The sequence below is a fragment of the Capra hircus genome, chromosome 15 (genome assembly GCF_001704415.2).
Source record: "Capra hircus breed San Clemente chromosome 15, ASM170441v1, whole genome shotgun sequence".
NCBI classification, from domain to species: domain Eukaryota; kingdom Metazoa; phylum Chordata; class Mammalia; order Artiodactyla; family Bovidae; genus Capra; species Capra hircus.
This window is the reverse complement of record NC_030822.1, coordinates 2,664,670-2,802,852: the sequence shown is the minus strand read 5'-3', so window position 1 is coordinate 2,802,852 and position 138,183 is coordinate 2,664,670. Positions and strand designations below refer to the sequence as shown.

Genomic DNA, 138,183 nt, shown 5'->3' with positions numbered 1-138,183 from the left:
CCTGTGGGCTACAGTCCATAGGGTCACAAAGACATGACTGAAGTGACTTAGCGAGCAAACAATCTCTCTTAAACGTGGGCTGGACCTACTGACTTGCTTCTAAAAAACGGAGGATAGTAAAAGTGATGGGTTGTCATTGCCAAGATTAGATTACAAAAACTGGCTCCCACCTTGGCTGTCCTTTCCCCAAGTCACTTGCTCTGAGGGATGCCCGCCATGGTGCAAGCTGCCCTATAGATAGACGCACGCGGCAAGGGCCCAAGGAGACCTCTGACCAACAGTCGATGGGAGCCTGCCACCCTCCGTCCAGCATCCTGAGAAAAAACGGCTCCTGCCAATAACCACGTGGAGGAGACTGAAAGCAGCCTCTACGGTCTTGCTGGCGCTTTCGGGTGATGACTCAGCTCCAGGCACCGTCTTCACGGCAGCTTTGTGAGACTCCTACCATGACACACCTAGCTGTGCAAGAGGCAGGCTCCTGACCCAGAGAAACGGATAATAAAAGTTTGCTTTCTAAGCTGCTGAGTTTGAGGTTCCCTTGCTTCTCAGCAACTAAAAATTAAGGCAGAGTCCAGGCCAGGGTCTTGAGGACCCCTCTCTTTCAGTGGCTGGCAGAGAGGAGCGAAGCTGCAGAGGAGGGAAAGGAGGTGGTCCAGGTGGGTGTCCAGTCACCGCATCCAGGAGCAGAGGACAGTTCAAGGAGGAGGGAGCAGTGGATGACGGTGGGATGCTGCCGACAGCTGAAGTAAGCTGAGAGAAAAGTGCCTGAAGGACATCGAGACGTGGAAATCACTGCCGACCTTAGAAATAAGCTCTTCTTTCAGGACGAATGGGCGTGGAAAACCTGTTTGAGGTCACTGAGGAGAAAGTTGGAAAGGTCCAGGACTTTTACTAGAACATTGGCAGTGAAAGCAAAGAGAAACAGAGCAGCAATTGGAGCTGGATAGAATTTTTTTTTTTCTTTAGTGGCAAAAACTTGAGTTTAAAAGCCAGTGGGGCCTTCCCAGATTACAGGATGAGGGGTTCCGCCTGCTCCCCCAGGAAACAAGCTTATCTAATGACAGTTACTAAACTCAGCCACTTCAAGTCACTGGGAGTTGTCCTATGGGAGGACAGCAAATGAAGAAACAGTTATTCAAGAACTAAACCTCATGGAGAACAGGAAGCATCTGTGAAACTTGAACTATAACACACTCCCTCTCTCCACGTCTCAACAAAACAACAGCAGCTCCAATCTGAACAGCTGTGCTTAAACAATCAGCCTTCCTACCCTCTAAGTTCCCAGTCAAGGGGCAAACTGTTTCACTGTGAAAGGCAAACCACTGCCCTTTCTCATTTCCCCAAACTCCAGGTTGCAGAAGCTAAACTCCTGGCCTATGCGATCATGCTAAATCACTGCAGTCGTGTCCAACTCTGCAACCCCATAGACTGTAGCCGGCCAGGCTCCTCTGTCCATGGGATTCTCCAGGCAAGAATCCTGGAGTGGGGTGCCAGTTCCTTCTCCAAGAGATGCATGACCCAGGGATGACCCAGGCATTTCCTGTGACTCCTGCATTTCAGGCAGATTCTTTCCCACTGAGCCACTCTTGGCAAAGGCAACCAAAATATCAGGGTGCACTTACCCCCACCAAGTCTTCATCATGGTCAGAGAGAGGCTCCACGCCAGGCACTGCCAGCCAAGAAGATGGGGACCCTGACTGCCTTCACCCACGTTCATGTCAAGAGAGGCAAGCTGAGGACCTCCCTGGTGGTGGAGTGGATAAGAATCCACCTGCTAGTGCAGGGGACATAGGTTCAATCTTTGGTCCGGGAACATTCCTTGTTCCACGGAGCCCCTAAGCCTGTGCGCCATAGCTACCGAGCCTGCGCACTAGAGCCCCCCAGCCACAACCGCGGAGCCCACGCACCGAAATGCCGGAACCCCGAGTGCCTAGATCCCCTGCTCTGCAACAAGAGAGGCCGCCACAGTGGGAAGCCTGCGCCCTGCAGCTGGAGAGTGGTCCCCGCTCCCCACAACTGCAGAAGAAGCGGCAGCAGCGTCAAAGACCCAGCACAGCCAAAAACTTACATCAGAAAAAGAAAGGCGAGCTGAGAAGACGCAAGACCACCCTCTTCGCTCAGCACCCTGCTCATAAGTCAGGAGTGTCCACTGCAAGAGTGGACCACAGTCCCTGCCCCCAGCTCTGGAGAAAGGCTTCCAAGATTTCACCCCAGAGGAGAGGCAGTAAGAAATGGAGAGCTCCACAAAGACAGACAGCACTGACATTTATTTCAGTGGATAGAATACAGCCTCCACAAATAAACCCTCACATTTACAGTCAGTTGATTTCTGGCAGGCATGCCAGGACAATTCAATGGAGAAAGAAAAGTCTTTTCAACAAACAGTGCTAGAGAATGGTGCAAGGGAATGATGTTGAAGCCTCATCTTACACCGTGTAGAAAAATTGACTCACATCAGTGTGTGCGTGCATGCAGGCTCAGTGCTTCAGTCGTGTCCAACTCTTTGCGACCCCAGGGACTGTAGCCCACCAGGCTCCTCGGTCCACGGGATTTTCCAGGCAAGAATACTGGAATGGATTTCCTCCTCCAGGGGATCTTCCCAACCCAGGAATCAAACTCCCACCTCCTGCATCTGCTACATTGGCACGAGGAGTCTTTACCACTCAGCCACCTGGAAAGCCAACTCACAGTGGGCCGATATCTAAATCTAAGAGCTAAATAACTTGTTTAGAAAACATAGGAGTAAATCTCATGACCTTGGATTAGGCAACAGCTTCTTAATATGACACCAAAGCGCAAACTGCAACATCAGCAAAGCCCAAAAATGGATAAATTGGGCTTCATGCAAAATTAAAAGCTTCCTTGCATGTTTTTATCCATGCCAAAGAAAAAAAAAAACACCATCAAGAAAGCAAAAAGACAGCCCCTAGAACAGGATAAAATGTTTACAGTCATATTTCTGATAAGGGGCTTGTATCTAGAATATAATAAAGAACTATTACAACTCAATAATGGAAAAACAAATGACCCAATTAAAAACTGGCAAAAGATCTTCACAGGCATTTTTCCAAAGAAGATATAGAAATGGCCAGTACGCACGGGAAAAGATAATCAACCTCATTATCCATCAAGAAAATGCAAAGCAAAGCCACAATGAGATACCATTTCGCACTCACAAGGAGGGCTGTGATCAAAAAGGGAGATGATAACAAGTGTTGGCAAGGATGTGGAGAAATTGAAAACCTCATGCGCTGCTGGTGGGAATGTAAAATAATGCAGCCACTTTGGAAAGCTGTCTGGCAGTTCCTCACAATGTTAACCATAGAGTTACCATGTGCACGCATGCTAGGTCGCTTCAGTTGTGTCTGACTTTGCGACTCTGTGGACTTTGGCCCCCCAGACTCCTCTGGGATTCTCTGGGCAAGAATACCAGAGTGGGTTACCATTCCCTTCTCCAGGGGATCTTCCCAACCCAGGGATCGAACCTACGTCTGCTGCATTGCAGGTGGGTTCCCTACGGCTGAGTGATTGGAGAAGGCCGAGAGTTACCATACGACCCAGCAGTCCCACTCCTCAGCATGGACCCAGCAGAAATGAAACTCCATTTCCACACAAAAACATAGACACAAGTGCTCATACAGGCATTATTCATAATGACTAAAACGTGGCAGCAGCTCACATACCCATTGAGTGAAATGTGGTATAGCCATACAGTGGAATATTATTTGGCAATTTTTTCATAATAAAGTATTAACACAGGGCTTGTCTGGTAGCTCAACTGGTAGAGAATCTGCCTGCAGTGCAGGAGACCCCAGTTTGATTCCTGGGTCAGGAAGATCCTTGGAGAAGCGATAGGCTACCCACTCCAGTATTCTTGGGCTTCCCTTGTGGCTCAGATGGTAAAGAATCCATCTGCAATGCAGGAGACCTGCGTTCAATCCCTGGGTTGGGAAGACCCTAGAGGAGGGCATGGCAACCCACTCCAGTATTCTTGCCTGGAGAATCTTCATGGACAGAGGAGCCTGACAGGCTACAGGCCATGCACTTGGCAAAAAGTCAAGACTCGACTGAGCAACCAAGCACAATACATGGGACAACATGCTGACTGTTGAGAGCATTAAGAATGAAATCTTCTTTTTACTACTTGAAAGAAGTCAGTAACAAAGAATCACAAGGTGTATGAGTCCATTTACTTAAAACGTCCAGAATAGGCAAATCTACAGAAACAAAGTATATTAGTGGTTGCCTAGGGCTATGGGCAGGAGAGGTAAGATGGGGAAAAATTGCTAATGGGTATGAGAGCTTTTCAGGGTGATGAAATGTTCTAAAACTGGTTGCAGTCTTACTTTTCTGGATTTCGTGAGTTTGTAGTATCTGCCATCTTTTTAAATTTCGTAATCTGTTGTGATTTGTTCTCATTCTAAATAGTCTCTTCTGTAACATAAATTTCATCTGCAAAGTCAGAAAAAATAAAAAGTAAAGTAAAACTGATCACTATGTCGTATAACAGTAAGTAATATACTGCTGTCGGTTGATCATACTTCAAAGCAATCAATGAGCCAAATAAACAAACAAAAGAACTCATAGAAAAAGAGATCAGACTTGCATTTTTTTCTACTTCTTTAATGTTGTACCAATACCTATATAAGATGGTGGATATTCACTAAGCTTTTATGCCATATCTGCTGTGCTTAGTCCATCAAGAAGGAGGCCGCTCTCGTCTGTCACGAGCCGTCAGGAGGTCAAGAGCTTTGAGAAGATGGCCGCTCTCATCTGTCGTGAGCCGTCAGGAGGTCAAGAACTTTGAGAAAGTGGCTGCTCTCGTCTGTCGTGAGCCGTCGGGCGGTCAGAGGTTTGAGAAGTTGGCCGCTGTCGTCTGTCATGAGCTGTCGCGAAGTCAGAGCTTTGAGAACATGGGCGCTCTCGTCTATCGTGAGCCGTCGGGTGGTCAGAGGTTTGAGAAGGTGGCCGCTCTCGTCCGTCGTGAGCCGTTGGGCGGTCGGAGTTTCAAGAAGAAGGCCGCTCTCGTCTGTCATGAGCTGTCGGGAGTTCAGAGGTTCAGGAAGATGGCCGCTCTCGTCTGCGGGTGAACGGGAGGACAGAGGCCTGAGGAGAACGGTGCGGGTCAGAAGCACCGCTGTGGACCTGAGACACGGGCTGCTGGGAAGGCTGACTCCCCTCCCCTGTGGCTCGTGGCGGTCCTCACACAATTCAAGGGCTTCTGGAGCACAGGAGCTTCTTAGGGGCGGAGGGAAGTGGTGATTCAGCCAACGAGCAATGGACAAGCTTACTCAGACCTGGCAAGCGGCGAGTGGGCAGGCGCCCAACGGGAGGGGGAATTCAGAGTGGAAAGCAGAGGCGGGGCCCCCTGATGGTCCAACCCCCAGGACGCTGCACTTCTTAGGGGAGAGCAGGTGCATGTACATAGGTGTGGCTGAACCCCTTCACTGGGCTCCTGAAACCAGCACAACATTGTTAATCAGCTACACCCCGGTACAAAATAAACAGTTCAAAAATGAAAGACTCTGCACTTCCAGGGCAAGGGGTGAGGGTTCGATCCCTGACCAGGAAACTAAGCTCCCACATGCCGGGTGCTGAAGCCAAAAAGTAAATTAATGAAGCATTTTTTAAAAAGGAGAAGAGGAGAGGGAAGTGCTAGCCACCTGGAATGTGCTGGACCAGTGGACACCCACACCCAGGACAGCATCCGGGCCAGCTGCCCTGAAGGTAGCTCCATGCTTGGCCAGCGGCTTCACTGCCCTGTCTTGAAATTCTTAATAACTTTTGAACACGGGGCTCCACATCTTCATTTGCAATCAGTTCCGTTCAGTCACTCAGTCATTTGCAACTCTTTGCGACCCCATGGAGGCACGCCAGGCCTCCCTGTCCATCACCAACTCCCAGAGTCCACCCAAACTCATGTCCATCAAGTAGGTGATGCCATCCAACCATCTCATCCTGTTTACCCCTTCTCCCCCCACCTTCAATCTTGCCCAGCATCAGGGTCTTTTCTGATGAATCAGTTCTTCACATCAGGTGGCCAAAGTATTGGAGTTTCAGCTTCAGCATCAGTCCTTCCAGTGAATATTCAGGACTGATTTCTTTTAGGATGGACTGGTTGGATCTCCATGCAGTCCAAGGGACTCTCAAGAGTCTTCTCCAGCACCACAGTTCAAAGGCATCAATTCTTCGGAGCTCAGCTTTCTTCATAGTCCAACTCTCACATCCATACATGACTACTGGAAAAACCATAGCCTTAACTAGACAGACCTTTGTTGGCAAAGTAATGTCTCTGCTTTTTAATATGCTGTCTAGGTTGGTCATTATGCAATGGGCCCCCAAATTATCCTACCCCCTAAAGAAAACTCACCCATCCAGATCTGGGCCCAGAACAGCTTCCCTAGCCTAAAAAATGACTTCTGTATAGCTAGAGGGAAAGATTATAAAACTTAGACTTAGGTTAACTCAAGAAAGAATCCTCCGATCAGACCACCTATCTCCCTACTATCTATGCATCTCCTTATCTCCCTAGCCTACTTACCCTTACTTCACACAAAATTTCAGGGAGGACCTGGGCTAATGTTGCTGTTCAGAAACATCTACTGCTGGCTTTCTGGGAGGGGAGAATTGTGCCCTCCCACCCCACTGACATCTGGCTGGGTCACGGGGTTTGCTTTGGTCAAGGAAATGTGTCACTTCTAGGCAGAAGCTGTTAGACCCAGAATGTGGTTTACCATGTATTACTTTTCTTCTATTATAAGAGTAGTAATGTCCCTAACATAGGGCTGCCCCATCAGCTGATTTGGGAGTGAAGACCCATAAGGTAATGCTACAGCGGGCTTCCCAGGTGGCATTAGCGGTAAAGAACCTACCTGACAATGGGTCCGATCCCTGGTTCGGGACGATCCCCTGGAGGAGAGAATGGCAACCCTCTCCAGTATTCTTGCCTGGAGAATCCCATGGACAGAAGAGTCTGCTGAGCTACAGTCTATGGGGTTGCAAAGAATCCGACGCGACAGCGCGCGTGTGCGCACACACACAATGCTATGGTGACTGAAACTGTGAAATTACTAAGAGATGAATCTCTGTTGCTCTAAGCCACTGGAATTCTAAGCGTATTTGTTACTGTGACATAATCAATTTACCCAGACTAACACAGAACAGCCTATTTTCCAGGACCACATCAACTTAAAATCAGCAAATCTTGAGATCCTAGATAGCTTTTCTCTGACCTCTAGAACCTGACCAAACACATATGTATTTGCTGAATTCACAGTTGGAGAATCCTGTTTCCTCAGCATAATACCCAGACTCCTCCCTCTGGATTCAGAACCCTCCACGATCAGTCTACACAGCTTCATCTCCCACTACCCCCAGAACAGCTAAACTTGCTCACTCATCTCCACATGCTTTTCATTCTTTTGTGCATTAATTCTTTGGCCCAATACACAGCGGTCCCCACTCCTTCCTGGGGATTGTGCAAGTGCAGAACTGTTCACCAGTCCTGGTCTCCCTGTCCTGGTGATTCTCAGAGTCACAGACTTCGGTCACACCACTTCTCTCTGTTCAGAGCCTCATTTCCAGCCCCTACTGCTTATTTCAGTGACTAACCATCGTTCCAGACACAACTCAGACCCTACTTCCTTCTACTAACCTGCCCCTTAACCCACCTGCTCCAGAGCACCCTGCCCCTCCTCTCAATTCCTGCACCAGTCACGTTCTCACAAATAACTTGGCAGTTAGCTATATCCTGCCTGGTGGTCTGTCTCTGCTGTGTTTTGCAGAGCTAGCTAAGTCTCATTATTAAAAGATTTGTGTATTTTGTCTTGTCCTTAAATAGGCACACAGAAACATCACATTGCTTGCTAAAGACTCATTGTCAAGACTTAGTTATCTTACAAGACCTAAGTTCAACCAACTTTTGACCTAGAAACATGGCAGTCTCCTGTAGTTTGACCTGATCTAGTCTGAAACATGATCCGTTGGCTCTGGAGGGCTGGCTCTGGAGCAGAGCATACACGACCTGTCCACACCAGGGTGCCACTCACTGCCTCTTCTGCTCTGGTCTGAAACCTGCAAGTCCCAGCTTGCCGTGACATCCATCTGCCTCAGAGGGTGTCGGTGGGTGTTAGGGGAGAGCGCACTACTGGAACATCGGCTTCTTTCAAGCTCCTGATCAAGCCCTGCCCTCTTAACTTGCACTAGGAATATTTCCCAAGATGCAGCAGAAAGAAACGGGAAACCGAAAAGGAGGGCAGATCAGGGTTTGCTGACCATCTGCAGCGTGCAGGCGTTGTGTGGATGCATGCACACTTACTCCTCCAGGACCACCTTTAAAAGTGAGTGTCCCAGGATTTCCAGAAAAGAAAACAGGCTCAGAGACAGAAAGAGCCAAGTTCACGGTCACTCAGCAGCAAGCACTAGTGTGCCCTTGTCCGTGACGCCCATGCAGCCCGTCTAATGGGTGTTCTCCGAGAGAATCTTCCCGTTCCCACCATCTCGCCTACCCCTTAGTGCTGCCTTGCTTGGGTGCGGTCTCCATCTTGCTGGTGCAGAGCCAGGCCCCCCCACAAGACTTTGAGCCTCGCCTCTCGCATCAGGGCAGGGCAGGCAGAGAAGTGCTTCCATGGGGCACCCCGGTCATCCTGCGCAGCCTGGCGGACTTGGCACAACTGAGCCGGCAACGTGATGCTCCCGCGGGGCCGCTAAATAATCAGAAGCAGTGTGGCCTGAGCGTTAACCACTCTCATTTTAAAGATGATTATTCACAGTTATTTCAGCTAATTAAGCCTTGAGAGCCAGCCAGCTCAGCTTCCAACTCAGAGAGGGGGTGCAGGAGCTTGTCTCCAGCTCTTCTCTTGGGGGGTAGGGGGTGGGGGTGGAGATGGAGGGTTGGGGGAGTTGGGAAGCAGCCATAGCTGGTGGTTTGTAAGGATCAGGGGTGCGGGGGACTAGACAAGGGCACCCAGCCTCCCCCCAGCACCTCCCATCAGGGAGAAACAGGAGGTCTGGTCCCTCCCGTGGAAGATGGACCTTTGTCCTCTCTAGGGAGCAGACAGCCTGCCCCTGTGGGTCCAGCAAGGAAGAGTCGGTGGCTTGAAACTTGGGGTGAAAGCCAGGCGCAGTGAGTCGCAGCCTCAGCAACCGGGCTCAGCAGCCGTGAGAATCAGCAGCATCTCCTTTCTCTCGGCGGCAGGCTGTCTGAAACTCAGCTTCAGCGCATCAGTTAGGAGGCACTGCAGCCCAGTTGCTGGGCCCACATGGCACAGTACCCATGTGCCCACACGGGTAATAAGAGCTGGTTTCATTTTAATTAACTAAAATTCAATTAGGGACTTCTCTGGTGGGCCAGTGGGTAAGAGTCCTTGCTTCCACCGCACCAGGTGTGGGTTCCGTCCCTGGTTGGGAAACTAAGATCCCAAAAGCCTAAAAAAAAAAAAAAAAAAATTAGATTCAAATTTCAGTTTCTCCATCACACTAGCTACATGTCAGCGTTCCGGAGGACTGCTGTAGTGAACAGGGCAGCTCTGAGACATCTCCATCCTCACAGAATGTTCTACAGGACAGCTCTGCCCTCTGATGAAAGGTATGAGCACCCACGTTTGACTCGTGAATGCAAGCTGCAGCACCACCCCTTAGTGATAATCTTTCTCGCCTACAAAATAGGGGATCATAGCGCCCAGCTCATAGAGTTCTTGTGAAGACTAAATGAGAAATAGATGGAATACACTTAGAAGAATGCCAGATAATGGTGAGCATTTAAATGTTAGCTCTTATTATGTCTGTGGGGGCGTATATTCCCACTGACATGAGTCTTTAATTTTACAAAGCGATTTCACAATCGCTCCCTCATTGCGTCTCACAACGGCTCTGTGAGGCAGGCATGGGGCATGAAGAGCCAGCTGAGCCATTTTACAGACAGGCACACCAAGACCCAGAGGTTACCCAACCTTTCAAATGGCTGGCAGAACTGGGACCTGCGCCGGGTTGATAACTCAGCTGCTAACATCTGTGATTCTTCCCTGCCTGATGGCCTGAAACAGCCTGAAATGTCAGACTTCAGCCTCAGCCTAATCCCTTGAAGCAGGAACATTCCTGCCACTTTAAGAGTGAGGCTGTAAGAGGGAAGCCGGCCTAACGCTCACGGGCAGGCACCGTCATAAATGCGAATCTCATCTCCACAACAACCCTGTGCAGGTAGGGACACTGAGGCAGGTGAAGCTCAGAGAGGGTGAGTAACTTTCGCAAAGTCACACAGCCAGGAGTCAGGACGTGGAAGCAGAAGCAGCCTGACCGCGGCCTGGTTAGAGATCTCAGGCTTTGCTCACCCACCCCCGAGTACAGGTGGAGGACAAAGCCCGCGTCCCCGGGGCCTCTGTCTTTCTCTGTCCTCTGTGTCCAAGGAGAGGAGAGTGCAGGCGGCTCTCCCGGCCTCGAGGGGCAGGGCAATGACCCGCAGCCCCGGCGCTCTCCGTCTGTTCACCGTGCCCCCAGGTCTACCGACTGCGCGGCTTGAACTATGCGGATGTATTTTCTCAGCTTGGGACCCTCGAAATCCAAGATCGAGCTGTCCACGGGGTCAGCGCCGCCTCAGCGCTGGGAGAGAAGGGCTTACTTCAGGCAGGCCTCTCTCCTCGGCTCACAGACGCCCATCTGTGTCTTCACAGGGCCTTCCCTCTGCAGGTTTCAAAATCCTCATTTCCACCTCTCATGAGGACGCCAGACATATTGGGTTAGTGTCCACTCTACTGGGCTTCCCAGGGGGCGCTCGTGGTAAAGAACTCTGCCCGCCAAGGCAGGAGACATAGGAGAAAAGGTTTGATCCCTGGGTTGGGAAGATCCCCTGGAGGAGGGCCTGGCAACCCACTCCAGTATCCTTGCCCCGAGAATCCCATGGACAGAGGAGCCTTGCGGGCTGCAGTCCATGGGGTCACCCAAACTCAGACATGACTAAAGCGACTCAGCATGCTTGCACACACGCCCACCCGACCTCATTTTCACTTTAATGACCCCCTTAAAGACCCCGATCTCAAAACACCGTCACATTCTGAGGCCCAGGGGTTAGGACTCTAACACAGGAATTTAGGAGCAAGAGAACCCAGTTCCGCCAGAACTTGCACGTCTCTGCGCTCACTGCCTGACCTGGAGGAGCCCAGGGGAGCAGGGCTGCGGGGAGCAGGTGAACAAGGGGCGGGGCCCAGAAGGAAAGCGAACATTCTTAGAACCAAGAGACAGCTCCAGTCACAGCTCGCCAAGGATGAGGGGACGGGACCCACGGGGAGGAGACAGTAATTGCTGCCCACCTTCTCTGTGCCAGCCCCCCGAGCGAGCCTGCAGGGTGGGGTTTTTTGGGTGGTTTTGTTTTGGCTGCACTAGGCCTTAGCTGTGCCATGCAGGATCTTTTTTTTTTTTTTTTTTTTTTAGTTGTGGCATGTAAGATCTAGTTCTCTGACCAGGGATTGAACCCAGATCCCCTGCATTGGGGACGCAGAGTCTTAGCCATTGGACCACCAGGGAAGTCCCCGCAAGTGAGTGTTGTTATCCCAACATCATTTTATAGATGAAGAAAACGATACTCACGGTGACTAGGAAGAAAAAAAAATGTGAGTGAGAAAGCCATGGAGTTAAGGATCATGGGTCCTAACTTGTCAGTAAAACAGCCAAATCCTTTGTTCTTTTTGTTTGGTTATTTCACTCCTTCCCACCGCAGACGCTGCGAGGATGTCTCCCCTTCCAACAAGGATCCATTCCACTGGATCTTAGTTCGTTCCTGCTCCTTCGACTACGCGCTCGTGTTTCCTCTTTGGAGGAGCCTCCCCTAAATCCCAAAGTTCTTTGGTTATTTGTTCTCAGGCACCATGACCCTCCTACCCTTAGACCTTATTCTGTTTCCACTACACAGTCAGCTCCTCGAGGTCAGGGACCGTGTCTGTTTATAAATATCTGCGTGTGTATTCCCAGCGTGAGCACACGTATTTATAACACACACATATATAACATGTAGCAGATACTCATCGATACCTGTTCAGGGACTTCCCTGGTGAGTCAGTGCCTAAGATGCCGTGTTCCCAACGCAGGTCACGGAACTAGACCCCGCATGGCACAGCTAAGACTTGGTGCAGCTGAATAAATAAATAAGCCATTGAAATGAATGAGTATTACGTCCTCTCCACAGCCTTAATTAACACCATCGCCCCTCTGAGATCCAAGCTTCCTTTCTCCAGTTAGTCCCTATGACAGTTAATTTTTATCTCAGCACAACTTACAATGAGCTATTCTAGTTATCTTTGTCCCTCTTTCTAGATCATGTCTCTTTGAAGATAAAACCCAGGTCATATTCCTTTTTTTTATGCCAGGAGCCCAGCCCATAAGCTGCTGCAGAGTAGGCAACCCATTGTGAAGGGAGAGGAAGTTAGGAGAGTGAAAATGCATTCTGGTGGAGAGATAGCCCCCATCACTAGTGTTCAGAGAGCCATGTATGTATTTTAGAGAACCAGTGTATCAATCAAGACTCTTAAATCACTGAAAAATTCATTCAGCCTTCAGGTATGGTTTGATCCAGGAGCTCACACACAGTAGCATCAGGATGTGGCCTCTGTCCTTGTCTCAACACTACATTTTGCTGGGTTAGCCTTGGGGAGAGTTTCTCCCTGTACTTAAAAGCTTCCAGAAGTTCTAGGCTCATATTCTCCCAGCCATGAGCCCAGTGAAAAGAGAGATTCAATTGCCCCACAATTCAAACAAAAGTTCAGAAACCAAATCCCATCTGACCAATCGGGTCACCCCTGAACCAAGCACAATGGCCCAAAAGAAGTGATGCTGGAATCAGTCAGGTTCAGGTCACTTGCCCGGCTCTGGAGCTGGAGCCGGCTCTGGAGCTGGAGCCAGCTCTGCTGAGCCTGTGGGTTTAGAGTGGCTCGGTAACCAGGAGACAGGGCAAAAAAGACCCACTATGTTCATTCTGACTAATGTTTACAACTCAGCTCTATGCACACCAATTGTTTTCACTCTTCCCTTGGGAGTCACAGCTCCTGAGCCTCCTATGAGGCTGTGAGCAGTGTGGCTGCAGGTGGTGGTACTTCCCCTTCTCCTTGCCTCTGAGATGTAACTTCAGTGAAGCACCTCCCAGCTTCGCACCATCCTGCTCTCCTTACACCAGCACAGAAACTGGTGGACTGCAAGCCAGAGGCCCTCAGCTGTGGAGCCCCGAGGTGGACAGTCTCCCACCCCTCCCCATGCAACTCTTCGCGCAGGGGAGAACTCACCCCCAGGAGAGGCGCTTAGCCTTGATGCTGGCTTCCTGTTGCTGCCCTTTCCACGTCACTGCCTTTGGCTCCCTTCCAGATATTTCTGTTTTTCTAGCTCCTACTAAGGAGGCAGCAGAATCATAAGAGAGTTTCTCCAATAACCCCCAGTAATTTCAGGCTTTAACTCCCTGTTGGTTAGAGACACCCTTGCAAAATCCAGAGAGTGATTTTTTTAAATTTTGTTGAGATCACTGCACAGATGGATGGATGGACGGATGTGTGGAAATATGGATGGAATGCAGGCTGGATGACTCAGTTCTAGGTGCCTTCAGGACACTCTATCTCCACATCTTTTCCTGCTTACCACCTTAGGCTCCAGATTCCTGTAAGACTAAGCACCCTTATCTTTGTCCTGCGATTGGTTCACATTCCTGCCTTGTACCAATGACTGATATTTACCATGGCTAATTATTACCAGGCACTGAGTTAGGCGCTCTCAGAATCTTCATCCATCTCCAGGGGCTGATTGGGGAGCTGTTACTGTCTCTGCTTTTGTCTTAAATTTATGGTTTTAAGGAAATCAAGATTTAGCAGTAGCTTGTCCAAGACACACAGCCAGGACTCCACGCACATGACTTTAACTATGTTGTACGGCCTTGTGTGTGAGGAAATCTCAGCTCCATCCACACCATTGTTTTCATTCTTCCTTTAACAAGGCGTATCTTACTCACGCGGCCTTGCCTGGAGTAGCATTTTCCCTCCCTCCCCTCTAGGTACACTGATAGCAGAAAATACATTTGTCGGGGCCATGCCAGGCTACGCTGCTTACCAAATGAGTCCAGCCTCAGTGGTTCATCACAACGAAATGTATTTATTAGAGGTAGCTTCCAGCAGAGGGAAAAAGAGATGGAAGGGGAACACGGGAACTTAACTGCCTCAGTCTGGAAGGAATACGTGTCCTTTCTGCTTACATTTCATTGGCCCAGACCAATTAGCGTGTGGACATTTGATAAACATATTCTATCTCTGCCCCGAAGAACCACACAGCTCCTGCCAAGCGGCGAGAAAAAAAAGCCAAGACAACCAGCTCAGCCCACCAGTGTAGATGGAGTGAGGGCATGAGGACCAAGATTCAAGAAGGAGGTTGGGAAGTAGGCAGCGGTGGGTCCGAGTTAAGGCTTGACCAAGTACAGCAAGCCCCAAACTCCAGTGTTTGGGCGGGGCCCCATTGCTATTGTCTTCAATATTGCTCTGAAATGAGTGAGCCAATGCTGAACTTCTTGGCTAAGACTCGGAACTCTTGTTATCTAGATTTGGGGCTGCTAATTACAGGATTTGACCTGAATTAAGGGAACAATGTAATAAGGATAACAATTCCTGACTTCTCAGACTTTAGCGTTTACAAAGCGTTCTCACAGCCATAATCTCATCTGACCCTCACAATAACCCTATGACGTAGGTGTGTTATCTCCATTGTAGGGTAAGGAAATTTGTAGGGAGATGATGTCATGGACCAAAATCACACGAAACCTGAGCGTGCGAGGGTAGTTCTCAGGGCCAGTTTCCTGAACCCATGCTCAGGGGAGCTTCTACAGCTCAACCGCTTCCCAGGCAAACTTCTATGGAAATTGACAATGTGAAAATGAACATCAGCAGGGTTTGGTTTCAAGAGCCTGGTGGCTCTTGAATTTGAGAAGGAAGAGTTTCGGTGTGCAAGAGTTGAAGGCAGACAGCCTGCGTTTGAATCCTGCCACCTGTGGTCTGAAGGAGGGTTGGCGAGTCCACCCATCCAGGCTCACTTCCCTCATTTGGAAAACAATGATGAAACTGTGCCTAACCTGTAAGGCCATGGTGGGGACTTAAGGACATAAACAGAAAATGCTTAGTACAATGTCCGTCTAGTCAAGGCTATGGTTTTTCCAGTGGTCATGTATGGATGTGAGTTGGACTATAAAGAAAGCTGAGCACCAAAGAACTGATGCTTTTGAACTGTGGTATTGGAGAAGACTCTTGAGGGTCCCTTGGACTGCAAGGAGACCCAACCAGTCCATCCTAATGGAGATCAGTCCTGAATATTCATTGGAAGGACTGATGCTGAAGCTGAAACTCCAATACTTTGGCCACCTGACGCGAAGAGCTGACTCATGGGAAAAGACCCTGATGCTGCGGAAGATTGAAGGTGGGAGGAGAAGGGGATGACAGAGCATGAGATGGTTGGATGGCATCACTGACAGGATTGACATGAGTTTGAGCAAGCTCTGGGAGTTGGTGACGGGCAGGGAAGCCTGGCATGCTGCAGTCCATGAGGTCGCAGAGTTGGACACGACTGAGCGACTGAACTGAACTGAGTACAATGCCTGGCTCAATGTGCAGCTGCTGCCGCTGCTGCTAAGTCTCTTCAGTCGTGTCCAACTCTGTGTGACCCATAGATGGCAGCCCTCCAGGCTCCCCCGTCCCTGGGACTCTCCAGGCAAGAGCACTGAAGTGGGTTGCCATTTCCTTCTCCAATGCATGAAAGTGAAAAGGGAAAGTGAACTCGCTCAGTCGTGCAGCCCACCAGGCTCCTCCATCCATGGGATTTTCCAGGCAAGAGTACTGGAGTGGGGTGCCATTGCTCAATGTGAGAGCCTAATAAATATTGGGTGCTACTGCTGAGATCCTTCTTGGAGACAAAATGAGGGCCCTAAGCCCCTTCCTTGCTCCCCAGGGCATGATGGTGCCTACCAGGCTACATTCTTGGCTTCAATCACAGAAAAATCTGAGCCCTAAGCAGCTGTCTGCAAAAAAAGGAATGTTCTTTCCTTTTCTGTTGTTGTTGTTTTTGTTTACAACACTTTATTGAGGTATACTTGGCACATAAAATGCTGTACGTATTTAGTTTATACAGCTTGCTGAGTTTGGAGGTAAGTGTATACCCATGATCTAAGGGACTAAATCTGATAGACAGATTGCCTGATGAACTACACACGGAGGTTTGTGACATTGTACAGGAGACAGGGATCAAGACCATCCCCGTGGAAAAGAAATGCAAAAAAGCAAAATGGCTGTCTGGGGAGGCCTTACAAATAGCTGTGAAAAGAGAAGAGAAAAGCAAAGGAGAAAAGGAAAGACATAAGTATCTGAATGCAGAGTTCCAAAGAATAGCAAGGAGAGATAAGAAAGCCTTCCTCAGCGATCAATGCAAAGGAATAGAGGAAAACAACAGAATGGGAAAGACTAGTGATCTCTTCAAGAAAATTAGAGATACCAAGGGAACATTTCATGCAAAGATGGGCTCGAGAAAGGACAGAAATGGTACGGACCTAACAGAGCAGAAGATATTAAGAAGAGGTGGCAAACACAGAAGAACTGTACAAAAAAGATCTTCACGACCAAGATAATCATGATGGTGTGATCACTCACTGCCGGGGGCCAGCGTGAGGAACTCCGCCCATGGCAAAGGTCATGAGGAAGGAGGCTTGGCATACGCAAAGGCGTGATCAAGCCTCAGGAAACCCCCTGTTCCCGAGCATCTAACCCCAAAACCAGAGTCTGTTTTATGCTCTCATCTACACCTCTGACTTTACGGGGGCTCTCCCCCATAACCGTTTCTTTCGGAGAAGGAGTAAACGTGCAGCTCCAAGGCAATAAAAATTCCTGGGCGTGACAAGACTGTTTCAGCTTACGGACTCCTCTGAAGGTTATTTAGCCCGCCTGTATAGGTTCGTCCGGCCACATGTGATTGTTTACAGCCTCCAAATCTGAGAGGCATGAGATGTTTTAGACTTACTAAAGGCAAATTCTTTTGGGGAGTTAGAAATTATTAGTATAATGGGTTGGTTAGGAATTATATTGGTGAAGGGTTTTTCATTCGTTGTGTCAATAATTGCTGCTAATTCCCTGCTCTTGGTGGGACAACTCACCTAGAGCCAGACATCCTGGAATGTGAAGTCAAGTGGGCCTTAGAAAGCATCACTACGAACAAAGCTAGTGGAGGTGATGGAATTCCAGTGGAGCTATTTCAAATCCTGAAAGATGATGCTGTGAAAGTGCTGCCCTCAATATGCCAGCAAATTTGGAAAACTCAGCAGTGGCCACAGGACTGGAAAAAGTCAGTTTTCATTCCAATCCCAAAGAAAGGCAATGCCAAAGAATGCTCAAACTACTGCACAATTGCACTCATCTCACATGCTAGTAAAGTAATGCTCAAAATTCTCCAAGCCAGGCTTCAGCAATACGTGAACTATGAACTTCCTGATGTTCAAGCTGGTTTTAGAAAAGGCAGAGGAACCAGAGATCAAATTGCCAACATCCACTGGATCATGGAAAAAGCAAGAGAGTTCCAGAAAAACATCTATTTCTGCTTGATTGACTATGCCAAAGCCTTTGACTGTGTGGATCACAGTAAACTGTGGAAAATTCTGAAAGAGATGGGAATACCAGACCACCTGACCTGCCTCTTGAGAAATGTGTATGCAGGTCAGGAAGCAACATGGAACAACAGACTGGTTCCAAATAGGAAAAGGAGTATGTCAAGGCTGTATATTGTCACTCTGATTATTTAACTTCTATGCAGAGTACATCATGAGAAACACTGGGCTGGAAGAAGCACAAGCTGGATCAAGATTGCCAGGAGAAATATCAGTAACCCCAGATATGCAGATGACACTACCTTTATGGCAGAAAGTGAAGAGGAGCTAAAAATCCTCAGGATGAAAGTGAAAGAGGAGAGTGAAGAAGTTGGCTTAAAGCTCAACGTTCAGAAAACTAACATCATGGCATCCGGTCCCATCACTTCATGGGAAATAGATGGGGAAACAGTGGAAACAGTGTCAGACTTTATTTTTGGGGCTCCAAAATCACTGCAGATGGTAATTGCAGCCATGAAATTAAAAGACGCCTACTCCTTGAAAGGAAAGTTATGACCAACCTAACAGCATATTCAAAAGTAGAGACATTACTTTGCCGACTAAGGTCCGTCTAGTCAAGGCTATGGTTTTTCCTGTGGTCATGTATGGATGTGAGAGTTGGGCTGTGAAGAAGGCTGAGGGCCGAAGAATGGATGCTTTTGAACTGTGGTGTTGGAGAAGACTGTTGAGAGTTCCTTGGACTGCAAGGAGATCCAACCAGTCCATTCTGAAGGAGATCAGTCCTGGGGGTTCATTGGAAGGACTGATGCTGTAGCTGAAACTCCAGTACTTTGGCCACCTCATGTGAAGAGTTGACTCATTGGAAAAGACCCTGATGCTGGGAGGGATTGGCGGCAGGAGGAGAAGGGAACGACAGAGGATGAGATGGCTGGATGGCATCACCAACTCGATGGTCATGAGTTTGGATAAACTCCAGAAGTTGGTGATGGACAGGGAGGCCTGGTGTGCTGCAATTCATGGGGTCACAAAGAGTCGGACACGACTGAGTGACTGAACTGAACTGAACTGAACTGAACTGTGTGCCCATGAGACCATTACCATCATCTATACTGTGCCATCAGTATATCCATCCATTGCCTCCAAAGGTTTGCTCCTGCCCTCACCATTGTGTGTGTGATAAGAACACTTAATGACAGATCTACCCTCCTAGCAAGCTTTTAAGTCCACGACACAGTATTATTAACTGTAGACACACCGCCATCCAGTAGTCGTTACTAATCTTGTATAGCCTGAACTCTGTACCTCTTGATTAACATCTGCTCGTTTCCCCACCAGCTCCGTCAACCACCAGTCCACTCTCTGCTGCTCTGAGTCGACTATTTTAGATTATTTATGTAAGTGATGGCATGTAGTATTTTTCTCCTGTGACTGGCTTATTTCACTGAGCAGAAATGTCTATGTTGTTGCCAGTGGCAAGAGTTCCTTCTTTTTCACAGCCGAATAATATTCCATTGGTGAAGGATGGGGAAGTCTGGCATCTGCAGTCCCATGGGGTCGCCAGCTGTCACACGTGGCTGAGCGGCTGAACAATAGCAAATGCATGTTTCACGTCTTGGCTGTTGTGAACAAGGCTGCAGTGAACAGGGGGTGCAGGCATCTCTTCTACATCCTGATTTCAGTTCCTTTGTCTATATACCCACAAGTGGGACTGCTGAAAAATCGAGTAGCTCTATTTTTAATTTTCAGAGGAAACTCCATACTCCTCTCTTTGTCTCAGGATCAGCACTGGCCGTAGCTGCCAATCCCTGGGTCTTCATCTCAGTTTTGCTACCACTCAGACATACCTGGAGTAAAAGGCAAGTTTGGCCTTGGAGTATAGAATGAAGCAGGCAAAGGCTAACCCAACAACACAAGAGAAGACTCTACACGTGGACACCACCGACGGTCAACACCGAAATCGGATTGATTACATTCTTTGCAGCCAAAGATGGAGAAGCTCTATACAGTCAGCAAAAACAAGACTGGGGGCTGACTGTGGCTCAGATCATGAACTCCTTATTGCCAAAATCAGACTTAAATTGAAGAAAGTAAGGAAAACCACTAGATCACTCAGGTATGACCTCAATCCAACCCCTTACGACTATACAGTGGAAGTGAGAACTAGATTCATAGTTTCAAGGGATTAGATCTGATAGACAGAGTGTCTGAAGAATTATGGACAGAGGTTCATGACATCATACAGGAGGCAGTGACCAAAAGCATCCCCAGGAAAAAGCAATGCAAGAAGACAAAGTGGTTGTCTGAGGAAGCCTCACAAATAGCTGAGAAAGGAAGAGAAGCAAAAGGGAAAGACATCCCAGCTGAATGCAGAGCTCCAGAGAACAGCAAGGAGAGCGAAGAAGGCCTTCGTAAGTGAACAAGGCAAAGAAATAAAGGAAAACAGTAGAATGGGAAAGACTAGAGATCTCTTCAAAAAAATCAGAAATACCTAGGGAACATTTCATGCAAAGATGGGCTCAATAAAGGACAGAAACAGCAAGGAACTAACAGAAGCAGAAGAGATTAAGAAGTGGTGACAGGAATACATGGGAGGACTAGACAAAAAGGTCTTAATGACCCAGATATTCATGATGGTGTGGTCACTCACCTAGAGCCAGACATCTTGGAGTATGAAGTCAAGCGGGCCTTAGGAAGCATCACTATGAACAAAGCAACTGGAGGTGATGGAATTCTAGGTGAGCTATTTCAAATTCTAAACGATGATGCTGTTAAGGTGTTGCAGTCAATATGCCAGCAAATTTGGAAAATTCAGCAGTGGCCACAGGACTGGAAAAGTCGGTTTTGATTCCAATCCCCAGGAAAGGCAGAGAATGTTCAAACAGTTGTGCTGATTTCGTTCACATGTTAGCAAGATAAGCTGAAAATCCTCAAGCTAGACTTCAGCAGTAGGTGAACTGTGAATTTGTAGTGTACAAGCTGGATTTTAAAAAGGCAGAGGAACCAGAGCCAACATCTGTTGGATCATCGAAAAAGCAAGGGGATTTCAGAAAAAAAAAAATCTACTTCTGCCTCATTGACTATGCTAAAGTCTTTATCTGTGTGGACCACAACAAACTGTGTGGAAAATTCTTAAAGAGATAGGAATACCAGCCACCTTAGCTGTCTCCTAAGAAACCTGTATGCAGGACAAGAAGCAAACGTTAGAACCGGATATGGCACAACAGACCAGTTCAAAAGTGGGAAAGGAGTACATCAAGGCTGTATATTGTCACCCTGCTTATTTAACTTCTATGCAGAGTACATCATGCGAAACGCTGGGCTGGATGAATCACAAGATGGAATCAAGATTGCTGGGATAAATATCAACAACCTCAGATATGCAGATGATACACTGTAATGGCAGAAAGTGAAGAGGAACTAAAGCGCCTCTTCATGAGGGTGATGGAAGAGAGTGAAAAGATTGGCTTAAAACTCAACATTCAGGATTTCCAAGGGGCCCGGGGGTTAAGATTCTGCCTTGTAATGCAGGGGACACTGGTTTGATCCCTGGTTGGGGACCTAAGATCCCACATGCCTTGGAGCAACGAGAGCCCATACATCTCAATGAAAGATTTCACGTAATGCAATGAAGATACCAAGCGCCACAACTAAGACTTGACAGAGACGAATAAATACACACTTCTGTTTTTTAAACTCAACACTCAAAAGACTAAGATTATGGCATCCAGTCCTATCGCTTATAGCAAGGAAATGGGGGAAATGTGGAGGCAGTGACAGATTTAACCTGGGGGGGCTCCAAAATCACCGTGGACAGTGCCTGCAACCATGAAAGCAAAAGACACTGGCTCCTTGGAAGGAAAGCTATGACAAACTTAGACAGAGTATTAAGAAGCCAAGACATCAATTTGCTGACAAAGATCCATAGAGTCAAAGTTATGGTTTTTTTCCAGTGGTCATGTATGGATGTGAGAGTTGGACCATAAAGAAAGCTGAGTGCTGAAGAATTGATGCTTTTGAACTGTGGTGTTGGAGAAGACTCTTGAGAGTCCCTTGGACTGTGAGGAGATCCAACCAGTCAATCCTAAAGGAGATCAATCTTGAATAGTCATTGAAAGGACTGATGCTGAAGGTGAAATTCCAACACTTTGGCCACCTGATGCAAAGAGCCAACTCATTGGAAAAGACCCTGATGCTCGGAAAGATTGAAGGCAGGAGAAGAAGGAGGTGACAGAGGATGAGATGGTTGAATGGTGTCACAGATTCAATGGATAAGAGTTTGAGCAAACTCTGGGAGATAGTGAAGGACGGGGAATCCTGGCATGCTGCCGTTCATGGAGTCACAAAGGTGCGCACAACTTCGCGAGTGAACAGCAGCAAACATAGGGGCCATTTCACGCCACGCCAGTGTTAATCTCAAAGCATTCCTTTCAGGACAGTGGTTCTCGAAAAGATAACGGGGACCGCAGGAGAGAGGAAAGCATATCTAACTTTCGGAGGCTTTTGAGGATTGAAAGAGTCCCACAAAGACTTCCCTGGTGGCCCAGTGCTTAGGACTCTGCGCTCTCAATCCAGGGGCCTGTGTTGGATCCTTGGTCAAGGAAGGAGATCCTGCATGCTGCAGCTGAGAGCTGGCACAATCAAATGAATAGAGCAGGTTTTTTAATTCTCTTAAAAAAAAAAAAAAAGGAGAGTCCTACAGGTGCTTCTGACATGTACCTCCCCTCTATACCATATGAGACCCACTGATTTAAGCAAAGCTCAAGAAAAGAGAAATGAGAAGCAGGACGATCTCATCTGTTTTCACCAGCACCAGGAATGTATATTGTTTCCAAGAGGTATCAGCTCTGCCCCAGGAATGAAGCAATGTTTTGTTTCTGACGCAATTCTCCAGCCTGTAGACACAGGATTGGGGAAGTTATGAAACGGCCTTTCCTAAAGACTCTTCCAAATCAACCGAGATAAGGAACTCATATAGAGAATATGTAGAGCACTCTCACAACCCAGTAACAAAAAGACGGATCGGAAAAGGGTCCGAAGAGCCATTGCTCCAGAGAAAATATACAAAAGGTCACTATGCAAATGGAAGGCGACCATCATCGTTACCCGTCAAGGGAAGGCAAAGCCAGGCTACAAACATACACCGCTTCACACCCATGAGGACAGCTGGAATCAAAAAAAGGTGTTGGTGAGGAGGCGGAGAAATCAGAGCCTTCCTGCACGGCTGGCGGGAATGTAAAATGGTACAACTGCTTGGAAAACAGCCTGGCGTGTCCCCTAAAGGTTAAACATCAAGTTACCGTGTAACCAGGCATTCCACTCCTGGGTATGCACCCAACAGAAATGAAAATATACGTCCACACAGAAATAAGTGCACAAATGAAACGGAAACTCAGCTTGAGTCTTGAACACACAGTCTTTTAACTGAGGTCACACACACACCTGGTCTCAGGACTCAATGGAGCTCTGGTTCTTGATGTCTCATCACAGAAAGGATTCAGTGGGAAACAAACTGATAGGTAAGAAGTGGATTTATTTAAAGAATAACACACTCCACAAAGCCTGGATCTCAGAAGCTGAGAGAGGCGCCAGGGGATGAGGCTGTCAGTTTTATAGGAGTGGGTAATTTCATAGACTAATGAGTGGGAGGAGTATTACAGCTATTTGGGGGAAAGGGTAGGGATTTCCAGGAACTGGGCTACTGCACACTTTTTGGCCTTTACTGTCAGACTGGGCTGACATGGTAGCCGTGGGTGTGTGATTTCGCTTGCTGCTGTGTTACAGTGAGCGCATACTGAGGCGCGAGGTCTCGTGGCAGTCAGTTCGTCCAGCGTCGTGGACCTGTTTGGTTCTAATCAGTTCGTGTCGTGGCCTCGGGCTCTGTCACCCTGTCAGAGGTTGTGCCCTGGCCCCTTTCCCTCCTGTTTCACAAATATGTATAAAACCACCGTTCAGAACAACCGAAGAGTGAAAACAACCCAAGCTTATCAAAGAGAATGGAGTCTAGTCCTACAAGGAATATTACTCGGGAATAAAAAAGGAGAGGCGCCTGCCACAACCTGGATGAACCTTGAAAACATGCAAGGTAAAAGAAGCAGACACAAAAGAACACGTATGATTCCATTTATATGAAATGCCTACAAGAGACATGTCAATAGAGGCAGAAAGGAGACCCGTGGTTGCCTGGGGCTCGGGGGGTCAGGGGAGGGCAGACAGTTGTGCCCAAGGGGTGCAATGTGTCTTTATGAGGTTACACAAATGTTCTAACCTGATGGAGCGTGGGTCACTCTGTGAACATCCTAAATGCCGTTGAATTGTATGCTTTAAGTGGGTGATTTGTATAAGTGGGTAAATTGTATCTCAGTAAAGCTGTTAGAAATAATAATATCAGTCAGACTTCCTGGTACACCTGCTTGAAGCAAGCACAACTTCTAAGCACCTGCGTTCAGTCTAGGTCATGGAAAAAAAAAAAAAATCAGGGCCTTCTGGAAGGCAGGACAGTTGTATTGCAGTGCAACCTTCTAGACCCAGAGGGCTCCTCAGTGGCTGCAGCCCGGCAGGGCCTGGCTCCCTGGGGCTGGAGGACGCACTGCAGTGGGCTGCCCACCACACCGCAAAGACAGCAACCCGGCTCTACTGACCTTGGACATGGCTGTGAGCCTGGGCGGGTCAGGAAGCCCTGCAAGGTCACGCGTGGGCTCCAGACCTACAGGCACCTGCTCTGACGACAGAATTACAGAGTGAAAGGAGCGTGGGCATCCGCAACGGTCAGATCCAACTTGGCACCACACCGCTTCCCTTTATTAGTTCCACGGCCTTAGGGCTTTTCTTGGTCTGAAAAAATTCAATAATGATTCCTATCATATACCCTCCGCTCCTCCCCACTCCATTTCCTTTTGTTTGACTGGGTTGGCATTTATGGAAGGCTTACTCTGCACCAAGTTGATGCTGTCCATGCACTATTCTCTCGTTTAGTCTTCCCTGCAGTCCTGGACAAAACCAGGGCTATTTATTACTATGCCCTTTTTACAAAATTGGAAACTGGAGGCTCAGCGAGGTCAGACAGCTTCTCAGCTGTCACACAGCCAATAGGAGGGCGAGCCATTGTGCCACCTCTGCCTGTCTCTTTAAGCGCCAGCCCATGTTCCTTCCCACAACAAGGATGACATTCACAGTGTAGGTAATGAGCGTGACCCAGAGCTGCACTCTCGGAAAAGAGCTCCAAGAGCCGGGATACCGAAGTCCCATTCCTGGAGCAGGGTCTCCACCCAGTGGCCACCGAGAGGACCCCTGGAGGTGGTGGAGTGGGGATGATGGCGCTCAAGAGACTCCCTGGAGACGGAAATGGGAACCCACTCCAATATCCTTGCCTGGAGAATCCCATGGACAGAGGAGCCTGGCGGGCTACCGTCCATGGAGTCAAAGAGTCAAACACGACTGAGCGACGAACACCCTCCTCTCGTGAGCATTCTGCCTGGAGCTGTGTTCTGTGCTCTCTGTACACCTCAGAGATGGTCTGTACTCCCCCATATTCCACACATACCCCTCTTCAGGAGTTTCTGATAGGGAGGAATCACATCCTTCCTAGGAGAAGCCTTTGGCTTCTGGGGTGGGGAAAGCAGAGGATGAGTGGACGACTGGCCTACAACCAGTAAGACTAGGTCTGAAGAGTGGGCCACAAGATGAGACCACAGCGGGGCTCTGAAGCAGCTGGCAGGCCCCGGGAAGCAGATTTTCTTGCCATTTCCCACCCAGGGAGAAGGCTAAACTCCGCCTTCCCAAATCCAGCCACTTCTCACCTCGTATTCCAGTTATTATCAGGGTAACCAACAACTCCCAAACCTGGCAACTTAAAACAGCCATTTAATTATGCATTCCGTGAGTCAGGGATCTGGGAAACAGGTCAGTCAGGGCGGTGACTTGTCTTTGTTCCATGACGACCAGGAGCTCAACGGGGCAGAAAAGGCAGAGGATGACGGACACCTGGGGGCTGCAACCCTCAGGGGCCCGCTGACCCACCTGCCGGACACCGGGCTGCACAGACTCCGAGCCAGACAGAGCACCCACGTGGTCTCCCCTGCGGCTTGCTTCCTCACCACACGGAGGGTTCGGGTGGTGAGACTTCTTCCCTGGGGAGCCAGCACGCCAACCAGCAGCGTTCCAGCAAATCGGGCAGAAGCTGCCTCGTCTCTTATGCCTCACCTAGGAAATCCAGCGTTGCTCTCCACACTCTTTGGTCAAAGTGGTCACAAGTCACCTAGATTCAAGGGCAGGGATTCGTTGCCAGGAGAAATGCCAAGGAATTTGGGGGCTAAGTTCAGGGGCATATAAGGAAGAGACTGAGGAGGGTTTGCCCTGCTTCCTGCAGAATCCAGTGGGAGAATCTCTCAGATGTAATAACAAGTGTCAAAAGAAGCCAGAGGTGAAAGTGTACGTCCCCTATGATTCCCTTTATGTGATGTGTGTGCATGCTCAGGGGTCAGTCGTGGCTGACTCTTTGGGACTCCGTGTCTACTAGGCTCCTCTGCCCAGGGAATTCTCAGGCAAGAACGCTGGAGTGGGTCGTCATGCCCTTTTCCAGGGGATCTCCCTGACCCAGAGCTCAAACCTGCATCTCCTGCATTGGCAGGCGAATTTTTTACCATTGAGCCACCCAGAAAGCCCACTGATGGGCCTTCAAGGAGGAAACTAATCTACAGTCAGAATAGTGGTGACCTGCGGGTGGGCTGCAAAGGCTACCAGGGAGGGTGTCTTCTGGGCTCTGTGCGTTCTGTATCTTGATCTGAATGGTGGTTACACAAACTTATTCGTACTCATTCATCAAGACTCTGTGCTTAAAATTCATTAATCGAACACACTAAGTCAACAAACTTTTTTTTTTTTTCCTTTAATCACCCAGTGGAAGTATTCACCTCACCCTCCATCCCTGGCCAGCCAGCTTCTGGTGCCTCCCCAGTCCTGGGTGGGCGGTGGCGTAGAAAGGCCCTCAGTAGAGGCGGGTACCTGCTCCACGCCCTCAACCGGCCTTTCTGCCCTCATTTCCTTCTCGTTTAGGAATCCTAAAGCCAGTGGCAGAAGGGCGGGCCCTCTTGTTAAGGAGGAGGAAGCGGGAAACGGTGGTGGAGGGATCTGAACGTGGGACCTCACACCTCCTGGGGGGGCCCACGCCCTGGGATGGCCTACGCCCTCCAGGCAGAGATCCACCCAGCTTCCCGTGGTTGGAGAGCAGGCCTGAGCGCTCATTGTCCACCGGGCTCTGCTTGGAGAGGTCTTCGTCCAACCCTGCCCATCCAGATGGGACTTCCTGGACAGCAGGAAGGTTTCCTACAAGACAGGCATTTGGGGCTCCCGCAGCGGGCGGGGCGGGGCTCCCGCACGCCCAGGACCGGGGTGGGGTGGGGGGCTGGCCCCTCCTTGGGGCGGGGCCCCGATGACCAGTCCTGCGGGGGGAGCGGTAGGCCTGTGAGATCGCACCCCGCCCAGAATTTCCAGGGCGCTGGGAACAGGAACAAATGAGCTACTTTCACTTTGCAGCTTAGGACCAGGTGCAGGCACCGCCGTCCTGTAAGGCAGAGCTTAACGCTGACAGCCAAGGCCTCTGCTGACACAGGTCTGTCCACGCCCACCCCCAGCGGTCCTCCGTGCTCCACAGGCAGCTCCTGTTCCCACGGCCTGAACCGCGCCCTCCGCCCCGAAGTCGCAGGTAGAAACACCGGGGACTGAGACCACGTTTGCAGACACCATCCTTAGAGAGGGTGTCTGTGAAAACGAGGGCGTGTGGGCGGGGCCCCAAGCCGATATATTAGTGTCCTAACTTCCCTGGGGGTCCCCTGGCTAAGACTCCGCGCTCCCCACACAGGAGGCCCAGGTTCAGCCCCTGGTCAGGGAACTAGATCCCGAACGCCGCAAGCCTTGGTGCCGCCAAATAAATAAATACATCTTTATAAAAGGAAGAAGAAGATTTTAGGGCAGAGACACATGCAGAAGGGAGATCACGCGGAAGACACGGGCGGCTGGCCATCTAAGAGCCGTGGGCGGAGGCCTGCTGCTCGGGCCGCCTGGCCGGGGTGCTTTGCTATAGCAGCGAGGGCGGACTAAGCTCCCTTCCTGGGCGCCACGCGCTTTCACCCTGACTTTGCTCAGGCTGACCTCCCCCGACCCACCCACCTGGGGTGCTGTTCCTTCGCCCTTCCTGCCCCCCACCTGCCCCCGACAAGCTCCACCTTGCGCGCTTTGCTGAGTGGTCGGCATTTCCCTTCAAGCTCCCCAGGTCCGCACAGCACTCTGCCCTGTCTCGCACTGCGCCTAGTCGCCACTACAGTCTCTGTGACACCAGATTTCAGAGTATCTCCCATAGCCATCTCTCTTGACTCTGAGAGGTGGGCTATTCCTGACTCATGTCCACATCCCCAGCATGAGTATCAGATGGCCCGATAAACGTCTGTCGGACTGCACTGCGTGGAGATGTCTGTGGAGTGCCTCAGCATAGCCCTGGCTGGGTCCCGGGCCCTCGGAGCTCATGACTTCCCATCCTGTGCCTCTGTCCTGCCCCCTGCACACACACTCATGGAAGACTTTAAAGTCAGAGGGATTACAGCGCCTGAGGGGCTTGCCGGGAGACACTAGTGGTAAAGAAGCCAACTGGCAGTGCAGGAGATGTAAAAGACGTGGGTTCGACCCCTGGGTCGGGAAGATTCCCTGGAGGACGGCGTGACAACCCACTCCAGTATCCTTGCCCGGAGAAAACCGTGGACAGAGGAGCCTGGCAGGCGACAGCCCCTGGGGTCGCATGGAGTCAGACACAGCTGGAGTGGCTAGCATGCACGCACGATCACGCAGAGTGCATATTCTAAACCAAGAGCCCCAGGGAGGACAGTGCTTGACTCAAAGATACGGGTTGCTAATGATGACGATCCTGGCTGCCAGCGGCTGGAAACCAGCAGACTTGGGGGCGGAGGCTGCTTTCTCATCTTCCTAGAACCCCAGAGCTCGAGTCAATGACTCTTCCCCTGCTGGGTGCAAATCATTCCCAAACTGGCTGTGAACCCGAGGAAGCGTGTGTGTCTGTGTGTCTGGAGAGAGACAAGAAGGGGTGGCTATGTGTGTATCTTGAAGTTATGAAGACCCCAGACTCACCCGCATGGCAAAGCAAGGCTAAAAGCTTCTACAACCCCAGAGAGAGCACAGCATTTGAAGTTTGGGCACCCCCGGGGTCTGAAGTCTCGCTCCTGCCCTGCCAGGAGATGAAAGGAGCCGACCCTTGGCTGAGAGGGCCCCTATCTTCCCCTTCTCCTGACCTCTCTTGCCCTGGTGCCGAGCCCGGAGCATAGAAGGCAACCTGTTCGGAGCCAGGCCGGCAGGGGTTAACAGGAGAAAGGCAGGTTGCTTCTCGAAAACAAAGGGCCCAGTCAATAGACACGCTGCAGCAGCCATTCATCAGTGAGGGCAAAGTCTTCGTGGGGAGCTGCCAGCCGGCTTCTCTGAAACCTCTGAGGCTCCCAAGGCCCCTGTGGTGCGCCTGGGCTGGGGTCGATACCTGCTCAGAACACAGGGCTCCTCCTCTCTCTCCACCCCCTCGACCCCTTGGGGACAGACGCCAATCGCACGCTGGAAGAGCTGGATCTCCCCGGCATCCACCAGCTCCGGATCTCCCAGGCATCCACCAGCTCCTTCTTAAGCTAGGGTCCTTGTTAGGAACTCAGCCATCTGTGAACTTGGAGTGAGGGGAAAAAATGTTCACTAAGCATTTAGTAATGCCAACCGAAGCGCAACGTTTCTTTCTACAGTGAACACAGACATCAAACCACATAGAAGCAGGAGGACCCAGGACTCTCTAGGACATAGCAATTATCAAAAGACTGAAAACCAGATTTGTGCCACGGTAATATACGTGTTTATTTGTTAATGCGGTAAACGAGATCTGGAGATGGGTCCAGGACCTACCGCAGTTTTGAGGTTGTGTATGAACAGTGGTTTGACGATTCTGCCACGACTGTAATGAGGCATGAATACACTTCACACCAGAGAAGTCTTCCCCGGTAGCTCAGACAGTAAAGAATCCGCCTGCAACGCAGGAGACCTGGGTGCAGTCCCTGGGTCGGGAAGATCCCCTGGAGGAGGGCATGGCAACCCACTCCAGTCTTCTTGCCTGGAGAATCCCATGGACAGGGGAGCCTGGCAGGCTACAGTCCCTGGGGTCACAGAGTCGGACACTGTTGAGCGACTCACTTTCACTTTCACACTGTAGAAATCTGATAAACACTGCCTCAGCAAGATGACTGGGTGAATACAGAGTGATAACTCTTATGCATAGCAGGCACCTTCTTGTTTTTAATTTTCATTATTTATTTTTGACTGTGCTGGGTAGCATGTTTCTTTGATATGATATCATAGGCATGGTGCTTTACTTCTTTTTTCTTCTTTAATGTTTATTTATTCGGCTGCACCAGGCCTTGGGTGCAGCATGCAGGGGCTCTAGTTCTCTGACCAGGGATCGAACTCGGGCCCCCTGTGTTGGGAGCTCATTGGACCACCAGGGAAATCCCCTGGCACCCTCTACCTCCTAAAAACCTGTAACTGCTGTCTAATCAGGAGAAAAACACCACACTAACTCAAGTTTAAAGGACATTCTGCAAGCACTCCTCAAAACTGCCAGGTCATCCAAAATCAGGCAACTCTCAGAACCGTCACCACCAAACAAAGCCTCAAGAAACAGGACAACAGAACGCAATGTGGGCTCCTGAGTCCTTGGAGCAGAAAAGGAGTCTCAGCCAAAGACTAAGATTCGTTTGCTGTAATCCAAGTACCACACTAATACCCGATATTAACACTAAGGAAAACTGGGTGTGGCTTGAGAGGAACTCTGTACTCCTTGCGCAGTTTTAATCTACTCTAAAATAAAAACGGGTCTTTTTAAAAAATGGTATAGCTGGGTAGTAAAGGGACCGGCACTTTCTTCTTAATTGTATTGATACTTCTCTTGTATTTTCTAAGTGGTCTACCATAAATCTGTTTTGCTTTTCTCATCAGAAAAATCAAAAAACTTGAGTCTTTAAAAAAAAAAAAAGGAAATGAATGAATGGGTGTTTGGCCCTTTGGAGACAGAGTGCCATAAAAATGAAAGTAAAATTAGAGTCAGTCTTTGGGCAGCGATTAAAACCCATTTAATCATTTTGCACGCAGGAGGCTGTAGCCGCGAGGACCCGGCCCTCTCCCTGGGGTGGAGTGCTGCACCTTTCCCGTATGCGACGGGCCCCCTCTGGCAGGGGAGGGGCGGGGAGGCAGGGCAGCTGCTCAGGGGCCAAAGGCTTGTCACAGGTGACCCCACACGTCTGACTCAAGGAGGCCCCAGAGGCAAACCAGCCCTTGGGAAAAACCCTGTCCCCCACCAGCTTCCAGGCCCGGGGCCAGCCTGCTCCAGGCATCTGAATCAAGATGGACCCAAAAGAGCGCCTCTGTTCCCCTTGCCTAAATAAGCAAAAGGAAGAAGACAAAAGCAGCCAGGACCACATTCTCTGTCTCAGGTACATTCATTTGCCACCATTTAGACCTCGAACAGCTCTGTAGAGCAGATCCTCTATTTTACAAAGCTGAGGCTTGGAGTTACTTTAAATACATTTAATTTGAAAGTGAAAGTGAAGTCACTCTTTGTGACCCCATGGACTGTAGCCCACCAGGCTCCTCCATCCACGGAATTTTCCAGGCAAGAATACTGGAGTAGGTTGCCATTTCCTTCTCCAGGGGATCTTCCTGACCCAGGGATCGAACCCGGGTCTCCTGCATTGCAGGCAGACGCTTTACCGTCTGAGCTACAAATAGTAAAACTGAGGCTCAGGAAGGGTCCCTGAGGGTCAAAAGAAGATAAAGTCTGACCTGCTTCACTCCAGTGGGACTGCCCATCTCTAAGCGTCTCGGGGATGGGCTGTGTCCACGGCAGATTGCCTGACCACTTTTGGGGGTGGTGGGCAGGATGCAGGCGGAAGGACAGCAGGCATCACTAGTGGATAGACGTCCCACAACACCCACCACCACCACCCAAGTACCAAGGGCACCACGGGCAGCCGTCAACTTGTTCTCAGACTCAGCCCAACACAAATCCCAACCTCGGGCTGCAGGGAACGTAGGACAGTCCCCTACGCACCACAGTTCCCAAAGGCTTCCTCCTCTACCCTCTAGGATCCAGTTCGCACGTGGCCCAGGGTCTCAGTGAGGGCCGCGGAAGCAAGGAATCGGGGGAGAGAGCACTGAGACATTTCTAATCATAGCGAGACTGGGACCCGATTCTCTGGCCGTTATCAACAAAAATCCCAGGACGGGACAGCTCCACTTTCGAGCGTGTAGGAAAGGGTTTGATTCCTTTAGAAACACATTAACTTGTTGCCTTTAAAGGGGAGCCCTCTGGATCTTCCCTGGCGGTCGGGTGGCTAAGACTCAGCGCTCCCAGCGCAGGGCCCCTGGGTTTGATCCCTGGTAGAGGAACCAGAGCTTGCCTGCCCCAAGTAAAAGGCCTCGCGTGCTCCAAGGAAGATCTAAGATCCCACGTGCCCGGTGGTGGTGGTGGTGGTTTAGTCGCTCAGTCGTGTCCCGCTCTTGCAACACGATGGACTGTAGCCCACCAGGCTCCTCCGTCCATGGATTCTCCAGGCAAGAGTACTGGAGTGGGGTGCCATTTCCTTCTCCAGGGGACCTTTCCGACCCAGGGATCGAATCGGCCTCTCTTATGGGTCCTGCAGGCAGGTTCTTTACCGACTGAGCTACAAGGGAAACCCCGCATGCCTGGAGCAGCCAGATAGAGAAATACTAATATTTTAAGATGTCAGAGGACTAGCGATTTAAAAAAAAAAAGTGATGCCCTCAAAGTCTGTATCTTTATTCTAATGACTCTTCTAAAGCTCACTCCTCTTCAGAAATTGCCTTCAGGGTCATCTTTAACCAAAACTGATCAGCCTGCATGACTGCCCAGGTAATTCCCCAATCCGGGCATCCAAGTGACTCTCAGTTTCCAAAACTCAAAGCCAGGTTCCACAGACCTGCCCCTCCGAGGCCCCTCCCAGGAACCCCTGCCCGGCTGCGCGGTAGCAAGTTTTCTGACTGTCCTCAGACACCTGCCGTTCCACTCAGAACTTGGGTACGCTGCTCTCCAGAACCGGCGGTCCTCAGACGGAGGGAGGCTGGGCCGCCCGGGCCCCCAGCCCTGGCTCCGCCTTCTCCGGAAGCAGGGCCTCGCGCCGGGACCACCAGCTCCATGCTCCCCAGTAATGAGTCGTAAGTGTTTGCCTTGGGCTCCTGCCAGTTCTACTCCAGCGAGGAGGAGGGACGAGCGGTGGGAGACAGAGCTCCTGCCAACCCTGCTCCGCTGGCTCCCAAGAGGGCTGGCACGGGGCCGCGCGGCACAGACGCACCCCGGGCGCGGCCAGACACCCGCGGGAGGGCCCGTCTCTCCCCTCCCTCCGCTTCAGGGGGCTTCCCCAAATGCAGATTCCCGGGCACCCCTACTAGACCGCCACCCTGGGATGCGCATGTTTAGTAAGCACGCTAGGAGGCTAAGGGTCAAGGCTCTAGGACGCCAGGGATGGGAATTCCGGGCTGGATTGTCTCTAGAGTCCAAGTGTTGGTCAGACTCTCGAGTTACATTAAGACCTCCCCCCTCCCTAAAAATAAAAACCAAAAGGCTAAGAAGCTCCGGTGGATGGGAGGATTTCTAAGTTCAGCTTTAGCTACAGTTCAAGTGATTCTGTTTGGCCTCTGTCTTCCCTGGTGGCTCAGCTGGTAAAGAATCTGCCTGCAATGCAGGAGACCTGGGTTCAATCCCTGGGTCGGGAAGACCCCTGGAGGAGGGCATGGCAGCCCACTCCAGTCTTCTTGCCTGGAGAATCCCGGGGAGAGAGGAGCCTGGTGGGCTACGGTCTGTGGGGCCGCAAAGAGCCAGACACGACTGAGTGACTTCACTTGCACTTTCGAGGTGAGTCCACACAAGTCTCTCCTTTCTCCAAAGCTCCGGGAGAGACGACCCCAGGCCTGCAACAGGCTGGCACCTCTCAGATGACAGAGAAGGCAGAGAAACAGGCTGAGGGGCAGCTGGTTGCTGATGGTCAGGGGTTAGAGTGGGAAAGACCAGGGCAGGGGGACATTCTCGAATATATGGGTTCAAAGGACCCTTCGGGATCACAGGAACCAACCACCTACTCCCGTGAGAGTAATGAATTTTTACCAATATCTGGTTCACTCTCTCTCTCCCTACAAACATCTAACTACATTTCCCGGTCTCCCTCGCAGTTAGCAGGGGGCATAACTTGAATTTTGGCCAGTGGACCACAGGTCTCCCAAAGTATCAACCCTTGTCTCCACTGGATGCTACAGAGCCTCTGGGCCTCCTGACCATGGCTGAGCCACAACAGGGAAGGGGCCTGGGTTCCGCGTGACTGTGAGGTTCACAGCGCTCCTCCAGGGGGTCTTCTCGACCGAGGGATCGAACCCAGGCCTCCTGCGTTGCAGGCGGATTCTTTACCATCTGAGCCTCCAGGGAAGACGGAGGCCAAACAGAATCACTTGGAACTACAACTAAACTTGGAAATCATCCCATCCACCAGAGCTTCTTAAGCCTTTTGGTTTTTTTAATTTTTAGGGAGCATGAGGGCTATTAATGTAATTTGACAGTTAACCCATCCCAGATGGGACTATGATTGGAAAAGAAACCTTTGTATGTTAAGCTATGTAGATTTGGGGGTTGTCCGAATTGGGAATCAGCCCAAGGAGTGCTGGGGAAGACAGGCTGGGCGTCAGCACAGGCTCCAGGCTGGGCCGGGGCGAGAGCGGCACCTCCCAGGTTCAGCCTCCGACGGGGGACACGCCACAACCACACACCACAACCGGGGCAGCACCAATTCCCAAAAAATTTTATTGTTTCAAGTGGCAAAACGTTATCGGTTTCTGTGGGGGCCCTGGCAGGGCGGAGGGAGATGTGGGGTGGGGCTGGGCTCTGCCCGTTACAAAAATCAAACACTTTTATAAAAAAGGCTATAAACTGGTATCAAAAGAAAACCCAAGGGGGGCTGCAGGAGGAAGCAGAGAGGGAAGCGGGGAGACAGCGAGGGACCAACACCGTGGAAGACCGGCGGGGAGGGGCGGTGCAGGGGAGCTGGGACGCTGATACAAAGTGCATGTCAGGGCCTCCCCCAACGCCCCCAGAGGCGGACGGGCAGGGGCTGTGGCCTGGGGAGGCTCAGCTGTCTCCCCACTGGGGACCCCACAGGGACGGGCACTGCCTGAGACTGCCAGATGGGAAGGACCTGCAACAGAGGGAAGAGAAGTGGTTGGATGGGGACAGGGAGGCAGAAGGGGCATTTCAACTCCCTGCCCAGGCGCCCCTCTGCGAGGCCCAGCGTGAGGAAGGTCCTGCTGGGGACCTCCAGCCTAGTGAGTGCTCCCCAGGGGTGCCAGACCAGAGGGGCAGGCGGACCACACTCAGGCCACCATCCTTGAGCCTCAGGAGGAAGGCGGGGTGGACGCCCCCAAGCCGAGAGACCCAGGACTCTGGAGCTTGGCCTTAGCCATCTGCTTCCAGCCTCGGAGTGTTAGTGGCTCAGTTGTATCCGACTCTTTGCAACCCTATGGACTGCAACCCGCCAGGCTCCTCTGTCCATGGAGTTCTCCAGGCAAGAATACTGGAGTGGGTAACCATTTCCTTCTCCAGGGGGGTCTTCCCAACCCAGGAATGGAACCCAAGTCTCCCGATTGCAGGCAACTCTTTACCAGCTGAGCCACCAGGGAAGCCCAAGAATACTGCAGTGGGTAGCCTATCCCTCCTCCAGCCTTGCAGAGGAGGGCCATAAAAGCAGGTCTGGGGCCTCCAGAGGCCTCGGGGCAGGGCCCCCAGCAGCCCTGAACCAGCCCCCAGCCCCAGACAGGCCAAGCCCAGCTCCTGCCCGCACCTCAACGACTTCTTAGACCTTCTTCTTCTTCAACTTCAGGGCTTGCAGCCAGTTGGGCGATGATCCTTCTGACCTAGAAGGCAGGGGGCAGAAGTCAGACGAGCACCCTGGCACCAAGCGAAAGAGTGCCGACCTGTGGCACGACACCCCCTCCAAGCCTCTGTCTCCCTGTAAAGCAGGGTTTTCCTCTTAAGACCGAGATGGGTAGTTCCCGGCACGCAGATCACCTACCCTGAGGACTTGTCTGGCTTGGGTGGGAGCGCGTGGGGCTTGCCCAGCCCGGGGACCTTGCAGGACTTGGAGCGCTGCATAGACTCCTTCTGACCCGCCTTGCCCTCTGAGGGCTCCCCCTCGTCAGCCGAGCGGTTCCGCGAGCGCAGCTTGGCCTGAGAGGAAGCCGGGGAGCGGACAGACGTCAGCGGGGCCGGTGGCGGCAGGGAGGGCCAGGCCTTCTCCCCAGAGCGCAGGGTCCCCGGCCCAGACCCCAACGCCCTCCACAGCCCTCTTACCCCGGGGAGGGGAAGTCGCTTAGCGATGACCTCCCCCGAGGGCGGGCTGTGCCTGGCACCCCGCAGGCCCTCAGGGAGACACTGCTGACCTGAATCCAGCCCAAGCGGCCTGGACGGAGCCAGCGGGGACGCCCCCGGGGTCTGCACGCCCTGCGCCCTCTGCCTGCAACATCTCCCCACCACACACACTACGGTCACCGGAGGTCTCCCCGAGTCCCGCACCCTGCTTCCCACCTCCCTCTGAGCAGCCGGCCCCAGCCCCGCACCCCCAGGACGCCTAAACCTCCACGACGCCTAAACCTCCACCCCGCTGCACCGCGGTCACCCTGCCAGCCCGTGGGGTTCTGGGACCCAGACCCTTCGTGTTCTTCTCTCCATCCCGCCTCGCGCCCACCACGGGCACAGCAGGCGCAGAGAACGGACAGGGTTTCGGAGCTTAGACGGACAGACAGACAGACAGAGGGCAGGCTGGACACCAGAGGGTGGCACAGCCAGAGGGTACCTTCAGGGCCGATGGGCTCAGGCCAGGAAACAGGCTGACTTTCAGGCCCTTGGTCACCCGTGTCCTGCGGTTCTGAGGCTCCTCGACCACCTCCTCGTCCGAGGACGGCGCCTGTGAAGCCCGTGGCTCTGCAAGGACCCAGGCAGGGTCTCAGTACGGGGCGGTGACCCCAGACCCCCCGCCCACGGGACAGCGACATGAAGGTCGTCAGGACAGCCCGGCCCTACCTGTGGAGTCTTGGAACAGCCTCGCGTCCGACGCTGCAGCCTCCGACAGGCCCAGCGTGCCCCCGGGCCGGATGGCCGGGGCACGGTGCCCACGCTTGCGCCCCAGGTTGGCACGGCTCCGGTACATGGCGCTGTCGAGGATCTCGGTGTCCTGCAGGGGTTGGGGGTACACGCCACTGCCATGACCTTCGCGCAGCCGCCCTGTCCCAGCTTCCCACCCCCCAGGCTGAGACCACCCCACCAAGAGGGAGGTCCCGAGGTGAGACCCGAGCTGCAGCACCTATACACCCCTTCCACCTGCATCCTGACAACAGCCCACCCACTGACCTCGATGAAGGAGAAATCCTGGCTGGGGGTACTGGCCGGCAGGCCCTGGGGGGTCTGCTCGCCCTGCCTGGCCCCTGCGGCATCCTGGGTGCTGTCGACCGCATCTGTCCAGCTGGCCTCCCCATCCGGCTGCAGCCTCCAGGAAGACAAGGGGTCCCGGCCAGGCTCCCGGGGCTCCACTCGGTCCGCACCTGCCGCGGCCCCTTCCTCCTCCGACAGGGTCCTGGGCCCCGGGGATGCCAACTCCTGCAGGGCCAGGGCCTCGGGGCTGTGGGCAGCCAGCCTCTCCCCCGGCTGGCCTTGGGAGCCCCTGGGTGGGGAGCGGGCCAGGTAATCACCAGGGCTGCGAGGACAGAGCAGAGGCCGAGGTCATGCGAGGCCGCAGGCTCGCCCAAAACCCCCCACGCAGAGAGCCTTTCTCAGCCTGTTTCCCTGCAGGCCATCCATGCCTCCCTCCGGACTGTACGCAGGGAGCGAGCTGGGCCAGCCCGGCGTGTTCAAACGCCAGGCTCCCCGCTTCCTGAGACGATGGGGGAGTCCCTTCACCCCAAGGGGTCTGTTAACTACAGGGTCACCGGGGGCACAGAGTGAGGCTCTGAACACCTCGCACAGAGCCGCGCACAGGGGACCCCAAGAGCCTTAGAGTCTTCTAAGTAGAGTCTCTGCAAGCGTGGATCGAGACTGAACACCTCGCACAGAGCCGCGCAGGGGGGCATGCCCACCAAAGGGATCCTACCGCTGCCAATGCTGTGGACGCTGGCCCTCCCGGGGTGCGGACCGCCTGCCGAGCCCCACCCCTGCCCTCCAGCTCACCGTCCCTGCACGCCTCTACACACACGGCCCTCGTGGACCACCGTGTGCCCGATGGCGCTTGACAAGCTGCTTCTGACCGGCAGGTGCCCCCGCGCCCTCAGTCAGCCTGGATCCCCCCCTGGGGAGCCCCCGGGCCTGCCCCTCGCCCAGCACACCCTGGGCACAAGCTGCCAGCCCCGCCTCAAGTCCAGGTGCTCTGTCCCCACAGCCCGTCGGCCAGCAACTCGAGGACGCAGCCGCCTGCGTCCCCGCGTGGCCCAGGGCCTGGGACAGAGCTGAGGTCTGCCTGGGGGCGGGGACGCCACCTTTGGGCCCAAGCTGCGTCTCCTGCCTGCTGCGCCCTCGAGACACGACCCGTACCATCCGGCACGCACAGCGCGCTCTGCGGCTCACGCTCTGCACCCGGGAGCCTGTGTGTGGCCCAGCTGCCTGCTTGCCCCCAAGACAGACACACATGCACACACTCACGGCCCGTCTCCTGTGGGGAAGTGGGCACGGATCACCGGTCACTCCTTCCACACACCGACACAAGCGCCACAGAGCCACACCCAACACAGAGACACGCACACACTGTACACACACAGGCACAGCACCGCAGAGCCACACCCGAGACACACACACACACACACACACACACACCGCAGAGCCACACCCAACACACACACACACACACAGAGACCACACCACACACAGACCAGGCACACCAACACACACAAGCACCGCACCGCAGAGCCACACCCAACGCACACACACACACACACACGCACCCAGACCACCCAGACCACACCCCACCACACCCAGAGCCACCCCACAGACCACACACACACACACCACACACACAAGCACCGCAGAGCCACACCCAAGACACACACACACACACACACACCACCGCAGAGCCACACCACCACACACACACACACCAGACCACACCAACACACACACACACACACACACACACACAAGCACCGCAGAGCCACACCCAAGACACACACACGTACAGGACCACAGAGCCACACCCGAGACGCACACACACACACACACACCGCAGAGCCACACCCAACACAGAGACACGCACACACACTGTACACACACATGCACAGCACCGCAGAGCCACACCCGAGACACACATACACTGTACACACACACACACTGCAGAGCCACACCCGAGACGCACACACACACACCCCATGCACCCAGGCATGGGGAGTCAGGCAGTGCCTGGAAGCTAGGCCATGAGCCCCAGGCCCTGGGCTGGAGGGGAAGAGTGTGAAGCAGCTGAGTCAGCGCCAGGCCAGAAGTGGGGAGAGCAGGGGAGCGCTTGTCAGTCTGTCCTTCCCAAGGCTGCCGACAAACAGAATCAGGAGTGCCCTGGCGGGAGGGAGGGGCAGCCTCGCTGGGCAGCAGAGCCCACCAGCCTCTCCGGAGTGAGGCAGAGGGGAAGCGAGGGACAGAGGGGACGCTTGGGGCAGGCTGGGGCCAAGGGGCTGCAGACCCGCAGATGGGTGGGCGGAGACATCCACACCAGAGGAGACCCGGAACACCCGCAGCCCCATGGGCCTTGGGCGAGGCCCTGCGGAGGGGTCGGGGGGAGCACGCATCCCACCCACTGTCTGCACCAGGTGCCCAGCCTAAGGGCCCATCTCAACTGACACCAGCTCTGCCCCTTGCCCATCAGGACTCTGAGGATCCCAAGGGCCAGGACTTGATCCAACCCCACCCCCAGGACCATTCCAGGGACAAACACGGGGGTCCACGTGTAACAGACTCGTTTCCTCGTGCTCAAGGCTCCAAGACCCAAAACAAGAGCCATCGGGACGGAAGGTGGAACAATGTGTATACACAAGCAGCAGCTGACCTTGACTCCAGAGAGACAGGAAGAAAATGCCAGCCACATGCAGGGGCCCAGAGAACACCAAGGGGCAGCGCTCACAAACTGTGGGCCCTTGAGAAAATCGCGCTGCCACTCTGGGGCTGCTTCCCCCGCTCACAGAACGAGAGGGCCAGCCCTGAGAAGCCAAGGGTCCTCTCCCAGCCCACGAAGACCACCCCCCACGAGATGGCTGGGAGGATGCTGTATCCCTGGGGCTGGGGGCTGGGGCAGGAGAGGGGGCATGCAGCAGCTCTCGGGGGGCCCAGGAGCGCCTCACCCCCCAGGACAAGGAGCCCGAGACACGGGAGGGACATGCCAAGCGCCCATGCCGCTCTCATCCCAACTGTTCAGACAGCAGTCCAGCCGATGGCCACCAGCCGGGGGGCCTCCGTCCCACGCAGGGCCCCACATCCGTCCACGTCTGTTAAGCGGGCGTGAACTCTGGCGGTGAGCACCTGGCTGGGGCTGACCACGCATCCACAGCTCTGACACTCCCCACACACGGACCCCCAGCCCAATGGCCTCCAGCGGCGTCGGGAGTTGATGACGCCCACTCGTCAGAGGTGGGAAGCCGGAGCAGAGACGGGCCCTGCTCAGGTTCACGGAGGCCGTGGCAGAACCTAGCCCCAAACCTGGCAGACGGGCCCAAAGCTAGGGGCTCTGAGCTGTCTTCAAGGACTTCTCGTTACCAAGAGAACCTGCAAAGCTTCCTCCAGAGAGCAACTTTCCAGAGTGTAGAATTTCCCCGAGTCAGAAGCTCAGAACACCAGCCCAGTGGATGTTAATCAAATAAGCTCGAGAAACATCGCATTGGAGAAAGGTAACCAGGTTTCCATTACTGATGTACTTTTGGTGCCAAGAGCCCTACTTCCTAAGTCTCCCTACGTCCACTGAGCACAGTGTTAGCCAAATGTACAATATGACCCGAAAAAGCCGGGCGTTTTGAAGGTGTGACGGAGGCTGGAGCTCAGACAGCTGAGCTTCTCTGCCAGAACCCTGCCCCTTCCCCAGCCCAGTCCCCCAGCCAGCCTCTCTCTCCATCCTTAACAACGGGGGAGACTCTCCCCTGTCCCCCTCCACCTGCCTTCAGAAACACATGGAGGGCGGTGGGTCCCACTGCGTGCAAGTCCAAAAGCCTTGAAGGCATTTAAGGCCCACAAGTCGGAAAGTGGCATTTCTGACTCGGTGACCTTAAGTGGGTCTTACCACTCGACCTGGAAATTGGAGGTGATAAAAAAAAAAACCCTTTTCTGCTTCACAGGGCAGGTGTGAAGATCACGGAGGGGAGGTGTTGGGGATGGCGGAGTTCTGAGCATCCTGGAAGAAGACTCAAGGGCAACTTCGGGTGGCCTATGCTCTCCCCACACCTGGAAAGTCACCGCTCAGAGAGATCCGGTCACTCACGCCCTTCCCTGCAGGCTTCGCCTCAGCCAGTGCCCCTCCAGCTCCATGCAGCGGCAGAGCCCAAAATGCCCCCCAGGGCCTCGCCCTGGCCCCAGGCTCTGCCCACCTCCCCTTCCCCTCCCCCGCCCCATCCTCAGCCCCCAATGCCTCTGACACCCCAGTCCCCTCTAGAGCCTTCCTGGTGCCTCCGGCCCCTCAGCTACCAGCACCCCCACCTCCACTGCAAACACAGCTTCCACCCAGCAGCCCCTCCTGTCTCCCCTTCACAACAGGTGAGAAGCACTCCCCTCCACCCAGGTCTGGCAAATTCAGACCTGCGACTCAAGTCAAGAGAATTAAACCCGATCTCAACAGACGGAAGAGATGGCAAAATAAACATGATGCCTTTTAAGCACCCTTAAGTGGGGTGAGACATTGCCCCAGCTGGTTTTAGAACAGAAGAATTTCAGAGTCAGACTACGGTTGACTCATAAAACTGTTTTTTTTGGATGGGGGGAGTTCTTTTTCAGCCACCCTGGGTGTGGAGGCCAAAAGGTCACCAGGCCAGATACCAGGTCCCAACGTTCTTCGGGTTCCCTTCTGAACCAGGGTTTAATTCTCAGCTGGTGTAGCTGTTTTTTATTTATTTATTGGCTGCGCTGCACGGTCCGTGTGCAGAATCTCAGTCCCCCGACTGGCCAGGGACTGAACTCCGGCCCACAAGCAGTCAAAGCGCAGAGTCCTAAGCACAGGACCCCCAGGGAAGCCTTGCCCTTGGGGGCCTTAAGACAGGGCAGGAAAAAAAGAAAAAGAAAAAAGAAAAAAAAAAGACAGGGCAGGCACGAAGCATGGAGGTCCTCCCCACTGGCAGAGATGAGCGCTACTGCCCGCTCCACACTGGACCTGCCCAGGCGAGGATCACGCCAGGCCTCGACCCCCCAGGCCCAGGAATGTATCGTGCCCCCCAGGCCAGGAGCACCCGGGGCCCGCCAGAAACCATCCCGCACAGGACGCTTCCTCCAGCACCCAAACAATCATGCTGCAAAAATCACACCTCAACCACCACAGTCATCGCTTCAAACACCAAACTCACCTGTGTGTGTGTCTGTGCTCGACTTAAGAAATAAAAGAATGCAAGAAAAACTCACACTCCGAACCATCCCAGCTCTCCAAATACTAGACGTCTTGGGGGAAGAGCAGCTTCCACCCCAGGGAGAAAGGAGGCCGTTTCCAGGGGGCTGTCACGCCCTCCCACCCGGGGTTCCCTTACCTGGGTCCGAAGGCCGGGGACTCCTGAAGCCCGTATCCGTCCTCCTCCGGGCAGATGACCATGGGTGGCAGGAATGGGTCTCCGTCCTCGGCGTCTGGCCCGCTCATCTCACCGACCCCAAGCTCTCTGGCCTCTGAGGGGCCTCGGGCCTCCAGGCCGGAGGCTGAGAGGTCATCATTCCCCACACCTGGTTCCGGGGACTGGCTGAGGTCCCCCAAGCCACATTCCGGAGCTTCAGCCGGGAGCTCCACGTTCCGGAGCTCCGAGTCCTGGGCCCAGTCCACCTGGTCCAGCCCGCGTCCCCGTGGCCCCTGAGAACTCTCCGAGTCTAGCTCACAGGGCACCTCCAGATGCCTCAGGCCCAGACTGTCACCCCAGTCCACCCCGCCCGGCCTGAGCTCTCGGTCTCTCTGCTCGGGAGTCCAGTCTGCCTGACCCACTCCACACTCCCTCGATTTAAGGAACTCTCCCGCCTCTGTGCCCGACCAGTCAGTCTGCCCCACGCCACCCTCTCTAGCCTGGCTGGGGCCTCCGTCCTCAGAAGTCCAGTCCTGGTCCCTGACTCCGAGACCCCCGGGGGCCTCCGCCCCTCCGCTCTGCGGACGGCGGACTAGCCCTGCGTCCGTGACGCCCACGTGCTCTGCCCAGCCCGTCTGTCCCACACCATCCTCCCTGACTTCGCCAGAGCCGCCGGCACGCACACAGCTGGACACCTCCAGGTTCCGGAGGCCCAGCTGGTCAGTCCAGTCCACGGCCCCCTCGGGGGGCAGGAAGGGGCCGCCTCCCACCTGGCCGCAAGGGCTCAGGCCAGCCCCGCCCGCCCTGTCGTCGCCAATTATCCCAAACTGGGGGCTCCGCTCCACAGCCTCCCCGCAGAAGCTGCCACCCCAGCCCCGCCGCCCCGGGCCGAAGGCCGCCTCTGGCTGGGCGCCCACACCGAGGCCGAAGTCTCCGGCCCAGCCCCGCTCCGCCCCCTCCCTGTCAGCTTCCCCCGGGCTCCGGGTGCCCCCAGCCTGCAGGCCCCCAACCTCCCGGGAAGTAGCGCCGCCTTGCCAGCCGCCTGGGTCCCTCTGCCCCGGAGCCCCGTCCTGCGGCTGGGGGCCGCTGGTGGGGAACACGCCCCCCGCCTCGGCGGTCTCGGGCCAGCCCGCGTCCCTGCCAGCCGCCCCGGGGCTCACTCGGCCCGGGGTCTTCTTCTCAAACTCCGTGTCCTGCCGCTGGGCCTCCTCGAGGCTGAACCCGGCGCTCAGGGCTCTGGCTCCAAAGTCCCGGGGGAGGCCGCCGCTGTAGTCCGGCACCCAGGCGCTCCTGCCAAAATCGCTCCTCCCAAACCCCGGGCCCTGCTGCCCTGAGTCCTGGCTGCCGCTGTACCTGCTGAGCAGGTCCTTCTGCCCTGATTCCGGACCCTGCCTCTCTTCATCCCGGCTCGTGTAGGCGCCCAGGGCATCTCTCTTCCCAAAATCCCAGTCCTGAAGGCTTGCATCCCGACCGCTGTAGGTCCCTAGAGAATCCCTCTTCCCGAACTCCTGGTCCTGGAGCTCCGCGTCCCGGCTGGAGTAGGTGCCCTGGGAATCCCTCTTCCCGAACTCCTGGTCCTGGAGCTCCGCGTCCCGGCTGGAGTAGGTGCCCTGGGAATCCCTCTTCCCGAACTCCCAATGCTGAAGTTCCACCTCGTGGCTTTGTGGAGCGCTAGGCTTCCCGATCACCCGGTCCTGGGCGCCGAGGACCCCAGGGGCCCCGGCTCCACCCGCATCTTGGCCGCAAACCTCACCCTCCTCGCGGTCGAGGGCACACCTGCCGGGCCATTCCCCAGGGCCCCCGTCCCCGACTCCGTGGCCACACTCGCCAGCCCAGTCCCTCTCTCCGAGGCCTGGGTCCCCTCGAGGGCTTGCAACTCCCAGGCCGTAGTCCCGAGAAGCGTCCTGGGACCAGGTGGAAGGCCGGAGACCGCCGGGATGTGGGCCTCCTGCAATCCCAAATTCACTCCGCAGGTCCTTCTGGGCCCAGCCGAGGAGTCCCTGGGAATGAGAGAAAAAGAGAGACACAGAGAAACGGGGCTTGCAATTACTCAGGGCGGCGATCGGTCCAGAGCGAGAGTCAGCGCTGCCTAGTGCCCAACTCTGGCTTCGGAGCACCCGGATTTGGATGCCGGCTGTGTAGCCTTGGGCAGAGCACTTAAGCACTCTGGGTCCCCGGGGTCCCCATCGTTCAGAGGTCAGTTCCTACGGCACGGGGTAGGACGAGAGGGTTGAATGGAATCACTGAAGCCGAGGGCTCAGCAGAGGTCCCGGCACCCCGTGGGGCCTCCGAGGCAGATCCCGCGGTCCTGTTTACCGCCCTTGGGCAACACCTGGCGAAACGCCAGGAACAGGGCTGCCTGGCAGAGGGGTCTTCCCGGGGCTGTGGGGGCGGGCATGGCCTCAGTGAGGACCGTTCAAGACCCTGCGCCCCTCCACAGCCACCCCTTTCCAAGGCCAACTCCCCTAAGGCACTCTTCACCCTTCCAGCCCGCGTGAACCCCCAGCCCCGACCTCCCCAAAGGAAGCTCCCTCCTGCCAGCAGCCGCCCTGCGAAGCCCTCTGGGTCCTCACCGCCCGCCCCAAAGGGACGGCCTCCTCCGGTTCAGGGAGAAGACCCAGCCAGGGCTCCGGGCTCCACACCCCGTCCGGAAGTCCCTGACTCACTCCTGCGGCCGGGGGAGCCGTGGGCTCGGGGCTGCGGAGCCGGCCGGCCTCGTCCCGCAGCGCGGCGTTGGCCAGCAGCCTCTCCAGGACCGACACGCTGGGCTCCCGGTCCCCGGGCCCGGCCATGGTCCCGGCCTGCGGTCCCCGCCCGCCCCGGGGCCCACTGGGCGCGGGCGAGTGCTGGGACGGGGCGGGCCGCTCCCTTCGCCCGCCCGGACCTGTCCAACGGCCCTGGCCCCGCTCCCTGCAGAGCAGCTGCAGCTCTCAGCGCCCCGCCCGGGGGCCAGTTGAGTCACCGCATCCAGGGGCGGACAGACACACCTACCGCGGACGGACACACCTACCGCGGGAGCCCAGAGGACTTAACTCCTTCCTGCTCGTTCCCCAGGCCCCGCCCAGAGGCCCCGGCTCCTCCACCCCCAGCCCCGCCCCTGCCAGCCGCGGGCTGGGCGTGAGGGCTGGGCGTGAAAAGTTCGTTTCAAACGCCACCTGGACCCCATCCCTGAAACCGCTGGGCAGCCCGGTGGTTTTAGAAAGGGCACTGGCCCTGGAATCGGTGCTCTGGCCCTAGCCCAGCTGCCAGCTTACTGGGTAACCTTTGCACAAGGCTCTGCCTCCTCTGGGCCTCTACGAAAGCAAGTCTGAACTTCACAGTAAGAACATTCGCAAGATGCAACACTCCCAAGCACTCGCGATGGGCGCTAGTCTGAGTACTTCACAGGCACTGCAGCCATCACCCTGCGAGGCAGAGCCCAGCACCATTCTCCCCATTTTACAGACGAAGAAACTGAGGTGCGGGCAGGAAAGTCATGTGTTCAAGCTCACACGTGGGCCAGGAACAGGGCCAAGACAGCAACTGAGCAGTCTGGGTCCAGGACCCACGTCTATCTGGCTCTGCTGGCGCCCTTCATGAAACCACCCGTCCTCACAGACTGAACGCTCAGGGGTGCCAAGCCCTGCACCCAGCGTTTTCCACGTCTGTCTTGCCCACAACACAAGCCTAAGTGTCCTCGGTCGCTCAGTCGTGTCCGACTGTTTGCGGCCACACGGACTGCAGCCTGCCAGGCTCCCCCATCCATGGAATTTTCCAGGCCAGAGTACTGGAGTCAGTTGCTATGCCCTCCTCCAGGGGATCTTCCCATCGCAGGGACTGAACCTGTGTCTCCTACACTGGCAGGCATATTTTTAACCAGCAGTGCCACCCGGGAAGCCCTCAAGTCTATGAGGCAAACGTCATCACTGTGAAAGGGCTCTGAAGCTTGGAGGTCGGCGTATGTGCCCGAGACCACTCGGCTGATGGAAGCCGGGGTCAGATGCGGACTCAGACTAGACTCTAAGCAGCAGTCCCTACCCTCTGCTCTGCCAGCTGAGCCGACGGTACGGACCTCCAGGGCAGGGGCAGAGGTGCCTGCTCACGGCTGGATCCCAAACTCTCGACACAGGGCATCCGTGTTGAAACAACGAGGCCCCCCGAAGCCCCTGACTTCTATTCTGAACCCTGCCCAGGGACCCCCTTACCTCAGAGCAGGCGCTGGGGGTCGGGGCGCCCTTCAGCTCAGACGGGGCACCCCGCCGTGCAGTGGGCGGTGGCGAGGCCAGCAGGTCGTCCAGCCACTGGGAGCCGCTCTCGGGCCCTGTGGGCTCGGGGGATGCCCGGCGGGGGTCTTGAACCACTGTCCTGGGTCGGGTGGTCTCGGCCAGGGCCAGGGCCATGGGGTCCTCCTCGACAGACAGCGCCTGCCCGGGCTTGGGGGCGTCGACGAACAGGACGCAGGGCTGGTCCGGGGGCACTGGCTGCTCCTGCCCCAGGACAGGCTCCAGGACGCGCAGGGCGGCCTCCTGGGCGGGTGGAGGGGGCTCCCATTCCCCGTGTATCTCTACCTGCAGCAAGGCTGGTCCAGGTGGGTCCCCTGCTGTTGGTGAGGACTCCAGAGAATGGTCCTCCCCACCGCCCACTGGGCTCTGGGAGGAGCCCGGGTCGTCCCCCGGCCCCCGGGAAGCAGGTCTTCCTGGTCCCTCTGCAGCCAACGGGGACCCTGACCCTGGCTGGGACGCGCCTTCCTCCCGGGTGGACGCAGGCCAGTCCCTGGCCTCCTCGCAGATGGACGCAGCCCCGCCTCCAGCCTCCTCCTGGGTAGACACGGCCCCGTCTCTGGCCTCCACAGCCTCCGCGGCCCCACCTCCGGCCTCCTCGCAGGTGGACACAGCCCAGTCTCCGGGGTCCTCGCGGGTGAACGCGGCCCCTCCTCCGGCCTCCTCCCAGGTGGATGCGGCCCCGCCTCCAGGCTCCTCCTGGGTGGACGTGGCCCCATCTCTGGCCTCTGCGGCCCCTCCTCCGGCCTCCTCCCGGGTGGACGCAGCCCAGTTTTCAGCCTCCTCACAGGCAGACACGGCCCCGTCTCCAGCCTCCGCGGCCTCTGCAGCCTCCGCAGCCTCGGTGATGGGGGAGGGTGGTGGGGAGTCCAGCCGCCACACCCCGAGGCCTGCAGGCCGTGTGGGGAAGGTCCATTCAAAGGAGTGAGACAAGCTCCAGCTGGACTCTGTCCCACTCCCCAAGGGGTGGTCCAGGGCGGACGGGCCCCCCTGGGCCTGGGGCAGGGTGACCAGCGAGCCCCCCAGCTGCTCCCGGTCTGGGCCGGGAGGCCGCAGCACACCTTCAGAAAACCGCCGCTGGGCCAGGCCGCCAGCAGGGCAGTCCTCATTCCCTGGGGCCGCCCCATCCCCAGATGCAAACGTCCGAGGCAGGTCCGGCAGTTCACCCGCTTCCGTCAGGGGCTGGGGTGCTGTGGCTGGGGACCGCTCGGGGCTGGAGTGCCCCGTGAGCTCCTGCACCATGGGGCTGCCGGGTCTGGGGGCCTCCGGGGCGGCCACGGCTGGGACCCCTGGGCTCGCAGGCAGGTGGTGGGAGCCTTCCTCGGGGAGGCCTGCAGCTGGGGAGCCCAGAGTCTCAGGGGGCAGGGAGGGAGGCCCAGGAGCAGCAGGGCTCTGGGCCTCTGGACGGTGGGGGTGAGGGGGAGAGCCCCCCTCGAGGGAGCCAAGGTGAGGAGACTTGGGGCCCGAGCCCAAGGCTTCAGTGGGGAGACCCAGGCCGGGGGTGCCTCCATTCTCCAAGGTGAGGCCTGGACCAGGGGGCACCCAGGGCTTGAGAACCTGCAAGAGAAAGTCAGGAGCTATCACTGCTCCGCAAGCTCAGGGAGGCCCCTGCCCACCCCTGAGAGACCCCAGGTCAGCGCTAGCTGCCTGACACTCACTCCATGGGGGAAACCGGGGCGCAGGGACAGCCCCCCAGGACAACCGATAGAAGCTCCAGAATGACCTCAGGCGTCCGAGACTGCCAGGGCCCCCAGACCCTCCCGTGTGGCCCTCCCCCCACGAAATGCACAGCGCTCCATTCCCAGGGGATCACTCAGACCACGCCCACCCACATCCCCCAAGCCCAAAGCTCATGTGAGGAGTTCCTAAGGGTCCAAGGTTCAGGGTCCAGGAACACTGGCTTTGTGCGCTTCTCCGGTGATCCAGGGGCTAAGATTCCACACTCCCAATGAGGGGGGTCCCGGGTTCGATCCCTGGCCAGGGAACTATATCCCAAGTGTGGAAACGAAAAGTCTACATGCCATCACTAGATCGCGAGAGCTACAGTGAAGATCAAAGATCCCGTGGGACCCAGTGCCGCTGAGTATGTAAACAAATTAAATATGTGTTTTTAAAACTGGCTTTGTAAAGGAAAGGCAAAAGGAAACTAGAGAGTCTGGCTGGCTGGGTGCGTGGCCTCCGGGTGGGACTCCACCAGGCCCAGGGCAGCTTCAGACCAGCTCCTGGGAGCAGCTTGCACCCTTGCTCTGAGCATCCACGTTCCCAGCGCTGCCCGGGGGCAGCGGGACCCGGGATTCAGGCCAGAAGCCCCAGGGACCGTGAAAGCACTGGGAGACACCGGCACCTCCCCTGTCGGCGGGATGCCTTCCCACATGGGGTCTCTCCGAGCCCCGGCGTCCCCACCTGCAACCCAGGGCCAGGGCAACAATGTCCACCTCGTGGTCAGGAGAGGATTCAGCAAGATCTGCACACCCGGCTGCTGTGAACAGCACGGGGGAAGAACGGACACCCTGGGGCCCTGGGACCCCCAGCATTTGACCCCCCTTCACCCCTGCAGGCCGCGACCTGAGTCTCGTTCTATCTGACCTCTGCTCTCCCCAGAGGTCAGGCCCCCCCACCTTCTCCCATGGAGGGCTGTCTGCCCCACCACCACCTGACCCCTGGGCCTGGGCAGGGGTGCATCCTGCTTCCACGTCAAGGCCACCCTCCGATCCTTCCAGCCCGCGCAGACGAATCTCAGGTTAATTTAGAGCCTGTGCCCTTAAACCACGCCCCCCAGGAACCCTCCTCCAAGAGCCCGGGACAGACCCCTCCGCCCTCAGAGCAGAGCTCCTGGACCACAGCCGCCCTCCCGAGCGCTGCCCCTGGTAAAGAGCTCACAGCGGTTCCCGAAGCCCCACAACTGACCCATCCAGCGTCCTGGCTCCGTTCCCTGACCTCCTCTCCCCGACTTCCCCAGAGCCCACCTCTCTGAGGGTCCACCCTAGACCTCGTCCTCAGCCAGAGCCCCTCCGGAGCATCAGGTCTAGGGGACCTGCTGGCCCGTGTCCACCCCCGTCCATCCGGCACCCTCTCTCCCTCCCCTCCGCCCGTCTCCTCCCTTCTCCCCGTCCCACTCCCCTCTCTCCTCCACCATTGTGTGAACTCCCTGCATTCCCTCCCCAACTCCAGTTTAACCTAATGCAATACAGCTCTGCCCCAGCTCCAGACTGCACCAGGGCAGCTGGAGATAGCCGCCGCTGGGATGGTGGGTTCCCTGCAGCCGCAGCCGCCCCGGGCTCAGCCAGAACACCCAGCAATCTCACGACATCCCCCTTCCACACACCCCCACCTCCCAGTGACGCTTTCCCATCCAGTCTGTCCTCAAACCTCTGCACCTCTGCCCAGGCTCTCCGGGCTGAGGGCCTTGCTCTCCCTCCCCGAGGACTCAGAGACCCCCACCCGGGCGCCCCACTCCTGAGCCGTCCCTGCTCAGAGCTCAGGCCAAGCCCTCCTCTCTGTGTCCAGCATCACAGATTTTTTTCCTTCTCTACTGGACCGATTCCATCAGCACACAAACTGCCCTCATTTCTTCTGGCTTAAAAAAAACACACACATGCTGCTGTCCAGCCCTCCCATCTCTCCAGCTACACCCCTTTCCTTAAACCTGGCCTCTGCATTCAACACCTCTAACCTCAGCGCCTTGGGCCCGGCCTCCACTGAGCCCCCTCCAAATGGGCTCCCTTCTTCACTTCCACCACCCTGCTGCTCCAGCCAAGTTCAGCCACGACCCCCCATCTAACCCCCCATTCTCGGGGCGCCCCTTCCTTGCCCCGCAGGCACCACCTGATCGCTGACCGCCCGCCCTAGTCCCTCCTCCAGCCTGGGCAGCTCCTGTGCTCCACGCCAGCAGGGTTCCCTCCTAACCTCTGCTCCTTCCTGCATCTCCTGGGCTCCTCTGCCAGGCCTCGTCTCCCTCCCACGCCTCACCCATGCCCTCGGGGACCCCAGCCGACTCCAGGGCCATCTGCACACCAACAAGTCCCTGCAGCTCCGGACTCAAACGCCCCACTGACCCCCTCGGACCCCGTGGGACGAGGCGTCTCCAGCTCAACAGATCCAGAAGCAAGCTCCTCCAGTCTTCCCAACACTACGAAGGCCCCCTTCTCCGCGAAGGGTAACCTCCCGACCACTTGGGTCATAGACCCCCAGCGGCACGCTTCACTCTCTGTTCACTCCCCCAGATCAGCCTTGCCTGCAAGTCCCGTCCACTCCACCTTCACATCAGAGGCCCCCCCACCCACCATCTCCCCCAGGGACTGCCTCCAGGATCCACAGCACTGTCGTCTCTCACCAGGGCGACCCCCAGAGCCCCCCGACTGGCCCCTGCTGCGGCCCTTGGCCCCTGGCCAAGATCTTGGGCAGGGAGACTCCTTGCAACGGCAGCAAGGTCACGCCTCTCCTCCCGCCCCTCAATGGCCTCCTTCCCTCCTGCAAGCCAGCACTCCCCGCCCCGAGTGGCCCATCACCACCTAGTCTGTGACCCAGACACCCCAGCTTCCTCGCTGGGTGGAGCCCACGTCCTTTGTAGCTGCAGCTCCCTCTGCCAAAAAGGCTGTTCCCCAAACATCCAAGAGCTTACCCCATACCCCACTTCCTGGCAAGGACTTCCCGTCACCCTCGCCCCGGGACCCATGCAGGTGGTGTCCCAGGTGCCTGTCTGATGCTCTGCACGTCTGCCGGGTCACAGGGCGCCCAGTGTTGGAGTCTGCCTCCCCGCGTTAGAAGGTGCGTTCCTCGGGGAGCAAGGGCTTCCCTCGTGGCTCAGACAGTAAAGAATCTGCCTACAAGGCAGAAGACCTGGGTTCGATCCTTGGGTCAGGAAGCTCCCTGAGAGAAGGGAACAGCTACCCGCCCCAATATGCCTGCCCAGAGAACTCCGTGGACAGAACAGCCTGGTGGGCTACAGTCCACGCGGTCACAAAGAGTCGGACAAGAGTGAGGGATGGACACACGCTTTCCTGGAAGCAGGGGGACTGTGGACGCTTTGCTTGTGGCTGTCTCCCCGGCACCGGGATCACAGTGGATGCTCGATAAATACGTTTGGACAAATGTACACACTCAGGTCTCTCCCCCTGCCGGACGGGACAGCCTCCGGCTAGCAAGGGCTCTTGGAGCAAGACAGACCACCCTTCACATCATCTACTCGGGAACGCAGACCATCCACCCCCGAGCACACCATGGGCAGAGGGGCTGTAACAGGAGACCCCCGTGAAACATCACTTCCCCTCTTCTGCGAGAGGGCAGGCCTGGCCAGGGACCGTGCTGGACTCGGATCCTGCCTTCAGCCCCTGGGCAAGCTATTTGGCACCTCAAGCCCTAGCCTCCGCACCTCTCGCATGGGACCTGAGGGGCCTATTCGGCCAGAGTTATGACCGGGTTACGTCAGTCAACATCCCCGAGGTTGCCCAGCAGACAATAGGCTGTCCAGGGCAGTCATCCTGGACACTGTAGGAGCCTCAGGGCCTCAGCCACACTTAGCCAGGATGGCCTGGAAGTTGAGAAATCTGAGTCCTGACGCAAGTCACGTAAACATCCTCCACAGCCTCTGTTTCCCCAGCTAAACTGAGGGAGGCGGGAGAGAGGCACAAACGAGGCCCTTCCAGCTCAGAGACTGCGTCATAGCAGGTAGGGAACTCACGTCAGTCACGGGCTCAGAGACCGCCGGCTGGGCCAGGTCCCCGTTGAAGGCCAGGTCCGAGGGGCACTTCCTGTGAGGGAGAAAGAGGGGAGACGGAGGCACAGATCACGCAGGTGGAGAAGGAAGAGGTGATCAGGGGTCTGCCCGATGACCGGGACAGAACCTGACGTGCACCCCGCCAGGGGCACGTCCTCCCAGGGGACAAAAACTCTGGCAGCTCCGAGAGAGAGCACCCCAGGGCCAGCGCATGTGCCCCACCTGCATGTCAGGGGGTAAGCCCCCCCAACCCCTCTGGGAAAAGCCCGCGCAGGCCCAGAGCCCTTGGGGCTCCTGGTAAGACCACCAAACCCCAGAGCCCTTGAGGGGTTAGGGTTCTCCGGGCCAGGGCAGCTGGCCCCTCCCCAGCCAACGCTTCCGGAGAACTGCAGGGGGAGGGAGACCACCAGAGGGATTTTGCAAGGTCGAGGTTGCTCCTTTCAAGCCAGGCTGGGAGCAAAGGAGGGGAAAGAGGGCGGAACCCAGCCTGGACAGGGCAGGCCTCCAGGGAGCCCAGGGGGACAGGAGGCCTCGGGTGCCCATATTCCCAGGAGAGGCTGGCGGGCACCACGGGCGAGACTCTGGGCCTCCAGCTCGGCTCAGACCACGGCAGGGCCTTCTCCGCAGCAGGAGTGGGGTCAGCAGTTGCCTGGGGGGCAACCGGCCCAAGCTGGTGCTCCCTGCCCTGAGGATGCTCCAGGCAGCTGGGACCCTCAGCCTCCTCCCCGGGGCCCAGGGACACGTCCAGGTCAGGAGCCCCCAGGACACGCTGGCACGGGCTCTGGGAAAGGGGATGCTGCCCGCAATGGTCTCCAACCCAGCTGTGTGGCCCGCATGCTCACATCCACTGGCCTGGCGTCAAGGGGTGTTCACGGCTTTACACACACACACACACACACACACACACTCCAGCAGACACATACAGACACACAGATACACACACACACACACACACTCCAGCAGACACACAGATACACACCTCAGCACAGATACACACAGACACAAAGACACACACCCAGCACCTGGCACACCGTTGCACCCACAGGGCGGGCCAGCAGTTAAGAGCACACACTGGAATCAGAGAGGCTCTAATTCTAACCCCAGCTCTGTCTGTCACTTGCTAAGGGACCAGGGGAAGTCACTTTTGAGCCTCAGTTTCCTCATCTCTAAAATGGGCCTAATACTGCCTTTACTACACAGGATAGCTGTGGATTAAGTGAGGCAGCGTTTGGCTCCCCATATTAAAAAAGCACTGAAAATAAACTTCCAAGCTATACATCTGAATTCTCCTGTGGACTCTGTGCAGAGGACGACTGCAGAGTAAAGCACACACTCACTCAGTCTGCGGAAGGGGGCGGGGCGGGGGCGGGGCGGGGCGGGGGCGGGCGGGGGCGGGGCGGGGGCGGTGGGTGGTCCGTGACTGTCACGGGTTGACCCGCCCGCACGCACCATGCAGCACAGCTAACCTCCAAGGGAAGATCACCATCTCACAGGAGACTACACACCCTGTCCTCCAGGCTGGCCGCAACCAGACACACAGCGCCCCACCGCTCACCTCTGCTCGGGGGTCTTGCTGGGCTCCTCGGGGCAGTCGGCAGGAGACCCCGCGGGCCCCTCCTGGGACCATTCCTTGGAGAGGGTCCCAGCATCATCCCTGGGGCCTGGGGCCATGCCGTAGCTCCTGGGACCGTATCTGGAGCTGCCGTCGTGGTTGAAGGTGAGGCGGGAGCCCCAGAGGCGGTCGGGGCTGGCCGGGCCCTCTTTCCTGGGCTGGTCCATCTTGGCCAGGATCTCCTCCACCGTGGGCGCGGCGAAGCGCTCCGGGGCTGGGCGGAAGGGGAGGGGCGCCTTGCGCACGCCCCCAGGGGCGGCGCAACGGGCCGGAGGGGTCAAGGGGGGCGTCTCTTCTTTCCCAGGCTCCTCTTTCCCAGGCTCCCGGGTGCCTTCTCCCCCAGCCAGGGCCTCCGCCACAGGCCTTGGCGCAAACGGAAGGGGCCGCTTATTGCCGCCATAGGGCTGGGGTCCGGCCAGCATGTTCATCTTCCGGGCAGAAGGCAATTCGGCCAGAGGACCCCGGGGAGGCCGAGGCCCAATGGGCACCAGCAGGCTGGGCTTGGCAGGCAGGGCTGGCTTGGCAGGCAGGGCTCGGGGTTTGGGCTTAACAGGGGGTTTGGCCCGAGGGTCACCTACCAAAAGGAAAAGGATGGTTGAGCCGATGTCAGAAGAACAGGAAGCAGAACTTCACCTCCCACCCTATGTAGTCGGAATGTTCCCACACCCTTCCATGTACAAGTCAAATGTCACCGCTTCCATGAAGGCTTCCTGGATTTTCCAGACATATCCCAGAAACATCTTCCCTCATCTCCAAATTCCCGAAATGTCTAGTCAGTCACCCTTAAAAGTGAAAAGCCATTTAAGGCCCCAGCTGGCAGCTATTTCTCACTGTACCCACTTCACACCTAGTACACATTCTTACCAAGTGAATGGCCAGATGACCAAATGGGTTAATAAATGAATGCCTGCCTGCCCACGCCAGGCAGTCGGCCCTCCATCTCCCCCAGTCTGGTCCTTCCCTAGAGCATGCCATTCTGCTAAACTACATCCACAGCAAACTCGTTCTCCCAGCTCAGCTTCCCTACCCTGCCACCCTGCTGCCCCCCTCCTCAGGGGCACACCCAGGCCACCTCCCCGACACCATCCCCTGTGAGACCAGGAAGGCAATCTCACTATTGACCTAAGCCAAACAGAAAGAAATCTGCTACAGAAGGAAAAAAAAGACCAGAAACATACCTTCTATATAAGGCATTTCAATGCCAAATAAAAGACCTTGAATTACTCATGGCCACAGCCCTGCTAATAGGATCCTTTATCACCCACTCATTCCACTCGGCGCAAGAAAGGTGTCTAGACAGGGAGCCAGGAGGCCTGGGTTCAAGCCCAAAGGTGCATGCCCTCCCCGCCCCCCACACCCAGGCCTCAGTTTCCTCCTCTGTCAAACAGGTGGTTTGATCCACATCCTCTCCAAGGTTAGCGTGCTCTCTGCTGGAGAGCTGTGATCGCAGTTCCGAAGGGTCTCCACCAGAGCGCAGGGCTCATCCCGCTGGTCCTCAGGACTCCTCCCTCCCTCCCCAACAGAGTCAGCCTTCACCCACCAGCCCCCAAGACCGAATGGGGGTTCGGGCCTCTGGCCCCTTCCCAGCCAGCCCGCTCCACCCCGCACCTACAGGTACCTGGCTCAGAGCCAGCGGATACCAGCTCCTCGTCCGGCTGGCGGGGCGCGGGGGAGGCCATGGCTGCGCCTTCCCTGGGAGCAGACACTTGCATCACATGCGGCAGACCTGGGAGTCGGGGGCAGAGCGGTGTGGGCTGGGGGCGGCGGAAGACCCAGGAAGAAAAGAGGGAGAGCGGAGAGAAGGCCAGAGAGCTGGGCGCTGGCAGCGCGCCGTCTCTGACTTCTGGCGGAGGCCAGTGCGGGACAGGAAGCGGGCGCTTCAGGAGGGGCGCTGGGGGAGGTCACGGGAGGTCCCCGGCGGCCACGTCCTCCCCTCTGGCCGCCCCCCCCCCACCCTGCGACAGCTCTCCAAGTCCATCTCCTAACCTTAAAGTCCTGCAGGTCCGACGAGCCACCCCCTGCTCCCTCCTCCAGCCAGCTGTCCAGGGCACTCCACTTACCATTCCCAAGGCACCCCCCACACACACACACTCCTTGGGTACGGGAACCCCGCTCGCGGGATCGACTCAGGGCCGGGGCAAGAGGGCTGCCAAGTCTGAAGTCTCCCGGTGAATCACCTCGCGGGAGACGGGAAAAACCCGCTCCTCCCCAACCTGGGCCCCGCCCCGCCCCGCCGCCCGCCTGCCCCGCGGGCCTCCCCTTCCCGCTCCCCGGCCTGCCGCTGGGAGTGGTTCCCTCCCTGCCCCCCGAGTCCCCCTCCTCCCTCCACGTCCCTGCCCCGACTCCCGCCTCCTCCAGAGCCGTCTCATCCAAACACGGAAAAATAAGGAATAAAAAGTAAACATCTGGAATACATTTTTTTTCCCCTTTAATTTCTCAATCGCTTTGGCTTCGGCTTGGAATTTGATGAGGTAAAGTCAGGGCCTAGTCCTGTTGCCATAGCAATGGCCTCCCACTGGATTTCCAGAGCCTCGCCAAGAGGAAGGAGGAGCCGGCCCAGGCCCGGGGCTGGGAGAATGAGACCTGGCTCGAGAACATCCGGGGGGTGGGGTGGCTTGGGGGAAAAACTCCCTAGGGCTCCCCTCCTGGGCCCGTCACGGTGGGAGGGTCCACAGCTGACCAGAAGGAGCTACCTGGGCATCACTCACCAGCCTGGGCCTGACCCGAGGGGTTTCGAGGGAGACTGCGGAAGATATTTTAACCCACGTGACAGAAGCCTATGGCCTAGAGCAATTGGGTGCCCCTCCTCTCGGCCTGTAACTGGAGCTCCGGGTCTGCTCCACCAGGATTCAAATGCTGGGTGGGTCTCCTGCCTTCCAGCTCTGTGACCTCAGGCACCTTCCTCACTGCTCTAAACCTGTTTCCCTGTATGAAGAACACACTGAGACTTAACACACTGGTTAAGACTCCAAACTTCCACCGCACACTGCAGGCGGCACCAGTTCGATCCCTGGTTGGGGTACTGAGGTCCCACATGCTGGGAGGTGTGGCCAAAACTAAAAAAAAAAAAAAAGGCTCACATGAGACGATCCATGCAGCTGCCGACCTCAGTGCCCAGCACCCAGTAAGTGGCCCTTAAACAGTGGCTCCTATTAGGAGGCTTCCCTTGGAAACCATCTCGTCCTCTCCCCCAACCACAGGCTGCCAGCACTGCAGACCACGCCTGGTCTCCCAAAGAACCCAGTCTTGTCACCTGTTCTCAGACACTTCACCACTTCCTCAGGTCCCATCCTGGGTCCTGAAGCGCCATCCCACCCACAAGAGGCCCCTGGACTGACCACTGCCCCTGCCTCCTTGATAGAGCCCCCGGCCCTCTGTTCCAAAGGAAAAGCGATGTTTCCTATCGCCTGGCATGCATGGGGTCCCTGAGGACAACCCAACCCTCTCCAACCTGCAGGGGCCCTGCCTTGCCCAAAGTCACCCACTCCAGCTGGTCTGGCAAGATAGCAACAGATCCAAAGAAGGGACCTCAGGTGCCCAACTTCCGGGAAAACCTCTCACTTCTGACCCTGCCCCAGCTTGTTCCCCAGATAGGAGGGACTAGGCAGGAGGAAAAGAGACATCCAGGCCCGTGCAAGTCCGGTCAGCCAAGTCCGGTGCAGCAGGCGCGCTGTGGGTGGGTGAGTAACATTCACAGCCGGCCCGAGTGTGCGTGGAGGAGGGGCACGCGGCAGAAAACATAAAATTTTTAAAAAAAACGCAAGGCTGTTTCCTTGTCCTTGAACGTTATTACCAGGGATACATGGTGTGGGTGGTTAGGAATGGAGACCAGCTGGTCCAGAACCGAAAACCCTTTCACCTGGAGGCTCAGCCGGGCAGGGAGCTGTGGCACCCAAGAGGGAGGGCTCACCCCCCCCAACTGAGGACAGGGTCTCAGCAGCTCAGACGCCCAGCGGGAAACCCGGGTGACCAGGGCCGGAGGGCAGAGCTGTGAAAATCTCAGCGGCTCTGAGCATCCCCCATGCGTTAAGAGTCCAGAGACCGGCTGGACCCTGAGGGCACAGGGGAGACACCAGGCGGCTCCTGCCCCGAGGCGGAGGCCCAAAGAAGCCTCGCCGCAGGCAGGGCCGCCTCCGCCGACCCTGAGATCTCCCTCCGGCCGGGGCCGGAGAGAACACTGCCGCAGGAGGGCCAACAGCGAGACGGGAGAGCCCGGGGCGAGGGGCCGTCTGGAAGGGCCCGGCGGGGAGCTCCGAGCACAGGGGGCAGCGGCCGCCGGGGGGAGGGGACGGCGGGCTGGAGGAGGGGGCGGCGAAGGCCCCGCGAGCGGGATGGGGCGCCGCCGGCGGACGGACGGACCGGGGCCCAGGGACGCGCGCCAGGCGGGGGCGGGCTGGGGAGGCCGGGGGCGTGCCGGGGGCGGGGGGCCAGCCGGGGAGAAGGGGGCGAGGGTCCCTCCGCCGGCTCCGCCCGCCGCGGGCTCCGCCTGCAACCTCGGCCCCCTCCCGGGCTCGGCCGGCACGCGCTTCAGGCCCTGCTCCCTGCGCCCCCGCGCGTACGCCCGGGCCCCCGGACCCCCGGGCCGTGCAAACTTTCCTCGTGACCGCCCCCCGCCCCCAATCTCGGCCGCGGTCTCGACGCAAGAGCGCCCACCGCCCCCGTGCCTCGCTCCCGCCCTGGGCCCGCCCCGCGCACTCACGCTCTCCCCCGAGGTCCGGCTCCACCAGGCCCGCGCTCCACACCTCGTCGTGAGTCTCAGCCACCGCCGCCGCCGCCGCCGCGGGACCGAGCCTGGAGGAGCCCGGGCGGGGCCGCCCTGGGCCCGCCACGGCCCCGCCCACGGCCCGCCGGGCCCTGCCCTTAGCCCCTCCCCTAGCCCGCCTCTATCCCCGCCCCAGGGGTGCATGGCCGGCTCCCGGGCCCCGCCCCGGCCCCGCCTCCGGGGCGCCTTGCCCCGCCCCGGCCCCGCCCACAGACCGCCGGACCCCGCCCCCGGGGCGCCTAGCGAGTTTCGGGGCGCCTCGCCAGTGTCCCCGCGCCGCCGAGTTCGCCGGGGAGCATGCAAACGAAGCCGGCCCCGGCCCACGAGGGCCCGCCCCGGCTCGGACCCCCGCGAAGCTGACGCAACTCCGCGCTGGGGCGGAAGGCCACCGAGACGGCGGCCTAGAGAGGAGGTGGCCCGGACTCGGGCGGTGGGCGGGCTGCGGCCCTGCGGGGCCAGCGCCTGGGGCCGGGCCCGGGGCCCTCCGCTCGCGCCGGCTGTCTGCAGCGCGCGGGGATGACCGCTGACCCCCGCGCGTCTCCTGTGGCGCCTGCCCCCGCGCTTCCCAGGTGGCACATCCCTGGTCAGGGAGGGCCCCTGGAGCGGGGCACGGCAGCCCTCTCCAGCATCCCTGCATGGAGAGTCCCATGGACAGAGGAGCCTGGCGGGCTGCAGTCCACACAGGGTCGCAGAGGGTCGGACACGACTGCAGCGGCTTAGCAGGCATGCCTGCTCCGCCCAACATAAAATCCTCCTAGCCTAACAATGCCGCATACCCCTTTCCTCCACAAGAAAGGCTTCACACATACTCTACCCCTTTCCTGAACCCCTGTCAGGCTACACCCCACCCCCACCCCAACACAGCACTCTTCCCCCCCAATTCTGCAGGCTCAGGTTTCCATTCCCCCCCATTTGCGGGGAAGCTTGGTCAATCCTGATTCCATTATCGAAAGATTTCCAAGACCCTGGACTCGCAGGTGATTAAGGCTGGAGCCGGAGCTGCCCTCTCAGCTTCACTAATGGAGTGCGGCTGTGAGGGAGACTGCCTAATCAGATCAGCTCTCATTTCTAGACTCTCAGGTGGCCCATCCCACCAGAAGAGACTGGAAACCAAGGCTTGTCCAGCCGGGAACAGAACAGGCTGTACCTGGAGACTGGCTTCCCAGCTGAAGGGTCAGAGTGCAGTCGACACCAAGAGTGAAAGCCATACAGCAGGGGGAGAGAGAAGGCCTAAGGCCGATTTCCAAAGTCAGTTCCCTTTATTAAATGTTCATTTTCCACAGACCAGAAATACAAAATAAAAGTAGAAATAGGCCCCAGTCAGGAGCTACAGACCTGCCCTCACAGGACCCCTGCCTGCGGCAACTTGTACAGGACAAGCAGCAGCTATACCCCAAAGGGCGGGAAGGCAGGGGGCGCGGTGGGATCCAGCCCTGCCCTGGCCCCCACCGGATGTCTCCCCAGATTATAAACAGCCACTTTCTGAAGCCGCAGGGTGAGACACCTCCCGTGCGGCCCCAGGGAAGTGCAGGCTAGCGGGAAAGCTTGTTCAGATGGCACAGAACCCGAGGATTGCATTTCATAGGAGAAAACAGGTACCAAAACACGGGTGGGGAGACTGGGGCTGGGACGGGGCAAGCCCCAGGAGACGCAATCTTCCTCTCTATTCATCAGATCCTGATGCTGAGTCTTCTGAGCTGGGGGGAGTACTGGCTAGCTCCTCTTCTTCAGAGTCCTGAAAGCCAAAGGTCTCTTACAGGGGAGAAGTACAGAGTCCAGGCCACCCTCCCCCACAGCCACTCTTCAGGGAAGGACCCCCACTTGGCTACCCGCTCCCTGCACCCCAGTGTTAAGCCTTCAGAAGCACAGATTCCACCCACCCACTCCCCTTCATCACCCCTCCGTCCAGGAGCATCTGTCTGTCCCGCCACCAGCCCAGTGGCCCCCACCCTTCCAGGCCCCACGGCCCCCCAAGCCCAGCCGCACCTCACTCCGCCTTCTCTTCTTTTTGCTCTTGTTTTCTCCGGAGGAGCTCTCATCACTGGACACAAACTCTTTGCTCTTGAAGCTCTCGCTCAGCTGCCTTGATGAAGACTTCGACGATGAGCCCCGGGAGGGTGTGGATTTCTTCTCCGTCTTCACTTTGACTTTCTTCTTCTTCTTGGACTTATCCCTAGGCGAGCAAGAGGGAAGTGGGTGCTGGACCCTTGGGTTACCCACATCATCAGGGCCGAACCTCTCCTGGCTTTCCCAGGGCCTTTCCCAATCCCAGCCACACTGCCCAGCTCACGTACACAGCCAGGCGCCGTCAGCCCCAAGCGCCCCAAGGGAGCTCATCATAACTGAATCACCGGAAGGATCAGGGGCTACAGCCTGAAGCAGCCCCATATGCAAAACTTGCTTAACGTCTGTTGTTGTTGAGTCACTAAGTCGTGTCCCACTCTTCTGAGAGCCCGCTGACTGTAGCCCGCCAGGCTCCTCTGTCCATGGCACTTCCCAGGCAAGAGTACTGGGGCACGTCACCGTTTCCGTCTCTAAGGGGTCTTCTAACGCTTGTCACTTTACCTTTAAAACTGCATGTGAGTTATGCTGAATAACAACTAATGTTAATCTCCCCCACACCTTGAAATAAAACTGAAGGAAAATGTGGCTCTTAGGCTACTTTCAGAAACCCTCTAGCCCGTTCCCCATACCTGGGCAACTGCCTACCCCGATCTGAGCAGCACTGCCCTACTGCAGTCAGAAGCGTGCCTGCCGACACCCCGATTCTCAGCCTGGAACTGCAGAAGTGCCTGCCAGAAAAGCAGCTCCTGGGCCACTCTGTCCCCAGCTCTCACCTCTTGGAGGGCTCTCCGCGGCCGCCTTCGTATTCCTTCATGGCTTTCTCATACTCCCGCCTGGCCTCCTCAGCCTTGCGATCCCACTCCTGTGTCACACAGGGAATGAAAAAAACAACAAAAAAAAATTAGACCCCTGGCCCGATGCAGGCAAAACCTGCACAGAACCGTAGCCCTGGGCCCGCCCGCCTCCGTCAGGTCCCAGGGTCCGACGCTGTGTGTCCGCGGCTCCTTGCCTCCTTTTTCTCCTTGGACATTCCCTTCCAGATCTCGCCCGCCTTCTTGGAGAGGTCCGTGACGCTGATGCCCGGATGGTCCGACTTGATCTTCTCCCGGCTGGCGTTTAGCCACAGCATGTAGGCGGACATGGGCCTCTTGGGGGCGTTGGGGTCCTTGCCCTTCTTTACCTGTGTAGGAACCCAGAGGCCATCAGCCACCTACTGCCCACAAAGCTCCACGTTCTCCCCAAGAGATGACCTGGACCCCCTTCTTAGAGGGACACAATGGAGAAAAGACTGCACAGTCACGCTAGACAGAGAGCCGCCAAGGATGGAGGCCATGATCTCAGCACCCCAGCCTGAGCTCACAAGGAACCCTCTCCTTGAGCTCCAAGGACAGAAGCCTGCTCCTAATTTGGATCTCCCAGAAGCTAACTGTCTCAAGGGCCATACTGAAAATTCTCCAGGCTCCTCCTCAAGGCCAGCGCCAGTGGTTACAAAACTAGGCCCAGCAGCACCAGTCCGCAGGCCCTACCGGGGGGTGCTACAGAAAGGCTGAAAGAGGACGGCCGCCCCCCACCGCTCGGCAGAGTCTGCACCTCCAGGGGCTTCTTGCGGCTCTTGCGGTCCTTGGCCATCTTGGCCTTCTTAAGCTGCTTCCGTTTCTTCTCTTCCCGGTCACTGTCACCCTCATTACTGGAGGAGCTGGCGGAGGCGTTGCTGTCAAACCTGTCAAGGACAGCGGGGCTCAGAGAGAGAGGAGAGCCCCCCACCAGCTTAGGACAGGACAGCGAGCCCAAAGACCCCCGCCCAGAGAGCAGAGGCGGAGCAGGGCTGTGGCGCGCGGCCTCCTCTTGCTGACGTGCCTTCAACCACCTGGTCCGCCCCCGAGCCTTGGCAGCAGTTTCCTCCTTGAGTCCATCAACACGGGGGGCCTCTGCGGCTTTCTTGGGTCACGGCCTAACCCAGACCCCACACCCCTGGAGACAAAGCCGCGGTCTCATCTTGCCCAGAAAACACCCCAGGTCCACTTTACTGCTTCTTCTCTGTTTTAATCCTGCAGTCTTCTCTGATGAAGAGATAATGAGCTACCAGGTAAAAAGTGTGTGGGGGGGGGGCACCTTCAGTCCAACCCAGTACCCCTAAGCGGTCCCCTCCATCACACGTGCTCAGCTCTTCAGAAGATGGAGCCCCCTTACACCTGCATCACGGTGCGGAGCCGTTTCCAAGACATGTTCACAAGCATTTGCTCACTGACCTTCCCAAGTACGGAGCAAGCAGAACTAGTGTGCTCCAGCAGAGTTTTCTCTTTTTCTTTTTTCTGCTCAACCTTTGCTAATTCTTTTGGAACAAGAGAACTCCAATTCCCTGTTGGGAACCACCCAGCCGCATTCAGGGGGAGCCCACCCCAGCCACAGGCTCTAAGTGGGGTCGGGGGGTGGTGGTGCATGGCTTTAACTCTTAGTTCATCAGAGCACAGCTCAGAACTCAGACTCAGGAAGGGGAGGCAAGCACACCATCCACCACTGCTCTGAAAACAGCAGCGCTTCTGAGTGTGAACCCGGAGGACTCAGCCTGCCCCGTGCTGCTCAGGGTCATTTAGCAACGCATGCACCCAGCTAAAAATAAGGAAATCAGAAGTAAAAACTAATATTCCCCTCAACTTCCGAGCACCTGGATTCAGTCGTGGTGGTGGTGGTGGTGTAGTCGCTAAGTTGTGTCTCCTCTGTCCATGGGATTTTTCCAGGCAAGAATACTGGAGTGGGTTGCCATCCCCTTCTCCAGGAAATCGTCCCCACCCAGGGATGGAACCTGTAACTCCCGAATTGCAGGCGGATTCTTCAGACAGGCTCAGGTCCGTCTGAGCCACCAGGGAAGCCTTTGGATTCAGGTGCCTGAGCCCAATTCTATCACCAGACTCTCTGGTTACATGACCTAATAAAACTCACTCTTACGCGAAAATCAGTTTGAGTCATATTTCTGACACCGGCAATCGAGAGTCTCGATAGAGGAACTTCCCAGTGGGACACAGGTTTGATCCCTGCTCTGGGAAGATTCCAACACGCTGCAGAGCAGCTAAGCCCTGTGAGTCACAATTCCTGAAGCCCCTTGCACCCTAGAGCCCCTGCTCCAAAACAAGACAGACCACTGCAGTGAAAAGCCCACACCCCGAGAGCAGAGAGCAGCCCCTGCTCGCTGCAACCAGAGAAAGCCTGCACCCAGCGACGAACACCCAGCCCGGCCAAAAATAAAAATAAATAAAGTTTTTGTAAAGTAGTGATGGACACTATCATCTCACAGAGGAGACACAGAGATGCACCACCTGACCCGAGGACCGCAGCTGGGAAGCGGGCAAGCTCTGCCCCTACCCCCATTCTCCACTGTCCTTTTCTGGTTTCAGGAGATGCTTTGCACTTACAAAGCATCCTGACAACTTTAAAACGTGTCCCTGTATCACTTCAACAGCGGTCGCTTTTCTACCCTCGGTCGGTAGGTAGCTCCGGTACTTGGGACCGCCCAGAGGTATTCCAGTCCCTGAAGCTTATGGGCCACCCTCACCCCGCCGAGTAGACCCACGACTCACTCTTCTGCGACGTCCTCCTCCTCTTCACCCGGGTTGAAGGACTCATCTGAAAAAGAGCACAGGCCGCGTGAGCTCTGCCCCGCCCCCCCGGACCCCGCCCCGCCCGGCCGCCCCGCCCCGCCCGCCCCGCCCGCCGCCCGCCGCCCACCGGTCTCCTCTCCCGAGTCATCGCTGCTGTCGTTGGCGTTCTCCTCGCGGATCTTGCCCTCCTCCTTCATCCGCTCCAAGTAGGCGTCGTGCTGGTCTTCGTCCGAGTCGGCGTATTCATCATAGTTGGGGTTCATGCCCTGCAGGGCGGGCGTGGGGCTCAGGGCCAGCCCCCCGACCCGCGCCCGCGGAAGCCATCCCCATGCCTGTGAGTAGCTCGGAGCAACCGCGCCTGGAGCCCCGGGACCGCGTGTCCACACACAGCTCAGCGCAGAGCGTCTGCCCGACTCCCTGCCAACCCGGTTAGTCCAAGCCCCTCCCGCGCCCGGCCCGCGGGGGGCCCCTGGGGGACTGCGGAGCCTGCTCTAAGGTCATGCCAGGAAACCTGTACCCGGAGGGGGAGGGTCTCACGCACCTCTTTTTTCTACAAAGGCGAGAAGAGAAGAGAGAGTGAAAAAGAAGCCGCGCCAACCCCAGCCCCTTCCCCGACAGAGAACAGGCAAGGCTCCTCCCAAGCACGCCCAGGTACCTCTTTCAGCCCTCGGTTTTTGATGTTGAGCTTCTTGGCGTTGACAAAGTCGAACAGCTTGCCGTACTCCTCCCTGAGAGGAGAGGGGCCCGTTACCCAGTGGGCAGGTCCCACACGGGGTGGGCTGTGGGCTGTCTCGACACCCCCCAGGGGCCGCATGGACCAAGGGGCCCAAACCCTCGACAGCTCAATCACACCCCGGATCTCAGAGACCCCCGGCGGACGACAGGCAGAGAAGAGCCAGACGCTGGTCTTGAAAACTTACAGGATCTTAAGATTTCAGGGGAAGAAAACACAGGAAGGTGTGTGTGCCTGTCCACCAACACGCACAAGCAGCGGGCAGGCGGGCTGGGCGTTTTGCTGGTCTGTAACCCAGCCTTCTGGAGAAGGCAATGGCACCCCACTCCAGTACTCCTGGCCTGGAGAATCCCATGGGCAGAGGAGGCTGGTGGGCTGCAGTCCATGGGACCGCTAGGAGTCGGACACGACTGAACGACTTCACTTTCACTTTTCACTTTCATGCATTGGAGAAGGAAATGGCAACCCACTCCAACGTTCTTGCCTGGAGAATCCCAGGGACAGCGGAGCCTGGTGGGCTGCCGTCTACGGGGTTGCACAGAGTCGGACACGACTGAAGCGACTCAGCAGCAGCAGCAACCCAGCCTTCTCAGGCTGTTATGAAGGTTGACTGTAAACGTTTCTGTGAAACATATAGCCCCCAGCCAGCATCCAGTGAACAGCTGCTGTGTTCTCGGGCACAGAGATCATTCAAGGAAAGGAGGAGACAGCATTTCCATTGTGCGGGGAGAGGAGGAGGACTAGTACCAAACACATACGGCACTCAGATTTCTTTAAGTACAGAAAGCAGGCAATACAGCGGCTGCCGAACGCTAAGCACCCCAAGAGAGAAGGCCAAATGCCAGGCAGCAGCAGAGAAGCTGCTCCAGGCTCGACACATCAGAGGAGTCGCTGGCCTGGAGAGGCCGGGCCGCCCAGTGGAGGAGGCTGGGTCGGGGCCAGGGTGCCCGGGAGGGCTGGGCAGAGGCGCTCACCTCTCAATGCTGCTGAAGGTGTACTGGGTGCCCTGCTTGGTCTCAATTTCAAAGTCAAAGGAACGCGTGGTGGTGGTCCCGCGGGCGAAGTTGACAAAGGAGATCTCGTCGAAGCGGATGTGCACGGGCGGCTTGTGGACGTAGATGAAGCCCCGCTCCAGGGGGTACAGCAGCCCTGAGCTGGCCTTGTAGGAGCAGGTGATGCACTGGGCCCCCGAGTGCCTGGGGAGGGGGCGCGGTCAGTGCCACCTGGGCAGCCGCCTGGGCAGCATGCCCCAAGCCCCCCAGTGTGTAAGCCTCAGGGGGGCTGCCCCCTCCAGCGACCGCCCACCCAGGGCCCCTCGGGGCGGCGTTCCCAGCAGGGGCTCACCTGGGAGCGCACCTCCCCACCCCCCATGGCAGGCAGCAGCCCAGGCTGGCGCGCTCACCCTTGGAAGTTGCCCGGGACCGTGATCTTGCGGTTCACCAGCGCTTTCATGACCCGGCTGACCATCTCGTAGAGGGATCCTGACATGTTCTTGGTGAGCCGCCCCTCGAAGCGCTTCTCTACCTCCTCCCTGAGGACAGCAAGAGGCGGGCAGGGTCGCTGCGGGCTTCCGCCTGCCCGCCCCCCCCCCGCCCCTGCCCAGGCGGGGGACAGCCTCACTCACTCGTTCATGTTGAGCGTCAGGGAGATGTCCTCGTCCTTGGAGAAAAGCAGGATGAGGAAGTGGTAGCGAGTCTGACCCTGCTTGATGGGAGGGTCCAGGCTGATCTGCAGGGGGGAAGGACCGACCGGGTTCAGCGCCAGCCGGGGCTCGGAGACCCAGCAGGTGAACTAGACGGACGTGGGCGACAGCTGCCTCCCGAGGACCCCGCGGGCCCCAGCTCACCACGAAGAACATCTGGCGCTGGTCCTTGTGGGGCAGCAGGAAGAGCCGCAGCACCGTGGTGTAGGGGATCTTGTAGTCGAAGGTCTTGCCGTGCAGGTGCAGGAAGGTGGGGTAGATGCGGATGTCGTAGCGGCCTCGGGGCGTCAGGCACTGCAGCTCCCGGAAGATGCAGATGGCATCTCCCGTGGCCTGGATCACGTCCGCCTTCGACAGCACGTTCTGGGCGAAGGCCTGCCGAAGCACACGCGGGTCATGGAGCCGCTGGGAGCTGGCTGCAGGGCTATCGGGGCCCGCTCAGCACCGCGGAAAGCCTCACCTCGACCGGGTCCACGCCGTCCTCCTGGGTGGGTGGCACGTAGAAGCGCACCTCCATGAGGGAGACCTCCGCGTCATCGTTCTGGTGGAACTCCAGCGTCACCTCGTTCTTGCCGGTGGTGCACTGAGACACGTTGCTAAGAGGGATCTCGAAGACTGGCTGGTCGCCAATGTCGAAGGAAAGCAGCTGCCCTGTGGGGAAAAGGCGGACGACCCGTCCACAGGCTCTTCCCCTGGCTCAGCGTAAACTGCGCTCCCACCAGACTGCAGCTTCCCTACGGAGAGGGCCCGGGGGCTGTCTGTTTCTCCCAGACCCTCTAATACACCGTTGGTCCTCGATAAACACACAATCATTTACAAACGGACTGGCGATCAGAGGCAGTGGCAGAGAGAGAGCAAGACAAGTTAAAGGGAGAAATCTTTCATCTTTCCTCCTCCCCGAAAACTCAACCTCCCGCAGGACTCACCACCAAACTTCACAGTTCCCCAGTTCCAACCCTTCACACACAGGTCCTTCTCCATTAGCTCCAGGCGATAGTGAGTTTTGAAGAAATCAGAGAGTTTCTCAAACTCCTGTAGGGAGGGGAAAGAGAACCAGCCCAGTAAACTCCTGATGGCCTGAACACAAACTTGAACGTTCTGGGATTATCTGTTTCTGAGAAGCTGTCCCAGTATACCTTGTATCAGAAATCCTTCCTGACTTAATCACAGCTATAAAACCGTGTAAAAGACTGTTGGAAGAGATTATTTCTGGGTTATTTCTCAGCCTGAGGGAGGAATACAGTAAGGGGCTGACATTCCCAGTTAGGGGTCTCGCAATGTCTCTTCTGAGTTTGTATGGGTACTGCTTTAGCGAAAATGGAAACGAAAATGAAGTAAAGTTTTGAATGCACGCAGGTCACAATGGAAAACAAAACCCAAACTAAAGCATCAGGTAAGACCCAGAACCTGGATAAAGACAACAAGCAGAAGCCACCAAAAAAAAAAAAAAAAATCAAAACAGTAGAAAAACTTCTGGAGTTAGGCCACAAAGAAAAGTCCTGAGACTGACCCAAAACTGAACGTTGACTGCTTAATGGCTTCACTGGTCCTGCTGTGAGGAGCCCAAACCAGCGACCGCAGTTACCAGAAGGGGTAACTGTCGGTCTAGAGCATTAAAACTAAAGGAGATACACAGTCAAGAGGGGGCGATGGCAACAGGGCGTCTCACCGATTCCCGGAAGCCATCGTACTTATAGACGTGGCCATTCTTCGTGAGCAGTTTAAGCCCGTGGCCCAGAGCCACCCGGCGCCAGATGCCTTCGGTCAGCTCCCCGGCCTGGATGTTGTCCACTTTGCCCGTCTTACTGTTCTTAAAGATGATGCCTTGGCGGCTCAGCCTCAGCCGACCATCATTCTGTGGGGGAAACAGGCCCAAATGTGTGGGTACGCCGCAGTGCAGCAGCCCAGGGTCAGTCCCACCCGGCGCCCTGTCTGGGCCCGCCTGACATCCACAGACCGGAGCAGCAGCAGCCGGGGGGAGCGCTGAGGGCGACAAGCCCGCTAGGACCCTCGGGCTCTAATCCTGGCTCAGGCATCTACAACCCTTGCAGGGTCTCAGAGTTTCCAGGCTCCCGGACTGGGTATAGCAGCTGTGGGGCCCTTCAAGCGGACCTGATTCTGGTCCTTTCCCTGGGTACCGCTTCTCAGCTGGGGGGAACCCAAGGCACACACGGGTACTCTGACCCCTTTTCCAAACCAGCATGCCCATTCAGAGCATGGGCATGATCAGTGGCCCTGCAGGTCCACTCCCCTCCCTCTGCGGGGCCCTTCTCACCATGGAGCCCTTCACCTCCTGATACACGTCGTTGAACTCCAGAGTTTCTGCCATGCTGACCTAGCCCTGTTGGTACCACCGAAACTCCTGGGTGGGCGCGCAGATGGAGGGCGCGCTGGGGATCTGGATTCGAGAGGGAGAGAGGTGGTAGGAAGGACAGCCGCTCACGGTGCCCCCGGATGGGCCCGCTTCGCCGGGCATGCGTCCTGTCTCCTCCGCCTGGGGGCCCGGGCCCAGTCCTGGGGTGTCGGGCCCATTCCTGGGGTGTCGGGCCTGCCCCAATAAGTGCTGAAACACCCCCCCCCACCCGACACCCTCCCTGGGCGCTGCACCGGGCGCCGCGGCACCGAGCAGCGCAGCCCCCCGGGGCCGGCCGACTCAGCGCGCGAGGCGCCCCCGCAGGGCCCCCCAGCGCCCCCAGACCCGTAGCTCCCCGCCCCCCAAAATGGACTCGCTCGCGGCCGGCCGCCTCCAACGCGGGCCGGCCCACCGCGCGCACCCCGCGGGGGAGCCGGGCCCGCGCCCTGCACGCGGCCGGCGACCACCCACCTCCTCGGGCCGGAGCCTCGCGGCCGCCGGCGCCCGGGCGGTAGGCGCGCCGGGGCGGGGGGACGGCGCGGGCGGGGGGCGGGCAGGGGCGCTGGGCAGGCTCTTCCCGCGTGCGCGGCCCCGCGTCCCGCCACCGGAAGCGCTGGCCACAGAGACGGCGGCCGGCTAGAGAGGCGCCGCCCGAGAGGCGGCCGGCTAGAGCGCCCGCGGCGCCGGAGGACCCGCGGGGCGCGCTGGGCCCCACCCTCCCGCGCCACCTCTGACCCCGGACCCGCCCGCCCCCCCGCGCTGCCCCCGATCCTCGGGCCCGGAAATTCGGGGCCCCTTAAACGCTAAAGACGTCTGGGCTTTTCAAAAGAGAATTTGCGTAGTGTTTCTATCAGACTGTGCCCCGAAGCGCGTGGCCCTTGCAATCAGCGCGTGTGTCTCCTATACAATAGTGGTTTCTGCGAAGCAGAAAGGAGTCTGACCCAAGAAGGAAAAGATTGGAGGAGTTGTGAAGAGAAGTGCCCCCTCCCACTGGCTTCTAGGAGAATGCAGGCGTTGATGTCACTGTGACTGCACCGCCCTCCCCTGTCCAGAGAGGACCGGGTCCTTTTGCAAATGAGCTCGCTGCACCCCCGAAACTTCCAGCAGCCCCTGCAAGTTGTGAATTGCCTGGAAGGGGCTGGCCAGCGGCCATGCCAAGTTCAAGCGCTGGTGTCAAGTTAATCACGGAGCCACAGCTGCTTTGAAAGCCTATCACCCTGGCACTGCGGAAGCCAGCCACCCCCACACCCCCACCTTCTAGAGTCCTAGGGTCTAGCTCTCCTCTCTCATCCTCACCGTGACTCTACATTCAGAATGACTGACGATAAGTGTCGTGCATGGAGACATAAGGGCAGAATGTTGAAACTTGAACATTTCTCTGACAGTCTGACCTGCAGTTACACCAGTAGCCTTGATTCTGGGACAAGAGACAATGTAAGCGCACCATTGTTCCCTGAACTCATGGCTTTACCCTCTGGGTGATGGCTGTTCCCACACTCTATAGCAACATAAATTCAGCTAGATTCAATAAACATGCATTGAGCTCCGACACGGTGGTAGGATTTGAGGAAACTAGCAAGCAAGATGGAAACCGCTCCAAGCTTCCAGGAGTGTGTAATTAAACAGATGATTCGGATAAATACACTGACAGACAGTAAAACAACCCCCCAAAAACACCCAGCGTTACAGTGCAATGCTGGAGGTAGAAGTCCAGCCGCTGCCCGGTGAACAGGAAATAGAAACCAAGCGACTCTTTAGTTTCCCTCTCCCGTGAGACCAGGAGAGAGGTTCAGGAGACCACCCCTCCCCCAACCCATGCTGTTGATGGCAGCTCTTGGAAAGAGGGGAATTGAGCACTGTAGGAAGACAGGAATGAACTCAGCTCAAGCAGGCTGCTAGGTGGGTGGGGTGGGGTATTGCCAGGGGCTTTCAGGAGAGTGTGGAGCAGCTGGTGAGCTGGGATGGAGACGCGGCACAAGAGAACAGAACCGAAGCGGTAGACAGAGTGCAGATAAAGCCTAAGTCCCAGAGGGCCCCAGCCAGCTGCATCCCAAGCAATCAGGAGCCTGGGATTGGAGACCCCACCCCTGCCGTGACATCACAGGGGAGTGGGGTGGAGACCAACAAAAAGGGGGTCCCCCACCCTGGCCTTGGACTCTTGGCAGCCCAGAGGGTGGAGAGCAGAGAGAGGCTGAGCCCCGAGCTAGGGTTGCCTGACTTAAAGGAACAGGCTCCTCAAGCCCCCTCTAAGCCGCTCCCCCTCCCAGCCTCCATCCGGATGACCCCTCCGTCCTGAGACCATCATCGGGTCTCTCCTTAGGGGTCATTCTCTCAGCATGAACTGCATCTCAGATTTCTTCACCTACGAGACCACCAAGTCGGTGGTCGTGAAGAGCTGGACCATTGGGATCATCAACCGAGCGGTTCAGCTTCTCATCATCTCCTACTTCGTGGGGTGAGTCTCTGGCCCCCCAGGACCTACAAACCTGAAGTCCTAGCAACCCCGAGGGCTGCCCTGAGTCCCGTCCTCCCCCGCCTGCCCTCAGTGTTGCTGCCCAGCTGCCTAAGTGTCTCCCCTTTTGGGGGGCAGCAGCCTTATCTGTGGGGACCTGTCCCAGTCACTGGCCTCCGCTGCCGTCATTGGGGAGTTCTTTTTCCCACTAAACCCTCCAGAGCTGGACCGTGGCCATCACCCTGAGGAGGGGGGCTCTTGCCCTTCCACCATCTCCCCTTCCCTCTCTCGTCTCCCCCAGCCCCAGCCCCAGCCAGAGAACAGACCCATTGCCTTCAGTCAACTCTTCAGGGGTCTCGGAAAGATGAGGGAGTCAGGGGAAGGCGATGAGACAAGGGAGTCGGCGACAGGTTGACCAGGTGGATGGTGGAGAGGGCTCAGAGAAGGGGCGGGCTGGGCAAGATGCTGCAAGAACGTGGAAGAGGAGCCCTCGATCTCTGACCGCAGGACCGGGGGGTGGCGTTGGAGTGGGGGACCCTGCCCCTGTGGGGGGGTGGGCGGTGGGCAGAAACGAGTGCAAACACCCCTCAAGGAAAGATTTACTGCAGAGAAAGGAGGCTTTCCTGAGCATGACATGGGGACCGCCCCCCTCAAGGACCAGAAATACTCCCCTTTGTCAGAGAGCATCAATGCCCTACGTCCGCCTGACTTCATGCCCTAGAATCCACCCTGGGAGTTGCTTAAGAGCCCGGAAGGTCCGAACACCCCTTCTTGGCCCCCACCTCTTGCGGGTACGCAGCGCACACACGTACACACATGTATTCACAAAGGTTCATGAAACAGACACTGGCCGGGGAGGAAGCACAGGTTCTGTCCTTCTCGTGGTCATTCGAACCAGGAAAGCGGGACAGAAACCTCGGAGGTCTGTTCTTTTTTCCTGGCATTCGGTCTCTAGCCTCATGCTGTTCCTTGATACAACGAGTCTGCATGTGGGAGACAGAAAGCCACCGATGACCGTCAGGAGTTCATGCAGGGAGGTCAAAGGAGGCCCATGTGCGTGAGGGCTGGGGCCGTGGGAGTGGACCTGCTGGCCCGCCAGGCCGGAGTAGCGCGTGGGAAGATGGGTGGACGTGGATGAAAGAAATTTTCAGCAGCTCCACAACGCGTGCTGAGAGCCAGTGGGTTTCATTTGTGCGGTGTGTAGGCGAGGCTGCACATGCAGTCTCCTCGCAGAGACGTGAGAGGAGGGATTCAAGCTTTGGAATGGGCTTAAAGGGCTCTAAATGAAGTTCTGTCCCGACACTGAGGTTTCACGAGACACGGTGTTTGCACATGCTCTCCGTCGGCATCTCCGGTGCCTGGCTCAAGGTTGGTTCTTAAGGCTCCACGTTTGCCTGCGTGCGCGGCTGTGGTTGTTCGTCGCAGCAGAATGGTCTGTTGGTCCAGGTGAGCACAGAGCTACTTCAGCACCTTCCAGCCTGGCCTGGCTCCGTGGGCTCCAGGCCAGAGGCTGATGGAGGCGAGACCCAGTGGGCTCCATCGCCCCCGCCCCCCACTGCCCTTCTCTCTCCCTCTCCCTGATCCAGGCCAGCTCCCCATCCTCAGTGCTGCAGGCCGGCCTGCTGGGCGGGTGGGAGAGGCTCTTTGGCGTCTTGACATCCAGCCCCATCCGTCTCCCAGCCTGACAGCTCCCCACAGAGCAGCGCCTGGCAGTTCCATCAGCGCGCTCTTCAGCCCAGCCCCTGGTCTCAGCCGCATCTCTGTGCACCTGAGCCCGGACGCACGTCCGTGGTCAGGAAGGTAGCAGAAGTGTCTTAAGCATGTCTTCCTGACACGGAGGCAGGAACAGTGGGCCCAAGCGGGACGGGTCCTCACCCCGATGGAGCTGACCCGGCCAGAGATGGAGGCTAATCAGACCGTCTCCACGAGCGAATGCAAAATGGCAGCCGTGGCTCGGGGTTGAGGGGGCGCCCAGTGCCCCGAGGGTCGCGGGCACCGAGGGGGTTGCCTTTGACCCAGCCGGGGAAGTAAGGGAAGGCTTTCTGGAGATGAGACTTTGAAGCCAAGAGCTGAAGGATGAGTCAGAGCTGCCAGGTACAAGAAGGGAAGGAAGGGGGTTCAAGGCAGAGAAGGCCCGCTCTGCCAAGTGGAAGAGCCTGGTGAATGCGAGATGAGAAGGGGTCTTGGTGGCTGGAGTGGAGGGAGCCAAGGAGAGGACGGTGGAGGACGGGGCTGCAGCCGCAGGCGGAGGCTGGACCTCCGATCCTTCACTACTGCAGGGGAGTGATGGACGTGACAGAAGCTCCTGATGCGTTTTACCCTGTGTGTGCGCGCGCATGTGTGTGTGTGCATGTGTGTGTGTGTGTGTAGGGGTAGAGGTGGGAGGCCCTGGCTGACACCCTGGGGATTGGTGTGTGTGCATGTGTGTGTGCGTGTGTGCATGTGTGTGTGTGCGTGTGTATGCACGCGCGTGTGCGTGTGTGCGAGCCCGCGTGTGTGTGTGTGTAGGGGGAGAGGTGGGAGGCCCTGGCTGACACCCCGGGGATTGGTGTGTGTGTATGTGTGTGTGTGCGTGTGTGTGTGTGTGCGTGTGTGTGTGTGTGTGTGTGTGTGTGTGTGTGTGTGTAGGGGGAGACGTGGGAGGCCCTGGCTGACAGCCCGGGGATTGGTGTGTGCGCGTGTGTGTGCATGTGTGTGCGTGTGTGTGTGCGTGTGTGTGTGTGTGTGTGTGTGTGTAGGGGGAGACGTGGGAGGCCCTGGCTGACAGCCCAGGGATTGGTATGTGTGTATGTGTGTGTGTATGTGTGTGTGCGTGTGTGTGTGTGCATGTGTGTGTATGTGTGTGCGTTGTGTGTGCGTGTGTGTGTGTGTGTATGTGTAGGGGGAGACGTGGGAGGCCCTGGCTGACACCCGGGGATTGGTGTGTGTGTGTGTGTGTGTGTGTGTGTAGGGGGAGACGTGGGAGGCCCTGGCTGACAGCCCAGGGATTGGTGTGTGTGCATGTGTGTGTGTGTGCGTGTGTGTGTGTGCGTGCGTGTGTGTGTGTGTGTGTGTGTGTGTGTGTGTGTGTGTGTGTAGGGGGAGAGGTGGGAGGCCCTGGCTGACACCCCGGGGATTGGTGTGTGTGTGTGTGTGTGTGTGTGTGTGTGTGTGTATAGGGGGAGAGGTGGGAGGCCCTGGCTGACACCCCAGGGATTGGTGTGGGTAGAAGTGGACGCAGGAGAACCCGTTAAGAGGCCAGGCAGTCATGTGCAGAGAGGTGACCGTGGCTCCGACTCAGGAGGATTTGAAAGGATTTTTAGTGCTTTGAGGTTAATGCTTGACTTGAATCGCTTCCATATCAGCCCTGCCAGGTAGGCCAGATGCACAGCTTTACCTAAGGCGTGAGTGACGGGAGCCAACTATTTCTCTTATGTACGCACAGCAACGCACCGCCTGACCGACTCCACACACGCCCACACACGCACGCGCGCGCGCACACACACACACACACTGGCCTGAGCCTCAGCTGCCTGCCTGAGGCTCCCGCCCCTCCATCCCTGGCTTCCTGACCCGCCCCAGGTGCACAGAGCTGTCTCTGTGAGGACTACTGGGTCTTTCTCAGGCCTTTTCTGGGCCCAGCTGGTAATGCGCATTCTCCTCTGCGTTGTTGGGTGGGGGAGGACTTCCTAAGAGCCGACCCCTTGTCTGGATCCTGCGGCCACCTAAGAAGGAAGGAGACATCCCTGAGGCTTGAGTGCCCAGATGTGCCAGCCAGTGCTTGGCCAGGGGTTGGTTCCTGGGGCCTTCCTGCAGGAAGCCCACAGCCTAGAAAGCAGCGGTGAGGGCCTCCCACCTCTGGGTGCCCCTTCCGCCCTGGGGAGGGCCTGTCGGGGTTGCAGGCGCCCCCAGCCCATCGCAGCCCTGCACTGGCTCTCCCACTCCAAGACCCCCGTCTGCACGGCCGCCCACTTTGGTTCACAACATTCAGCCTCAGGTCAAAGCTTCCAAAGACGTCCATCGTGTAAAGCCGTTAAAAGGGTGCAGGGGGTGGGGGGAGATTGATCCAGTTTACAGAGAGCGGTGTGGGATCCCACAGCTTGCTTTCTGCCCACCCCGCGCCTGTCTCCCCAGATGGGGAGACCTGGTCAGAAGCCTGGCTCTGACCCCAACAGGAGTGGGGCTCGGACAGGTCAGTTTCCGTCTCCGCGTCTCAGCCCCGGAATCCAGACGACGCCACCTCTGAGGGTTCTGGCGGGAGGAGGTGACACACAGCAGTGCCTGGGCTGGGTGACTTGGAAAGCTGGTGACTGTTGGCATTTCTCAGGCTCCCAGCGGGCCCCCCTTTCCCTTGGCTCAGCTCACACCTTCCTGAGAGACCCATCTGATGCCCACAGGCGTGCGCGCGCGCACACACACCCACCCTCATACCCTCCTGGTCTCCTCCCTGACTCCTGGGAGGTGGACAGGACAGGACACTGCTCTGACTTCCATCCTGCACATCCCACCTGCCTGGGAGCTGCCGCCTGCCTCCCGCTCTATAAATAATGAACCAGGAAGGCGAGGGAAGAAGTCAGAGCAGCCGAGTCAGTGCCAAGAACTGGAGGCTCACCCCATCTCCTCAGCCCTGGGCTCTGGAGACAGACTCAGCCCCTCTGTACCGGAAATGAACACCCCCCTTCTCCAGCTGCCCGCATGCCCCAAGGGGGCAGTGGAAGGCTTCCGCTTGTTATTCAGCTCGGAGGGGGAACCCTTCCTGGGCACAGAATGGAGCCGTGAGGCAGGAGGAAGACAAGGAGAGAGGCCAGTTAGTCGTCCCTTGAGCCCGGAGCTCTTCCTCCTGAGACATCCCTGAGCCGGGGGCCACTCTCCCGGGTCATGGGGTGAGGCCGGCAGGACAAGGACCAGGGCCCGGGGGGCGGGACCCTGCTGGGGACCCTGCAGGGGTGACCCAGGGCCAGAGCATGCGCGCAGCTCGGCGAGTCGGTGCCCCACCCCGGGCCTGGGTTCCTTCGTGCGCAGCGTGAGGCCAGGACCACAGCGGCCCCCCTGGGCCGTGAGTAAGGATCCTTGCATCCTCGGCGTGCTGGGCTGCTCCTGCAGTGATGGTGACCATCTGAACTCTGCTTCTCTCCCGAAGGTTCCCAGACTTTAAGGACAGGAGAAGCCAGTCATTTCACTGCTGGACACACAGAGGCGTGTCCATTCCACAGCCAGGCACACGGAGGGTCCGGGGGCGTGCGGCCACCGTGGCCCCGACCTGGGCGAGGGCACCACAGCCGCAGAGGTGCTCTGTCGGACCTCCCTCCCTATCTTGGCTCCAACGGCCGCAGCCCGCTGATAAAGCTCTTCTTTCTGGAGACAACGTCCCCGTTTTCCATAATCGCTCCCTTCCCTTCTGCTGGGATACCAGACGGCAGGTGGGATGTCTCCGTGAGCCGCCGTCTCTCCCGAGACCTTGATGAGACCCCTCCCAGTTCAAAACACAGAAGGCAGGGCAAGGGAGGTAAAGCTCACCCCCTGCAGACTTCCACAGAGGCGCGGTGTTCCGGGGAGCGGCTCGCAAGCACACAGAGAGCTCTTAATGGCACATTACTCAGGGCGCTGCCTCGAGCAGGCAGGAGCAGCGAGGCGGGTGAGGCACCCTTGGCCAGTGCTGGTGGTGACCAGCCTTTCCCTCCCGCTCAAGACGGCGTTCAGAACTCAGGCGCCGGCAATGTCCCTGGCAGTCCACTGGTTAAGAACCTGCCTTCGAATGCAGAGGAGCCTGGTTCACTGGTTCAGTCCCTGGTGAGGGAACTAAAATCCCAGGCGTCTTGAGGCAGCTAAGGTGGAACACACAGCTAGAACCCCACGTGCTGCAACCGAGGGCCTGCGTGCGTGCGTGCTCAGTCCTGTCTGACTCTGTGCAACCCTGTAGACTGCAGCCCGCCAGGGTCCTCTGTCCATGGGAGTCTCCAGCCAAGAACAGTGGAGTGGGTTGCCATGCCCTCCTCCAGGGGATCTTCCCGACGTAGGGATCAAACCTACGTCTCCTGCATTGCAGGCGGATTCTTTACCCCCTGAGCCACCCAGGAAACCCAGCTGAGACCCTACGGAGCCAAATAATTAATATCTTTTTTAAAAAAGAATTCGGGGGCCATAAGGAAGCCCCACTAGGGGATGACTGCAGACCCTCTCACTGAAAACCGAATGAGGAGCCGCTTGTAAAGTTCAGCCCCATAGGTAGGACCCCACGAGTCACTGCAACCCCAGCCCGACCCAAGAGCTGCTCCCCTCTGCGTCTCCCAACGTCAGGGGACCCCAGAGGTTAGAAAGCTCCCAGGCTTGCAGTCCCAGCCCCTGCTTCTAAGCCCTTTGGCTCAGCCTGCAGCCGCCTCCCAGCCCTCAGCCACCCCCGCCCAGCCTTGTCTTCTCTGCTCCACGGCCTCCGTTCCTCCTGCGCATCTTCATCCCATAGGGTTCCTCGCCGGACATCGCCCTGGTGAGCATCAGAAGGCGACCCTAACCCCATGTTCCCCACGTGCGCCCCTAGATTCCCTGAGAGGTCACGGTGTATCTCCAGAGCTGGGCATACGCAGCGTTTTCCAAACATGTTCGAGGAGGCTCTGTCATCTGCACAGAGAACAGTGAAGACGCCTCCCCGCGTGGAGTCAGGAGCAGATGGAACTTTCACAAGTGGTCTTGAGGCTGAGAGTGGCCTGAGCCCCGAGGGCAGGGGATTGACTTCCCATGAAAAGGCGGGTGCCTCCCCAAAACCCAGGGGAAAGCAAGGGACCAGGGGCAGCCCCTCCTTGCTGCTGGATAAGACTGGGAGGGCCTGCAAGGGAGGCAGGAAGTGAAGAAGCCCAGGACATCCTCTCGGACCCACGTGGTCCCTTTCTGCCCTGACACTGTGTGTGTGTGGGCAGGGGAGCTGCGTGACTGAGAGCAGGCTCAGCTGCTTGCCTCTCAGAAGCCGGTAAAGAGGCCAGGTCAGTGGAAGGGAAAGTTTGCTCTGTTTGGGGATGCCAGATGCTCTCCAAAGGCAGACTCCCCACACCACCAACCCCCCACCCCACCCCGACAATCAGGGAGCTTCAGCTTCTATCAGCTGAAGGGAGCAAAGCTACACGCAGAAGCAGCACCGTCAGCTCTGACTGTCGTCTTGAAGTTGGTCGTCAGTGGTCTGACTGGCGGCGTCTCGATTGCTTTCAGTTCATCTTCAGTTCCAGGGTTGGTTTGGTTTGTTGTGTTTTGTTTTTGAGGCTATAGTCTGCTCACCTCCTAATCAAATTCTTCCACCTGGTGGGGGGCAATTTCCATATCTACAAGGCAGCTCAAAGATTAGGGCTCAGAGGGTTATCTCTAGCCCCCTGCGCAGGAACTGAAGCTCCTGGACTTTGCTAAATTATTACTTGGTCTCCTTTGAGTATTTCCCCTTCGTGTCTGCGTTTTCTCACTTCCATATTAAACTTATTCTTTGGCTCAAGTGTTTGAGGGACAAGGACCATAGTTTCTTACTCCCTGTCGACAGTACCGGTAAATGCCCACTGGGTGGCAGCACAACCCAGGAAATAAGCGGCCCCGCCGCCCTCCCCAGCCACCCGCGTCACCTCCCAGGCGCGAGCTGGCAGGCCCTGCCGTCCTCCCTGGTGCTTCTCATCCAGCGCCCAGGGCCTGCGTTGGCTTGTCCGCTGAACCCCCGCCGTGTGCCAGCTCTTAGGCTACAGCCGTTAGCAAAGCCTGGGAGGCACCGGGGTCAGAGGCCTGTGACCCTCTGCGTCCTCTCTCTGGGATGCCGCCAGAGAGAGCAAGACAGCACAGCTGACAACTGGTTCTTGGCAAACTCAAAAAAAAAAAAATTACTCTTTAAAAAAAATTTTTTTTTTAATTAATTACTTGTCCGTCTCGGTCTTTGCTGCTGCATGTGGGCTTTCTCTAGTTACGGAGAGCAGGGGCCCCTCTCGAGCTGCAAGGACTTCTCGTCGCTGGGTCTTCTTGGGCAGCGACAGGCCCCAGAGCACCCAGGCTGCAGTAGTTGTGCTCGGGCTCAGTTGCCCCAGGGCCCGTGGCATCTTCCCAGACCGGGGATTGAGCCTGTGTCCCGGCATTGGCAGGCGGACGCTTAACCACTGGACCTCCAGGAAAGTCCAAACATCTCACTATTTCTACGTAAAAGGCAGAAAACCACAAACAGTACATAAATGGCATCTATAGTATTAACATTTCAAGGAGGGGAAAAAACGGAAGTCTGAAAGGGCTCTTCAGGAGGGAAGTGCAGAAAGGGGGAGAAACGTGACTCTAGGCCAACCCCGGGCTGGCGCAGGCCTGCAGCCCAGGCGCCCCGTGCCCTCTGGAGGCGGACAGAAAGCGGCTCTCCCAGTCTCTGTCTGAGGGCCTCGCCCTCCTCTGTTGCTCTCCACCCCCGCGCCCCGGCCAGGTGGGTTTTCCTGCACGAGAAGGCGTACCAGGTGCGGGACACAGCCATCGAGTCCTCGGTGGTGACCAAGGTCAAGGGCTTCGGACGCTATGCCAACCGAGTCATGGACGTGTCTGACTACGTGACCCCACCCCAGGTACCTCCCTCTGCCCAGCTGGGACCCTGTGGGCGCCCCGATGCTGGGTAGGTTGGTGGGGAGGGGCCGAGGCAAGGAGCGCTGGTGGGAGTCCCAGACCAGGTGCCATGGCGTCAGGGATCCGGGGACCCCTTCCCCAGCAGCTGGGAGGTGCTGGGGGCATGGGCCTGCCTTCCCGCTTTGCTGGGCAGCACTGGTGTCCGGGAGCCGGATTTCTCCCTTGCTCTGCTACCACCTGTCCTGAAATCAAGGACAACACCCTGCGGGGAGCAAGAAGGGCCGGGAGGATATCTGGAAAGAGCTTGGCTTGGACCCCACCTCTGCCTTTTGTTAGCTCCATGATCTCGGCCAGATCTTTGGATCCAACCCTCCGTCTCCTCATCTGTACAGTGAGGATAACAGCCTCAGTTTCCCCATCTGTACAGTGGGGATGTCAGCCTCAGTTTCCCCATCTATACAGTGGGGATGACAGCCTCAGTTTCCCCATCTGTACAGTAGGGATAGGAGTAAACCTCAGTTTCCTCATCTGTACAGTGGGGATAAGAGTAAGCCTCCGTGTCCCCATCTGTACAGTGGGGATAAGGGTAAGCCTCCATTTCCCCATCTGTACAGTGGGGATAAGGGTAAGCTTCCATCTCATCATCTGTACAGTGGGTAAGCCTCAGTTTCCTCATCTGTACAGTGGGGATGAGGTAAGCCCGTCTCCCATCTGTACAGTGGGGATGAGAGTAAGCCTCAGTTTCCTCATCTGTACAGTGAGGATAAGAGTAAGCCTCCGTCTCCCCGTCTGTACAGTGGGGATGAGAGTAAGCTTCCGTCTCTCCATCTGTACAGTGGGGATAAAGGTAAGACTCAGTTTCCTCATCTGTACAGTGGGGATGAGGGTAAGCCTCCGTCTCCCCATCTGTACAGTGGGGATGAGGGTAAGCCTCCGTCTCCCCATCTGTACAGTGGGGATGAGGGTAAGCCTCCGTCTCCCCATCTGTACAGTGGGGATGAAGGTAAGCCTCCGTCTCCCCATCTGTACAGTGGGGATGAGGGTAAGCCTCCGTCTCCCCATCTGTACAGTGGGGATGAGAGTAAGCCTCCGTCTCCCAGTCTGTACAGTGGGGATGAGGGTAAGTCCTCAGTCTCCCATCTGTACAGTGGGGATGAGGATAAGCCTCAGTTTCCTCATCTGTACAGTGGGGATAAAGGTAAGCCTCAGTCTCCTCATCTGTACAGTGGGGAATGAGAGTAAGCCTCAGTTTCCCCATCTGTACAGTGGGGATGACAGTCGTGCCCATCTCTCAGATTGGCACTGCTGCATTTTCCCTCTCCCTCCTCCTGCTCCCAAGGGCACCTCTGTCTTTGTCATCATCACCAAGATGATCGTCACAGAAAACCAGATGCAAGGCTTCTGCCCAGAGGTGAGGGCAGGGCAGCGTGGTTGGGGGAGGTGTGGGGTTGAGGGTGCAAGCAGAGGCCCAGGGTCCAGTCCCTGGAGCTGCATGGGAGCCCCCACCCTCCAGCGCCCCCCACTCCCCCCCCCGGGGTGACAGATCCTCCCCGCCCCTGTCTCCCCGCAGAGTGAGGAGAAGTTCCGCTGTGTGTCGGACAGCCAGTGCGGGCCTGAGCGCTTCCCGGGAGGAGGTGAGTGCGGCCCCCTTCCTTTCCGCTCCCAACCCCACTGCGTCAGCGGGACCCCGAGGGCAGCACATCCCTGCCAGGGGAGAGGGTGGGAATCAGGGGTCCTGGGTGGCGCAGCCCACTCTGACGGAAGCCCGCCGTGTGCCAGCCCAGCGGGGGCTGCCCCCAAGCCGCCAGTCCAGGGATGAGGGGCACACAGATGTGCTCTAGGTGGCCAGGGCTGTCACAGACACACGGTGGGGTCCGGGGGCTGGGGGGAGACAGACTGGCTCCTGGCGTGTGTGTGCTAAGTCGCTTCAGTCGTGCCCAGCTCTGCGACCCCACAGACTGTAGCCCACCAGGCTCCTCTGTCCTTGGGACTCTCCAGGCACGAGCACTGGGATGGGCTGCCGTGCCCTCTTCCAGGGGGTCTTCCCACCCCAGGGATCGGACCCAGGTGTGTGGCTCCTGCATTGCAGGCAGATGCTTTTCCACTGAGCCACCAGGGGAGCCCCTGGTTCCTGATGGGCACCCCGAGCGGCTTCCTAGAGGCAGGGGCATTTGAGGTGGGCCCTGAAGGACGGGCAGGATTTGGCAGGCGAGGCTCCGGGAAGGGCATCCTAGGCGCGAGGAGCAGAGGCAGCAAGGCTCGGAGGCAGGAAAGTGCCTGCGGTGAAGGGGCCTCTGCCGTGAAGGGGCTTGGAACACGGGAGGGATAGGTCGTCCCCTCCGTTTGGCCCGGTCCAGGGCTGGGGAAGCGAGGCGGGAGGAGCTCTGAGGAACACGAGGGCCCCAGTCCACCTCCCTGGCCCGGCCTGTCCTCTCCCTCTGCCTGCGGGGTCCCTATGTGTGTTAGGGGGCGTCCCTGATGGGGAGGGGTGAAGGGCCGAGCGTGCACCCAGCGATCTCGGCTCCACCCGCGCAGGGATCCTCACCGGCCGCTGCGTCAACTACAGCTCTGTGCTGCAGACCTGCGAGATCCAGGGCTGGTGCCCAGCGGAGGTGGACACGGTGGAGACGTAAGGGCCTGGGCACGCTCCGCGCCTCTGGCGCCCTGGTCCCGTCTACCCCTGGGGCGGGGAAGGGGCCCTTGGGAGCGTCTCCCCCAGCCCCGCTGTCCCTCAGACCCCGAGACGCCACGGCCAGGTGGCCATCAGGAGGTGCTCCCAGGGAGGTAGGTGGTCCCTCCTCCCGGTTCCGCCTCCTTCCTCCCAAGCTCTGGGCCCCTGCTCTCGCCTGCAGGCCTGTCATGATGGAAGCCGAGAATTTCACTATTTTCATCAAGAACAGCATCCGTTTCCCCCTCTTCAACTTCGAGAAGTGAGTCCTCAGTCCCGTTCGGTTCAGTCACTCAGTCGTGTCCGACTCTTTGCGACCCCTTGGACCACTGCACGCCAGGCCTCCCTGTCCATCACCAACTCCCAGAGTTCACCCAGACTCATGCCCATTGAGTCGGTGATGCCATCCAGACATCTCATCCTCTGTTGTCCCCTTCTCCTTCTGCCCTCAATCTTTCCCAGCATCAGGGTCTTTTCCAATGAGTCAGCGCTTCGCATCAGGGGGCCAAAGGATTGAGTCCTAGCTCCTTCCCAAAGCCAAGAAGCATCGCAGCCACCCCGGCACCCCCACCCCCAGGAGGGGGCACCCCTTCTTCCCCGCTCCCCAGGGGGAGGCCTCCCCAGGGTGGACTCTGGGACCAGTTTCTCTAACATCCTCATGCGCTGGGGCTGAGGGCCCACACGGGGGCTTTGCTGAGCAGTGGGGGATGGGGGCAGGGACAGTGGACTCTGGGCCTGGAACCGGGGGGGATGCCTCTGAAGAAGGCGGGGTCGTCTCCTCCCCACCTCAAGCCCACATGTGGGTGGGGTGTCCCTTTTCCCTTCGGGCAGCCCTTCTCCATCGGTGCCCCAGTTCAGCCTCTCCTGGGTGAGCGTCCACGTGCAGAGCACAGCAGAGGAGCCGAGGATAAGGCCGCCCATCCTCATGTAGGAGGGTGGCGGTGCAGGCCATTGGGAAGGCACGAGGTGGAGGTGAGGGGGGGCGAGCATCCAGAGGGCTGACGCTGGAGGGAAACCCACGCGTCAACCCCCCTCCACTCCCCAGGGGGAACCTCCTCCCCGACCTAACAGCTGCCGACGTGAAGACCTGCCGCTTCCACCCCGACAGAGCCCCCTTCTGCCCCATTCTGCGGGTGGGCGACGTGGTCAAGTTTGCGGGGCAGGATTTTGCCAAGCTGGCCCAAACGGTGAGGAGCCAGCCGCTCTTGCCTTGGGGGCCCAGGGGGCCCTTTGGCCGGTGGAGGGGGTCCTGGGGGCCAGGGAGGAGCTGCAATGTGGCCACGCCCTGGGTGGGGGCACCCCAGACCTGTGCCCACCATGTTCCTGCCTCCCTAACTCCTGCCCACCCCCAGCCCCCTTCCCCTGCTTCTGGCTTCATGCTCCGCATGCAGGCAGAGGCCTCCGATCTCCCAGGAGCACCCACACCACGGGAAGATGGATCAGTGGTCACTTCCCTGCATGGGAGCTAAGGAACTAAAGATAACAACAACAAAAAAAAACACCCCAGGGACATCCCTGGTAGCCCGGCGGTCCAGAGGCCACCGCACAATGCCAGGACAGCTGGTCAATCCCTGCTCTGGGAACTTAGATCCCACCTGCTGTGGGGCAGCTAGGACCACATGCCGCAACTAAAGGGCAGGCCTCGACAAGAGCCAGCGCCACGGGGAGGAAAAAGACGCCGAAAACAGGAATCAGAGAGGCTCAGGGGCTGTGACCCTCAGCTACAGCCCTTCTTTACTAAGCAACGCGTGACAAAGCCCTCTTCTTTCTCCCGACCTCTGCCCTCCCCCTGGAGAATGACAGGAAATCCCCGGTCCATTTGTCACGGGCCCCCCGCCGCACCCCGCTGGGACCCACCCCACTCCATCAGAAGGCTCAGTCCGCCTCCTTGTCCATCCAGGGCGGAGTCCTGGGCATTAAGATCGGCTGGGTGTGCGACCTGGACAAGGCCTGGGACCAGTGCATCCCCAGATACTCCTTCACCCGGCTGGACGGCGTTTCCGAGAAGAGCAGTGTCTCCCCGGGCTACAATTTCAGGTAAGCGCCACCCCCACCCCCAGTCCCCCGGGACTTTGCAAGAATGAGGCAGGCACCCTGACACATCAGGCCGCAGCGCACCCCAGGAAGAGAAGGTGCCACGTTCCCCCCTTGAGTTTCAGCTCAAAATCACGGAGGACTTTCCAGGCGTCGGGCCCTCGGAGACCCTGTGCCGTCCTCCAAGCTCACCACCACAGGCAGGGACCCTGCGGAGAGGTCACGCTCCCAGCTGGCGGTTAGGCCCCGAGATCAGGGCCTCCTGAAACGTTCAGTTCCGTGATTCTGAACCCATTCTGAGCTCCTCTGGCTCTGAAGCTGTGGATCATCCCATTTGTCTCCTGCACCAGAATTTTCTGAGGTTTCTTGTTTCACCAAGCAAGGGTAATAGCTGGTATCCTCTTCTCAAAAGGTGGAAATTTTGTATCTCAGTCCGTAACCAAGAGATTTCATCTGAGTGACAAGCAATGATTACACTGTTACTGTTAGCTCTTCAGTGACTTTCCAAACAAGAACTCAGTCTTTAAATACCATCTCATTTACATTCCCAATGGCTTTGAAACATAAGGGATCCCTCTCCCCATTTTGAAGAAAGGGAAAGAAAAGAACCTGGGGCGAACTATTGAGAACTAGCTGAAAGCCCTTGGAAAGCCCTTGACCTTCCATCCCCATTTCCTGATCTATGAACCTTATTATCATGAGGAGCTGATCAGAAAATGTGTGGAAGACTTCAGCTCTCTGGGGGAGTTTTCCCTTAATTTTGTAAGGTCCTGAAGTTTCTGGCAGGGCCCTGGTTAAGTACACAGTGTTATATACTGTAAATAGGGTAAATTAGGTAAATAGGCAGGAATCAGGGGGAAAATATGATTAAGAATGTATTTCAACTATATTATATATATATATTCAAGTTTTCTCTGTTATAATGGTATTATCCAACATAATGGCATCCATAAGCAAAAAAAAAATCATTTTACCTTTTTAAATTTTTGTTTGTAGTTTAAAAAAAAAAAGTTATCCACGCCATTATGGACAGAGGAGCCTGGCAGGCTACAGTCCATGGGGTCGCAAAAAGCTGGACACAACTTAGAAGCTAAACAACAACAATAAGCTTTACAACTAATAGTTTAAAATATGTGTGTATTCTCTGGAAAGAAGAATTTTTTAAACTTGAAAGTGCCTTTATAATCAACTCTAAACTTAAAAAAAAACCATAGGAAACAACACATAATTTAAAGTAGGTTAAAAATACTGTTTGGCTCCCTGGCAGAAATTGTCATATTTATTCAGTCAGTACATCACACTGAAATCAATACAAAGGATATTTGTATGGCGGCTTAAAATAGTAACATATTAATAAAAATTCTTTTGATCTAAAATGCAAGTCTTCATAACTTCCCTCTGGCCACTGGGAACTCTTCAGCCCTCCAGCTAACTCATCTGGCAGGAGAGCTTATGAAGAATAGAGCTAGGAAGAAGACCCCTACTCTCGGGCTCATACAGCTTTAGAAGAAAGTCTTTCATTCAAAGAAGAGCTGGTTTGGAGCTCTTGTCTTCAGCTGGTCGTAGTGGGCTCACCCACACATACACTGCACCCATACCCTCTGCCACCCTAGGCGCAGCAGGCCGTGAGTTAGACCTGGTTCTAAATAAGTGAAGGGAAAGTCGCTCAGTCATATCTGACTCTTTGTGACCCCATGGACTACACTGGAGTAGGTAGCCTTTCCCTTCTCCAGGGGATCTTCCCAACCCAGGGGTTGCACCCAGGTCTCCCGATTTCAGGCAGATTCTTTACCAGCTGAGCCACAAGGGAAGACCGGTCCTAAATAAGCCTGGGTTATATGTGGGGAGACAGGTCAGAGGGTCTTTAAGGACTCTGCGAGCATAATCTCTGGGAGCCTAAGGGAGACTAAGATGTGGGGGTCCCAGATAGCTGACCCTCCCACCAAAGACCTCCAGGCTAGAGTGTTGTTTTTGTTTAGGTGCTCAGCCGTGTCCCACTCTTTGTGATCCCATGGACTGCAGCACGCCAGGCCCCCCTGTCCATCACCAACTCCTAGAGCTTACTCAAACTCATGTCCATTGAGTCGCTGATGTCATCCAACCATCTCATCCTCTGTCATCCCCTTCTCCTCCCACCTTCCATCTTTCCCAGCATCAGGGTCTTTTCCAAGGAGTCAGTTCTTTGTATCAGGTGGCCAAAGTATTGGAGTTTCAGCTTCAGCATCAGTCCTTCCAAAGAATATTCAGGACTGATTTCCTTTAGGATGGACTGGTTGGATCTCCTTGCAGTCCAAGGGACTCTCAAGAGTCTTCTCCACCACCACGGTTCGAAAGCATCAGTTCTTCATTGCTCAGCCTTCTTTATGGTCCAACTCTCACATCCGTACATGACTACTGGAAAAACCATAGCTTTGATGATATGGACCTTTGTCAGCCAATTAATGTCTCTGCCTTTTAACACACTGTCTAGGCTTGTCATAGCTTTTCTACCAAGGAGTAAGTGCCTTTTAATTTCACAGTTGCAGTCACCGTCCATGGTGATTTTGGCTCGAGTGTGAAGAAGCAAAGGTGCTCTATTTGACCCTTATGGTTTAAGAGTTTCTAGAGAGCCCGAAAGGGTAAGGGCACCGGGGGCATCTCTGTGGCCCTGGCTCTGCCCGCTCAGAGCACCCCCCAACCTCACTCCCCACCCCGGGGGAGCCAGCCACTACCCTCGTGTTGCCACAAACTACGGGCTCCACACGAACACCCAATGCTATGCTGAGATTACCTGTCGGGGAGGCTCCTGGCCACCGACCCAAAACCTCAGAGAAGACAACAGGGTTACGGCCAGGCTCATTCAGCTCAGCCGCGGTGCAGATCCAGTGTGTCTGCTCTGAAGAGTCTCACGAGGCTTCTTGCCAGTGTGTGAAGTGTCCCGTGTGCGTTTGCTCAAAGTTCCTCACCCCCTGCCCAAAAGAGCTTCCCTCCCCCGACTTCACAGATGAGAAAGCAGAGGCTTGCGAGTGAAATACTTCTCTCGAGGTCACAGAGCCAGTAAGCGTGAGCGCCTGGATGCAAACCTGTTTTCTTGGCTGCTTTCCACTCCAGTCGGGAAGGTTGGGCGCATTCACCTTTCGGGCGGCCAGTGTAGTTAATACATTCACCCCCCCTTTAAAGACGAGGAGTCTGAGGTCCAGGGAGGCTGAAAGACTAGCTGCTCCTGCTGGAGGCACCATTCCTGGCCCAGTCTTTTGTCTCCCAAACAAATTCATCTGCTTCCTCGTCTCCAAAAGAGGCTAGATTTTTTTTTTTTTTTTTCCCAACGTCCTGCTGTTGCCGTTTGCTCTGGAGGGAATGAAATCATTCAGCCAAGCTTCAGCCTTCTTTTAAGCTGCAAACTCAGACGTTCAGAGGCAGCTAGAGACTCGAGTTTCCATCCCTAATTACTTCTGCAGCTTGCTTCCAAATGCCAGCCCCCACCCCAAGGATCTTGAAGATCTTTGCCTGCAGAAGTCAGAGACTTAGAGGATTTATAGCTGTCGAAGGCACCTCGACTAACGCGGCCATTTAACGGATAAGGAAGTAGACCCTCCGAAGGGCCGGTGATGAGGCCAAGGCCACAGGTGCACGTTGGAGGCGCCTTGGAGGTCATTTGCCCCCAGTCCCTATGGCAGTCTCTGCGATGCAGCCCCAGACGGGGTCTGTCTGTCACTGATGGCTCCAGTTATTGGAAAGGTGACATGGTATTGAGCCAACATGCGTCTCCCTTCCACTCCCACCCAAAGCACCTGGTACCGTCCATCTAAATTAATCTTTCTTTGTGTGATCTCCTGAAGGTTCCCATCTGTCCCTACCTGAAATTGAGTGGAAAGACTTTATTTTTACTCCCAGGTCTCTTCTATGTGGTGTAAGGTTCCAAAGGCCATTTTAACTTAGTGTTTTCATGAGGCTTCTTTCCAAATACCTTGAGAATGTGCAGTGGGTGGGTTCGTCCACATCAGTCCCAGACAGAGTGCAGCATTTCTGAAAATAGGGACTGGCACAACTTCCCTCGAGGCCCAGAGGCCAAGACTCCCCACTGCCGACGCAGCAGACTGGCTGGGAAACCAAGGGCCCACAGACTGCGCCGCGTGGCCAAAGGATTTTTTTTTAATTATTAATTTAAAAAATTTAAGAAATAAGAACTGGCTAGAGTTACCAATTTCAGTGTGCGCAAGGTGACAGCCACCCCAGCAGAAGGGCTTCTGCATGTTGGGTGCCCCCACAGCTTAGCGGGGCAGGATTTTAACCAGAGAGCTGACTGCATCCCCCAGAGGGCCGGGCAGGCAGTGTTGTGGGGCCACTGAGTGTCCTTCTGCCCGTGAACGGGTATGTGCATGCGTTTGGGGATGAATGTGTGTGAGTGAGCACGTGTATCAGTTGTGTGAGTCGGTGAGGCTGAGTGAGAGTGTGTCAGGGAACACGTGTGAGTCTGTGTGAGTGGCTAGGCAGAGACGGTGCAAAGACGAATTGGAAATCCTCTATCAGTCAGGGTCTCAGCAGGAAATGGATGGCACATGCCAGCTGAGCAACTGGAGGAGAGCTGGGTAAAGGGACTGTCTTGAAGCGGAGAGGAGAGCCTCAAAGGACAGTGCAGCGTCCACAGAGCGGGCAGCAGCAGGACGCTGGTGACGGGCCAGGTCTGAAGGGATGAGGGCAGGGAGCCGTTCCCAGCCCCGGGACACAGAGCAGGAGGCAAGAGAAGCAAAGGCGGGGCAGCCCAGGGTGGGGCCGGGCCAGGAGGAGGGGCGGGGTCAGGCAGGGAGGAGCAGGTCAGGCAGGGAGGAGCAGGTCAGGCAGGGAGGAGCAGGGTCGGGTAAGGAGGAGCAGGGTCGGGTAAGGAGGAGCAGGGTCAGGCAGGGAGGAGCGGGGTCAGGCAGGGAGGAGCAGGTCAGGCAGGGAGGAGCCGGGTCAGGCAGGGAGGAGCAGGTCAGGCAGGGAGGAGCAGGGTCAGGGTAGGAGCAGGGTCAGGTAGGGAGGAGCGGGTCAGGCAGGGAGGAGCAGGGTCAGGCAGGGAGGAGCAGGGTCAGGCAGGGAGGAGCAGGGTCAGGCAGGGAGGAGCAGGGTCGGGTAAGGAGGAGCGGGGTCAGGCAGGGAGGAACAGGTCAGGCAGGGAGGAGCCGGGTCAGGCAGGGAGGAGCAGGGTCAGGCAGGGAGGAGCAGGGTCAGGCAGGGAGGAGCAGGTCAGGCAGGGAGGAGCAGGGTCAGGCAGGGAGGAGCAGGGTCAGGCAGGGAGGAGCAGGGTCAGGCAGGGAGGAGCCGGGTCAGGCAGGGAGGAGCAGGGTCAGGCAGGGAGGAGCAGGGTCGGGTAAGGAGGAGCAGGGTCAGGTAGGGAGGAGCCAGGGTCAGGCAGGGAGGAGCAGGGTCAGGCAGGGAGGAGCAGGGTCAGGCAGGGAGGAGCAGGGTCAGGCAGGAGGAGCAGGGTCGGTAGGAGGAGCAGGGTCAGGCAGGGAGGAGCAGGGTCAGGCAGGGAGGAGCAGGGTCAGGCAGGGAGGAGCAGGGTCAGGCAGGGAGGAGCAGGGTCAGGCAGGGAGGAGCAGGTCAGGCAGGGAGGAGCAGGGTCAGGCAGGGAGGAGCAGGGTCAGGGCAAGGGAGGAGCAGGGTCAGGCAGGGAGGAGAGGCAGCAGGGGTCAGGCAGGGAGGAGCGGGTCAGGCAGGGAGGAGCAGGGGTCAGGCAGGGAGGAGCAGGGTCAGGCAGGGAGGAGCCGGGTCAGGCAGGGAGGAGCCGGGTCAGGCAGGGAGGAGCAGGTCAGGCAGGGAGGAGCAGGGTCAGGCAGGGAGGAGCAGGTCAGGCAGGGAGGAGCAGGGTCAGGCAGGGGACAGGGAGGAGCAGGGTCAGGTAAGGAGGAGCAGGGTCAGGCAGGGAGGAGCAGGGTCAGGCAGGGAGGAGCAGGGTCGGGTAAGGAGGAGCAGGGTCAGGCAGGGAGGAGCGGGGTCAGGCAGGGAGGAGCAGGGTCTGTTAGGGAGGAGCAGGGTCAGTTAGGGAGGAGCAGGGTCGGTTAGGGAGGAGCAGGGTCAGGTAGGGAGGAGCCGGGTCAGGCAGGGAGGAGCCGGGTCAGGCAGGGAGGAGCAGGGTCGGGTAAGGAGGAGCAGGGTCAGGTAGGGAGGAGCAGGGTCAGGCAGGGAGGAGTGGGGTCAGTTAGGGAAGAGCAGGGTCGGGTAAGGAGGAGCAGGTCAGGCAGGGAGGAACAGGTCAGGCAGGAAGGAGCAGGGTCAGGCAGGGAGGAGCAGGTCAGGCAGGGAGGAGCGGGGTCAGTAGAGACACCCAACACAACCCTGAGAGCTTTCCGCTGTGAGGTCCCAGCTCTGCCCTACCTCCTGGAGGCCTCTGAGCCTTCCACGCCCCTATGAAAACCTTGATTGCCCCAGAAAAATGCACGTATTGACACGTGTGAGCAATTTGGCAGGCGATTTCTCTCTGTACAGGATCCTCGATTTCTGCGAATAAGGTGAAGTCCACTCTCGAAATAGCAAACCCAAGCCAGAAGACTGGCAGGGCAGCACCCTCCCCTCCCCCGGTTCTGTTCCTTTTACGGGAAGTTAACCTCTTGGGCTGTTAGGCCATCTTTTTTTTCCTCTCTCTCTCTGCATTTATATTCATACAGCATAGAATTCCAGGGCTTTGAAGACCTTGAAGAGCTTATCCCTGGACCTCAGATTGGGAGCCCCTAGAGTTAAGTAGGAGGAGCCCTCTCAGACCGCTGTTGGATAGGATTTACAGCTCATCCTCTGCCTCTCACCCCCAAGGAAGGCTCAGGAGGATTCTGAGACTTGCCCAAGGTTACACGGCCCAGTGAAGAGGACGTGAGTCCTCAAACCCAGGGACCTGATCTGTGGCCACTCAGCAGCTGTCAGGGATATAGCCCCCCACCCCCACCCTGCTTGCTGGAACGACAGAATCAGAACCGTGCGTTCTGCACAATCGGATTTCTCGTTCCTCCCCTGAGAGCTCCCAAGACAGCTCTGCTATACTGAAAGGCAACGCAGTCTTGGATTTCCTCTCTCAGAGTCTGGGACAGAAAACACTTGTTCAGCTGCGAGATGTTCCCCATGCCGTAGGTGTTTCTAGCGATCGTTTGGTGTTGGAAACGTCCCCACCGCAGCTTTCATGAAACTCTGAAATCTGGCGTGTGTTTCACTTCCATGTTGCAACGTGCAACTCGGCGAGCTCTCGGGCCAATTGACAGAGACAGAATCGAACGGCACCCTTGGCTTTGATCGCACTTTCTGCAATCTGGATTTTTTCTCCTTCCAAAAGCCGTAGAAAGTGTGATAAAATCAGTCATTTCCATCATTTCTGCAGAAACACGTGCAGGTCCCCTCGGCTCGGGGGTATGGGTTGGAATTCTCTCTCCTCCGATTTCGTCTCTGCTTCCTTTAGCTTATGGTGAGAGGCGAGGCAATTAGAGCGATCGAGTTCATTCCGCCCTTTCCCACTCTCGTGTCTACCCACCCGCACAACAGCCAGCAGGATGGGTAGAGGCTACTGGCTGACACTCCTGGGCACTTACTCATGAGCCTGGGACTTGGCAAGTGCCCTTTGTGGATTACCCCATTGACTCTGAAGAGGGAGGATTTTATAACTGGAAATCTGAGGCTCAGAGGTTGCGTCTGTCTGCCCCCAGACTACAGTGCTGGAGCTGGAATCCGAGCTCTGGCAGGCTGACCCCCGAGCTCGTGTTCGCAGCCCCAAGCATGCTGGCAGGACTGGTATGGTCACGCCCATTTTACAGATGAGGAAACTGAGGCCAAAAAAAAAAATCACTCCCAGGATCAGACAGCTAGTAACTTGGCTCTCTGGTATATCTTCCAGCTCTGTGTCCATTGACCTTTCCCTGCCTTGTTGAAGATAAATTAATAGTAATATTTTTTTTAAAAAAGATCCAACACACCATATTTTAAATGTCTGCCTTTGCAGTCAGTTAGGTTCCTAGAACGTGAGTCAATCAATGTAACCTGGGACTCTTGTCACAGGGGAGTCCCTGCCTGCTGGAAGGATGTTGCCTCAGCCCCATGCAGGGAGTCTGCCAGGAGATATTTTCCCGTCAGTATAAAAAAATCAACTGTAAAAGTATATTTCAACTGGCAAAATTACTTCCCACCAGGCAGAAGCTTTGCTGAGAATGCTGCCTCCCTCACTCAGACACCCGAATTCCAGGCCCAGGTTTTCCCTCGCAGGTTCAGCTGGGTCCGCACGTTGGTTGCTGTTTTTCCTGCTGTTGTAACAGTTACGAGTCCCTGCTTTGGGAAGGAGTTTCCACCACTCCTTGGGAGATGGATCATTTCTAAACAGATGTCTGAGAGCTTCCAAGGGATTTGTACGTGGTGATTAAAAAACCCTTCTCCATTCAGTTTAGTGACTACAAATATCAGCTCCGCGTGGGAAAGCACCACTCAGGGTTGAAGTGAAGGGAGGTGAATGAAAGTCGCTCAGTCATGTCCGACTCTTTGCGTGGACTATACTCTATACAGTCCATGAAATTCTCCAGGCCAGAACACTGGAGTGGGGAGCCTTTCCCTTCTCCAGGGGATCTTCCCAACACAGGGATCGAACCCAGGTCTCCCGCATTGTGGGTGGAGTCTTTACCCGCTGAGCCACAAGGGAAGCCACTCAGGCCTGGAGCTGCCCCACGGTGAGCTGGGCAGCTCCCACCCGTGGGACCTCCCCTCACTGGAGGTGTCCAGGCTGAAGTGGGGAGGGCTTTGCGGCTCTCTTTTCACCTCCAGTTACAGCATGTGCTGGGTTGTGGCTGACCTGGAGAGAGCAGGACCAGTTCCTGCTGCTGCTGCTGCTGCGTCACTTCAGTCGTGTCCGACTCTGTGCGACCCCATAGAAGGCAGCCCACCAGGCTCCCCCGTCCCTGGGATTCTCCAGGCAGGAACACTGGAGTGGGCTGCCATTTCCTTCTCCAATGCATGAAAGTGAAAAGGCAAAGTGAAGTTGCTCGGTCGTGTCTGACTCCTAGCGACCCCATGGACTGCAGCCTACCAGGCTCCTCCGTCCATGGGATTCTCCAGGCAAGAGTACGGGAGTGGGTGCCACTGAGATCCCGCTCATCTAGTGTATCATTGAAGCCATGTTTCCTTATTAACTTTCTGTCTTGATGACCAGCCCTTTGGTGTGAGTGGGGTGCTGGAGCCGTGTTTCCTTACTAACTTTCTGTCTTGATGACCAGCCCTTTGGTGTGAGTGGGGTATTGGAGCCGTGTTTCCTTGGTAACTTTCTGTTTTGATGACCAGCCCATTGGTGTGAGTGGGGTATTGAAGCCGTGTTTCCTTGGTAACTTTCTGTCTTGATGACCAGCCCTTTGGTGTGAGTGGGCTGCTGGAGCTTCCTGCTATCACTGTGTTACTGCCAGTTTCTCCTTCTCTGTCTGTCTGTGTCTGTCTTACGTATCGAGGTGCTCCTGTGTTCAGTGTATAGACATTTGCAATTGTTACGTCTTCCTCTTGGATCGATCCCTTGATGACTATGTATATCCTCCTTATCTCTTGTGATATTCTTTAAGGTCTGTTTTTTCTGATATGAGGACTGCTGGTCCAGCATTTGCTTCCCATTTGCATGAAATGTGTTTTCCCATCCTCTCACTTTCAGTCTGTATGTGTCTTTAGGTCTGAAGTGGGTTTCTTGTAGACAACATATATGTGGGTCTTGTTTTGTATCTATTCAGTCAGTCTGTGTTTTTTGGTTGGAGCATTTAGTCCGTTCACATTTAAAGTAACTATTGGTATTTGTGTTCCTACTGCCATTTTCTTAATGGTTTGGGGTTGATTTTTTAGACCTTCTTTCTTCTTTGTATTTCTTGATTACACAAGTCTGTTTAATATTTGTTGTAACGCTTAACGTTGGCTTGTCTGAAAAGCTTTTTATTTCTCCATCAATTTTGAATGAGATCCTTGCAGGGTACGGTAATCTTGGTTGTGGTTTTTTTCCGTTTCAATACTTTAAATCTATCTTGCCATTCCCTTCTGGCCTGCAGTTTCTGCTGAAAGATCCGCTGTTAAGTGTATGGAGTTTCCCTTGCATGTTACTTGTTGCTTCTCCCTTGCTGCTTTAATGTTATTTCTTTGTGTTTTTGGTCTTTGTTAGCTTGGTTAACATGTGTCTTGGCATGTTGCTTCCTGGGTTTATCCTGTGTGACACTCTGTGCCTCTTGGACTTGATTGACTGTTTCCTTTTCCATGCTGGGGAAATTTTCAACCATAATCTCGTCCAATTTTCCCTCACACCCTTTCTTTTCCTTTTGTGCTGCTGCTGCTACTGCAGCTGAGTCGCTTCGCTCGTGTCCAATTCTGTGCAGCCCCACAGACGGCAGCCCACCAGGCTCCCCCGTCCCTGAGATCGACCAGTTCCTAGGATCAAGGACTTTTTTTTTAACTTTTTAAGAAATTTATTTATTTTTAATTGAAGGATAATTGCTTTACAGTATTAGGTTGGTTTCTGCCAAACATCAGCGTGAATCAGCCATAGGTACACGTACGTCCCCTTCTCTTGAACCCCCCTCCCGCCTCCCTCCTCATCCAGCCCCTCTAGGTTGTCACAGAGCCCCGGTTTGAGATAACTTTATCTGTTTATTATTCTTGGCTGCACTGGTTCTTTGCTGCGGTGAGTGGGCTGCTCACTGCGGTGGTCTCATGGGCTCCAGGGCAGGTGGGCTCAGTGGTCGTCCCCTGTGTGGGCAGGACGACTCCCAGCCATGGGACCCCCAGGGAAGACCCATCCAAGGAGTCTTTAATCTAGTAGAGATGATAAGCCTGCACTCAAATAATGAGAATGTTTACACGCACACAGATCTCTTGCTGGGGGAGCCAAGAATAGGAAAGACCAAATAGAGGGGAAGCAGAGGGAGGTCCAGGCGGTGGTTCGGGCCTTGCCGCAAAAACTCGGTGTGATTTCTCGGCAAGGCCTCGTTCCCTCTGCGGGCCTCAGTGTCCGCCTCTGTGAAATGGGCTGGCTACAGGTGACTGCCTCTAAGCCCAATTCAGTGTGGGCGTCTGGGGAAGGGCTTCTGGGGAATGGCCTTGGAGACTCAGGCTGCTGAAGCATGCGCTCTTTATTTGTAGACCTGTGGTGTGTGCCCCCTCTACCCCGGGAATGAAGCTTCCACGCTGCCCTGAGGCAGCACCTCTGACAAGTGATTTATTATGGTAACTGACGCTTGTAACTTACTCGTTCTTTGTTGCTACTGGAGGCAGGAGGAAGCACGTGTGTGCTGAAGCACGTGTGTGCACACATGCACGCAAGCTTCTCAGTACTTCCCAGTACTGTCAGGCCTCAGAACTGTCTGATCCAGTCCTGTGCTGAGGGCATCCTGTGTGGGCACAGAACAGGTGTCTCTGCGAGGGCCGTGGCGGGAAAGCCGGCTCAGCTGGGGTTTGTGAAGAAGCACACGCAGGGCTCCCACCCCTGGCCCCCCAGTCAGTGCAGAGGATGGAGCCCGGAACGGGCCACAGCCGCACAGCGACCCAGCTCCAGGCGGGACCCCAGCAAAGCGGCAGCAGCGGGTAGAACCGATACCCCACCTTCTGCTTCCCACCCGCTGGTCCCTCGCTGGTGCCTCCCACCCACCAGCCCCCCACTAGAAACCAGGGAGGAGTCGGGGGCAGGAAGGCAGCCTGTGGAGGTCAGAGAGCAGAGACTGGGTGCCGGGGGCCTCCCCTAAGTCCAGTGATTAAGACTCGGAGCTCCCTATGCAGTGGGCGGGGTTCAATCTCTGGTCAGGGAACTAAGATCCCTCCTGCATCAGGGTGCAGTCATAACAGGAGAGAGAGAGAGGCTGGGTGTTGGGACAGGTGACCGTTCAACAGGAAGCTTCCACACGAGTTCCAGTGTGGACTCGGGGGCCCCCTGGACCCTGAGGGCCAGCCCTGCCTATTGGTGCCCCCTCGCAGGCTTCCCCCCGCTCCCCAGCTCAGCACGGGCAGGTGTCCAGGGTCTCTCCTCCCCCTGATCGTCCTGGCATCATCGCGTCAGAGCGCACCGCCGTGTTTTCGCAGGCACCAGCTGAACCGGCTGCAGCCAACGCTCCCTTCAAAGCCTCTTCTCGCAAGGAAGCGGCAGCGGATGGGCAGGGAGCTGTGGGTTCCAGAGGCACCGTTTGGATCCCAGCTGTGCCCCCTTGCTGTATTTCCATGGCGCATCTGGGGAAACTGAGCCCCAGGTTTTGTAGCTCATCCAAGTGGCAAAGCCGGAGCCCCAGCCCAGGATGGTATCGTTCCAGGGCCCCGAAGCCGCCAGCTGCTCTGGAGCTGCTGTTGTGAGGGGCCTCGATGAAACGACGGGTGTGGGAGCCACCGGCTTCCTCAGCGGAAGAAAGCGCCACACTTAGGTTACTTCCCTGCGCTGTTCCCACCAATAGCATCTACTTCTCCACCCAGCCAGCTGTCAGATCTCAATGTTTCTGCTGGGGAGAGAGACAGCCTTTGTTCCTGCCTTGTCCTAGCTCCACCTGACAAATGGGGAGAAATGGGTAGGAGGAAACTCGGAGGCCAACCTTGCGAAGCTCTACTGTGAGATGTCAGGAATCTCAGAAATCCATTTACCCCTCCAGCAAGCATTTACCCGACTCCTTGCTGAACTGGGCAGGCCCTTGGGCAAAGAGAGACAGGGAGATCCGACTTGTAGTTAACAGTCCCCGGTTATTGTTTTAGAAACTATTTCTGTGTTATCTGGCCGCGGCGGGTCTTCGTCACGGCACACGGGATCTTCGTTGCAGCCTGTGGGCTCTCTAGGTGTGACGTTCTGGCCCAGGAGCTGCAATGTGGGGCTAGTTGCTCTGACCAGAGATCAGACCCACGCCCCCTGCATTGCAAAGCAGCTTCTTACCCACTGGACCACCAGGCAAGTCCCGATAGTCCTAATTGTTAGCTACAGTCTGGGATGGCAGGTACTGGAGCAGAGGCCTGGATCCCAGCAGAGACAGGAAAGGCAGCCCGAAGGGGCGTTTCAGCCTCAGTGCTGCACTTGTAAGCCAGCCTGTGGGCGTGCTAAGTTGCTTCTGTCGTGTTGGACTCTGTGACGTCATGGACCATAGCCCGCCAGGCTCCTCTGTCCCTGGGATTCTCCAGGCAAGAATACTAGAGTGGGTTGCCGTGCCCTCCTCCAGGGGATCGTCCCAACCCAGGGATCGAACCCGCATCTCTTACGTCTCCTGCATTGGCAGGCGGGTTCTTTACCACTAGAGCCACCTGTGGAAGCCAGCACGCTGGGGGAAAGGAAACAGAGCACTGATTTGCAGTGCTTGCCGATTTCCGTGGTGTAAACACACCGCCGCGGGCAATTTCGAGCCAACGCACGTAGCCCCTGGCCTCGGCAGTGGGAAGAGAGACACAGGCGGGCTCCCGGGGCGGTGCACCAGCCAGGGCCGCTTCCCCTCTGTCCTCCACCTACCAGGTCGCTGAGCTTTTCAGGGCGCAGCATCCTTGCCCTCAAGAGGGCCTGCAGACCCCTCAGCCAGGAAAGCTGCCCAGCTCCGGCCGTTCTTATCTCTCGGCCCCCGGCGCGTCAAGTCTCAGCGTCCACGTCGCTTTCGCACGGCGCCTTCCTTGACCCGCCAGCCTCCATGCCCTGTGCTCTGGCATCCACTTTTCCCTGAGTGTGGGTCTGCGCGGCTTGTTCCTGTTTCCCTGCCTCATCCGAGAGCAGAGCTTGCCAGTGCGTCAGCGGTGCCTAGCACCGCGCCTGGCATGGAGCAGGGAGCTCTGAAGAACTGTGGGGAGTAGAAGTGACAGGCCTTGGAGCTGGGCCCCGCGGGATGAATAGGAGTCTGTGCAGTGGGGAAAGGGAGGAGAAGGGGCGTCGGGGCAGAGGCACAGAAATCAGCGTGCACGGAGAGTGTTCAGGGGGTCCAGAAAGCGGGCAGCGTGCTGTGCGGGCGGTGAGGGGCCTCTGAGGGTGAGGCTGGGACCGCAGACCTGGGGCTTGGCATTCCAGGCCGAGGAGCTGAATGCAGATGCCGTCCTCACTGGCCCCATTTCCTTTCCTAGCCAAGAGGACCAGAGCCAGAGAGGCAGGAATCAGAGGACTTGGGGAAAGTCAGGGCTCAGCCACAGGGTGGGGCTTCCTGGGTGGCACCAGTGGTAGAGAATCTGCCTGCAATGCAGGAGACATGAGAGATGCAGGTTTGATCCCAGGGTTGGGAAGATTCCCCTGGAGGAGGGCGCGGCAACCCACTCCAGTTTCCTTGCCTGGAGGATCCCACAGACAGAGGAGCCTGGTGGGCTACAGCCCGTGAGGTCACAGAGAGTCGGACACGACTGGTGACTTGGCCTGCGCGCAGGTTCGGGGTAGCTCAGCCCTTCCGTTTACTTCTCTGCTTATTTATTTATCTGTTGGCCGCATCACACGGCTTGTGGGGTCTTGGTTCCCAACCAGGGGCCAAACCCCAGGCCCGCGGCAGTGAAAGCACCTAGTCTGAACCACTGGGCCACCAGGGAACCCCACGCCCTTCTCCTTTTGCGGTGAGGTGGCTGGGTCCTCCTTTGGACGCCTCGTGGCTCACCTATGCTCTTTGTAAATGTTTATTTCACTTGTTATTTACTCATCCAGCCGCTCTGGGTCTCAGCTGTGGCATGTGGGATCCTAAGGCGCGGCATGTGACCTCTTCGTTCGGCATGTGGGACCTCGAGTTCTCCCTGACCAGGGGTTGACTCCTGGCCCCCCCGCATTGGGGGCACGAAATCTTAGCCACTGGAGCACCAGGGAAGCCCTCTCGATTCTGCGCTTTCGCTTTGCCCCATTCTCAGGATGAGGAAACAGACATGCCTTGAGCACTCACGGTACATATCTGGGCACCATCCCGTCGCCTTCCTTCCTGCAGCTCTTTTAACTCTTATTGACCGAAGCAAAAAGCTCAGAGAGGTAGAGAAACTCACCCAGGGTCAAAAAGCTGGTCAACAACAGCCGTGGAACCACACGTCAGTCTCCCGGGCTTCCTAAGAAGGTGTGCTCTCGGCAGTGTGGTGCCTTGGGATCCGCCCTCTCTGAAACCTTGAATGACTCCCCAGTGCCAGCTCATTCCTTCTTCTTCTACAAATACTTCTTCCCTCTGAGCCTCAGTCGTCTGAGCTGTGCCGTAATGGTGGTGGCTTAGTCGCTAAGTCGTGACCTACTCCTGCGACCCCGTGAACTGTAGCCCACCAGGCTCCTCGGTCCATGGGGTTCTCCAGGCAAGGATTCTGGAGTGGGCTGCCATTTCCTTCTCCAGGGCACCTTCCTGACTCAGGAACTGAACCCGGGTCTCCTGCACTGCAGGCAGATTCTTTCCCAGTGACTGAGCTATGACGGAGGGGTTTGTAGTAGTCAGGGTAAGTACTGCCAGCTGCCGTAACAAGTAGCCCCTGCAGCTCAGTGGCTCAGCAGAGGCTTACGCCTTGCTCAAGGCGCCATGCCCTGTGGGTCAGGGTGGGTGGAGAGCTGTGTGAAGTCCCCTGGGGGTCCTGCCACCCATGGGTCAGCCTCCTCTGGGGCCTGAGCTCTGCCCTGGCTCCTGAGCACCCAGCCGTGAGGCTGGGAAGGATGAGGAAGGCACGGAGCTCTCACACACCCCAGCCCAGTGGTAACAGCCCTCACTTCCCTTCACTTTCTGTTGACAAGAAGTGGTCCCGGGGGCCCGGGTAAAGGCGATGGGGCTGGGAAACCCCGTCCATCTGGGTGCCAAGGCAGAAGATAGCCCCGAGCCTGGTGGGCACGGAACCTGTCTCTGCCGCAGGGTGGGGTCAGATTCTGTGAACCCCCACCCCAGCCCCACTGCAGCCACACCGCGTGCAGAAGTCAGGCCGCGTTTGCAGCCGGGGCCACCCCCTCACCCCCAGGCCGAAAGCCGTTCCTCCTCCCGGGAACCCGTCCCTGCCAAGCCTCCTCTGAGGGCGTGTGGGCGGCGAGATAATGATCTGAGCGTGCTTATTGCCTCTTGGAAGGCAGGTGCTGGAGGGGAACCAAGTCCGCTTTGGTTCTTCTCTCTGTTCTCTTCACATTCCTTCCCAAGATAAATTTAGCCAGCCCCGCTCCGGGCGGCAGTACCCAGGATACCGACTTCTTGTTCTCCGAGCCCATGTCAGAGCGTTCCCCACGGCTGCGGCCGGGAGCCAGGGACGCAGACCTCAGGAGCGCGGCCCGGTCTCCGCCCTGCGCCCGCCCGCCCCATCCCCAGCCCTCAGCTGCCACGTATTCCAGACAAGGGCCCTGAGCGCTCCAGTGACCTGAGACAGAAGCGGAGCACAGAAGGGCTTCCCGATCCGGTGCTGTGTCCTTCCCAGAGAAGGAAAGGAAAGAACACAAGAGTAATTGCGGCCACTTAGCGCCCAGAGGCAGGAGAGCTCTGGCTGAAGGCACAGACTGGGGGGTTGTGAGTGTGCCTCGGAATTCCAGTTTAGGAGAGCGACCTTGTCGGCTGTCTCTCCATCTGCAAAATGGGCCAACGCTGCGTTCTTGAGATTTCCCGAGAAGCTCTAGAGATGTGCGTATTTTTCTGCTGAATTCTGTGAATGTGGGTGTGGAGATGGAGATGGTTCATACGTTGCCTTGGGCCAGCCTGAGAAAGCCACAGCGAGGACTTCCTGGAGCCTTCTGCCCACACCAGACCCTTCTTCTGCAAACTTCCTGAACTCTCCCGCGAGTCCTGCCGGCAGAATTAGGTTCTGGGGCCTCTTCATTTTTACAGAAATGATTTCCTTTCTGGCGTTCGTCCTGTTCTCTTACGGCTGGTGCGGTTCCAGTCTGGGGCTCTTTGCCTCGCTCTGTAAAGCTCTCTGCCGCCTCCCCCAGACCACACTGACCCTGATTTTCTTTTACATGTCTCTTTATCCGACTGCACCAGGTCTAGGGGTGGCGTGCAGGATATAGTTCCCTGCCCGAGGATGGAGCCCCGGGCCCCTGCACTGGGAGCGCGGACTCACCGCCTCCCAGTGAGGTTCCACCGGGGAGGGCCACCAGGGAGGTTCCCCTGCTCACCATACTTGTGAGGATGAGGTAGCTGCTGCCGTATTTCCTTGTCCTCCAAATCTTTTTTTTTTTTTTTTTTTCCTTTTTGGCCACACTGCACATTTTGCAGGATCTTAGTTCCCTGACCAGGGATTGAACCTGGGTCCCAGCAGTGAACGCACCAAGTCCTAACCACTGGCCAGCCAGGGAACTCCCCCACCGAGGCTTTGCCCTTGGGGTTAAGTGGCTGCCCTTCTCGCAGCCTCCTTCCCAGGCCTGGGTTTGTTCTACCTCTGGTCTCACTGTCAGGAGGACCCTTCTGTCTCCCCAGCCTCTCCCTCTAGCTGCAGAGCCCCTGCAGGAAACACATGCCCGGGTCAGCCTCCCCAGAGACTGTTTTCTCCCCGAACCCTTTCCAGCCTTTCCAAGGCCTCTGTCAGCGAACAGGTGCTTCCCTCGGGCGCAGGCAGAAACCAAAGATGGGTCCCCTCCTGCGACGCGCCCTCCTGACCCAGACAAAGCTCTCCAGGCCCAAGCTTCCAGCTTTTAAAGTGGGGAAGGGGAGGGCCGGAATCCCAGGAGGTAACAGTCAGGGGTCTCAAAAGGGGCGACTAGACGGAGGCACTCTTTGCAGAGGTGGGCAGGCTACCCTGCGGGCTCTGGGCCTCAGGTGGGAGGCCAGCCCGGTTAGAGGCCCCGCAGAGGAGCCGGGAGACAAAAAGCACCCTGCCTGTCTTCCCTTCACCCTCTGGCCACCCGCGGGCGCCTCCCACTGGCTGGACCAGCCCGACCCAAGGGCAGGGGGCTGGGTGGGAGTGGTCTCTGCAGAGAAGGACAGAGAGGACGTCCAACATGGAGGTCAGGAGCGCACCCGCCTCGGAGGGTGGGCTCGGGGTCACCCCTCTCACTGACCTGCGGAGGAGGCCTCAGCACGCCCTGGGTTATAGACGCCAGAAGTGAAACCCCAGGGGCTGAGTCCTAGGAAAGAGCCCACACCTGCAGCCTGCGGTGGTGGAACCAGGATTTAAGCTTGTTTCTGCCTGACCCCGGAGTTCCCAGAGCTGACGGGCATGCTGGCTGCGTCCCTCAGTGGTGTCTGACTCTTCGCGATCACACGGACTGTACCCCACCAGGCTCCTCTGTCCATGGAATTTCCCCGGCAAGAACACTGGAGCAGGTTGCTAGCTCTTCCTCCAGGGAACCTTCCCGACCCAGGGACTGAAGTCGAGTCTCCTGCGCTGGCAGACGTGTTCTTGACCGATGAGCCACATGGGAAGCCACCCGGCCAGCCGTGACAGGAGCTGACGTTTACGATTTAAGGTGGCTCTCCCCCCACACGCCAACAGGTGACCTCCTCCCCGCCGTGATCCGTCCGTTATCTGTCCCCTCGGGCTCAGCACTTCCATTTTCCCCGCTGGACAGTTTGGAAAGCAAGCATCCCTGGGAGGGGTATTGTGTCAGTCGCTGGACACTTCCAGGGAGTGAGTTTCTCAGCTGTCCTCTGTTCTGGGAGAGGCCCAGGATGGGCCTGGGAGCCCCTGGGGACTGGAAATGCTAAAAGGGAAGGTGCCCGATAAAAAGACCGGTGTGGACCCCAGACAGTTGCAAAGCTCTCCATGTCCCTTCTCGGTGGGGACTCACCGAATCCAAATCCTCTTCCTGGGATGCTGACAGTGGGAGGCTGTGTTACCACTTTGGGGCAGTAGCCAAAAAAGATTACCCTGCACCCCACTCCAGTACTCCTGCCTGGAAAATCCCATGGACAGAGGAGCCTGGTAGGCTGCAGTCCATGGGGTCACTAAGTCGGATACGACTGAGCGACTTCACTTTGACTTTTCACTTTTGTGCGTTGGAGAAGGAAATGGCAACCCACTCCAGTGTTCTTGCCTAAAGAATCCCAGGGATGGGGCAGCCTGGTGGGCTGCCGACTATGGGGTTGCACAGAGTTGGACACGACTGAAGCAACTTAGCAGCAGCAGCAGCAGGGTTAGTTTCCCAGGCGGTGCTAGTGGTAAAGAATCCACTTGTTAACGCAGGAGCCAGTGCGGGTTCGAGCCCTGGGTCAGGAAGACCCCCTGGAGAAGGGAATGGCAACCCACTCCAGTATTCTTGCCTGGAAAATCCCATGGACGGAGGAGCCTGGCGGGCTACAGTCCACGGGGTCACAAAGAGTCAGACACGACTGGGCACATACATAACACGCGCGCGCACACACACACACACACAACTGGGCACATACATACACCCACACGTACACACAGAGTTAGTTTCACCCATAATGGGCACAGCCACGTAGAGGAAACGCGCTGGCTTTAGAAGCCAAAGGACAAGTGCAATCCAAGTCCTTGCTGACTGTGAGCCGGCAGGTAGACCCCGTCACCACCACAGGCATCCCCAAATGGCACAACACCCACCTCACTGCGTTCAGTGAGAATGAAACGTGATCACTCTGATCGGTCTTCCGCATGGTTCCGGGCACATGGCAGAGAAAGCTCAGAGAGCGAGTTCTTGAACGGCGGGGTGGGGGTGTGCAGATCCGGCACTAGGTCTTGGCCAGGTGAGTCACCCTGGACCAGTCATTAGCCCCTAGAGCCAGTCACACCCTTATCCCACTGGCTTGTGAGATGCGGTGTCTAAAAGCATGTATTATCATCATCGTCTCAGCCACGCCTTGTGTCATGAGGGACCTTAGTTCCCTGACCAGGGTTCAAACCTGCGTCCCCTGTATTGGAAGCACCAAGTCCCAACCAGTGGACCCTGAGAGAAGTTCCTAAAAGCACTTTTTAAAGCCGCTCTACAAAGCCCTTTTGGAATCAGTGTGTTCCTTCACAGTGTCGGCACCAGGGAGCCTCCCTCGGGGCTTGCTTTGTGCCAGACCTGTTCTCAGCCCCTGACGCGTGTGACTTCACTGTTTTCGTAGTAGGACTTCCGTATTATGCTCACTCACAGATGAAGGAATCGACTCTCAGAGAGGTTAAGTGACTGTCCGAAGTTGGGCGGCTGGCAAGTGGCCGAAGCAGGCTTTGAATCCAAGCGGGCCGAGACGCCCATGGCAAGGCGCACACCCGTCTGGGAGAGGACTCCCAGAGAAAGAGAGCCGTGGAAGCCTGGAGCCCAGCGTGGCTCACACCGTCCCCCGCGTCAGACTCACTTAGAGGAGTAATTTAGAAGGCAGCCTCCCGGGACCTAGTCCTGAGCTGCTGATTCTCTGGGTTCAGGGCCGGGCCTGGAAATCTGCCTCCTCAACAAACCCTCCAGGTTTTGGCTGTGCAGGCGGCCAGCTGAACACACAGGGAGGAGGCGGCGGGAGTCCCGCCCCACCGTCAGGCAGGGCTGGGCTTTGAACGAGGGCTGCAGGGCTCTGGAGGACCCTGAGGGTTCAAGCAGGAGAGACAGGAGCCCGCAGCGGGCCTGTGTCTTCCCCCTCTGGCCTCCAGGTTCGCCAAGTACTACAAGATGGACAACGGCAGTGAGTACCGCACCCTGCTGAAGGCTTTCGGCATCCGCTTCGACGTGCTGGTGTACGGGGACGTGAGTTCTGGGCCGGGGGCGGGGCGAGACCCAGGCCCCTTCCGGGCCTCGGGCCGGGGCCTGCCACTGACCCGCCCAGAGACCCTCGATGGTCACATTTCCGCAGCGCGGTGGGGGTGGGGGGCGCCCACTGGGCCCCCGAGAAGCCTTCTGGCTCCACGGCCGCCCTGGCTGGGAGTCCAAGTTAAGCCTCAGGCCTCACCCGGCCCTGCTGGGCGCCCTGCGCACTCACGTTGGTCTTCGTGCACCAGGCTGGCAAGTTCAACATCATCCCCACCATCATCAGCTCCGTGGCGGCCTTCACTTCGGTGGGAGTGGTGAGTGCGGGCCCTCCAGGCTCGGTCATGCCCGGGGCGCAGGGTGGGCGGTGGGTGGGGAGCAGGCCAGCCTGGAGAAGGAGGGGGGGCCCTTTTCTGCCTGGAGCCATCCCCTCCGTGCTGGGCCAGCATCTCCTGTCCTGACACCCACGTGGCCAGCGCCCCCACCCCTGTTACCAAGTCGGAGTTCCCCATCACCGTGAAGGTGGCGGAGTTTGGGGTGGTTGCTGGAGACCCCAGGGTTCCCAGACCTGAGAGCCGAGCAGGCGCAGAGCCCTGCTCCCCGGGGTCGGGCGCACGCCCCCCGCCCCGCCCATCCCCCCTCCCCCGCATTCCCTCGGCTGCGGAGGTGGGTCCCAGAGACAGAGCAAAGCCCTCGGGCGTTTTCCTAAAGGAAGGTCAGCCGGGCTGCTCTGGAGGGCACACTGCACCCCTAGGGCAGTCCTGCTTCCCCCGACGCTGCCCCGGCCTGCCGCAGCGCTCAGGGCCACCCGCTGTCCCTCCAGGGCACCGTCCTCTGCGACATCATCCTGCTGAACTTCCTTAAGGGGGCCGACCAGTACAAGGCCAGGAAGTTCGAGGAGGTGAGTGGTGGGGGACCCTGGACTGTCCTGGGTCCACGAAGCGGAGTTCACTGGGCCTCAGGGCACGTCGGGTGTCCCATGAGCAGACCTTGGCCGAGCGCGGGGTGTGGTTATTGCTCTCAGCATCCCCACCCGCTCCTCGCCCCTCGGGGGTAGGCAGACCCTGCTGCGGCTTGCCTCGGGGTTCGCTTTGCCCTTTGGGGTCACACCCATCTGCCCTCGCCCCCCCCCCCGGACCCGGCCATGAGCCGCGACAGCTGAGTCGGCCGCACGGGGGCCCACCGGAGGACCCCGCCCGTGGTCGGAGCCCGCTCACGCCAGCCCTTCTGTCTGCAGGTGAGTGAGACGACGCTGAGGGTCCCAGCCTCTGCCCACCCCCGGGACACCGGCGACCAGACCACGGAGGAGAAGCAGTCCACGGACTCCGGCGCCTACTCCATCGGCCACTAAGGCCTCTCCCACCGGCCGCACGCTCAGCCTGGGGCGCCCAGCCTCCCGACGGGAGACCCCGAGGGGCGCCGGGGGACGGGAGGGGGAGCGGCTCTCATCTCTGCTGCTCACCCACAGGGGCCACAGCCAAGGCCTGGGTCTGACCGCCCCACCACCCTGCAGATGGGTCCTGCTCCCATGAAGACCCCCATCTCACCTGCACCCCCTGCCTCACCCCCTTCTGCTTCCCCAGACCCCAGGGCGGTGGTACCTGGCCGTCCCCCTTCCAAAGAGTAAGAGATAAAAATAGGAATAACCGTGAGCCACAGGAGCCCAGCAAGTGCCAGGCACCTTCACACGTGTTAGCTCATTTACTCCTTAGAATAGTCCTGTGAGGTAGTTATTAGGTTCCCTTTTCTGAAGATAAATGGAGACTCAGAGAGGCTGAGTCGTTTGACCCGGGACACACAGCCAGGAATCTAGAGGGCTGGGATTTGGACCCGGATCTGACTCACTCCATCACCCCCAGCCCACCAGGAGACAGGGCACACCCGGAGGCGTCTGCCCTTCCCCTTCAGCCTCCCGGACCTTGGCCACGGTCCGTTTCCGCTTCCTTAGGAGTGTGGCCCTTGCAGTCCCCAGGAACTCAGGCAGGCCCCATGTCAGACGGGCGTGTAGGGTCCCTTTCTCTGACTTGGGTGGATCCCAGACGCAGAAGGAAACAGGAGACGTAACTGTCAGTGAATTTTTCCTTCCCTCACCTCAAGCCGGAGAAGGGAAACTTCTCGTTTTCTCTGGGACCCCCCACAGGGTCATACACATCCAGACCCCTCACTCAGGAGCCCAGCTAGGCACCCACTCCCCTGCCTGGGGAGGGTTGGGCTTCCCCACCCGGCACCCTGTTCCAGGAGGTCAGCGGGTCTTCCCCATCACATGGACGAAAAGGTCGGGTGAGACCTGGCGCCCTGTGAGCAGCCAGTCAGCGGGCCTACCCCCCGGGGCCCGAACGAGGTGGTCGGCCTTCTGACATCAGAAACTAAAGGGGCTTTAGGGACCCTCTTGTCTGATTCTCTTCCTTACAGATGAACAAACTGAGGCTCGTTTGTGGAAATGGCTCGTCTGTGGTCCTGCAGTTAGCGAACCAGAGGCGTCCTGCCACTCGGGGGTGGGGGGGGAGCCAGGAGCGGACGCAGGCAGCCCGGGTGCCTCCATGTGCCCAGTCGCCCCCTCCCTTCTGCAGTAGGGGCCCAGAAAGGTCACCAGCGGCAGGCCCAGCTAAGCATCATGAAGCGTGTGCTAAGTCACTCAGCCGTGCCCAACTCTGAGACCCTGTGGACTGTATGTAGGCCCCCAGGCTCCTCTGTCCACAGGATTCTCCAGGCAAGAATCTTGGAGTGTGCTGCCATGCCCTCCTCCAGGGCATCTCCCCGACCCAGGGGTCGAACCGCAGTCTCTTACATGTCCCCCTTTGGTGGGTGGGTTCTTTACCACTAGCGCCCCCTGGGAAGCCCTTATGAAGCCTGAGGTCTACACTCTGTGTGTCATCTTTTGGAAAAAACTACAACATGAGGCATGGGAGAGGGCTGGTGCCGCTGAACGGCTCAGGAGTGGGAGTTCCACCAGTTTCACGGGAGATGCCGCAGAACAGTGGGCACCCAGGCCAGACCATGAGGTCTTAGTAGAGATTGATTGTACAGGGAGGGCTGGTCCCTCCAGAGAAGGTGCAGGGAAATGGGGGTCGGGGCAGCTGAGGGAGTCGTTTGGGAAGGCCTGACCCCCGTGACCCCCACCCCACGGGGAGAAGGGGTGAGATTTCCCCGCAGGGGGCCCATCACCCCTTTTCCTGCTCTGTCTTCAGTCCAGCCCCTGTCCTCAGGATGCTGGGGTGACACCTCCCAGGTACCAGCCAGAGGATGAGGCAGCGTCCGGAGACCCGAACAGTAGAGATGTCAGTGAAGGCAGAGCTGACCTCTCCAGCCAGGAGCCCCACCGGCGTTCCCAGTGAACCCAGCTCTCAGGAGGCTGGGCCGAGGCTGGGGTCACAGCGATGCTTGTTCTCTGATGAGGGGATGGAGGCGGCTCCGTCCCGGGGGCACCCTCTCCTGCTACCCCTCCCTTCTCTCCAGACAGAGAGGGTCCTCCTACGGGTGCCTCAGCCCATCCCAGGCCTGAACTCATGGATGTGTGACCCTGCGTGACCCTGATGTCTTCCCCGCGGCCGAACTAGGTCACGGTTCCCTGCGCAAGACTTGGGGCTGGTATCAAGAGCAGCCCCAGTACCGGCCCACCCCTGCCGCGTCACATGCGCTCAGCACACGCGTCAGCGACTCCTCGCTAACCTGGATAAGCTTGCTGCCCCCTCCACCCCTGTGCTGTGCTCAGCTGTGTCCAACTCTCTGCGACCTCATGGACTGCAGCCCACCAACTTCCTCTGTCCACTGGAGCAGGTTGCCATTTCCTTCTCCAGGGGATCTTCCCGACCCGGGGATCGAACCCAGGTCTCCCACGTTGCAGGCAGACACTTTACCATCTGAGCTACCAGGGAAGAGCTTGCTGTGGTTTGTCATTAGTCCTGATAGAAAAATAAGTTTGCAATACGTGGACATTTGAACCAGAACCCACACTCATTCCTAACAGCTCAGCAGCAAAGCTTACATTCCGTGATAACCCGCCATCGCCAAGCAGTGGGTTAAATGCGCGGTAGCCTTTGTCTAATTCAACTTTCATTTTGTTGAAGAAATTAACACTAAGGTTTTAGACTAAAATGGTAGATCTGGGACTCGAACCCAGACCTTTATGACCCTGGAGTCTGGGATCGTGACTTTCGTGCCACGTCCAGCTGGGAAAAATGAAGAAATTTGTTGGCCCCTTCTTTTCTATATGTTAGGCAAAAACAGTTCTTATTGCTGCAGGAAAAAAGTGTGAAATCTCAGAATGTTGTGCAATTAAGTAGGTCAGACAGCCCTTCCACTTGGTAGCTATGCCTTCTGAGACACGTGAACCCCCAGATCACTATGGCAAGGGAAGTGAGAACTGGAAGGTCATGGGTGACCATAGAGGGTCATTTAAAGGCCAGGCCTGGGACCTCCCTGGTGGTCCAGTGGCTACGACTCCACGTCACCCAATGCAGGGGGCCTGGGTTCGATCCCCAGTCAGGGAACTCTTACAACTAAGAGTTCGCGTGAGCAATGAAGACCAAACATCCAGCGTGCCGCAACTGAGACCCAGTGCAGCCAAATAAATAAATGAATATTTAATAAGTAAACAAATAAATGCCATGCGTGGCCTTCATATCACTTCCAACCGCCCCTCACTGGTCAGACTCAGTGCTCTGCTGCAGGACCCAGCTTTATTGCAAAGAATACCAGGGAGATAAAGCCTTCCCGGGTCCCCAGGAAGAGAAGAAAATGGTATACTGGGGAGACGCAGCCTTCCCGGGTCCCCAGGAAGAGAAAATGGTATACCAGGGAGACACAGCCTTCCCGGGTCCCCAGGAAGAGAAGAAAATGGTATACTGGGGAGACACAGCCTTCCCGGGTCCCCAGGAAGAGAAGAAAATGGTATACTGGGGAGACACAGCCTTCCCGGGTCCCCAGGGAGAGAAAATGGTGTACCAGGGAGATAAAGCCTTCCCAGGTCCCCAGGAAGAGAAGAAAATGGTGAACACAGCACTCCGGGCTTCGCTGGCTCCTTTTCTTTTCTTTTCTTTTTTTTTTGAGAACTCTACTTTTATTCATTTATATTTAATTTATTTATTTTAGTTGGAGGCTAGTCACTTGACAACGTGACGCAGGATGCTTGGGGCTGGTGCGCTGGATGGCGCAGGGATGGTACAGGGAGGGAGGTGGGAGGGCTCAGGATGGGGAGCACGCTGACTCCTTTTCAGCAGTTCTTCTTCTCCACAGCCCCTCCCCCTCACGTGTGTGCAAACGGCCACACCCATTCTTCCCTCTGTGTTCCTTCTCACAAAACCTTTTTCTTGGCAAGTTATCAATCAGTCTTCCAGAGGTATTAATAGACAACACACTCAGGAGTTTCTTCTAAGAATATTTGCTTTTTAGTCAAGGATTTCAAAGGCGAACGGCCTTAAACAGCCAAAGGAATGAATATATAATGGTTGAACTTGAGAGTGAATAACAGACAGGACTGGATTCTTGAAGCACATCTTATCTACTGCCCTGGCCTACCTCAAGCAAGCTTCAGTCGGGAAGGGTCTGAGCCCTCCTGCCACCACTTTCTCCTCCCTTCCTCCTTCTCTGACCTGGCAGTATATTGGGACACTGGGATTAGCTAGAGTCCATTCCCTGTCAAGGAGATAAGTGGAGGCTGAGAGGAGGGAATCTGGCTTCCCTGGTGGTTCAGACAGTAACGCATCTCCCTGTAACGTGGGAGATCTGGGTTCAGTCCCTGGGTCGGGAAGATTCCCTGGAGAAGGGAATGGCAACCCACCCCCGTATTCTTGCCTGAGAATTCCCATGGAGAGAGCAGCCTGGTGGGCTACAGTCCATGGGGTCACACAGAGTCGGACACAACTGGGCGAGTAACACTTTCACTGCCATTGAGCAAGACCCAGAAACACCGTTCCCAGAGCCACCTGTGCAGAGCTCAGCCTTCCCTCCCCGCCACCCCACCCCAGCGCTCCCGCTTCTTTTAGAAGGGCAGTCTCAAGAACCAGCTTGTTGGACTTCCCTGACAAAGACTCAGGACTTCGCTGATAAAGATTCCCTGGTGGCACAGCAGATAGAGAGCCTGCCTGCCAGGGCAGGGACACAGGTTCGGTCCCTGGGCCAGGAAGATGCCACACACGGTGGAGCGAGTCCAGCCCGTGCGCCTGGAGCCTGTGTCTGCAAGAGGAGGCGCCCCCGCAGTGAGCAGCCCGAGCACCACAGTGCGGACTGGCCCCCGTTCTCTGCAGCCAGAGAAAGCCCGTGCCCGGCAACAAAGGCCCAGCGCAGCCAAAACAGGTAAATCAATCCTAAAAACAAAAAGAACTAGGCTGTAGCAGTTTGCAAAGCAGGGACATGGGTGTGGCCTGACCCCAAGGCAGCTCCCCTTCCCTGCCCTTGGAGAGACGGAGACGCTGTGATTAGGAGCCTCCTGACCCAATCTCCATGCAAGGCAGATGGACAGACCCCTCCACTGAGGACAGGCCTCTTCACCCGGAGGCAGTCCCTGGGACCCAGCCCTGGTGTGGTTAAGACAACGCCTAGGCCCGTTCTCCTCTTTCCAGAGGCCTGCTCACATCCGAGGGCCTCAACCCTGCGGCTTCCACACCAGCCGCGTCCCCTGCGGGTCTCCCGTCCCGTCTGCTCCATCAACTCCAGCACCTTTAGAAGCCAAGCGCAGCCTGCAAACCTGCTTCTCTTCCGTATTTCTCTCCTGCGTCTCGTTTGGCTGCCCGGCTCTCGGGCACGGCTCGTGCGGTCCTCATCGCAGCACGCGAGCTCTGAGTTCCGGCAGGCGTGTGGGGTCAAGTTCCCCATCCAAGGATCAAACCCAGGCTTCCCGAATTAGAGAGCATAGTCTTACCCTCCTGACCACCAGGGAAGTCCCCAGACCGTGCAGTCCTAAGACTCCACGTCTCATCCGAGGCCTGTACAGACAGATACACACACACAGATACGCACACAAGTAGAACGGTACGCAGAGCTGTTCAGACACGCGGACACGCACACACGCTCCCAACCACACTGGCCACAGACACAATGGTATACAAGGAGGTATGCGACCCAGATCGGGTGTCTAAGGCACCAAGTGATGCAGACACACACACTCAGGCGTGTGCACGGGCCTCCAAGCATCTCCACAGAGATGTAGGGAACGGGCACACAAGCAACGCACAGATGCACGCTCACTCACAGATGCACGCACATTCACAGGCGCAGGCTCACACATACACAGACATACCCAGGAATCCAAAGACCGACTCCTGCACACACCCAGACACCCACACACCCGTATACGCGGGCACCCCAGACATCCTTGAACATGCTCCCCAGGCCCCACGTGGAGCGACACCCCCAGGCAGCCTCTCTCACTCTCTCTCTCACCACCCAGGGCTCTCTGCCCTCTGAATACCAGTTGGCAGTCTCAGCTTCCTGCCTCATCAACCTCCAATCCTTTCTTCAACGAAGCTAAGCGCAGGAACACTGTTCTGTCTCAGTGACCCCAGGACCTGAGAAGATGGAAGAAGCCGGGGAGACCCGGGGCTGGAGAGCCAGCCCTGGAGCCACCTGGCTGCACACGGCCTGACTTGGGCCCCGAGCCCCTCGGGGAGTGAGGCAGCTCCCTGCTGAGACGGTGGTCCCTCCAGGGAGGGGAGGGAGGCTGGGGACAAGAGAGGGGACGCAGGATGGAGGGAAGCGAGGAGGACAGCCTTCCATGAGGATGTGGTCGGGGAGCCGTCTCGGAGAAAGCTGGGCCTTGGACTCACCCGCAGGCGGCTGAATTAAATTCTGAATCAAAGCCACCCATTGCTGTCCATCTTAGTTCAGGGATTCCTGAAATGTCAGTGTTCACTCTTAGCATCTCCTGCTTGACCACATCCAATTTACCTTGCGTCGTGGACCTAACATCCCAGGTTCCTATGCAATACCGTTCTTTACAGCGTCGGACTTCACCTTCACCGCCAGGCACTTCTGCAGCTGAGCTGTGTTTCCACGTTGGCCCAGCCTCTTCATTCTTTCTGAGGCTATTCCCCAGTAGCATACTGGGCACATTCCAACCTGGGGGGCTCTCCTTCCGGTGTCCTATCCTTCAGCCTTTTCATACTGTTCACGGGGTTCTCGAGGCAGTAATACTGGAGTGGCCTGCCAGCCCTTCTCCAGTGGACCTTGTCTTGTCAGAACTCTCCGCCATGACCCGTCCATCTTGGGTGGCCCTACATGGCATGGCTCAGAGTTTCACTGAGTTAGACAAGGCTGTGGTCCTTGTGATCATTTTGCTTAGCATTCTGTGATTGGAGTTTTCTTTCTGGAGTCTTTGGGTTTGTGGTTCTTCCTTCTTCTGTCTGCCTTTTGTCAGATGAGGATAAGAGGCTTGTGCAACCATCCTGATGGGAGAGACCAGCTGTGGGAACAACTCGGTCTTGCTCTGGAGGGCAGGGCCATGCTCAGTATATTTTTAATCCAATTGTTTTCTATGAAGTCCTACAAGAATTTCTAGGACTAACACATCAAAAAAGACATCCTTTTTGTCATAAGGGATTAGAACGCAAAAGTAGGAGGTCAAGAGATACCTGGAATAACAGGGAAATTTGGCCTTGGTGTACAAAATGAAGCAGGGCAAAATGAAAACTCCAATCACAGAATGCTAAGCAGAATGATCACATGGACCACAGCCTTGCCTAGAGTTTGCCAAGAGAATGTGCTGGTCATAGCAAACACCGTCTTCCAACAACACCAGAGAAGACTCTACACATGGACATCACCAGATAGTCAATACCAAAATCAGACTGGTTGTATTCTCTGCAGCTGAAGATGGAGAAGCTCTGTACAGTCAGCAAAAAGCAAGACTTGGAACTGACTGTGGCTCAGATCATGAACTCCTTATTGCTTAATTCAGACTTAAATTGAGGAAAGTAGGGAAAGCGACTAGGCCATTCAGGTTTGACCTAAATCAAATCCCTTATGATTATACAGTGGAGGTGACAAATAGATTCAAAGGATTCTATCCGGCAGAGAGAGTGCCTGAAGAACTATGGACAGAAGTTCATAACATTGGACAGGAGGCAGCGGCCAAAACCATTACAAAGAAACAGACATTCACGACAGCAAAGCGGTTGCCTGAAGAGGCTTTACAAACAGCTGTGAAAAGAAGAGAAGCAAGAGGGAAAGGAGAAAGGGAAAGATATCCCCAGTATCTTTGCACTCTCTGAATGCAGAGTTCCAGAGAATAGCAAGGAGAGAGAAGCCTCTCTTAAATGAACAATACAAAGAAACAGAGGAAATCAACAGAATGGGAAAGCCTAAAGTTCTCCTCAAGAAAATTGGAGATACCAAGGGATCGTTTCATGTAAAGACGGGCACAATAAAGGACAGAAACAGCAAGGACCTAGCAGAAGCAAATTAAGAAGAGGTGGCAAGAATACACAGAACTATACAAAAAGATCTTAATGGCCCGAATAATCACAAATCTCGAGCCACTCACCTAGAGCCAGACATCTTGGAACGTGAAGTCAAATGGGCCTTAGAAAGTCTCACTACGAATAAAGTTAGTGATGGTGATGGAATTCCAGCTGAGCTGCATAAAATTCTAAAAGATGATGCTGTGAAGGTGCTTCACTCAATACACCAGCGAATTTGGAAAACTCAGCAGTGGCCACAGGACTGGAAATTGTCAGTCTTCATTCCAGTCCCAAAGGAAGGCAATACCAAAGAATGTTCAAACCATACAATTACACTCATTTCATATACTGGCAAGGTAATGCACAAAATCCTTCGTGCTAGGCTTCAGCATATGTGAACTGAGAACCTCAAGATGTATAAGCCGGACTCAGAAAAGGCAGAGGAACCAGAGATCAAATTGCCAACATTCTTGGATCATAGAGAAAGCAAGGGAATTCCAGGAAAACATCTGCTTTATTGCTAAAGCCTTTGACTGCATGGGTCACAATAAACTGAGAAATTCTTAAAGAGATGGGAATACCGGACCACCTGACCTGCCTCCTAAGAAATCTGTATGCAGATCAGGAAGCAACAGTTAGAACTGGACATGGAACAATGGATTGGTTCAAAACAGGAAAAGCCTTATGTCAAGGCTATATATTGTCACCTGCTTATTTAACTTATATGCAGAGTACATCGTGAGAAATGCCAGGCTGGATGAATCACAAGCTGGAATCAAGATTGCTGGGAAAAATATCAATAACCTCAGATGTGCAGATGACACCACCCTTATGGCAGAAAGTGAAGAGGAGCTAAAAAGCCTCTTGATGAAAGTGAAAGTGGAGAGTGAAAAAGTTGGCTTAAAGCTCAACATTCAGAAAACAAAGATCATGGCATCCAGTCCCATCACTTTCTGCAAAATAGAAGGGGAGACGTGGAAACGGTGACAGATTTTATTTTCTTGGAAAATCACTGCAGACGGTGACTGCCGCCTCAAAATTAAAACACGCTTATTCCTTGGAAGAAAAGCTATGGCCAACCTAGACAGCATAATAAAAACCAATTTGTCATTTTGCTGACAAAGATCGGTATACTCAAAGCTATGGTTTTCCCTGTAGCCATGTACAAATGTGAGAGTTGGACTATAAAGAAAGCTGAGTGCTGAAGAATTGATGCTTTTGACTGTGGTGTTGGAGAAGACTCTTGAGAGTCCATTGGACTGAAAACACATCCAACGAGTCCATTCTAAAGGAGATCAGTCCTGAATATTGATTGGAAGGACTAATGCTGAAGCTGAAACTCCAATACTTTGTGGAGAGCTGACTCATTTGAAAAGACCCTGATGCTGGGAAAGATGGAAGGTGGGAGGAGAAGGGGACGACAGAGGGTGAGATGGTTGGATGGCATTGCTGACTCAATGGACATGGGTTTGGGTGGACTCCGGGAGTTGGTAAAGGACAGAAAGCCCGGCGTGCTGCTGTCCATGGGGTCACAAAGAGCTGGACATGACTGAGCGCATGAACAGCAGCAGGCGGGTGGGAGAATGGAAAACAGGGGCCACTCTCTGAGGTGAAAACAGCCCAGGGCTGGAAGAGCCAGGTGCCCTGAGAGACACTTTCTCCTCACCCATCATGTGAGGGCCCCAGGCAGGACCTCATGGCTCCTCCAAATTCTCAAATCTGACACACCCCTGCATTTTGGAAAGCCGCCACTCTGCCCCTAAAGTGCAGGCGTTATTGAATCCAAATGAAGAGGGCTCCTCAACAGAGGCATCCTCCTCCAGACCCTGTGGGGGACTTCAGGAGCAGGACCCCCGCCCGGTCCCCGCTGCCCCCAGGGGCCACTGCAGTGAAGCCCCCCGGTGCCACCCGCTCCCGCCCCGCCAGCAGGAGGCCCTCTCCAGCTGTTGCTTTTCAAAGTCCCCCGCCCTGCCCACAAAGCCAGAACGAGGCTTCCAGGATTCTCCAACCTAAGGGACTCCTCCACAGCGCGCAGCAAGGAGACAACAGTCAGGAGATGCGGTGAGAACGTGGCTTTATGACCCAGGGAGGCTGGGGGGCAAGGGGGCCAAGGCTGGGACCCGGCAGGCGAGGCGGGGGGCAGGGTCTCCCACCTCCGGCTTAGTAGGAGCAGATGAAGGGCAGACGCCTTTTGCACGGAGCTCGTCGCCAGCGACCCCCTTCAGGCAGAGAGCACAGTAATGTCAGTTCACCTGAGCGTGGAGTGTGTCCCCCAGTGCCCGGGCAGGCACCTCTCAGCTGACCTTTGCCTGCCAGCCTGAGGGCTGTGTGTCTCCCCATGTCCCAGCTAGCCACGATCACTGATCTCCTCCCTTGCAGAGGCAGTGTGCTACGGGCTTCCCATCGACTCTCCTTTCATCCTCACAGTGACACCAAGAGGTCAGGGCTGTCAGCACTCCCATTTCACAGATGGGAAAACTGAGGCTTAGTGGGATTGGTAACCTGCCCTGATCTCAGCAGACAAGTAGCAAATGGAGCCAGATGTGGACCTCAGCCACCTGACTGCAGCCCGTGTGGTCTTTGCCCCTCTTCTAAACTCCCGCACGTCAGGCAGCCGTGCTGTTGGGAGCTGGGGAATCATCTGTCAGCTGGCCCTAGTTCCCACATCTTTCCCGTGTCCCACGGTCACACCTCCCGTTTCCGAGTGTCCCTCCCGTCTGTCCCACACTCACTCCTTGTCACCATCCCATCAGAAGAAGGGAAGGAGCCTCGCTGAGTCTGGAGAACACAGAGCCCCCAGCCCCATCCAGGACCCCTCTCTGTGGCTCTGAGGATCCCTGCCCCTCAGCCCTGCTCACACACAGGGTGGGGTTCTCTAGTGGGGCAGGGTGTGAGGGGAGGCATGTCTGTGTAGCTCAAAGGGGTGTGTGTGCGAGTCCACCCACCCTTGTCCGGGTGCTTGGCCCCCTCACCTCTGGTGCACAGGGCTACACAGCAGCCTCTCCCACACGTAGGTTGTCCTGCAGCCCAGTAGGTAAAATTCCAACAACTCCCATCAGTCCAGATAAATCTTCCGCACCGTAACTAGAGAAGAGAGAGCCTTGGTGAGAGGGCACAGGTCCAGGAAGACAGGCGCTGGGGCTCCTGAAAGTCCCCTCAGCACCCCTTCTGGACACTGTGTCTATAATCTCCTCTCGCTGTGTCGCCTGGCTAGGACCCCCCGTACAGACCCACGCCTGAGCGTTTTCAGGCAGTGACATGGAAGAGCAAACATCGCTTCCAGCTCTCATGCACAGCAGGCTTCTCAGACTTCACTGAGCAGACAGTCTCCTAGCCATCAGGTGGAAATGCAGATCCTGATTCGGGAAGTCTGGGGTGTGGCCCAGGGTCCTGTATTTCTCCAACTACCAGGTGATGTTGAGACTCTGGTCCCGGGACCACACGTCAGCAGCAAATGTGACGGCGCTTATTCAGGCACAGCCCCCGGGTCACTCTGAGAGAAGGACCCCCTCAGAGATGAGGACACTGAAATATGGAGGCAGGCATTCAGCCACTGAGGGACCAAGCTGGGTGTGAACTCTCGTCTCTTGACTCCAGTGATCTGCTAATTAACATTTCACAGCCAGCTTTGGTGGAAAGTGTGAGGCAGAGGAAAGAAAGAACCCCGATTTATAATAGTCCATTTCTCTGGTGTAAGTGCATCCACCATGGCAGATTTAAGGCTGCAAGAGAGAAGCCCCTGAACACGGGTGAGGAAGAGAAGCGCTCAGTCATCACGTCTCCTAAGTCAGCACAAGCCAGCTTTCAGGCCAGGATGAGGCTCGATGGGTCAGGTGGTGCCTTGAGGCTCTCAGAAGCACCTTCCCCGGTGGCCCAGTGTTGAAGAAGCTGCCCGCCCTTGCCGGCACCGTGGGTTCGTCCCTGGTCCTGGAAGGCCCCGCGTGCCGCAGAGCACGAACTTGCGCTCCAGCTTCTGGGCAGGGAGTCTCGATTCTGTGCGCCGCAGCAAGCAAAGCCACCTCAATAAGAAAGCCATGCCCCACAGCCAGAGGGTGCCCCAGTCATAACTAGAGAAAGCCAGGGTGCAGCTAAATATGAATGCAGGAAAAAGGCTTTTAAAAGCCAGGGGATTGACTTCCCAGTGTTAAACCAACCTTTTTAAAAGGACAGAGAGAATGAGCTTCCTCTCCCTGGACATTGGCCCCTCACTGACCTGACCTCCGATCCAGACCTGTGCCTGGTTGGTCGTTACAGACAAGCGATGGATGAGACAGTTGACACTCAAGCTGTGGATGGAGGCGAGGGTGCCTCGGTAGCACCTCCTGCAGACTCTCTGCAGAGAGAACGGGCGGGAGAGAAGACTTGTTTTCACGTTAAGTTCCTGAGTCTCCAGGACAGACCCCACATCACTTTGCAAGTCAGGAATCCGGAATCTGCTGCTTCCCCTGAATCCCATCTCTGTGCCTTTATTTTAGATTTCATGGGGGCTCAGCTGGTAATAAAATCCGCCTGCAACACGGGAGACCTGGGTTTCATCACTGGGTTGGGAAGATCTCTTGCAGAAGGAAATGGCAACCCACCCAGTACTCTTGCCTGGAAAATTCCATGCACAGAGGACCCTGGTTGGCTACAGTCCATGGGGTCGCAAAGTGTAGGACAGGACTGAGCAACTTCACTTTCTTTCTTTCACTTTCTTTTCTGAAGCATATTAGGCAAAGAGAACCACTAGTCTAAATAATAAGAAACTGAACATTGAATCCAATCCTGTCTCTCCATCCCTGGTCCCCCATAGCAGCCTTGATGCCATATACCTGAGCATTCTTAAACCTTCTTGGCGTCCGCACCATCGTGTAGCGGCAGCTCTTGCACTCAGGACTGCCTGGAAGCCGCACTGTCTCCTCTTCCCTGGGGCACTGCACTTCCTCATCCAAGTCATCTGGGTCTAACTCACAGTCGCCCTCATCGTCGTGGGCGTGCTCGGCCTCCTCTCCCCCCGAATCAAGCACCGCACCACTCAGGGCCAGCTCTCCCTCCTGCCCCCCTGAGCCTTCAGGATCCCGGCTCAGGTCTGCCTGCATCTGCGGATCACCCAGACGGGGGACATCCTTCTCTGCAAAAGGAAATAACCCGCCATCAGACCAGGTGCCAGCTTCCTCCAGGACCACGGACAGCTCTGATGGCTCCACTCAGTCTTCCTAGGGACCCCATCTGGAACCAAAGACGGGAAGGATCCCTTGGGGGCTGGATGAGCCAGAATTCTTGCATCACACACACAAATGCATGAGAACCTAATGCCAGCTGACACCACGTGTGGGTAATTTGGGAGTGAGAGATGTGAGAAGCCCTCCTCGTCACAGGTGAGTGTTTTTCCTTGCAAAGGAGCCCTGGGGGAAAGTTCAGGCCACAGCTCTGGGTCCAGCAGAAATCTAACTAGAGAGGGGCTGGGGCAACTGCAGAGGGGCCTATGGCCCTGGACCTGCAAGAGGGAAAAACAACGCAGGAAAGAAGAGACGGAGATGTTTGAGAAGGGAAGGGGAGCGCTCACCCAGGTAGAGAGCAGAAACTGTCCCCAGCAGGAGAAGGGGCAGCAGCAGGCAGCCTTTCATGTCCCTGCAGTCTTGTGACAGACACACAGCTCCACGTTCCCTCCTGAGGACTTGGCTTGTGTCTGCAGGGCCCCTGAAACACAGTGGAGAGGCAGGGTCTGCTCAACTGGTAAACTAAAGGGCAAAGCGGAGAGCTTCCTTGTCCCCCAGCGAACAGACCCCGAGCTGGAGGATCAGGGGAAGAACAGGGGCTCGTCAGCTCAAGTCCCTTTCCCTGAGAGCGCCTCACTGCTCCCTGGGACAGCACGCAGCTCAGACCAGCACTCCTGCAGGAACAGGCGTGCTCACCTTCAGGGCCAGAGTCAGGTCCACTGGGGAAGAAGGGGCAGGACAGTGGTCATTATGGGCAAGGGACTAGAGTCCCCAGCGTGTCCCATACAGAGCCCACGTTCTTCCCAGCCCCAGACCTGTCCTCCCGGGGAAGCCGAGGGACCCTTACCTCCAGAGAGTCTGAAGCCTCCGCTCTCAGCCTCTGGCTGTTGGCACACAGAAGCTGCCCTTATACCGGGCTTTGGGGAAGTGGAAAGAGGCCAGGGGGATTGCCCCAGGCTCGGGGGTTGGACAGCAGGGCTGATAAGAGGTTGGCTCAGTCCTCCCACCGTTGGGCCCTGCTCTCTGCTGGGACATGAGGGCCCTGCCTCCTGTTTGGACATAGGTGCCCTAACACCCTAGTATGTTCCTGAAGCCCCCATGACTACTGTCCAGACTGAATTTTCATCAGTGCCCTAAAGGGTCCAGGTCTGAACAATCCTCTTCAGTCCCAGAAGCAGCCTTCCCTGGGTCAGATTTCCCAGCAAATGCCGTGGAGGATCCAGGGAGCAGGGAGAGCAGGGGGAGGAGGGGGAGGCACGGGGGCTCGGCCTCCTGAGCTCTGGTGTGGGCCACGTGTGCGTGCTTCCTGCGCGGCACATCCCGAATCCTCACCTTCCTAAGCTCGGTCCCAGGAGAACGTGTGATCAGCCCGACTTCACTGATGTGAAGAATGAGATTCAGAGCGGGCCGGTGACTTGCCAAGGTTGTGCGGGAGGCGGGGAGCTGGGATACTAGGCCTCTGAGGCTGAAACCCTTCTCTCCCTGTCTCTGTCTGTCCCCCTCTTTCCCCTCTTCACTCCCTTCCTGTCTCTCCCTCTCCTGTCTCTCCAGCTCTTTCTCATCTTTAAGATGAAAAACGTATGCTCTTTCCTCTATACTGTGGCTCTCCATCAAGGTTCTCAGCCTTTGCACAGTTATTGCTGGGAGTCAAATCATTCTTTCAGGGGGGTTGGCGGAAGGGCTTCCTATGTTTTGTACAAAGTTAGGCACTGTTGAGTCACTCTGATAGATCTCCACACCTTTCCAAATGTCCGCTCGAAAGCAAAACTGCCTCCCTGAGGTTCACGGACCTAGCTGAGGCCTTGTTGTGCAGCCTCGAGGCAGATCTTCTCATCAGGAAGCAGCAGCCGGAGTGGAGACCTTCACACGGAGCCTTCCGCTTCTCGAGGGCCACTCTTCCCTTGCAAGACACCAGCCCCCACGGTCGGCGCAAGGGGCAGCAAACGAGGCACTCGGCTCAGCTGCAGAGTTCAGCAGTCAAGGTAAAGAAACATTTCATGCAATCTTTCTTAAAAATCAGAATCAATGCAAAAGTACCGTGATGAGCAGAATGTCAAGATTTCATCAGCCAAGTTCCAGCCACATTCACGGCAACCAGGGAGAGACCAGCAAGGGCTGAGGCTTGATTTTGCCAGACGTCATGGCCCAGAGCCCATGGACCCATCAGGGTATTGCCTCCACTCTGGGGTAGCCTAGCTGGGCAGTGTAGTTTTGTACCTTGGGTTCCAGCCCAGTGCTCAGGGCACCAGGGACGGGTCACCCAGGCTTTCTTGCTTGGCCTCTGCTCTCCATGGGGCCCTGCAGACGGAGAAGTGTCTGATAGGCCACTTCTGGGCTGATTGCAGAGTAACGGTCTCAGACGTTATCTCCTGGGGCCAACGGACCCGACCCTCAGCTTCTCTACCTGACTTGGGGTTGGGGGATTGGTCAATTCCAGAGAGGGAAAACCTGGTCTTCACATTTCAAGCTGGAGACGTCCCTTGGAGGAGGAGTGGAGTGCTAGGTATCCTCCAGTATTCTCCCAGTCCTGGCCCGGGCCGAGGACACGATTTCACGCAGCAGGTGGGATGACCAGTAACATCAGCTGGTGTTGAAACCAGCGCGGTGAATGCGTTTCAATTGCTGCTTCATTTTAACGGGTCTGTTTCCCACATTAGGCAATGGCCTCTCAGCGGAAATAAGTCGCCCAAGACCACAGGACAAGTCAGAGACAGGCCTTCCGGCTCCTTATCCACCTGCCTACCCTTGGCCTCGTGTCCCTGGATGCCCATCCATCTGGCCGGCCCCACCCCTAGGCTCACCCTCGGCAGAGACACCCCAGTGACTTCAGGGACCCCCTCGACATCCCGGTGCTGCCTGCCCGATGTGAAACTGGAAACAGCTTTCCTGCCTTGCCGCAAGGCAGGCGGATTCTGAGTTCCCCGATCAAGTGCCGAACCCGCACTCCCTGCATGGGAAGCTCAGTCTTAAGCAAGGGGCTGGAAGTCTGGACATCACATTCCTGAAGCTCCACCACCGTCCCCACGCTGTGCTTCATCAAGGCTTTTGCATCCTTATCCTGCTTCCTTAATCCTTCCGTTCACCTGAGGGCCTTAGGCACTGCGGTTCCAGTTGACAGCTCGCTCAGACAGGGTCAGTGACTAGCCCAAGACCCCACAGCACGTTCGAAGATGCACGTCTGAGCCTAGTGCCTGACCCCCGTGTCCTTGCTGTCTTTGATTCGCTCAGTCTTCACCCATTAGCTAATGGCGCCTACCTTTTCAGCATCCGTGAGACCCCACCTCTCTAGCTTACTGCTTGCGTCTCTGTTCATAGGGGTTTCAGCTCTGCCCCTTGTGTGAGGTCCGTCCAGCCCCACGTCACGCAGAGGGCAGTGTGCTGTGATGTTGAATGCAATCGCCACTCCAGATTCAGCCACTCGGTGCTCAGTATTCCCATCCATAAACCAAGGCTAATGACAGGACCTACCTCTAACGAGATCCGCTCCAGAAACGCTCTGAGGACAGTACCAGGCATGCGGGCTTGGGGGTAGCCTTTGTCAGGAAACCAGGACCCAACTGTCCCCTTGGGCAACCAGTAAGCCCGAGAGTTGCTTGAGGGCCCACTCTGCGGATTTCAGGATGATGTAAGGAACTCCAGGGATTCTGCTGAAAAGACGCCAGCTGAGTTGCCCAGAGCTTAGTTAGCATCATTTTGGAGGGAAAAGAAGACAGGCAAGCCCGTATTTGGGGATATCAGGCCAGTGCTCTAATTTTATTTAACATGTATCTTAAGGGTGGTTAACATGCATCCTCTCACCTGCACTGTATCGTAGACTGCTCAGGGAATTGTCACACGGGAAATTTACCGTGTGATGGAGCCCACATCAAGATACAGAACCTTTCCAGGAGCCAAAATGCCTCCTGGTTCACTTTAACCCCCCAAAGGGTAGAAGTCACACTTCTGCCACAAACACCCGCCAACAGAGGAGATTTGTGAGGAACAAACTGAAGTCTCCCTTGGCACAAAGTCTCAGAGCCCAGCACACGTTTAATACTTAACAAGTGAGGGACTTTGTTAATCCTTATTATTAATTCTGGAACAAAGAGAAGCAACATCTCCCCACACCAGAACACAACGTCCCAAGGACAGGAGCAAAGGCTCTGCTCCAGCATGGGGCTGAACGGGTAAGCTGTGTCGGAAAACCGCCGTCACGGAAATCTAGACAGCAGCAGTTACAGCGGACCTCAGTTAGATTTCTTAATTTTTCACCCCACCCTGCAAACTTGAGTAAGTAGCCTCTCCTATTGGGGCCACACTCAAAACATTCAGGTTCTTAATTTGCTTCTTAAGACCGGGAGGTGGGACTTCCCTGGTGATCCATTGGCTAAGACTCCAAGCTCCCAAATCAGGGGCCGGGGTTGCATCCCTGGTGAGGGAGTTAGATCCCACTTGCTGCCTTGAACAGAGCCTGCGAGACCCAGCTGCTGAGCGCCTGAGCTCCAGAGACCAGGGCCACAGCTAGAGGAGACTGTGAGCTCCAAGGAAGACCCAGCACAGCCAAATCAAATGCAGAAAGAATAAAATAATGCTTACAGGAGGTTTTTATTTGCCTCTAAGACCCTGGGACCTTCTGTTCTCCTGTGTGCTCGAGGAGTTCTGGAGAAAAGGGCTTCACGGCATTGTTGGCGTACTTTCTGCTCACTGCACCCTCCCCAGCTAACGGGGTTCAGGACACCCTCCTTCCTCACCTCGGACTGGGGCTCCCTCGGCCCCAGCGAGGTTGGATCCTGTTCCCCAAGGTGAGCACAAGGGTAGAGGGCTCGGGGCTTCCCTGATGGTCCAATAGTTAAGAATCTGCCTTACAAAGCAAGAGACACTGGTTCAGTCCCTGGTCTGGGAAGATCCCACGTGTCGTGGGGCAATTGAGCCCCTGAGCTGCAACTGGAGATTAGCCCTCACTTGTTGCAACTAGAGAAAGCCTGTGCAGCAACAAGGACCAGCACAGCCATAAAGAAATGATTTTTTATTTTAAGAAGAAAAAAAAGAGTCAGGGACGGTCTCCTTCCTCCCCTCGGTGCTGTATCCCATGTGATCATGCCCAGGAAGCAGCCAACACTTCCAGCCACAAAACCTGCTGACTGAAACGACACTCTCTGGAGATGCTTGCATCCCACCATGGGTCACATTCAGATACTCAGCCTGATGGAAGCGAGGTCCATGCTGTAAAGAGCAATATTGCACAGGAACCTGGAACGTCAGCTCCATGAATCAAGGCAAAGTGGAAGCGGGCAAACAGGAGACGGCGAGAGTGAACGTCGACATGCCAGGAATCAGCAGACTAAAACGGGCTGGAACGGGTGAATTTAACTCAGATAAACATTATATCTACTACTGCGGGCAGGAATCCATTAGAAGAAATGGAGTACCTATCATGGTCAACAAAAGAGTCCCAAACGCAGTACTTGGATGCAATCTCAAAAACGACAGAATGATCTCTCTTTGTTTCCAAGGCAAACCATTCAATATCACGGTAATCCAAGTATATGTCCTGATCACTAATGCTGAAGAAGCTGAAGTTGAATGGGTCTATGAAAACCTACAAGACCTTCAAGAACTAACACCCAAAAAAAGATGTCCTTTTCATTATAGGGGACTGGAAAGCAGAAGTAGGAAGTCAAGAAACACCCAGAGTAACAGGCAAATTTGGCCTTGTTTTATAGGGCAAAGACTAACAGAGTTCTGCCAAGAGAACACCCTGGTCATAGCAAACACCCTCTTCCAACAACACAGGAGAAGTCTCTACATAAGGACATCACCAGATGGCCAACACTGAAATCAGATTGATTATATTCTTTGCAGCCAAAGATGGAGAAGTTCTATACAGTCAGCAAAAACAAGACAGGGAACTGACTGTGGCTCAGATCATGAACTCCTTATTGCCAAATTCAGACTGAAATTGAAGAAAGTAGGGAAAACCACTAGACCATTCAGGTATGACCTCAATCAAATCCCTTATGATTATGCAGTGGAAGTGAAAATAGATTCAAGGGATTGGATCTGATAAACAGAGTGCCTGAAGAACTATGGAAGGAGGCTTGTGACGTTGTACAGGAGGCAAGGATCAAGACCATCCCCAAGAAAAAGAAATGCAAAAAGGCAAAGTGGTTTTCTGGGAGGCCTTATGAATATCTGTGAAAAGAAGAGAAGCGAAAGGCAAAGGAGAAAAGGAAAGATATATCTGTTTGAATGCAGAGTTCCAGAGAATAGCAAGGAGAGATAAGACGGCCTTCCTCAGTGATCAGTGCAAAGAAATAGAGGAAAACAATAGAATGGGAAAGACTAGAGATCTCGTCAAGAAAATTGGAGATACCGAGGGAACATTTCATGCAGAGATGGGCTCGATAAAGGAGAGAAGCCATATGGACCTAACAGAAGCAGAAGAGATTAAGCAGAGGTGGCAAGAATACACAGAAGAACTGTACAAAGAAGATCTTCATTACCCAGACAATCACAATGGTATGATCATTCACCTAGAGCCCGACGTCCTGGAATGCGAAGTCAAGTGGGCCTTAGGAAGCATCAGTATGAACAAAGCTAGTGGAGGTGTGGAATTTCAGTTGAGCTATTTCTAATCCTAAAGATGATTCTGTAAAAGTGCTGCCCTCAATATGCCAGCAAATTTGGAAAACTCAGCAGTGGCCACAGGACTGGAAATGGTCAGTTTTCATCCCAATCCCAAAGAAAGGCAATGCCAAAGAATGCTCAAACTACTGCACAATTGCACTCATCTTACACGCTAGTAAAGCAATACTCAAAATTCTCCAAGCCAGGCTTCAGCAATACGTGAACCGTGAACTTCCACATGTTCAAGCTGGTTTTAGGAAAAGCAAAGGAACCAGAGATCAAATTGCCAACATCTGTTGGATCATTGAAAAAGCACACAAGTGTTCCAGAAAAACATCTATTTCTGCTTTACTGACTATGCCAAAGCCTTGGTGTAGATCACAATAAACTGTGGAAGATTCTTAAAAAGATGGGAATACCAGACCACCTGACCTGCCTCTTGAGAAACCTGTATGCAGGTCAGGAAGCAACAGTTAGAACTGGACATGGAACAACAGACTGGTTCCAAATAGGAAAAGAGTAAGTCAAAGCTGTATATTGTCACTCTGCTTAATTAACTTCTGTGACCCGGAGCACTAAGTGCGGGCGGCTGTGATCGGCGCGCTAAGCGTGGCCGAGAGGAGCTACCCCGCGTCAGAGGTCAGGGGCAACGGCCTAGAGGAGCCACCCCACGTTCGAGGCCAGGGGCGGCGGCTGGGAGGAGCAACCCCATGTCCAAGGTTTGGTGGCTGCGCGGGTGCAGGAGGGCCTAGAGGAGCCATCCACGTTGAAGGTCAGGAAGGGCGGCAGTAAGGAGATACCCCTCATCCAAGGTAAGGAGCAGTGGCTGCACTTTGTTGGAGCAGCCGCGAAGAGATACCCCACGCCCAAGGTTAGAGAAACCCAAGTAAGATGGTAGGTGTTGCAAGAGGGCATCAGAGGGCAGACAGTGTGAAACCATACAGAAAACTAGTCAATCTAATCATACTAGGACCACAGCCTTGTCTAACTCAATGAAACCAAGCCATGCCCACAGGGCAACCCAAGACGGGCGGGTCATGGTGGAGAGGTCTGACAGAATGTGGCCCACTGGAGAAGCAAATGGCAAACCACTTCAGTATTCTTGCCTTGAGAACCCCATGAACAGTATGAAAAGGCAAAATGATAGGATACTGAAAGAGGAACTCCCCAGGTCAGTAGGTGCCCAATATGCTACTGGAGATCAGTGGAGAAATGACTCCAGAAAGAATGAAGGGATGGAGCCAAAGAAAAAACAATACCCAGCTGTGGATGTGACTGGTGATAGAAACAAGGTCCGATGCTGTAAAGAGCAATATTGCATAGGAACCTGGAATGTCAGGTCCATGAATCAAGGCAAATTGGAAGTGGTCAAACAGGAGACGGCAAGAGTGAACGATGACATTCTAGGAATCAACGAACTAAAATGGACTGGAATGGGTGAATTTAACTGAAATAAACATTATATCTACTACTGTGGCAGGGATCCCTCAGAAGAAATGGAGTAGCCATCATGGTCAAAAAAAGAGTCCAAAATGCAGTACTTGGATGCAATCTCAAAAATGACAGAATGATCTCTGTTCATCTCCAAGGCAAACCATTCAATATCACAGTAATCCAAGTCTATGTCCCAACCAGTAATGCTGAAGAAGCTGAAGTTGAACGGTTTTATGAAGACCTACAAGACCTTTTAGAACTAACACCCAAAAAAGATGTCCTTTTCATTATAGGGGATTGGAATGCAAAAGTAGGAAGTCAAGAAACACCTGGAGTAACAGGCAAATTTGGCTTTGGAATGTGGAATGAAGCAGGGCAAACACTAATACAGTTTTGCCAAGAAAATGCCCTGGTCATAGCAAACACCCTCTTCCAACAACACAAGAGAAGACTCTACACATGGACATCACCAGATGGTCAACACCGAAATCAGATTGATTATATTGTTTGCAGCCAAAATGGAGAAGCTCTATACAGTCAACAAAAACACAAGACCGGGAGCTGACTGTGGCTCAGATCATGAACTCCTTATTACCAAATTCGGACTGAAATTGAAGAAAGTAGGGAAAATCACTAGACCATTCAGGTATGACCTAAATCAAATCTTTTATGATTATACAGTGGAAGTGAGAAATAGATTTCAGGGCCTAGATCTAATAGAGTGCCCGATGAACTATGGAATGAGGTTCCTGACATTGTACAGGAGACAGGGATCAAGAACATCCCCAAGGAAAAGAACTGTAAAAAAGCAAAATGGCTGTCTGGGGAGGCCTTACAAATAGCTGTGAAAAGAAGAGAAGAGAAAAGCAAAGGAGAAAAGGAAAGATATAAGCATCTGAATGCAGAGTTCCAAAGAATAGCAAAAAGAGTTAAGAAAGCTTTCTTTAGTGATCAGTGCAAAGAAATAGAGGAAAAGAACAGAATGAGAAAGACTAGAGATCTCTTCAAGAAAATTAGAGATACCAAGGGAACATTTTATGCAAAGATGGGCTCGAAAAAGGACAGAAATGGTATGGCCTTAACAGAAGCAGAAGATATTAAGAAGAGGTGGCAAGAATACACAGAAAACTGTACAAAAAAGATCTTCACGACCCGGATAATCATGATGGTGTGATCACTCACCTAGAGCCAGACATCCTGGAATGTGAAGTCAAGTGGGCCTTAGAAAGCATCACTACGAACAAAGCTAGTGGAGGTGATGGAATTCCAGTTGAGCTGTTTCAAATCCTGAAAGATGATACTGTGAAAGTGCTGCCCTCAATATGCCAGCAAATTTGGAAAACTCAGCAGTGGCCACAGGACTGGAAAAGGTCAGTTTTCATTCCAATCCCAAAGAAAGGCAATGCCAAAGAATGCTCAAACTACCGCACAATTGCACTCATCTCACATGCTAGTAAACTAATGCTCAAAATTCTGCAAGCCAGGCTTCAGGAATACGTGAACCGTGAACTCCCTGATGTTCAAGCTGGTTTTCGAAAAGGCAGAGGAACCAGAAATCAAATTGCCAACATCCACTGGATCATGGAAAAAGCAAGAGAGTTCCAGAAAACATCTATTTCTGCTTGATTGACTATGCCAAAGCCTTTGACTGTGTGGATCACAATAAACTGTGGAAAATTCTGAGAGAGATGGGAATACCAGACCACCCCACCTGCCTCTTGAGAAATCTGTATGCAGGTCAGGAAGCAACAGTTAGAACTGGATATGGAACAACAGACTGGTTTCAAATAGGAAAAGGAGTGCGTCAAGGCTGTATATTGTCACCCTGCTTATTTAACTTCTATGCAGAGTACATCATGAGAAACGCTGGACTGGAAGAAACACAAGCTGGAATCCAGATTGCTGGGAGAAATATCAATAACCTCAGATATGCAGATCACACCACCCTTATGGCAGAAAGCAAAGAGGAGCTAAAAAGCCTCTTGATGAAAGTGAAAGAGGAGAGTGAAAAAGTTGGCTTAAAACTCACCATTCAGAAAATGAAGATGATGGCATCTGGTCCCATCACTTCATGGCAAATAGATGGGGAAACAGTGACAGGCTTTATTTTGGGGATCTTCAAAATCACTGCAGATGGTGACTGCAGCCATGAAATTAAAAGATGCTTGCTCCCTGGAAGAAAAGTTATGACCAACCTAGACAGCTTATGAAAACTCAGAGACATTACTTTGCCAACAAAGGTCCATCTAGTCAAAGCTATGGTTCTTCCGGTAGTCATTTATGGATGTGAGAGTTAGACTATAAAGAAAGCTGAGTGCTGAAGAATTTATGGTTTTGAACTGTAGTGTTGGAGAAGACTCTTGAGAGTCCCTTGGACAGCAAGGAGATCCAACCAGTCCATCCTAAAGGAGATCAGTCCTGAGTGTTCACTGGGAGGACTGATGCTGAAGCTGAAGCTCCAATACTTTGGCGACCTGATGTGAAGCTGACTCATTGGCAGAGACCCTGATGCTGGGAAAGATTGAAGGCAGCTGGACAAGGGGACGGTGGAGGATGAGATGATCCATGATGGACATGAGTCTGAGTAAACTGCGTGATTGGTGATGGACAGGGAAGCCTGGCATGCTGCAGTCCAGGGGGTTGCAAAAAGTTGGACACGACTGAGTGACTGAACTGACTGAATGGATGTCACCACCCCTCCCCCACACACTCAACCCTAGGAGAACCTAGGCTCCTACATGAGGCCCTGGTGCTTGAGGGCATGAACTTAGGGTCAGACAGTGGAGGGGTGGTACTGGTTCCATCGTCTACTAACTTTCTTCGTTTGAGATCTGGATGCACCGCACACATACCTCATGGGGGTGTTATGAGGATCAAAGGACATAATGCACAGGAAATGCTTAGCCCAGAACACTCAGTGAGCTCACAGCAAAAGCTGCAGCCATCATTTGCATCTTGCAGAAAGGACAGCATTGAGAATGTCACAGTAGACCAAGACTGCAGGCTCGCAGGTGTCCTGAGGAGTCCCTGCAAGGCCTGCTGCCCAGTCCCTGCTCCTTTACGTGCAGAGATCCTGAAACGGGCGGGTGGCCAGGGAGGAAGGTGGCTCTGTGACTCTGACCCCAGAAAATGTAGAAAGGAGTCACGTGGAGAAAGCAAAGCGGAAGGCTGAGATTTCCTGAGATGAAACACTGAATCTGCCCGAAGCTGAAGAGCCGGAAGGAGGGGACCAAGGACTGAGGATTGGGCGTAAGGATGACAGCGACTGTCCAGAGAAAGGAGAGAGGGGGCAGCAGTCCTAGAAGCTGGGGCCTTTGAGCACACCCACAGACGGCTAGGAGAGCGTTAAAGAGGGCCCGATCCCCGAGGCCAGACTGCACAGGGGCTGGAGGAGCGGGCGACCCCGGGAGAGACCCCTTTCTCCTCCAGCACATGGTGACCCCAGGGGGCACTCACAGCTCCAACCAGCCCTCCAGTCCCCCTCGCCGCATCCACTTGGAATGCCACCCCTTCTGGCCACACCCCACATGCCTTGCTGAATCCGAAGACAGAGGGCCAATCCCTCGAACCCTGTGAACAAGGACCTTCTGCCACCAGACCCCGGGGGGCCCTTTGGGAGGGGGACCCCCGCCCGGTCCCCGCTGCCCCCAGGGGCCACTGCAGTGAAACCCCCTGGTGCCACCCGCTCCCGTCCCGCCAGCAGGAGGCCCGCTCCAGCTTTGCTTCTCAAAGTCCCCAGCCCTGCCCGCAAAGCCAGAACGAGGCTTCCAGGATTCTCCAACCCAGAGGACTCCTCCACAGCGCGCAGCAAGGAGACAACAGTCAGGAGATGCTGTGAGAACGTGGCTTTATGACCCAGGGAGGCTGGGGGGCAAGGAGGCCGAGGGTGAGACCCGGCTGGCGAGGCAGGGGGGCAGGGTCTCCCGCCTCCAGCTTAGTAGGAGCAGATGAAGGGCAGACGCCTTTTGCACGGAGCTCTTCGCCAGCGACCCCCTGCAGGCAGAGAGCACAGTAATGTCAGTTCACCTGAGCGTGGACTGTGTCCCCCAGTGCCCGGGCAGGCACCTCTCAGCTGACCTTTGCCTGCCAGCCTGAGGGCCGTGTGTCTCCCCATGTCCCAGCTAGCCACGATCACTGATCTCCTCCCTTGCAGAGGCAGTGTGCTAAGGGCTTCCCATGGACTCTCCTTTCATCCTCACAGTGACGCCAAGAAGTCAGGGCTGTCAGCACTCCCATTTCACAGATGGGAAAACTGAGGCTTAGTGGGATTGGTAACCTGCCCTGATCTCAGCAGACAAGTAGCAAATGGAGCCAGATGTGGACCTCAGCCACCTGACTGCAGCCCGTGTGGTCTTTGCCCCTCTTCTAAACTCCCGCACGTCGGGCAGCCATGCTGTTGGGAGCTGGGGAATCATCTGTCAGCTGGCCCTAGTTCCCACATCTTTCCCGTGTCCCTCGGCCACACCTCCCGTTCCCGAGTGTCCCTCCCGTCTGTCCCACACTCACTCCTTGTCACCATCCCGTCAGAGGAAGGGAAGGAGCCTCGCTGAGTCTGGAGGACACAGAGCCCCCAGCCCCGTCCAGGACCCCTCTCTGTGGCTCTGAGGATCCCTGCCCCTCAGCCCTGCTCACACACAGGGCGGGGTTCTCTAGTGGGCAGGGTGTGAGGGGAGGCGTGTCTGTGCCGCTCACAGGGACCGGCGTGGGAGTTCCCCTCCTTGTCCGGGCGCCTGGCCCCCTCACCTCTGGTGCTCAGGGCTACACAGCGGCCTCTCCCAAACTTAGGTTGCCATAGTGCCCAGTAGGTAAAATTCCAAGAACTCCCATCAGTCCAGCGATACTTTCTCCACAGGCACTAGAGCAGAGAGAGGCTGGGTCAGAGGGCACAGGTCCAGGAAGACAGGCGCTGGGGCTCCTGAAAATCCCCTCAGCACCCCTTCTGGACACTGTGTCTATAATCTCCTCTCGCTGTGTCGCCTGGCTAGGACCCCTGTAGAGACCCACGCCTGAGCGTTTTCAGGCAGTGACATGGAAGAGCAAACATCGCTTCCAGCTCTCATGCACAGCAGGCTTCTCAGACTTCACTGAGCAGACAGTCTCCTAGCCATCAGGTGGAAATGCAGATCCTGATTCGGGAAGTCTGGGGTGTGGCCCAGGGTCCTATATTTCTCCAACTACCAGGTGATGGTGAGACTCTGGTCCCGGGACCACACGTCAGCAGCAAATGTGACGGCGCTTATTCAGGCACAGCCCCCGGGTCACTCTGAGAGAAGGACCCCCTCAGAGATGAGGACACTGAAATATGGAGGCAGGCATTCAGCCACTGAGGGACCAAGCTGGGTGTGAACTCTCGTCTCCTGACTCCAGTGATCTGCTAATTAACATTTCACAGCCAGCTTTGGTGGAAAGTGTGAGGCAGAGGAAAGAAAGAACCCTGATTTATAATAATTGTCCATTCCTCTGGTGTAAATGCATCCACCATGGCAGATTTAAGGCTGCAAGCGAGAAGCCCCTGAACACGGGTGAGGAAGAGAAGCGCTCAGTCATCACGTCTCCTAAGTCAGCACAAGCCAGCTTCCGGGCCAGGATGAGGCTCGATGGGTCAGGTGGTGCCTTGAGGCTCTCAGAAGCGCCTTCCCCGGTGGCCCAGTGTTGAAGAAGCTGCCCGCCCTTGCCGGCACCGTGGGTTCGTCCCTGGTCCTGGAAGGCCGCACGTGCCGCAGAGCACCGCCTTGTGTTCCAGCTGCTGAGCAGGGAGTCTCGATTTTGTGCGCCCCAGCAAGCAAAGCCACCTCAATAAGAAAGCCATGCCCCACAGCCAGAGGGTGCCCCAGCCACAGCTAGGGAAAGCCTGGGTGCAGCTAAATATGAATGCAGGAAAAAGGCTTTTAAAGGCCAGGGGATTGACTTCCCAGTGTTAAACCAACCTTTTTAAAAGGACAGAAAGAATGAGCTTCCTCTCCCTGGACATTGGCCCCTCACTTACCCAACCTCTGATGAAGCCTCCGATCCAGACCTGTGCTTGGTTGATACCCGTGGCCAAGCGCTGGATATAACAGTTGAATTTCACGTTGTGGATGGAGGCGAGGTTGCCTCGGTAGCACTTCCTGCAGACTCTCTGCAGAGAGAACGGGCGGGAGAGAAACTCACTGTTTTCACGTTAAGTTGCTGAGTCTCCAGGACAGACCCCACATCCCTTTGCAAATCAGAAATCCGGTATCTGCTGCTTCCCCTGAATCCCATCTCTTGGGCCTTTATTTTAGCTTCCATGGGGGCTCAGCTGGTAAAGAATCCGCCTGCAATGCAGGAGACCGAGGTTTCATCCTTGGGTCAGGGAGATGCCTTACAGAAGGAAATGGCAACCCACTTCAGTGCTCTTGCCTGGAAAATTCCATGCACAGAGGACCCTGGCTGGCTACAGTCCATGGGGTCGCAAAGAATCAGATACGACTGAGCAACTTCACTTTCTTTCTTTCACTTTCCTTTCTGATGCATATTAGGCTAAGAGAACCACTAGTCTAAATAATAAGAAACAGAACATTGAATCCAATGCTGCCTCTCCATCCCTGGTCCCCCGTAGCACCCTGATGCCATATACCTGAGCTTTCTTAAACCTCTTTGGAGTCCGCACAATCCTGTAGCGGCAGCTCTTGCACTCAGGACTGCCTGGAAGTTGCACTGTCTCCTCTTCCCTGGGGCACTGCACGTCCTCATCTAAGTCATCTGGGTCTGCACCCTCATCATCGTGGGTGTCCTCAGCCTCCTCTCCCTCCAACTCAGGCACCTCACCACTCAGGGCCAGCTCTCCTTCCTGCCCCCCTGAGCCTTCCAGATCCTGGCTCAGGTCTGCCTGTGTCTCCGGATCACCCAGATGGGGGGCATCCTTCTCTGGAGAAAAGAAATAACCCGCCATCAGACCAGGTACCACCTTCCTCCAGGACCACGGACAGCTCTGATGGCTCCACTCAGTCTTCCTAGGGACCCCATCTGGAACCAAAGATGGGAAGGATCCCTTGGGGGCTGGATGAGCCAGATTCTTGCATCACACACACAATTGCATGAGAACCTGATGCCAGCTGACACCACGTGTGGGTAATTTGGGAGTGAGAGATGTGAGAAGCCCTCCTCTTCACAGGTGGGTGTTTTTCCCTGCAAAGGAGCCCTGGGGGAAAGTTCAGGCCACAGCTCTGGGTCCAGCAGAAATCTAACTAGAGAGGGGCTGGGGCAACTGCAGAGGGGCCTATGGCCCTGGACCTGCAAGAGCCAAAACGACGCAGGAAAGAAGAGACGGAGATGTTTGAGGAGGGAAGGGGAGCACTCACCCAGGTAGAGAGCAGAAACTGTCCCCAGCAGGAGAAGGGGCAGCAGCAGGCAGCCTTTCATGTCCCTGCAGTCTTGTGACAGACACACAGCTCCACGTTGCCTCCTGAGGACTTGGCTTGTGTCTGCAGGGCCCCTGGAACACAGTGGAGAGGCAGGGTCTGCTCAACTGGTAAACTAAAGGGCAAAGCGGAGAGCTTCCTTGTCCCCCAGCGAACAGACCCCGAGCTGGAGGATCAGGGGAAGAACAGGGGCTCGTCAGCTCAAGTCCCTTTCCCTGAGAGCGCCTCACTGCTCCCTGGGACAGCACGCAGCTCAGACCGGCACTTCTGCAGGAATAGGCGTGCTCACCTTCAGGGCCAGAGTCAGGTCCACTGGGGAAGAAGGGGCAGGACAGTGGTCATTATGGGGCAAGGGATTAGAGTCCCCAGCGTGTCCCATACAGAGCCCAGGTTCTTCCCAGCCCCAGACCTGTCCTCCCGGGGAAGCCGAGGGACACTTGCCTCCTGAGAGTCTGAAGCCTCCGCTCTCAGCCTCTGGCTGTTGGCACACAGAAGCTGCCCTTATACCAGGCTTTGGGGAAGTGGGAAGAGGCCAGGGGGATTGCCCCAGGCTCGGGGGTTGGACAGCAGGGCTGATAAGAGGTTGGCTCAGTCCTCCCACCGTTGGGCCCTGCTCTCTGCTGGGACGTGAGGGCCCTGCCTCCTGTTTGGACATAGGTGCCCTAACACCCTAGTATGCTCCTGAAGCCCCCATGACTACTGTCCAGACTGAATTTTCATCGGTGCCCTAAAGGGTCCAGGTCTGAACAATCCTCTTCAGTCCCAGAAGCAGCCTTCCCTGGGTCAGTTTCCCAGCAAATGCCGTGGAGGATCCAGGGAGCAGGGAGAGCAGGGGGAGGAGGGGGAGGCGCGGGGGCTCGGCTTCCTGAGCTCTGGTGTGGGCCACGTGTGCGTGCTTCCTGCGCGGCACATCCCGAATCCTCACCTTCCTAAGCTCGGTCCCAGGAGAACGTGCGATCAGCCCGACTTCACTGATGTGAAGAATGAGATTCAGAGCGGGCCAGTGACTTGCCAAGGTTGTGCGGGAGGCGGGGAGCTGGGATACTAGGCCTCTGAGGCCGAAACCCTTCTCTCCCTGTCTCTGTCTGTCCCCCTCTTTCCCCTCTTCACTCTCTTCCTGTCTCTCCCTCTCCTGTCTCTCCAGCTCTTTCTCATCTTTAAGATGAAAAATGAATGCTCTTTCCTTTATACTGTGGCTCTCCATCAAGGTTCTCAGCCTTTGCACAGTTATTGCTGGGAGTCAAATCATTCTTTCAGGGGGGTTGGCGGAAGGGCTTCCTATGTTTTGTACAAAGTTTAGCACCGTTGAGTCACTCTGATAGATCTCCACACCTTTCCAAATGTCCGCTCGAAAGCAAAACTGCCTCCCTGAGGTTCACGGACCTAGCGGAGGCCTTGTTGTGCAGCCTCGAGGCAGATCTTCTCATCAGGAAGCAGCAGCCGGAGTGGAGACCTTCGCATGGAGCCTTCCGCTTCTCGAGGGCCACGCTTCCCTTGCAAGTCACCAGCCCCCACGGTCGGCGCAAGGGGCAGCAAACGAGGCACTCGGCTCAGCTGCAGAGTTCAGCAGTCAAGGTAAAGAAACATTTCATGCAATCTTTCTTAAAAATCAGAATCAATGCAAAAGTACCGTGATGAGCAGAATGTCAAGATTTCATCAGTCAAGTTCCAGCCACATTCACGACAACCAAGGAGAGGCCAGCAAGGGCTGAGGCTTGATTTTGCCAGACGTCATGGCCCAGAGCCCATGCACCCGTCAGGGTGTTGCCTCCACTCTGGGGTAGCCTAGCTGGGCAGTGTAGTTTTGTACCTTGGGTTCCAGCCCAGTGCTCAGGGCACCAGTGAAGGGTCACCCAGGCTTTCTTGCTTGGCCTCTGCTCTCCCTGGGGCCCTGCAGATGGAGAAGTGTCTGAGAGGCCCCTTCTGGGCTGATTGCAGAGTAACGGTCTCAGACGTTATCTCCCAGGGCCAACGGACCCGACCCTCAGCTTCTCTACCTGACTTGGGGTTGGGGGATTGGTCAATTCCAGAGAAGGAAAACCTGGTCTTCACATTTCAAGCTGGAGACCTCCCTTGGAGGAGGAGTGGAGAGCTAGGCACTCCTCCATTATTCTCCCAGTCCTGGCCCGGGCCGAGGACACGATTTCACGCAGCAGTTGGGATGACCAGTAACATCAGCTGGTGTTGAAACCAGCGCGGTGAATGCGTTTCAATTGCTGCTTCATTTTAACGGGTCTGTTTCCCACATTAGGAAATGGCCTCTCAGAGAGCGGAAATAAGTCGCCCAAAACCACTGGACAAGTCAGAGACAGGCCTTCCGGCTCCTTATCCACCTGCCTACCCTTGGCCTCGTGTCCCTGGATGCCCATCCATCTGGCCGGCCCCACCCCTAGGCTCACCCTCGGCAGAGACACCCCAGTGACTTCAGGGACCCCCTCGACATCCCGGTGCTGCCTGCCCGATGTGAAACTGGAAACAGCTTTCCTGCCTTGCCGCAAGGCAGGCGGATTCTGAGTTCCCCGATCAAGTGCCGAACCCGCACTCCCTGCATGGGAAGCTCAGTCTTAAGCAAGGGGCTGGAAGTCTGGACATTATGTTGCTGAAGCTCCACCACCATCCCCACACTGTGCTTCATCAAGGCTTTCGCATCCTTATCCCGCTTCCTTAATCCTTCCGTTCACCTGAGGGCCTTAGGCGCTGCGGTTCCAGTCGACAGCTCGCTCAGACAGGGTCAGCGACTAGCCCAAGGCCACACAGCACATTTGAA

General features: G+C 56.2%; 5 protein-coding genes across 9 annotated transcripts; 1 reads left to right on the top strand and 4 right to left on the bottom strand.

Annotated features, from left to right (window-relative positions):
• TNKS1BP1 (tankyrase 1 binding protein 1) lies at window positions 34,467-58,844 on the bottom strand. 3 transcript variants are annotated; one of them, XM_018059078.1, is made up of 13 exons: window positions 58,729-58,844; window positions 55,648-55,755; window positions 53,973-54,603; window positions 52,382-52,451; window positions 46,627-48,258; window positions 44,077-44,442; window positions 42,425-44,013; window positions 37,089-37,431; window positions 36,762-36,912; window positions 36,535-36,662; window positions 35,755-35,909; window positions 35,524-35,596; window positions 34,467-34,881 (listed from the first exon to the last, which is right to left on the bottom strand). In XM_018059078.1, the coding sequence occupies exons 2-12, from the start codon at window positions 55,739-55,741 to the stop codon at window positions 35,536-35,538; spliced, it is 5,220 nt and encodes a 1,739-aa protein (XP_017914567.1). In that variant the 5' UTR covers window positions 55,742-55,755; window positions 58,729-58,844; the 3' UTR covers window positions 34,467-34,881; window positions 35,524-35,535. The 3 variants fall into 3 exon arrangements, with proteins under 3 accessions (XP_017914567.1, XP_017914564.1, XP_017914566.1); XM_018059075.1 differs by having other exon boundaries at window positions 42,425-44,442; XM_018059077.1 differs by lacking the exon at window positions 58,729-58,844 and adding an exon at window positions 56,090-56,239 and having other exon boundaries at window positions 42,425-44,442.
• Window positions 60,032-69,781, bottom strand: SSRP1 (structure specific recognition protein 1). Of its 2 annotated transcripts, XM_018059073.1 has the most exons (18): window positions 69,711-69,781; window positions 69,162-69,284; window positions 68,556-68,741; window positions 67,813-67,918; window positions 67,347-67,537; window positions 67,031-67,261; window positions 66,809-66,912; window positions 66,587-66,715; window positions 66,159-66,380; window positions 65,107-65,179; window positions 64,993-65,001; window positions 64,579-64,717; window positions 64,431-64,476; window positions 62,446-62,575; window positions 61,865-62,035; window positions 61,629-61,717; window positions 60,778-60,964; window positions 60,032-60,526 (listed from the first exon to the last, which is right to left on the bottom strand). In XM_018059073.1, exons 2-18 carry the CDS (start codon window positions 69,213-69,215, stop codon window positions 60,455-60,457), a joined length of 2,139 nt encoding a protein of 712 aa, XP_017914562.1. In that variant the 5' UTR covers window positions 69,216-69,284; window positions 69,711-69,781; the 3' UTR covers window positions 60,032-60,454. The 2 variants fall into 2 exon arrangements, with proteins under 2 accessions (XP_017914562.1, XP_017914563.1); XM_018059074.1 differs by lacking the exon at window positions 64,993-65,001.
• P2RX3 (purinergic receptor P2X 3) lies at window positions 71,466-106,920 on the top strand. 2 transcript variants are annotated; one of them, XM_018058944.1, is made up of 12 exons: window positions 71,466-71,694; window positions 80,093-80,228; window positions 81,566-81,637; window positions 81,797-81,860; window positions 82,762-82,855; window positions 83,079-83,156; window positions 83,940-84,081; window positions 84,795-84,931; window positions 105,308-105,405; window positions 105,653-105,718; window positions 106,225-106,302; window positions 106,639-106,920. In XM_018058944.1, the coding sequence occupies exons 1-11, from the start codon at window positions 71,576-71,578 to the stop codon at window positions 106,263-106,265; spliced, it is 1,047 nt and encodes a 348-aa protein (XP_017914433.1). In that variant the 5' UTR covers window positions 71,466-71,575; the 3' UTR covers window positions 106,266-106,302; window positions 106,639-106,920. The 2 variants fall into 2 exon arrangements, with proteins under 2 accessions (XP_017914433.1, XP_017914432.1); XM_018058943.1 differs by having other exon boundaries at window positions 71,570-71,694; window positions 105,308-105,401.
• LOC102180520 (proteoglycan 3-like) lies at window positions 116,865-120,864 on the bottom strand. The gene is made up of 6 exons (XM_018058942.1): window positions 120,842-120,864; window positions 120,342-120,475; window positions 119,608-119,906; window positions 119,010-119,129; window positions 117,769-117,880; window positions 116,865-117,015 (listed from the first exon to the last, which is right to left on the bottom strand). Exons 2-6 carry the CDS (start codon window positions 120,400-120,402, stop codon window positions 116,957-116,959), a joined length of 651 nt encoding a protein of 216 aa, XP_017914431.1. The 5' UTR covers window positions 120,403-120,475; window positions 120,842-120,864; the 3' UTR covers window positions 116,865-116,956.
• Window positions 120,655-135,484, bottom strand: LOC102175573 (proteoglycan 3-like). Its single transcript, XM_018058872.1, has 5 exons — window positions 135,357-135,484; window positions 134,633-134,922; window positions 134,021-134,152; window positions 132,778-132,889; window positions 120,655-120,713 (listed from the first exon to the last, which is right to left on the bottom strand). The coding sequence occupies exons 1-5, from the start codon at window positions 135,415-135,417 to the stop codon at window positions 120,655-120,657; spliced, it is 654 nt and encodes a 217-aa protein (XP_017914361.1). The 5' UTR covers window positions 135,418-135,484.

Excerpts from the sequence above, each read along its gene's own strand:
- TNKS1BP1 (XM_018059075.1), bottom strand. The coding sequence starts at position 55,741 with ATGCAAGTGTCTGCTCCCAGGGAAGGCGCAGCCATGGCCTCCCCCGCG. Across the intron at positions 36,663-36,761 it reads GCTGTTCCAAGACTCCACAG|AGCCACGGGCTTCACAGGCG; the intron begins GTAGGGCCGGGC and ends GGGTCCTTGCAG. Across the intron at positions 35,597-35,754 it reads AAGCCAGACAAGTCCTCAGG|GTCAGAAGGATCATCGCCCA; the intron begins GTAGGTGATCTG and ends CCTGCCTTCTAG.
- SSRP1 (XM_018059073.1), bottom strand. The coding sequence starts at position 69,215 with ATGGCAGAAACTCTGGAGTTCAACGACGTGTATCAGGAGGTGAAGGGC. Across the intron at positions 67,262-67,346 it reads ACGGCGTGGACCCGGTCGAG|GCCTTCGCCCAGAACGTGCT; the intron begins GTGAGGCTTTCC and ends GTGCTTCGGCAG. Across the intron at positions 62,576-64,430 it reads GAGGAGGACGTCGCAGAAGA|GTTTGACAGCAACGCCTCCG; the intron begins GTGAGTCGTGGG and ends TGTCCTTGACAG.
- P2RX3 (XM_018058943.1), top strand. The coding sequence starts at position 71,576 with ATGAACTGCATCTCAGATTTCTTCACCTACGAGACCACCAAGTCGGTG. Across the intron at positions 84,082-84,794 it reads TTGCCAAGCTGGCCCAAACG|GGCGGAGTCCTGGGCATTAA; the intron begins GTGAGGAGCCAG and ends TTGTCCATCCAG. Across the intron at positions 105,719-106,224 it reads CCTTCACTTCGGTGGGAGTG|GGCACCGTCCTCTGCGACAT; the intron begins GTGAGTGCGGGC and ends CTGTCCCTCCAG.
- LOC102180520 (XM_018058942.1), bottom strand. The coding sequence starts at position 120,402 with ATGAAAGGCTGCCTGCTGCTGCCCCTTCTCCTGCTGGGGACAGTTTCT. Across the intron at positions 119,907-120,341 it reads AGTTTCTGCTCTCTACCTGG|AGAAGGATGTCCCCCGTCTG; the intron begins GTGAGCGCTCCC and ends TTCCTTTTGCAG. Across the intron at positions 119,130-119,607 it reads GAAGGTTTAAGAATGCTCAG|AGAGTCTGCAGGAGGTGCTA; the intron begins GTATATGGCATC and ends TTCTCTCTGCAG.
- LOC102175573 (XM_018058872.1), bottom strand. The coding sequence starts at position 135,417 with ATGAAAGGCTGCCTGCTGCTGCCCCTTCTCCTGCTGGGGACAGTTTCT. Across the intron at positions 134,153-134,632 it reads AGAGGTTTAAGAAAGCTCAG|AGAGTCTGCAGGAAGTGCTA; the intron begins GTATATGGCATC and ends TTCTCTCTGCAG. Across the intron at positions 120,714-132,777 it reads TGTAGCCCTGAGCACCAGAG|TGGACCTGACTCTGGCCCTG; the intron begins GTGAGGGGGCCA and ends CTTCTTCCCCAG.